The sequence below is a fragment of the Nycticebus coucang genome, chromosome 7 (assembly GCF_027406575.1).
Source record: "Nycticebus coucang isolate mNycCou1 chromosome 7, mNycCou1.pri, whole genome shotgun sequence".
In the NCBI taxonomy this organism is placed as follows: Eukaryota; Metazoa; Chordata; class Mammalia; order Primates; family Lorisidae; genus Nycticebus; species Nycticebus coucang.
Genome location: NC_069786.1, coordinates 68,657,606 through 68,801,784, shown reverse-complemented (window position 1 = coordinate 68,801,784; position 144,179 = coordinate 68,657,606). Strand labels below are relative to the sequence as shown.

The 144,179-nt window shown below is 41.7% G+C and overlaps 1 protein-coding gene across 3 annotated transcripts; it reads right to left on the bottom strand.

Moving 5' to 3' along the window:
• Positions 1-44,888: 44,888 nt before the first annotated feature.
• ITGA6 (integrin subunit alpha 6) lies at positions 44,889-123,936 on the bottom strand. Of its 3 annotated transcripts, XM_053597644.1 has the most exons (26): positions 123,524-123,936; positions 89,382-89,506; positions 87,136-87,215; positions 85,513-85,768; positions 83,824-83,955; positions 81,745-81,861; positions 80,430-80,640; positions 79,443-79,636; positions 79,214-79,302; positions 78,443-78,561; positions 72,091-72,189; positions 71,789-71,850; positions 67,092-67,252; positions 66,771-66,914; positions 64,925-65,040; positions 64,616-64,805; positions 64,444-64,527; positions 64,265-64,344; positions 64,034-64,111; positions 63,844-63,946; positions 62,370-62,543; positions 60,906-61,004; positions 60,687-60,797; positions 60,491-60,589; positions 53,475-53,600; positions 44,889-47,055 (listed from the first exon to the last, which is right to left on the bottom strand). In XM_053597644.1, exons 1-26 carry the CDS (start codon positions 123,703-123,705, stop codon positions 46,894-46,896), a joined length of 3,393 nt encoding a protein of 1,130 aa, XP_053453619.1. In that variant the 5' UTR covers positions 123,706-123,936; the 3' UTR covers positions 44,889-46,893. The 3 variants fall into 3 exon arrangements, with proteins under 3 accessions (XP_053453619.1, XP_053453617.1, XP_053453618.1); XM_053597642.1 differs by lacking the exon at positions 81,745-81,861; XM_053597643.1 differs by lacking the exons at positions 44,889-47,055; positions 81,745-81,861 and adding an exon at positions 49,477-49,610.
• Positions 123,937-144,179: the final 20,243 nt, after the last annotated feature.

Sequence of the window (144,179 nt, the reverse complement as noted above, 5' to 3'; positions counted from 1 at the left end):
AGTTAAAACTTGCATCCCTGCCCAAGTACAGGGGGTTGGAAGAGCATGAAGGTGTTCTTTGTTTTTGTACCTTGAGAGATGGTTCAAAAGAACTAACTGAGCTCAGAGGTCATGAGATCGTCTTCCCTGGAGATGGGCTCTATCATAACCACCAACTATAGTTAAACAGCAAGCTCTTCCTCAGCAGGCTCAAGTGATCCTCCTCACTCATACTCCCAACTAGCTGGCAATACAAGCACATGCCACCAAGCCCAGCTAATTGTTACATTTTGTTAGTAGAGAAGGGGGGGTCTGGTTAAGTCTTGTCTTGAACTTCTCATCTCAGGTGATCCTGCCACCTTGGCCTCCCAACATGCTAAGATTACAGGTATGAGCCACCTTTGGTTGAGTTTTAAGTATTGGCTACTCATTCTCCTTGCATGGTGCATTAGAAATAAAGCCTATTTCTGCTACTGTAATTCTTGTCCTTAGTGTTTGGTCTGACTGTGCCAGGTGAGCAGACCCCAGTTTGGTTCAATAATAATAAGTGCTAGGCAGGCACTCTTTTAGGCACTGAGGATACAGCAGTGGCTAATTGAATAAAAAAGCACAAGCCATCTATATACTGTCTCCAGGAAACACAACTAGCCTCTGAGGACAAAACAAGGCTCAGAGTGAAGAATTGGAAAACAATATTTTAGGCAAATAAAAATCAGAAGAAAGGAGGGTTTGCAATCTTATTTTCAGATACAAGTGGATTTAAAGCAACTAAAGTCAAGAAAGACAAAGATGGTTGCTGCATACTGGTCAAGGGAACAATACAACAACAGGACATTTCAATCCTAAATATTTATACACCTAACTTAAATGCTCCCAGATTTATAAAACAGACATTAATTGGTCTGGGCAGTATGATATTCTATAATACCATAATAGCAGGGGACTTTAATACGCCTTTTACAGAGCTGGAGAGATTCTCTAAACAGAAACTAAACCAACATACTAGGGGCTTAAATGCAACCCTGGAACAGATGTGCTTAATAGACATATACAGAACACACCATCCCAAAGCTAAGGAATATATGTTCTCATTAGCCCACAGACCATTCTCCAAAATAGATCATATGCTAGGACACAAATCAAACTTCAACAAAATCAAAAGAATGGAAATTACATCTTGTATCTTTTCAGACCACTAAGCAATAAAGGTAGAACTCAACTCCAGCAAAAATTTTCATCTCCACACAAAGGCATAGAAATTAAACAACCTCATGCTGCTTGACAGTTAGCTCAAGGAAGAGATTAAAAAAGGAAATTATTGATTTCTTTGCACATAACAACAATGAAGACACAGGCCACTAAAACCTGTGTGACACTGAAAAAGCAGTCCTAAGAAGGAAATTTATTGCATTAGATAAGACTATATCTGAGAAACAGAAAGCGCGCACATCAACAACCTAATGAATCATCTTAAAGAAATGGAAAAGGAAGAGAAATCCAATTACAAATCTAGGAGAGGAAAATAAATAACAAAAATTAAATCAGAAGTAAATTAAATTGAAAACAAAAACGAATCATTCAGAAAAGCAATGAAACAAAAAGTTGGTTCTTTGAAAAGATAAATAAAATTGATAAATTATTGGCCAGATTAACTAGAAACAGAAAAGCAAAATTTTTAACAACCTCAATCAGAAACAAAAAGGGGAAAATAACAACTGATGTCATAGAGATACAACAGATTATTTCTTACTACTACAAAAAACTCTATGCCCAGAAATTTAACAATGTGGAGGAAATGGTCTAATTCCTGGAATCACACCATCTCCCTAGACTTAACCAGGAAGAAATAGAACAGACCAATCTCAAGTACTGAGGTTGAAGAAACAATAAAAAAAATTTCCAACAAAAAAAAGCCCTGGACCAGAGGGCTTCACATGAGAATTCTACCAAACTTTCAAAGATGAGCTTGTACCCAAACTGCAGAACCAATTCCAAAACATTGAGAAGAAAGGAACCCTCTTCAACACATTCTATGAAGCAAACATCACTCTGATTCCAAGACCAGGAAAGGACCCAATTGAAAAGGAGAATTTCAGACCAATTTCACTAATGAATTAGATGAAAAAATACTCAATAAAATCTTGACTAATAGATTGCAGGTACACATTAAGAAAATTATATGGCTCGGTGCCTGTGGCTCAAGTGGCTAAGGCACCAGCCTCATACACCTGAGCAGGTGGGTTCAAATCCATCCCAGGCCCGCCAAACAACAATAACGGCTGCAAACAAAAAATAGGCATTGTGGCAGGTGCCTATAGTCCCAGCTACTTGGGAGGTGGAGGCAGGAGAATCACTTGAGCCCAGGAGTTTGAGGTTGCTGTGAGCTGTGATGCCATGGCATTCTACCTAGGGCAACAGCTTGAGGCTCTGTCTCAAAAAAAAAAAAAGAAGAAAAGAAAATTATATATCACGATTAAGTAGGCTTCCTCCCAGATATGCAAGGCTGGTTTAATAGACACAAATCCATAAATGTAATTCACCATGTCAATAGAAGCAAAAACAAAGATCATATGATCCTCCCAATAGATGCAGAAAAAGCATTTGATAAAATTGAACATTCTTTTCTAACAAGAATACTTAAGAAAATAGGCATAGGTGGCACATTTCTTAAGCTGATTGAAGCCATCTACAACAAACCCCCAGCTAATATCATACTGAATGGAGTAAAACGGAAAGCTTTTTCACTTAGAACTGGAACCACAGAAGAATGTTCGCTATTGCCACTAATATTTAACATAGTGCTGAAAGTTCTAGCCAATGCAATCAGGCAAGAGAAAGATATAAAGGGCATTCAAATGAGGGGAGAGGTCAAACTCTTGCTCTTTGTTGATGATATGATCTTAAACTTAGAAAACCCCAGAGATTCAACTGCAAAATTCCTGGAAGTGATGAAGAAATACAGTAACATCTCAGTGTATAAAATCAATGTCCACAAATCAGTAGCCTTTCTATATGCCAATAACCTCCAAGTTGAGAAGCAAATTAAGGACACAATCCCCTTCATAGTGACTTCAGATAAAATGAAATACTTAGGAATAAGCTGTGCACCCATAGCTCTATAGTTAGGGTACCAGCCTTATTCACCAGAGATGGCGGGTTCGAACCTGGCCTGGGCCTGATAAACAAACAAAAAAAAAGAAATACTTGGTAATATGCCTAACAAAAGAGGTGAAGGATCTCTACAAAGAGAATTATGAAACCCTAAGAAAAGAAATAGCAGAAGACATTAACAAATGGGAAAATATACCATGGTTTTGGCTAGGAAGAATCAGCACTGTTAAAATGTATATTCTACCCAAAGCAATCTACATATTCAATGCAATCCCCATTAAAATACCGACATTATACTTTGAAGAAGTGGAAAAAATAGTACTTCGTTTTGTATGGAACAAGAAAAAAAAACCCATATAGCCAAGGCTATTCTTCATAATAAAAACAAATCTGGAGGCATCACTCTACCAGACTTCAGGTTATATTACAAGTCCGTGATGATCAAAATAGCATGATATTGGCACAAAAATAGAGACATAGACATATGGAACAGAATAGAAAACCTATAGATTAAACCATTCTCTTATTGTTCTCTGATCTTTGATAAACCAAACAAAAGCATACAGTGGGGGAAAAGAATCCGTATTCAACAAATAGTGCTGGGAGAATTGGATGACTGCATGTAAAAGACTGAAACTGGACCCACAACTTTAGCCACTTACAAAAATTGACTCAAGATAAAAGATTTAAATCTAAGACCTGAAATGATAAAAATCTTAGAAGAAAGTGTTGAAAAACTCTTGATGATGTTGGGCTGGGGAAAGATTTTATGAAGAAGACTTCAGTGACAATGGCAACAAAAACAGACATAAACAAATGGGACTTAATTAAACTGAAAAGCTTCTGTACAGCTAAGGAGACAATAACCAAACCAAACAGACAGCTTTCAGAATGGGAAAATATATTTGCATGGTATCAATATGACAAAGGTTTAATAACTGGCATCTACAGAGAACTCAAATTAATCAACAAAAAAAGAGCAAACAATCCCATCTGCCACTGGATGAGAGAAATGAACAGAAACTTCTCTGAGGAAGACAGACAGACATTTGAAATGGCTAACATACATTTTAAAAAATACTCAGTGTCCCTAATCATCAGAGAAATGAAAATCAAAACTACCCTGAGATATCACCTAACCCTAGTGAGAATAGCCTACATCACAAAGTCTCAAAGCTGCAGATGCTGGCAGGGATGTGGAGAGAAGGGAACACTTTTACACTGTTGGTGGGACTGCAAACTAATATAACCTCTTTGGAAAGTAGTATGGAGAATCCTCAAAGAACTCATATTAGACCTCCCATTTGATCCTGCTATACCATTACTAGACATCTCCCCAGAAGGAAAAAAAAAAATCATTTTATCGTAAGGACATTTGTACTAGATTCTTTACTGCAGCTCAATTTATTGTCACCAAAATTTGGAAACAACCTAAATGCCCACCAACCCAGGATGGATTAACAAGCTGTGGTATATGTATACCATGGAATACTATTCAGCCAGTAAAAAAGATGGAGGCTTTACATCTTTTGTATCAATCTAGATGGAGTTAAAACACATTCTTCTTAGTAAAGTATCATGGGAATAGAGAAGCAAGAATCCAATGTTTTCAATACTATTGTGAAGCCAGTAGATGATCCAATACATGCCCACATAAGAGAAAAACTCAAATCAATTCAAGGAAAGGAGAGGGGAATAAGGAAAGGGGAGAAAGGAGGAGGGAGGAGGATGGGGGTGCTCCCACTTAATGGGTGGGAGTATGGCACACCTCTTGGGGGCAGGACACAATTGTAAGAGGGACTCTACCTAACAAATACAAACATTGTAGCCTATTTCTTTCTTTTCATTTTTTTTTTTTTTTTTTTGAGACAGACTCTTAAGCTGTTGCTCTTGGGTAGAGTGCCATGACATCATAGCTCACAGCAACCTCCAACTCTTGGACTCAAGCAGTCATCTTAACTCAGTTTTTTCTATTTTAGTAGAGATGGGGTCTTGCTTTTACTCTGGTTGGTTTCAAATTCATGAGCTCAAGCCATCCACCTGCCTCGGCCTCCTTGAGTGCTAGGATTACAGGCATGAGCCACTGCACCCAGTCTAACCTATTTCTTTTCTTTTTTTCTTTCTCTTTTTTTTTGCAGTTTTTGGCCGGGACTGGGTTTGAACTCACCACCTCCAGCATATGGGGCCGGCGCCCTACTCTGTTGAGCCACAGGCACCACCCCTCTAACCTATTTTCTTGTACCATCAGATTAGCCTGAAATTAAAAAATAAAAATAAATACATTCCAATGTCAAAAGTCAGCTTCTCCTTCTAAACTTCATAGGGGAAAAAAAAAAAAAAGAAAAGAAAACCTGGCATGCCTTTGAACCTTATACAAATACTACAAGTAGAGGCACCATAAACCAACTAGGGTACCCAAAGGGTACTTTATTTCTTAAATATTTGTTTCCCATTATTTTTGAAAGTTCATTTACCTACAAATGAGGCAGTTTGGGTTCCCTTTTGCAAAGGCACAGAAAGGCTAATTGAGGTTAATTTTGGAAGGAAGAGGCAATGGGAAGACCCATTAGTAAAAATGGCAAATCAACAACCTAATGAATTATTTCAAAGAATTAGAAAGGGAAGAGCAAACCATCCTCAAACCCAACAAAAGAAAGAAATGAGGCTCGGCGCCTGTGGCTCAAGCTGCTAAGGCGCCAGCCATATACACCTGAGCTGGCAAGTTTGAATCCAGCCTGGGCCCGCCAAACAACAATGACAGCTGCAACCAAAAAATAGCCCCGCGTTGTGGCAGTCACCTGTGGTCTCAGCTGCTTGGGAGGCGGAGGCAGGAGAATCGCTTGAGCCCAGGAGTTTGAGGTTACTGTGAGCTGTGATGTCACAGTACTCTACTCAGGGTGACAGCTTGAGGCTCTGTCTCAAAAAAAAAAAAAAAAAGAAAGTAATGACCAAGGTCAGACTAAAACTAATAGAAACTGATAACCAAAGAAATATACAGCAGATCGATGAACAAAAAGTTGGCTCCCTAACAAGATAAAAAAACCTGATGGACCTTCTGGATGAACCAAAAACAGAAAAGAAAGGACACAATAAACTTAATCAGAAGTGAAAAAAGAAATATAACTGATACCACAGAAACACAAAACATCATCCCCGAGTACTACAAAAACCTCTATACATATAAACTGGAAAGCATGGAGGAAAGGGATGAATTTCTGAAAACACATAACCTCCCAGGCTCAATTAGGAAGAAATAGAACTCCCAAACAGGCCAACATCAAGGCATGAAACTGAACCTGCGATAAAAACCTTCCAATAGTCTCGGCGCCCATAGTACAGTGGCTATGGTGCCAGCCACATGCACCGAGGCTGGCGGGTTGGAACCCGGCCCAGGCCAGCTAAACAACAATGACGGTTGCAACAAAAATAATAGCCAGGCGTTGTGGCAGGCACCTGTAGTCCCAGCTACTTGGGAGGCTGAGGCAAGAGAATTGCTTAAACCCAAAAAGTTGGAGGTTGCTGTGAGCTGTGATACCACAGCACTCTACCAAGGGCAACATAGTGAGACTCTGTCTCAAAAAAAAAAAAACCTTCCAACGAAGAAAATCCCAGATCAGATGTCTTCACAACCAAACTCTACCACACCTACAAAGAGGAATCAGCACCCACACGGCAAAAATTACTTCACAATGTCAAGAATAAAGGAATCTTCTCCAACTAGCACCATGAAGCCAGCATCACTCCAACACCAAAGCCAGGAAAGGACATAACAAAAAGAAAACTGTAGACCAACATTCCCCATGAATACAGATGCAGAAATCTCAACAAAATTCTAGCAAACCAAATTTAGTAGCACACCAATTCACCACAACCAAGTGGGCTCCAACCAACATCTAACACATGCAAATCTACAAACACGACCCACCACATAAACAGAAGCAAAAACAAAGACCACAGGATCATCTCTGCAGACGCAGAGAAAATGCCTGATAAAGCTCAGCGCCCTTTTATGAAACTCAACAAAATAGGCATAGATGGAACACATCTCAAAATTATAAAAACCTGGGTGGCACCTGTGGCTCAGTGAGTAGGGCACCGGCCCCACATACCAAGGGTGACAGGTTCGAACCTGGCCCTGGCCAAACAGCAAGAAAAAATAGCCGGGCAATGTGGCGGGCGTCTGTAGTCCCAGCTACTCAGGAGGCTGAGGCAAGAGAATCGCCTAAGCCCAGGAGTTGGAGGTTGCTGTAAGCTATGACACAACAGCACTCTACTGAGGGCGACACAGTGAGACTCTGTCTCAAAAAAAAAAAAAACCAGATACAAGTCAACAAGCAACATCATGCTGGAAGGGAAAAATTAAACACATTCCTGCCTAGACCCTGGTGGAAGGTTGTCTACCATCATCACCTCCACAACGTAGGGCTGGAAATCCTAGCTGAAGCAACCAGACAAGAGAAGGCAACCAAGAACTCCTGGAATTAACAAATAAATTCAACAGAGTCTCAGGATAAAAAATCAATGCAGGCTCGGCGCCCATAGCACAATGCTTAGGGCGCCAGCCACATACACTGAGGCTGGCAGGTTCGAACCTGCCCTGGGCCTGCTAAACAACAAGAACAACTGCAACAAAAAAATAGCCGGGCATTGTGGCAGGTGCCTGTAGTCCCAGCTACTTGGGAGGCTGAGGCAAGAGAATCGCTTAAGCCCAAGAGCTTGAGGTTACTGTGAGCTGTGACGCCATGGCACTCTACCGAGGGTGACATAGTAAGACCCTATCTAAAAAAATAAAAAATAAAAAAAAATCGATGCACACAAATCAATAGCATTCCTACCCATAACCAACAGTCAACCTGATTGAAAGAGGAAATTCCAGAGGATGTAAACAAATGGAAAAATGTATCATGTGCATGGGTTGACAGAACCAGAAAAGAGTTCAAACAGCCAAATGTTTTAAGATACGGCTTTGCAATCCCAAGCAAAAAGGACAAATTGGGGGGCACCACCCCACCAGAGTCACACCACAAGACCACAGCAACCAAAATAGCATGGCACTGGCACAAAAACAGAAACACAGACCAATAGATCAGAACAGAAAACCCAGATGCAAAGCCATCCCCTCACTGCCATCAGATCCCTGACAGAGCAGACAAAATACACGTGGAAAAAGAATCCCTATTCAAAAACGGTGCTGGGAAAACAGGGCAGCCACACGTTGATTGAAACAGGATTCGCACCTCTCACCCTTATCAAAAATGAGTTCATGATGGACGACAAACTCAAACCCAAGGTGTGAAACCATAAGAATTCTAGGAGAAAATGCTGGAAAAACTCCCATAGACTTCAGCCTAGGCAAACAATCCACAAAGAAGACCCTAAAGGCAATCACAGCAACAAAACAGCAACAGAAATCAACAAAAGGAACCCAATCAAACCACAAAGCCTCTGCCTAGCCAAGGAGACAATCAAGAGAGTGAACAGACCACCCGACAGAATGGGAGAAACATCCCCATGGCACACATCCGACAAACGGCTGAATCCACAGAGAACTCACAAGAAGAAAAATCAAACAGCCCCACAAAAAAGTGGGCAAAGATAGACCAATGGCCAAGAAACATAGGATGCACCTCCAAAATCAAAATTAGGCAACCACCACTTTTCCTCACACCCCAAACAAGTAATATCACAATACAAAAAGTAACCAGACAACTGGTATCAAAATTCACAAACCATCCAATACAAAGAGTATAGGGAATTCCCAACACAGTTTAAAGTGCCATGGCCTAACACCATTCTCTTTCCAAAGTTTTTTCCCAACAGGGTTTTAAGATATGGCTTTCTTATATTGCAACAAAACTCACAAAGAACAAACAGACAAGACTGGGAATCCTCAACACAAAAGTGCCAGTGTCTATCAAGCAAATGGGAATATGAAGAGGACAAATGCCACGCCAAACGAGTCCTCTGCTGGTGTCCCAAATGCCCGACCAAAAAACCCTTCCCAATGGTGGCCTAGTCCCCTGTTCCCTGGGAACTGAAAATGAGCTCCAAATTCAAACCAGGTTTCCTAGTTCCACTCAACGTCGTAACTTCCACCCCCAAAAGGCAACTCAAACAAACAAAACCAACATAAGGTCTGAATTAACCCCACATAGGGGAATCAGGGTCTCAGGTGCACACTGGGGAACTCACCCAACGAAAGGCCTGATGTTTGACACTTTCAAAATCCATTTCCTTCTCCTCAACTCAGTTCAAGTACGGGAGCTGTGTCTACTTTGGGGAGACAGGGGTGGGAGTTCACCGGAGCTTCACAGGCTCCAGCAGCTGCTCCGGTTGTCCCTTGTTCTCTCACTGTGAAAAGAAGTTGCTTCAGCCCACAAAGACCCACGAAGACCCTTTGACTCGGGGCTGCTCTCTGCCTCTTCCAACAGTTGTGGGGTGCCATGCCACCAGAGTGCTGCTGGCCCACTCAGGGGTGCCAAAATCTGTTGCCAAAAGCTGGACACTTGTTCCCTGAATCCACATCAGAAAAACATGGACAAGTGGTTTGAGGAGAAGAAAAGAGAAGTTTATTAATTTGTTGGCAAATAAGGAGGTTGAAGACTCCTGTCTCAAAAATACCAGGGTCCCCTGAGTCTGTTTTTTCTACACAAGAGCCACCCTTCCCATAACGTTCCTTATGAAACCAACCCTTCCTCCTCCAAGAAACACATACAAAAAACAAGAAATCCCTAAGCTTATTCACACTCATTCATTCATAATTCAGTGCAGAAGTCATTAAGTGAGACTTTTGATAATGATTCTCTTAAGACACAGAGCTGGCTTATTGTCACTTCCATTCACAAATACCCATGGGCCAGGCACTGCATGGAGGTGAAGGTGCTGCCCAGCATGCTCCCAGCTTCACAGTGGCTATCAGGAGACCAACGGACCTGAAGGCTTTGTTGAAAGGTCCTTTTTCCATCTGCCCTTTGGCTGCTAGGTCCCCCTATTTCCCCCATTGTCTGTAAGGGGAACCCCATTGTAGCTACAGCGTGGCGCCTGTGACTCAGTGGGCAGGGCGCCGGCCCCATTAACCTAGGGTGGTGGGTTCAAACCCAGCCCCAGACAAACTGCAACAAAAAATAGCCAGGCATTTTGGCAGGTGCCTGTCGTCCCAGCTACTCAGGAGGCTGAGGCAAGAGAATCACCTAAACCCAAGAGTTGGAGGTAGCTGTGAGCTGTGTGACGCCACAGCACTCTACCAAGAGCGATAAAGTGACACTCTGTCTCTACAAAAACAAACAAAAAACCTTGTAGCTACAGTCATGTCTTCTTTAGAACTATATAAATCACCATATTCTGTTGATACATAGACTTTTTTCCTTTCATATTTTAACACTTTACATATCAGTATGGTCTCACAATTCCTATCACACTAAGTGTTAACATTTCTACCCACGATCATCAAAACTTGCTAAGCTGATATCAACTGTTTGGAAGAAAATCCTGAAGATTATAGTGGAGTATTCCCTTAAGAAATGCTGCATCACCAGTGCAAAGGATACTATTTTTTTGTAAAATGTACATTTATTATTCTGAGTTAAAGGATAATTCAGACTGTAAAGGTAAAGAAGTTTAGAAGTTCTAGGAAAAACTTAACCAATTTATTTCATTTATAGTTTCCTATTTCTGTATGCACAAGGAATAATATGACTAAATTCTGTCTAACTATATTGATGGAGTTTATAGCACCACTCTAAAATATGGCACATTGGCATTTGAGAAAAAGCAAAAGCTTCTCCCCCAAAGCAAGTTATAAAACCTAGTGTTGACTGGAGAAAGCGATTAGTAGTATCAAAGGCACCATGGAAGGAGATGGGAGGAATTTGTCAAATCCATCTCCCTGAAAATTTGGAAGAAAGGGTTTTTAAAGACAGTTTGGCAGACAAAAGACTAGGCAATTGGGTCTGCTAATTATCTGGGTTTGGGGTGGAACCATAAGGGGTTAGAAATTGCCTTCTTTGCAGTCAGTTCTTGGGTAGGGGACACAATAGCAGTTGAGTCTGTTCCTCGGTATGGGCTAGTGGTCTGCATGGGTCAGCCATTCCACCAGAATGCAGGGCCTGGAAGATGTCTCAGAAACTAGCCTTAGGTTTCACAAAGGTGATATTATCTATGAAGAAAGTTAAGAATGTTTATCACCATGAGCTGTGTGACTCCTGAGTTGCAATTATAGGAAAGCAAACACAGTAACAGGGTTGGTTATTAGCCTTACTTTTAGCTATGCCTGTGCCTTTGCAGAGTTTTAGGCCCTTATCACAGTTCTCACCTTGCACTTCTGGATTAGTTTGTAAAGGGTGGTTTCAGACCTACCAAAGAAGGAAACAATTATCTCTAGCCTCTTCCCTGAGTTTTCATTGACTGAACCCGTATCATAGGAAGGAAGACTCAAGTCCCTCGACAAAACTTTTTCAACTTTTGTCACAGACCATTATCCACTCTGTGGGCCCAGTAGACTTTGCCCCAGACCACTGTGTTTTCTTCAATCCCATTGAATGTCCCTAAAAATAATTTTCTCCTGCATAAAGTCCTCCACACCTCCCCATCTCCCTTTCCCCTAAGAAGTAGGGTATAGGCTTCTGCACCCTATTGGGGAGTTAGTTTTCAATCTGAAGGCTCCCATATACGTGTATACGTGCTAAATTCATCCTTACGCCTTTTCTCTAATTAATTTGCCTTTCGCAAGTTCATTTTTTTGCACACCTTCAGAGGACTAAGGGAAACCCCTTGAACCCTATGCTAGGAAGGATTTTCTGACATCCCCTGAAGCAGGTCATAAGAAGTGCCTTTCACATACATGGAGGAAAGGAATATCCTTATCTCTGAAGACACAGGGACATGGTATTACTGAAAGTTTGGTAATTATCCCTGAGGCAAAAATCACTGAGAACCAAGGACAAGTGTTTGAGGAAAAGGAAAAAGAAGTTTATTAATTTGCCAACAAATGAGGAAGGCAGTAGACTAGTCTCTAAAAAGACCACTCTCCTCTCTTTAAGCAGGAATTAGGAAATTTTTTTATTGATTGATTTATTTATTTATTTTTAGAGACAGAGTCTCACTTTATTGCCCTCAGTAGAGTGCTGTTGCATCACAGCTCACAGCAACCTCCAACTCCTGGGCTTAGGCAATTCTCCTGCCTCAGCCTCCCTTGTGGCTGGACTACAGGTGCCCACCACAACGCCCGGCTATTTTTTGTTGCAGTTTGGCCGGGGCCAGGCTTGAACCCGCCACCCTCAGTATATGGGGCTGGTGCCCTACCCACTGAGCCACAGGTGCTGCCCCTATTTATTTATTTTTTATTTTTAGTCTTTGTGGCCCTCTGTAGAGTGTCGTGTGTCATACTCACAGCAACCTCCAACTCTTGGGTTCAAGCAATTCTCTTGCCTCAGCCTTCCGAATGGCTGAGACTACAGGCACCTAACACAACAACTGGCTTTTTTTTTTTTAGGGAAGAAAAAATGTGGTTCAGGCTGATCTCGAACCTGTGAGCTCAGGCAATCCACCCATCTTGGCCTCCCAGAGTACTGGGATTACAGGCATGAGCCACCGTACCCAGCCTCATATAGGAAGTTTAAAAGGAGGTTTTCAGAGGTTGAGATCGGGTCCATGTTATGTGAGTTATCACAAAAGTTTTGGTATACAAAAAAAACAAGGCATGTGAAATGTGTGCATACAGAAACAAATGAAGCCTTCCCAGCAACACTGGGAAGCTGAGCAAGTTGAAACTTGCACTGGTGACTCAGAAAGGATGCTGCCGACTATTTCTTGGAAGCGAAATAATGGACCATAACACGGTCTGTCTCAAAACTTTCGTAGTGACCCACCCCTATCAAATGTCATGGCTTCAGACTACTGTTATTTAACTGTAATTGGTGGTTTGGGTTGACCTTATTTCCAGTGACAGTGATCCTGTGACCCTTGTCAAGACAATTCTGTTCAGCCATTTCTGTGGTTTAAGATACTAGAAAACAAACAGCAAAGAACATTATTCTGCCCTTTTAATTATTGGCCTTGGAAAGAAATGTGGGTTTCAATTCCCCAAAATTGTGGGAGTTTTAAATAAACAACTCCTAAAACATTTTGTAGTCCTTTTTCAGACCTTTACCTCTGTTACAATAAAGAACAATCTGAAAAAAATAAAAATAAAAATAAAGAACAATCTGAACAAACAGACCTTGCTAAATTTCCCCCAATTTATTACCATTAGATCATATCCCCACTGTCCAATCCTTTTTCTCTGTGACTACCCATTTCTTCATCAAGTCTGGCATGAAAATACACAAGTTCAACCATTTCTTTAGGTCATGTTTCCTTACAAAGGCTTCTATGTCATGTAAAACTTATATTAAATAAATGTGTATGCTTTTCTCTTGCTAATCTGTCTTGTTATAGGGGCCTTAGCCATAAACTTAGGATGGATGAGGAAAAGATATTTCTCCTCCCCTACAATAATCTATAAGCTTTTAAGAAAATAAAATTCTAAGGGATAAGAAAACACAATGTCATTGGCATTTTTTTCTTTATTAGTTCATAAATAATGGTGCATCTTCCGATTGATAGTGTCTTCAGTGTTTAAAAGGGGGTTTTCAAACTGTTTCTGTTTAGAGCAGAGAGGTAGCTGGCTTTTTTAACCTTGTAAGACCCATATTAGTTTAAGATTTTAGGCAGTAAGAACTGCCTTATCGGAGTTGTTTTCCCTTCCATCTCTGCTTCAAACTGGCTTGCTCCTGCCTGAGCTCTTCACTTTCATAAGATTGTGTTAAAAGCAGCAAGCAGCAGCTGACATCCACCAACACTAAATCTTTCTGCTCTTTCTCTTTGGCTGGCACAGTCTGCCTTCCAAGTTAACACAGATGATAGCTTTATTAAATATTTTGCACAGTAAAACCATGATCATAGCATTCCAGCTTATAACATCTGCCTTCTTTTTGCTCGTATCCAAATGTTTCCATTGAGTTTGTAGGGAAGTTTAAATTTTTCCCTCGAAGTTTTGATAATTTGAGTCTATAACACAAATGGATAATAGGCAGATTACACAGGGGAAAAAAGGCTTACAAATTTTATTATGTGCACACATGTTCACAGGAGTCATACAAAATATATTTTTTTTAAACTCAAAGACATGGCCAGGTGGTTGATGCTTTTTTATCATCTTGAGATTATAGAAAAAAATGAGGGCTTACCACATGGCCAAAAGAGGTTATGGTAGCAAATCAGTTATGGGGGCAAGACCGATTACGGGAGGGAGAAAACAGGTCTGCTAGTAAAGGGTGTTCTTATGCAGATAAAGCCTCACAGGCAGCAGCCCTCAAAAAAAAATAAACTCCTTCAGAATTTTGTTTTATTTTATTTTATTTTATTATTATTATTATTTTTTTGACACAGAGTCTCACTTTGTCACCCTTGGTAGAGTGCCATGGTGTCACAGCTCACCGCAACCTCAGATGCCTGGGCTGAAGCGATTCTCTTGCCTCAGCTTCCTGAGTAGCTAGGATTATAGGCACCCACCCAATGCTTGGCTATTTTTATTTAATTCTGTTTTTGGATTTCCTTTTGGTTATTTTCCACTTTATTAGCAGTTTCCTTCATTGTTTCCATCATTTCCTTCATTGTTTTCATCATGTGTATTCTAAATTCCCTTTCTGTCATTCCTAACATTTCTTTATTGGTGGAATCCTCTGCAGGAGCTACCTCATGGTCCCTTGGAGGGGTTGTTCTGGACTGGTTCTTCATGTTGCCAGGAATTTTCTGCTGATTCTTCCTCATGAGTGATTTCTTGTATCTGTTTCCTTGCCCTAATTTTCCTTTCACTTCCTCTTGCTCTTTAAGTTCCCATGCCTGTGAACTAAGGTTTCGGTGAGTCCTTTTGCTACAGGACCAGAAGGATGAGAAGGTTGAAAAGCAAGAAGGGATGAAAGAAAGAAGGAAAGAACTGTTGCGTGACCCGAGACGCGAACGAGCAGCAGCTTTGCTGTAGGTGTAAACTCGCTCCTGTAATTATTAAGTCAAGAAACAGACTATACAACGTGGGATGGCATATAGCAAAGTTCTTTATTCCAAGTTTAAGTTTTATACTCTTCCAGTCACGTACACACCTAATCCATTATCTATTAGCTGAATTTTAACTTGAAAGGAAATATTTATCATATCAATGTAACCACTTGTGTAGTAAATCTCTTCCTCTAAACAGTGACTAGTTTTCGGAGCAGGGCACAAAGATGAAAACAGCTATAGGGGAACAGAGTTAATAGAAGAATATCTTCAAGCATTCACTCAGTTTACTCAGTATGAAGTAACGACTGTGACCTTCCTTCAGGGCACAGCACCTATAGACCTCTGACAGTATGTTGTTAACATATGTCAACCCTCTGGCCCGTATCTCTGAGGAAGGGCGGCATGCCCTTGGATCTCAGGCTTCACGGGGTGTACTGCTTCAGAGAAAAGGCCTAAGGAATTTTTACAATTCCAAAAAAGCCTAAGTCTGTGAGTGACTCAGAGGGGTCCAAGCCTCTTAAGCCTCTGGAAGAAAAGCATGTCATTTTAAACTCACACTGAATTTACTTTGTGTGCTTGATGTAGGATAAGTTTATTTCTAAATATTATCCTACAAGAACAAAAAGAAAATAGGGAAAGGAGAGGGGGTGGGTAAAAGGAATATTGACAAAAAGAAGAGAGGCACAGAAAGAGGGAGACAGAGCAATATAGGTGTACAGTAGGGTACTTTGACACAACCTTAAAAAACCGCAACCTCTGGGGGTGCCCGGTTGGATGGTTCCCTTGAAGTCAGCAACTCTTTGCTAACCTGATCAGACACAGTACCCCACCTCCACCAAGTAGAGAGGAAAGACAAAAATGCTATAAACCAAACCAAAACAAGCAAACAGAAAACTTTACGGGGTAAAATTGGGTGAAAAACCAAATAATAGGGGTAGAAACACTAGCAAAAATGAAGTTCTAATTATTGAAAAAGGCAGCAATGGGAAATTATATTTATACTAGAAAAATGGAGAAAGAAAAGAAAAAATCTGTATGGAAAAGGTTGAAATTAAAAAACAAAACAACAACATCATCAAAATAAACAAAAAAACAAATAAACAAACAACCAACCAAAAACAAAGCAGGATATATATCTTGTTGAATATTGTCTGGGCAACAGGTGGTCTTCTCGGGTATGAGATGTTAATTACAATGCTGATACGGCTGGAGGCCTCCTCTGATTTCTCAAACCCCACAGGGTAGACACCCTAAGTCTCTCTTCAGCCCTCTTAAAAGGCACTTTAAGCTTCTAAACTTGCTAAGCAGAAGCTTTCCCAGGAAAGTGCTTGTCGCTGGAATCAGTGGTGAAGTGGCTATCCACTTAACCAGTGTGCCAAAACCGGTCTCACTCTGCCCCTGAGGGTTAGGACTGTAAGGCAGCTCAGACCCCACCTTTAGGCTGCTCAGTCAGGTTACTAGGTTACTAGTTCCCACCCAATCCTTGCTCTGCAACCCCTAGAGCAGACCTCTCTCACAATGGCTCCCTGCGGCCCACAGCCTAACACTATTGACTCCATCTGTCTGGCTCAGCGGTTCAGTCTGGGGTGCCAGACAACGCCAAAGTTCTCTGCATTCCCACTCAAGCTCTCCCCAAGGCAGTACAACTGAGTGCCAAGTCCAAAAACACCGAAACAGTTCACAGTAAGGCCTTTCCAGTTTGCAGTCTTGCTGCTACTGTACTTACAGCTGTTGGCAGGATTAGACCGATTGAACACACGCGATTACTTGCCAGTTTTCCACTGTTTTTGTCCTCCTCTTGGGGTCCAGAAGTCTCTCGCTGACTCCCTGTATCCTCAAAGGGATGATTATAGGCAGATCCCACCAGCCAGAGATGCCTGGAGTCTTATCTCCCCAGACTCACGGTGCCCAGATGCAAGGAAGCTGTTACTTGGCTGCCATCTTGCTCTCCCAGTGCTTGGCTATTTTTTTTTTTTTTTTTTGGTGGTGGTTTTTGGCCAGGGCTGGGTTTGAACCCACCACCTCTGGCATATGGGACCGGTGCCCTACTCCTTGAGCCACAGGCGCCATCCAGCGCTTGGCTATTTTTTTAGAGGTGGGGTCTCATTCTAGTTCATACTGGTCTTGAACTCATGAACTCAGGCGATCTGATCTGCCCTCCTTGGCCTCCTAGAGCCCTGGGATTACAGGCATGAGCCACCCTGCCCAGCCTCCTTCAGAATTTTGAAGGCATCAGACTCTCAGTTAATCTTCCTGAGATCCTGACAAGGGGGATTTTCAGAGAAAGCCTGCTCATATCTGTTGCTTACTTTACTTTCTTTCTTCTATTTCTCCAAATCTCTCCCACAAAAGAACACTTTATAGCTATTTTTGTGTTTCCAGCCCCTCTGAATACCCATCTTGAAATAGGTCAAAAAAGTATATTTGGACATGAACTATTTTTAGTTTCCTTCAAGCTAATGGCACATGGCCATGCAAAAGGTAACAAAAGGAAAGGAGAAAAGAGTGGTCTTTATTCTGGGTAGTATATCTGCCCGGCTGACATTTTTACTTTCATGGTAAAAGGAGAGAAAGGATATTAGAAGACAACTCACTGTCCCGGATGCAAATGATAATTGGAGTTGTTGCGATCACCTGGGGGAGAGTATGACAGCAGAGAGTATGTCTAAAATCAATAATATTTAAGGGAAGAACATGAGTAGAAGCTAGAGAAGAGTGTTTTGAAATATGAGGGGCATTCAATACTGTCAACTATTCTCCAGCAGACAAGTAAGATGAGGACTCAGAAATACACTTTACATTTAATAAATATAAGGATGCTGGTAGCTTTGGAATAAGTGATTTCATCAGAGTAGTGATGAAGTTGAGATGACCATAAATATTAATAAATAGAGTTGCAGGCAGCGCCTGTGGCTCAGTCGGTAAGGCACTGGCCCCATATACTGAGGGTGGCGGGTTCAAACCCGGCCCCGACCAAACTGCAACCAAAAAATAGCCGGGCGTTGTGGCGGGCGCCTATAGTCCCAGCTGCTCGGGAGGCTGAGGCAAGAGAATCGCTTAAGCCCAGGAGTTGGAGGTTGCTGTGAGCCATGTGATGCCACGGCACTCTACCGAGGACCATAAAGTGAGACTCTGTCTCTACAAAAAAAATAAAATAAAATAAAAAATAAATATAGTTGCTGGGGAGGACCATGGAGTTGAATAGGTTTATGTAGGTATTTTAATAGGAAAATCTTAAGTGAGACTACATGCTGGAGGTGAGGGACCAGTGAAGAGTGCCAGATATGGCATTGTCTGTAGCTGTCAGCAGGGCGCCGACCACATACACCCAGGCTGGTGGGTTCGAACCCGGCCCAGGCCAGCTAAACAACAATGACAACTGCAACAACAACAAAAATAGCTGGACATTGTGGCGGGCAACTATAGTCCAGCTACATGGGAGGCTGAGGCAAGAGAATCACTTAAGCCCAACAGTTTGAAGTTGTTGTGAGCTATGACTCCACAGCACTCTACCGAGGGCAACACAGTGAGACTCTGTCTCAAAAAAAAAAAAAAAAGAAGAAGAAGAAGATAGCTGGATAGGAAAAGTTATCTGAATAAGGTCCTGGAGGGCTGGGAGTGTGGCCATGAATGGGAGCAGGGACTCCTCTGCTGGAGATGCATTCTCATGGTGTTTAAGAAATGTGTGGAATCTGATGTGGGCAGACTTGGGTTGGAATCAAGGCTCTGCCTCTTTCTAACATTGTACAATCTTGGCTATATCACTCACATTCTCCAAAGATTATGGTCACTTCTCTTATTAAACAAACACTTTTACAGTTGCAGTCCCCAACCCTGGGGCTGTGGACCAGTACCAGTCTGTGAACTGTTAGGAACCAGACTGCACAGCAGCAAGTGAGTGGTGGGTGAGGGAGTGAAGCTTCATTTGTATTTACAGACACTTCCCATTGCTTGCCTCACCCCCTGAGCGCTGCCTCTGTATTATCTTTAGTTTAAACTGCACATGTGAAGGATCTAGGTTGCATACTCCTTATAAGAAGTGCAATGCCTCTCCCTGGTCCATGGAAAAATTAACTTCCATGAAACCAGTCCCTAGTGCCAAAAAGGTTGGGGACTGCTGTTTTAAGAGACAGACAATAACTAGGAAAGTGGTTATTTTTATGGAGGAAGATGCTGAGGCAATGTACCCAGTGGAGAGAATGTGTATATAAAAGTTAATTAGACCAGGGCCCACATCTGGCAGAAAACTGGGAAAATCCTTGAGATAATTTGTGTGTGTGTGTGTGTATGTATGTGTGTGTGAGAGAGAGAGAGAGAGAGAGAAAGAAAAGGCAGAGCACATACCATTGCTAAGGGGAAATGTGGGAGAAACCCACTGACTAAACCATCTAAGGAGAAGAAATTCAGAATAATCAAGTATTTATTTTTATTTGATGATCCTTCCAGAGATGAGATAACACTGACAGATTTTACTTTGTATTCATCAGATCTCTTGTGACTCAAGTACAGGAAAACTCAGTTCAAATGTCCTTAAATAAAAGAGACTAGTTTCTCTCATCTCACTGAAAATTCTTCAGTTACAGTGGATCCAACTAACCAAATCCCCTTTTGGCCAAGCGAACTCTAGAAAAACCTTATAACTGAGTTCTCAGCCATGAAGGGGAGTTAGACACACCTTGTTATTCCCTCTCTCTTTTGGAATTTAGATACAACAATTTAATAGCATTAATGTTAAAACAGGCACCATAAGACTGAGAAATAGGCTTCGGGGCAATAAGATGCCAAATTATTCACAGAACCTAAGTCTATGGCAAGACAAAGGTTAAATCATGCCTGCAGGCCATCAATTTGCTTAACGAATCACTGTTAAGTCATATATTGTGCTTGTCTCTGTTTAACACACTTCCTTATCTTAAATTAATTTATAATATTCTAAGCTAAGCAGGCCAAGATAGCTCATACCTGTAATCCTAGCACTCTGGGAGGCTGAGGTGGGTGGATTGCTTGAGCTCAGGAGTTTGAGCTAGGCTGAGCAAGAGCAAGACCCTGTCTCTACTGAAAATAGAAAAACTAGCAGGGTGTTGTGGCAGCACCTATAGTTCTAGCTACTTGGGAGGTGGAAGCAAGAGAATCTCTTGAGGCCAAGTGTTGGAGGGCTGTAGGCTATTATGCCATGGTGCTCTACCCAGCTAACAGAGTGAGACTGTTTCAAAAATATGTATATATATTTGTATATATACATATATACAAATTTGTATTTGTATATATATGTATATATATATATTTTTTTTTTTTGCTAAGCCTAAGTTTAGACAGTGCTTTATTTTTTCAACCAATTACAAGTCAAAGAAGACCCCAAAAGCAAGCACAGTGACAACAAAATAAATAAATGGGGCCTGATTAAATTTTAAAACGTTTCTGCACAGCTAAGGAATCAATAGAGCAAATAGACAACCTACAGAGTGGGAGAAAATATTTGCATACTGTACTTTATATCCTATAAAAGGGCTAATGACCAGAATCTACAAAGAACTCATGCAAATCAGCAATAAGACATCAAACAACCCCCTTAGAAAATGGGCCAAACACATGAATGGATGCTTTTCAAAAGAAGATAGACTAATGGCCAATAAACATATAAACAATGTCTCTAATCATCAGGAAAATGCCAATCAAAACCATGAGATATCACCTAACTCCAGTGAGAATAACTTTTGTACAGAAGTCCCAAAACAACAGATGAGGAGAGAAAGAAACCTTAATACACCGTTGGTGGGACTGCAAGCTAGTACAACCTCTATGGAAAGTAGTATGGCAATACCTCAAAAAACTAAAAGTAGATCTACCAGTTGATTCAGCAATCCCACTGCTGGGTATTCACCCAAAGGATAAAAAGACATTCTATAATATTAATAAAGAAAAGATGGAGACTTTACCTCTTTCTTGTTTACATGGATGGAGCTGGAACATATTCTTCTTAGCAAAGTATCTCAAGAATGGAAGAAAAATTATCCAATGTATTCAGCCCTACTATAAAACCAAGTTAAAGCTTTCATATGAAAGCTATAACCCAATTATAACCTAAGAATATGGGGAAAGGGGCAAAGGAGGGGAGGGAGAGGATGGGAGGGGCCAGGGTAATTGCTGGGACCACACCTATGGTGCATCTTACAAGGGTGCATGTGAAATTTACTAAACGTAGAATATAAATGTCTTAACACAATAACTAAGAAAATGCCAGGAAGGCTATGTTAACCAGTTTGATGAAAATATTTCAAATTGTATATAAACCAGCCCATGATTGCATTAATTGCCGGGAGCCAAAACATCTCACAAGAATACCCCTTGTTATCTTGATTTTACGAGCAAACTATTCTCAGGAATTCAACCGTAAACAGCAACGGTACTTTCCCCTTGCATATCTCCTCAAAAATGCACCCCCCGCCTTAGGGTCCTTCTCCTAGTAATTTCCCAGAAACTAGCCCCCTCCCCGCCCTGTTAGGAATAGCCCTTAGTTACTTCCTCGTTTGTGTGCTTATAAGTCCAGCTGAAAAATAAACTCGACGGAGCTTGATCAGACTCTTGACTTGCTCTCATTCTTTCGTGTCTCTGGTCCCCTCATTCGACTGACCCCTTTGTTTCCCAGGTCCCCGTTGAATTCCCCACGGGCCGGGGCATTAATATACAGAACTATGATTTAATAAAAAAAAAAAGACATTCTATAAAAGGACTCTTGCACCCAAATGTTTATTGTAGCACAATTCACAATTGCAAAAAGTGGAAACAACTCAAATGCTCATCAATACATAAGTAGATTAATAAAATGTGGTATATGTATACCATGGAGTATTACTCATGCATAAAAAAAAATTAACAAATACCTTTTATTTGCTTATTTAGAGACATCCCACTCTGTCACCCTGAGTAGAGAGCTGTGGCATCATAGTTCACAGCAACCTCAAAGTCCTGGGTTTAAGCAATCCTTTTGCTGCAGCCTCCCAAGTAGCTGGGACTAAAGGCATGTGCCATCACACCTGGCTAGTTTTTCTATTATTAGTAGAGATGGGGTCTTGCTCTTGCTCCAACTGGTCTCGAATTCAAGTTCAAGCAATCCACTTACCTCAGTCTCCCAAAGTGCTAGGATTATAGGCATGAGTCACCATGCCTGATGCTTTTATAAGAACCTTATACCTTGAGGCAGAGCAAGATGGAGGACCAGAAGGATCATTCAGCTGAGCTCTCTAAGAATGACTGAGGAAAAGGAGAGAACCCAGCCATAGTTGGTGCAGGGAGTACAATGAGGAGGTGGTGAGCTTGATACAGGGTATGTTCCAGAGCAATGGAAATATGATGAATTAGGCAAGGGACTGCCACTGGCTGGGATTGGCTGACTGCCCCCAAGGCCCAGGATGGGAGGAAGCCTTCCTGGAATTTTTAGTTGCTGGGGGAAGCTGTACATTGAGTGGAAACTTTAGAAGAGTGGGCGGACTTGAACGGTATACAGCAACCAGATTTGAATGCTGGTTGGAGTGGACTTGCCATAGGTTTGGTGGCCAGTGAGGCAGCCTTACTGAGAAGGTATTGGTGGCCAGGGGGCTGCCATTGTAGGGAAGGTTGTGAGAAGGTCTTAGCAGGGGCTTAAAGCATGGCCACCCTAATTCTGCCTGCCAGGATCAGAACTCTACTCTTGGGACAGGTTGAGGGATTCCTGACCCCACAGGATCTGGAATCAGAGGGTATTGTGAGACCTATCCTTGAAGGATTCTTGTGAGTTTTAAAATCCCAACCTGGCAGGGTCTGAATGCTGTGGAAACAATCAGGTGATCACTGAAAGCAACTAAATTTCGAATAAGAACCATAGAGGTTTTTGGCTGTGTCTCTGTCTCCTAAAAAATCCACAGTGCCACCTGGTGTTCCTGTGACATGTTGCAACATATTATCATCAAAATCAAGGACTTTGTTTAAAACAAAGGAGGCAGTGAGAAGTAAAAAGGAGGACAAGGAGGTGAACAAGAAGAAAGAACACATGAGGAGGAACCAACAGAAAAATTCAGGCAACATAAAAAACTAGAACAGAGGAACTCCCCCAAAGGAACATGAGGCAGCTGCTGTAGACAAGTCCACTTAAAAAAAATTAATTGACTTCACAGAAAGGGAATTTAAAATATGGATGATTGGCGGTGCTCATAGCTCAGTGGGTAGGGCACTGGCCACATGCATTGAGGCTGGTGAGTTCAAACCTGGCCCGGAACAGCTAAAAACAACAATGACAACTGCAACAAAAAAAATAGCTGGGTGTTGTGGCGAGAGTCTGTAGTCCCAGCTACTTGGGAGGCTAAGGCAAGAGAATTGCTTAAGCCCAGAAGTTTGAGGTTGCTGTGAGCTGTGACGCATGGCATTCTACCAAGGGTGACATAGTGAGTCTCTTTCTCAATAAATAAATAAATAAAATATGGATGATAAAGATAATAAAAGGAATGGATGATAAAATGGAAAGACAGAACCAAAAGTCAGACAAGACATATGTAGAATATAGAAAGGATATGGCAGAGCTTAAGGAAATGAAGGATACAGTCAGGGAATGTAAAGATGCAGTAAAAAGTATCAAAAGTAGGTTAAACCATGAGGAAGAATGAAACTCAGAGCTGAAAGATAAAGTTTTTGAGTTAAGCAGGGTAGTTAAAGAGGCAAAAGAGAAGACAGAGAAAGCAGAACAGGTGCTTAGAGAACTATGAGATTCCTGAAGTGTTCAAATATATGAATAATAGGGATTCCTGAAGGGGAAGAAGATTGTCCCAAAGAAATGGAAGCCCTACTGGAGACCATCATAAAGGAAAACTTCCCAAGTTTTACTAAGGACCCAAACACACTCCTTCCAGATAGATAGCGAACCCTGGGTCATCTCAACTCACACAGAGGTTCTCCAAGACATATTGTAATGAACCTGTCCAAAGTGAAGATGAAAGCAAAAGTTCTGCAAGCAGCCAGGAGTAAGTGCCGACTGACCTACGGGAGGCAGAGCCATTAGGATGACAGCAGACTTTTCAGCTGAAACGTTCCAAGCCAGAAGAGCACAGTCATCCACCTTCAACATTCTTTTTTTTTTTTTTGGAGACAGAGTCTCATTTTGTTACCCTTGGTAGAGTTTTGTGGCGTTATAGCTTACAGCAACCTCAAACTCTTGGGCTTAAGTGATTTTCTTGCCTCAGCCTCCCAAGTAGCTGGGACTACAGGCACCCGCCACAACACCCAGCTATTTTTTGGAGACAGAGTCTCACCCTTGCTCAGGCTGGTCTCAAACTCCTGAGCTCAAGCAATCCATCCACCTTGGCCTCCCAAGTGCTGGGATTATAGCTGTGAGCCACCACACCTGGCCACCTTCAATATTCTTAAACAAAACAATTTTCAGCCCAGAATTCTGTGTCCTGCTAAACTAAGCTTCAAAGTTGCTAGAGAAATCAAATCTTTTGTGGATATACAAGCACTGAGGAAATTTGCCACAAGACCAGCTCTACAGGAAATACTTAGACCTATTGTCAACATTGACCACGAGTAAAGTAATCACCCAAAAGTTAAAGGTCATAGCTTTAGCTTCCACAGTGGTGCAAAGAATAAAACTACATAATGGACCTTCACAAAATAAGATGAATAGAACTCCACAACATTTATCAATTCTCTCAATAAATGTCAATGGACTGAATTCACCACTGAAGAGGCACAGGCTGTATCATTGGATTAAAAAGTACAATCCATCCATATGCTGTCTCCAGGAGACACACCTAGTCCTGAAGGACAAATCAAGACTCAGGGTTAAGGGATGGAAAATAGTATTTTAAGCAAATGGAAATCAGAAGAAAGGAGGGGTTGCAATCTTATTTTCAGATATAAGTGGATTTAAACCAACTAAAGTTAAGAAAAATGAAGATGTACACTTTATACTAATCAAAGGAACAATTCAACAAGATGTTATTTCAATTTTAAATATTTATGCACCCAACTTAAATACTCCCAGATTTATGAAACAGACCATGATGGGTCTTAGCAATATGATATCCCATAATTCCATAATAGTTGGAGACTTTACCACCTCTCTGACAGAACTAGACAGATCCTCTAAACAAAAATGAAAAGATGCAAAGGAGTTAAATGTGACCTCAGAACAAACGGAGTTAATAGACATACAGAACACACCATCCCAAAGCTAGGAAATACACATTTCTCTCATCGACCCATGGTACGTACTCCAAAATTGACCACATCCTATGATACAAATCAAACCTCAGGAAAATTAAAAGAAAAGAAATTATACCTGTATCTTTTCAGACCACAAGGCAATAAAGGTGGAATTCAACTCCAACAAAAACATTCATCCTCACACAAAGACATGGAAATTAAACAACCTTATGCTGAATGATGGTTTGGTTCAGGAAGAGATAAAAGGAAATCATTAATTTTTTCAAACATAGCAATAATGAAGACATAAATTACCAAAACCTATGGGATACAGTAAAAGCAGTCTTAAGAGGGAAATTTATCAGTTTAATGAAGTCCCATTTGTTTATTTTTGTTGTTGTTGCAATTGCCATGGCAGTCTTCTTTTCCCCAGGCCAATATCTTCCAGTGTTTTTCCTATGCTTTCTTTGAGGATTTTTATCATTTCATGCCTTAAATTTAAGTCCTTTATCCATCTTGAATCAATTTTTGTGAGTGGGGAAAGGTGTGGGTCCAGTTTCAGTCTTTTACATGTGGATATCCAGTTCTCCAGTTATTGAATAGGGAGTCTTTCCCCCAAGGTATGTTCTTGTTTGGTTTATCAAAGATTAGGTGGTTGTAAGATGTTAGTTTCATTTCTTGGTTTTCTATTCGATTCCAAGTGTCTATGTCTCTATTTTTGTTCCAGTACTATGCTGTCTTGACCATTATGGCTTTGTAGTACGGACTAAAATCTGGTATGCTGATGCCCCCAGCTTTATTTTTATTACTAAGAACTGCCTTAGCTATACGGGTTTTTTTCCGGTTCCATACAAAACGCAGAATCATTTTTCTCTGATTTGATTTTTGGATATTTCTTTTCTTCTACTGGGTTTAGGCTTAGATTGTTCTTCTTTTTTCCAATTCCCTAAGATGGCTTGTGAGTTTGTTGATGTGGTCTTTTTCTGTTTTTCGAATGTAGGCATCTAAAGCAATAAATTTTCCTTTCAAAACTGCTTTTGCAGTATCCCACAGGTTTTGGTAGCTTGTGTCATCAGTGTTGTCATGCTCAAGGAGATTAATGATTTCCTGTTTTATTTCTTCCTGCATCCATCTGTCATTCAACAGAAGGTTATTTAATTTCCATGCCTTTATGTGGGGTCAAATGATTTTGTTAGAGTTGAGTTCCACCTTCAGTGCCTTATGGTCTGAGAAGATACAAGGTAAAATTTCAATTCTTTTTATTCTATTGATACTTGTTTTGTGTCCCAGGATGTGCTCAATTTTGGAGAATGTTCCATGGGCTGATGAGAAAAATGTATATTCTTTATCTTTGGGATGGAATGTTCTATATGCATCTAACAAGCATAGATATTCTAGGGTCTCGTTTAAATCTCTTATAAAAGTACCCAATGTACTCAGCCCTACTATGAAACTAATTTGGGGCTCTCACATGAAAGCTATAACCCAGTTACAACCTAACAATAGGGGAAAGTGGGAAAGGGAGGGGGGGTGGTGGGTAGAGGGAGGGGGATCAGTGGGATCACACCTGTGGTGCATCTTACAGGGGTATTTGCAAAAAATGGTAAATGTAGAATGTAAATGTTTTGGCACAGTAACTGAGATAACGCCGGAAAGGCTATGTTAACCATTGTGATAAAAATATGTCAAATGGTCTATGAAGCGAGTGTATGATGCCCTATGATCATATCAATGTATACAGTTATGATTTAATAAAAAAAAAGAGAGAGAAAAAAGCTAAGAAAAAAATAAAAAAGAAAGGAATACAGTAAAAATATATATATATCTTATATCTTAGTTTAATTTCTGTTTAGAGGATCTGTCCAGCTCTGTAAGAGGAGTTAAAGTCCCCTGTTATTATGGTTTTATCAGATATCATATTGCTCAGACTGAGTAAGGTCTGTTTTAAGAATCTGGGAGCATCTAAATTTGGTGCATAAATATTAACAATTGAAACATCTTCTTGTTGTATTTTTCCCTTGACCAATATAAAGTGACCATCTTTGTCTTTTTTGACTTTAGTTGCTTTAAATCCACATGTATCCAAAAATAAGATTGCAACTCTCTTTTCTTCTGAATTCCATTTGCCTGAAAAATTGTCTTCCAACCCTTGACTCGGAGTTTTAATTTGTCTTTTGAAGACAGGTGTGTTTCCTGCAGATAGCAAATCGATGGCTTGTGTTTTTTAATCCAGTCAGCCAATCTATGTCTCTTCAGTGGGGAATTCAAGCCATTAACATTTATTGAGATAATTGATAAGTGTGGTCGTATTCTATTCATTTTATTTTGTGAGAGTCCATTGCTTAGTTTTATCTTTTGCATCAGTGTGGAGGTTAGGTTCTGTCCTTTAATTTCTGAGTTCTTACTTTGCTGCTGATCCATTGTGATGGTTAGTGTGTAGAACAGGTTGAAGTATTTCCTGTAGAGCTGGTCTTGTTGTGGCGAATTTCCTCAATTTTTGTATATCCATAAATGATTTGATTTCTCCATCAATTTTTAAGCTTAGCTTAGCAGGGTATAGAATTCTGGGCTAGAAATTGTTCTGTTTAAGTAGATTAAAGGTAGATGACCATTGTCTTCTTGCTTGGTAAGTTTCATTAAAACATCTGCAGTTACTCTGATGGATTTGCCCCTGTAGGTCAACTGGTGCTTACTCCTGGCAGCTTGCAGAATCTTTTCTTTTGTCTTGACTTTGGACAGGTTCATCACAATGTGTCTTGGAGAAGCTTAGTTAGAGTTGAGGCGACCTGGAGTCCAATATCCCTCTGAAAGCAGTGTGTCAGAATCTTTGGTGATATTTGGGAAATTTTCTTTTATAATATTCTCTAGTATGGCTTCCATTCCTCTGGGGCATTCTTCTTCACCTTCTGGGATTCCTATAACTCATATGTTGAAATGCTTCATAAAGTCCCATAATTCTGACAGTGAATGTTCTGCTTTCTCTCTCTTCTGTACTGCCTCTTTAACTATCTGAGTTATCTCAAGAACTTTGTCCTCTACCTCCAAAATTGTTTTTTCTGCATGGTCTAACCTGTTGCTGATACTTTCTATTGCATCTTTAAGTTCCCTAATTGACTGTTTCAGTTCCTTCAGCTCTGCTATATCCTTTTTATATTCTTCATATCATTCATCTCTTATTTGATTCTGTTTTTGGATTTCCTTTTGGTTATTTTCCACTTTATTAGCAGTTTCCTTCATTGTTTCCATCATTTCCTTCATTGTTTTCATCATGTGTATTCTAAATTCCCTTTCTGTCATTCCTAACATTTCTTTATTGGTGGAATCCTCTGCAGCAGCTACCTCATGGTTCCTTGGAATGGTTGCTCTGGACTGGTTCTTCATGTTGCCAGGAGTTTTCTGCTGATTCTTCCTCATGAGTGATTTCTTGTATCTGTTTCCTTGCCCTAATTTTCCTTTCACTTCCTCTTGCTCTTTAAGTTCCCATGCCTGTGGACTAAGGTTTCGATGAGTCCTTTTGGTACAGGACCAGAAGGATGAGAAGGTTGAAGAGTAAGAAGGGATAAAAGAAAGAAAAGGAAAGAAAGATAGAAAAGAAAATAGAGAAGGGAGGTAAAAGAGAATATTGACAAAAAGAAGAGAGGCACAGAAAGAGGGAGACAGAGCAATATAGGTGTATAGTAGGGTACTTTGACACAACCTTAAAAATCCCCAACCTCTGGGGGTGCCCGGTTGGGTAGTTCCATTGAGGTCAGCAGGTCTTTGCTCACCTGATCAGACACAGTACCCCACCTCCACCAAGTAGAGAGGAAAGACAAAAATGCTATAAATCAAACCAAAACAAGCAAACAGAAAACTTTACGGGATAAAATTAGGTGAAAAACCAAATAATAGAGGTAGAAACACTAGCAAAAATGAAGAGAAAGACACTGGGCGGTGACTGTGGCTCAGTGAGTAGAGTGCCAGCCCCATATACAAAGGGTGGCGGGTTCAAAACTGGAACCAGGCAAACTGCAACAAAAAAAATAGCCGGGCGTTGTGGTGGGCACCTGTGGTCCTAGCTACTCAGGAGGCTGAGGCAAGAGAATCACGTAAGCCCAAGAGCTGGAGGTTGCTGTGAGCTGTAACACCATATCACTCTATTGAGGGAAACAAAGTAAGATTCTGTCTCTAAAAAACAAAGACTGAAACTGGACCTGCATCTTTCTCCACTCATTAAAATTGATTCAAGATGGATAAAATATCTAAATCTAAGGCATGAAACAATAAAAATCCTCAAAGAAACTGGGGAAAACACTTTAAGTTGTCAGACTGGGGAAAGACTTTATGAAGAAGACTTCAGTGGCAATTGCAACAACAAAAATAAACAGATGGGACTTAATTAAATTGAATAGCTTCTGTATAGCTAAGGAGACAACAACCAAAATAAATAGATAGCCATCAGAATGGGAAAAGATATTTGCAGATTATGAATCGGACAAAAGCTTGATAACTAGGATCTACAGAGAACTCAAATTAATCAACATAAAAAAGCCAACAATCCCTTATATCAATGTGCAAGAGAGATAAAAAGAAGCTTCTCTAAAGAAGATAGATGAATTTCTAACAATCATATGAAAAAATGCTTATCATCCCTAATTTCAGAGAAATGCAAATCAAAACTGCCCTGACATATCACCTAACCCCAGTGAGAATGGCCCACATCACAGAATCTCAAAGCTGCAGATGCTGGTGTGGATGTAGAGAGAAGAGAACACTTTTACACTGGTGGTGGGACTGCAAATTAATACAACCTTTTTGGAAGGAAGTATGGAGAATCCTCAAAGAACTAAAACTAGACTTTCCATTGATGCTGCAATACCATTACTGGGCATCTATCCAGAAGAAAAAGAAATCATTTTATCATAAGGATATTTGCAGTAGACTCTTTATCACAGCTCAATTTATAATTGCCTAACTGTGGAAACAATCTAAATGCCCACCAATCCAGGAATGGATTAACAAGCGTGGTATATGTATACCATGGCATACTATTCAGCCACAAAAAAGATGGAGACTTTACATCATTTGCATTAACCTGGATGGAGTTGAAACACATTCTCCTTAGTAAAGCATCACAAGAATAGAGAAGCAAGAATCCAATGTACTCAATTATGATATGAGGACAAATGATGACCTAGTACATGGTGGGGGGGTGAGGGAATGGGGGAGTGGAGAGAGGGAAGGAGGTAGGGGGTGAGGGGGTCACACTGTGTAACACACCTCTTGGAGGCGGAACACAATTATGAGAGGGACTTTACCTAACAAATGCAATCAGTGTAACCTGGTTCTCTGAACCCTCAATGAATCCTCAACAATAAAAAATAAATTAATTAATTAAGGGGCGGAGCAAGATGGCGGCCGAGTAACAGCTTCCTTCCATCTGGGCACCGTGAGTCTGGGGAGATAGGACTCCAGGCATCTCTGGCTGGTGGGATCTGCCTATCATCACCCGTGCGAGGATACAGTGAGTCAGTGAGAGACTTCTGGACCCCAAGAGGAGGACTAAAACAGTGGAAAATTGGCAAGTGGTCACATGTGTTCAATCCGTCTAAACCCGCCTGCAACTGTAAGTTCAGTAGCAGCGAGACTGCAAACCAGAAAGGCCTTACCTGTGAACTGTTTTGGTGTCTTTGGACTTGGCACTCGGTTGAACTGCCTTGGGGATAGCCTGAGCAGGAGTGCGAGAACTTTGGCCGTTGTCTAGGGCCCCAGTCTGAGCCGCTGAGCCAGATGAAGCTAATAGTGTTTGGCTGTGGGTCACAGGGAGCCATTGTGAGCGATCTGCCCTGGCAAGCTCCACCCTCAGGGTCGCAGAGCTAGAATTGGGTGGGAGCTGGTAACCCAGCGACCAAGTAGCCTAAGGGCGGGATCTGAGCTGCCTTGCAGCCCTAACCCTCAGGGGCAGAGTGAGACCAGTTTTGGCACACTGGGTAAGTGGATAGCCACTTCAGCAGTGATTCCAGCAACAAGCACTTTCCTGGGAAAGCTTCTGCTCAGCAAGTGAACAAGTTCAAAGTGCCTTTTAAGTGGGCTGAAGAGAGATGTAGGGTGTCTATCTGCTGGGGTTTGAGAAATCAGCAGCCTCCAGTCGTATCAGAACTGTGATTAACATCTCATACCCCAGAAGACCATGTGTTGCCCAGACAATATTCAGTAACATATACATACTGCTTTGTTTTTGGTTGTGTTTTTTTTTTTAGGTTTGGTTGTTTTTTTTTGTTTGTTTATTTTGATGTTGTTGATGTTGTGTTTTTAAGTTCAGCCTTTTCCACACAGATCCTTTTTCTTTCTCAATTTTTCTAGTTTAATTATAATTTCCCATTGCTGCCTTTTTCAATAATTAGAACTTCATTTTTTCTAGTGTTTCTACCGCTATTATTTGGTTATCCACCCAATTTTATCCCGTAAAGTTTTCTGTTTGCTTGTTTTGGTTTGATTTATACCTTTTTTGTCTTTCCTGTCTACTTGGTGGAGGTGGGGTACTGTGTCTGATCAGGTTAGCAAAGAGCTGCTGCCCTCAAGGGAACCACCCAACTGGGCACCCCCAGAAGGTGGGGTTTTTTAAGGTTGTGTCAAAGTACCCTACTGTACACCTATATTGCTCTGTTTCCCTCTTTCTGTGCCTCTCTTCTTTTTGTCAATATTCCTTTTACCCACCCCCTCTCCTTTCTCTGTTTTTCTTTGTTTTTCTTATCACTCGGTCCTCCTTTCTTTCATCCCTTTTTTGCTCTTCAACCTTCTCACCCTTCTGGTCCTGTAACCCTTAGTTCACAGGCACGAGAACTTAAAGAGCAAGAGGAAGTGAAAGGAAAATTAGGGCAAAGAAACAGATACAAGAAATCACTCATGAGGACGAATCAGCAGAAAACTCCAGGCAACATGAAGAACCAGTCCAGAACAACCCCTCCAAGGGACCATGAGGTAGCTACTGCAGAGGATTCCACCTATAAAGAAATGTTAGGAATGACAGAAAGGGAATTTAGAATACACATGTTGAAAACAATGAAAGAAATGATGGAAACAATGAAGGAAACTGCTAATAAAGTGGAAAATAACCAAAAGGAAATCCAAAAACAGAATCAAATAAGAGATGAATGATATGAAGAATATAAAAAGGATATAGCAGTGCTGAAGGAAATGAAACAGTCAATTAGGGAACTTAAAGATGCAATGGAAAGTATCAGCAACAGGTTAGACCATGCAGAAGAAAGAATTTCAGAGGTAGAAGACAAAGTTCTTGCGATAACTCAGATAGTAAAAGAGGCAGAAAAGAAGAGAGAGAAAGCAGAACATTCACTGTCAGAATTATGGGACTTTATGAAGCATTCCAACATACGAGTTATAGGAATTCCAGAAGGGGAAGAAGAATGCCCCAGAGGAATGGAAGCCATACTAGAGGATATTATAAAAGAAATTTTCCCAAATATCACCAAAGATTCTGACACACTGCTTTCAGAGGGCTATCGGACCCCAGGTCGCCTCAACTCTAACTAAGCTTCTCCAAGACACATTGTGATGAACCTGTCCAAAGTCAAGACAAAAGAAAAGATTCTGCAAGCTGCCAGGAGTAAGCACCAGTTGACCTACAGGGGCAAATCCATCTGAGTGACCGCAGACTTCTCTAATGAAACTTTCCAAGCAAGAAGACAATGGTCATCTACCTTTAATCTACTTAAACAGAACAATTTCCAGCACAGAATTCTGTACCCTGCTAAGCTAAGCTTAAAAATTGACGGAGAAATCAATTCATTTATAGATATACAAACATTGAGGACATTCGCCACAACAAGACCAGCTCTACAGGAAATACTTCAACCTGTTCTGCACACTGACCACCACAATGGATCAGCAGCAAAGTAAGAACTCAGAAATTAAAGGACAGAACCTAACTTCCACACTGATGCAAAAGATAAAACTAAGCAATGGACTCTCACAAAATAAAATGAATAGAATACGACCACACTTATCAATTATCTCAATAAATGTTAATGGCTTGAATTCCCCACTGAAGAGACATAGATTGGCTGACTGGATTAAAAAACACAAGCCAGCCATTTGCTGTCTGCAAGAAACACACCTGGCTTCAAAAGACAAATTAAAGCTCCGAGTCAAGGGTTGGAAGACAATTTTTCAGGCAAATGGAATTCAGAAGAAAAGAGGAGTTGCAATCTTATTTTCAGATACATGTGGATTTAAAGCAACTAAAGTCAAAAAAGACAAAGATGGTCACTTTATATTGGTCAAGGGAAAAATACAACAAGAAGACATTTCAATTCTAAATATTTATGCACCCAATTTAAATGCTCCCAGATTCTTGAAACAGACCTTACTCAGTCTGAGCAATATGATATCTGAGAATACCATAATAACAGGGGACTTTAACACTCCTCTTACAGAGCTGGACAGATCCTCTAAACAGAAATTAAACAAAGATATAAGAGATTTAAATGAGACCCTAGAACAACTGTGCTTGATAGACGCATATAGAACACTCCACCCCAAAGATAAAGAATATACATTCTTCTCATCACCCCATGGAACATTCTCCAAAATTGATCATATCCTGGGACACAAAACAAATATCAACGGAATCAAAAGAATTGAAATTTTACCTTGTATCTTCTCAGACCATAAGGCACTAAAGGTGGAACTCAACTCTAACAAAAATGCTCGACCCCACCCAAAGGCATGGAAATTAAACAATCTTCTGTTGACTAACAGATGGGTGCAGGAATAAATAAAACAGGAAATCATTAACTTCCTTGAGCATAACAACAATGAAGACACAAGCTACCAAAACCTGTGGGATACTGCAAAAGCAGTTTTGAGAGGAAAATTCATCGCTTTAGATGCCTACATTTGAAAACCAGAAAGAGAGCGCATCAACAATCTCACAAGAGATCTTATGGAATTGGAAAAAGAAGAACAATCTAAGCCTAAACTCAGTAGAAGAAAAGAAATATCCAAAATCAAATCAGAGATCAATGAAATTGAAAACAAAAGAATCATTCAGAAAATTAATGAAACAAGGAGTTGGTTTTTTGAAAAAATAAATAAAATAGATAAACCATTGGCCAGACTAACGAGGAATAGAAAAGTAAAATCTCTAGTAACCTCAATCAGAAATGATAAAGGGGAAATAACAACTGATCCCACAGAGATACAAGAGATCATCTCTGAATACTACCAGAAACTCTATGCCCAGAAATTTGACAATGTGAAGGAAATGGATAAATATCTGGAATCACACCCTCTCCCTAGACTCAGCCAGGAAGAAATAGAGCTTCTGAACAGACCAATTTCAAGCACTGAGATCAAAGAAACAATAAAAAATCTTCCAACCAAAAAATGCCCTGGTCCAGATGGCTTCACTCCAGAATTCTATCAAACCTTCAAGGAAGAGCTTATTCCTGTACTGCAGAAATTATTCCAAAAAATTGAGGAAGAAGGAATCTTCCCCAACACATTCTATGAAGCAAACATCACCCTGATACCAAAACCAGGAAAAGCCCCAACCAAAAAGGAGAATTTCAGACCAATCTCACTCATGAATATAGATGCAAAAATTCTCAACAAAATCCTAGCCAATAGATTACAGCTTATCATCAAAAAAGTCATTCATCATGATCAAGTAGGCTTCATCCCAGGGATGCAAGGCTGGTTTAACATACGCAAGTCCATAAATGTTATCTACCATATTAACAGAGGCAAAAATAAAGATCACATGATCTTCTCAATAGATGCAGAAAAAGCATTTGATAAAATCCAGCATCCTTTTCTAATTAGAACACTGAAGAGTATAGGCATAGGTGGCACATTTCTAAAACTGATTGAAGCTATCTATGACAAACCCACAGCCAATATTTTACTGAATGGAGTAAAACTGAAAGCTTTTCCTCTTAGAACCGGAACCAGACAAGGTTGTCCTCTGTCACCTTTACTATTCAACGTAGTGCTGGAAGGTCTAGCCAATACAATTAGGCAAGACAAGGAAATAAAGGGAATCCAAATGGGAGCAGAAGAGGTCAAACTCTCCCTCTTTGCTGATGACATGATCTTATACTTAGAGAACCCCAAAGACTCAACCACAAGACTCCTAGAAGTCATCAAAAAATACAGTAATGTTTCAGAATATAAAATCAATGTCCACAAGTCAGTAGCCTTTGTATACACCAATAACAGTCAAGATGAGAAGCTAATTAAGGACACAACTCCCTTCACCATAGTTTCAAAGAAAATGAAATACCTAGGAATATACCTAACGAAGGAGGTGAAGGACCTCTATAAAGAAAACTATGAAATCCTCAGAAAGGAAATAGCAGAGGATATTAACAAATGGAAGAATATACCATGCTCATGGACGGGAAGAATCAACATTGTTAAAATGTCTATACTTCCCAAAGCAATCTACCTATTAAATGCCATTCCTATCAAAATACCAACATCGTACTTTCAAGATTTGGAAAAAATGATTCTGCGTTTTGTATGGAACCGGAAAAAAACCCGTATAGTTAAGGCAGTTCTCTGTAACAAAAATAAAGCTGGGGGCATCAGCATACCAGATTTTAGTCTGTACTACAAAGCCATAGTGGTCAAGACAGCATGGTACTGGCACAAAAACAGAGACATAGACACTTGGAATCGAATTGAACACCAAGAAATGAAACTAACATCTTACAACCACCTAATCTTCGATAAACCAAACAAGAACATACCTTGGGGGAAAGACTCCCTATTCAATAAATGGTGTTGGGAGAACTGGATGTCTACATGTAAAAGACTGAAGCTGGACCCACACCTTTCCCCACTCACAAAAATTGATTCAAGATGGATAAAGGACTTAAATTTAAGGCATGAAACAATAAAAATCCTCCAAGAAAGCATAGGAAAAACACTGGAAGATATTGGCCTGGGGGAAAGACTTCATGAAGAAGACTGCCATGGCAATTGCAACAACAACAAAACTAAACAAATGGGACTTCATTAAACTGAAAAGCTTTTGTACAGCTAAGGAGACAATAACCAAAGCAAAGAGACAACCTATACAATGGGAAAGGATATTTGCATATTTTCAATCAGACAAAAGCTTGATAACTAGGATCTATAGAGAACTCAAATTAATCCACATGAAAAAAGCCAGCAATCCCATGTATCAATGGGCAAGAGACATGAATAGAACTTTCTCTAAAGATGACAGACGAATGGCTAACAAACACATGAAAAAATGTTCATCATCTCTATATATTAGAGAAATGCAAATCAAAACAACCCTGAGAGGGCGGCGCCTGTGGCTCATTCGGTAGGGCGCCAGCCCCATATGCCGAGGGTGGCGGGTTCAAACCCAGCCCCGGCCAAACTGCAACAAAAAATAGCCGGGCATTGTGGCGGGCGCCTGTAGTCCCAGCTACTCGGGAGGCTGAGGCAAGAGAATCGCTTAAGCCCAGGAGTTGGAGGTTGCTGTGAGCTGTGTGAGGCCACGGCACTCTACCGAGGGCCATAAAGTGAGACTCTGTCTCTACAAAAAAAAAAAAAAAAAAAAAAACAACCCTGAGATATCATCTAACCCCAGTCAGAATGGCCCACATCACAAAATCTCAAAACTGCAGATGCTGGCATGGATGTGGAGAGAAGGGAACATTTTTACACTGCTGGTGGGACTGCAAACTAGTACAACCTTTCTGGAAGGAAGTATGGAGAAACCTCAAAGCACTCAAGCTAGACCTCCCATTTGATCCTGCAATCCCATTACTGGGCATCTACCCAGAAGGAAAAAAATCCTTTTATCATAAGGACACTTGTACTAGACTGTTTATTGCAGCTCAATTTACAATCGCCAAAATGTGGAAACAGCCTAAATGCCCACCAACCCAGGAATGGATTAACAAGCTGTGGTATATGTATACCATGGAATACTATTCAGCCATTAAAAAAAATGGAGACTTTACATCCTTCGTATTAACCTGGATGGAAGTGGAAGACATTATTCTTAGTAAAGCATCACAAGAATGGAGAAGCATGAATCCTATGTACTCAATTTTGATATGAGGACAATTAATGACAATTAAGGTTATGGGGGGGAAGCAGAAAGAGGGACGGAGGGAGGGGGTGGGGCCTTGGTGTGTGTCACACTTTATGGGGGCAAGACATGATGGCAAGAGGGCCTTTACCTAACAATTGCAATCAGTGTAACCTGGTTTATTGTACCCTCAATGAATCCCCAACAATAAAAAAATAATAATAATAATTAATTAAAAATCATATCATGAAAAAAAAAGAAAAGAACTTTATACCTTCTATAAGAACCTGGTTGGCATTTGAGGCCATCCTCCTCAGTGAAGTATCACAGGAATGTAAAAACAAACATCACATGCACTCACTTTTAAATTGGAAGTAAACGATCAACATGCTTGTGTACATAGTAGTAGAATTCAATGAAAATCAAGCAGGGAGGCAGAGGAGAGGAGGGGTAGACTCACCCTTAACAGGTGCATGCCCTTGCTTTCAGGTCGCAGTCCATGCCTATCAAGCCTCTGCTTGCAGGCCCAGCAGGGGCTGGGGACCAGCCCCGTCTGCCAAACTCAGTCCACACGGGGCAACCACTCTCCCACTGTGGGTGCCATCAGAGCTGGGGGTTCTGCACTCCGTCCTGCCAGACACAGCACGAACTGAAAGTCAACACTACCACTGGCCAGGCATAGTCATAACCAGAGGACTGCTCCTCCTCCCACTGAGTGTCCCTTTCTTCCTACAGCCCTCTTTCTTACCTGTTAGTCACAGATTCCGTCCTGATGGTTGGCGGTCCACACTATGTCCAGATCTCTCAGGGTAAGACCAAACACTCTGTGCTCTGCAGTGGGCAGAACTTCAGACTGCCATGTGAGGGGGAAAGGGTGGACTGGGAGTTTGGACTTGTGGGGGGAAATATCTATTCAATTTTTATGCCTGGCAGGGTGGTGTCTAGGTTGGTAAGTGTGACCTCCCAGGAGAAAGAGACCTGGAGTTTAGCGGCTCTCTCCAGCGAGGTAAAATGAGAGGTCTTTGTTTCCTGCTGGGTCGCAGATAGCCTGCGGCAGGCCCCCTGCTTGGGGGAGGGGTCTCCCATCCTCTAGGTGATGGGCTTCGTACCTGTAATTTGTTTTCTTGAATGCTGTTCCTTGGAGCTACAGCTTGTCTTCTTTGGCTTCATAGAGTCTGATTCCATCCAGTTTTTCTTCCTCTGCTCAGGAGCCTCTGCCGAGGGTTGCTACTAGTTGGACATCTTCCCAGAATTCCTCACAGCAGGGATTTAAACGAACTGACTCCAGAGACCCTCGGCACCAGAGGTGGAATCCTGGAGCAGGACTGCAGCGTCTGGGTTTCGTCAGAAATGCAGACTTTTGGGCTCTAATCCAGACTCCCTCAATCACAACCTGCATTTTATAAGATTCTCAGGTGATTCTTAGCAGATTAAATTTTGAGAAGAAAGACTCTCAAACAACTCTGCTGAGACTTCCTAACTACCAGAGGCTTCCTCACTTAGATAAGTTCTTGGGTTCTAGCAGCACTTTGAGGAGACTTGCCATCACAGTCCTCCAGTCCTCCTAGGGAAAATTTTCTTTTGTGCCTTTAACAGGCCTTTCAGCTCATGTTTTATGCTGACATGTGGGAGGCAGAACGGAGTTCTCATACTTATTCTTCCACTGACGACTGTGGTCTACCATACACGGTGTGACTGAAGGGCCGGACAAGCTCTGTGTGTGTTTCTTCTGCACAACACTGAAGGTAATAAGCAACACAACTGCAGCTTGCCTTCCCAAGGTGTGTAAAGCGCTCTAAGAAAGGGTTCAAATAAAAAAAAAATCTGCTCTGGCCAGATACAGTTGCTCACACCTATAATCCTAGCATTTAGGAAGGCCATGGCAGGTGTATTGCTTGAGCTCGGGAGTTTGAGACCAGCCTAAGCAAGACTGACACTTCATCTCTACTAATAATAGAAAAATTAACTAGGAGTTATGCTCGGTGCCTATAGTCCCAGCTGAGGGAACCTGGGAAGCTGAGGCATGAGGATTTCTTTGACCTAAAAGTTTGAGGTTGCTAAGAGCTATGATGACACCATAGCACTCTACCCAGAGTGACAGAGTAGACTCTATCTTAAAAAAAAAAAAAAATCTGCTTTTTTCACACACTTCCATTTCAGGAAATAAAAATCAGTACATAGTAATTTCAAGATGACTACTTGATTACCTTAATACACTGACTTTCTGTGCATGCCCTGATCTCAACCCAAAACTGCATTATGGTCATAGTATTAAGAGCTGAAACCGAGTTTAACATAGAAATAAGGTCAATACTGTCATCATTTAAGATGAGCAGTCTTCATAAGCACTTTAAGTTAGGTTCACAGTATTTCTTTAGGTAGGGGAGGGTTCTTAGACTTGCAGATTATAGTTATTAACACCCACTAGACAGTCATGGGTTGGTAGACACTGAAGAAGACAAAAGGTTCCAGTGGCAATAAAAATAAACTGTGCCTCCCCAGCTGTGAAACAAGGAAGTAGAACTAGACTCCCATGCTTCCTTCCTTTTTAGCATTTTACGGTTCTACATAATCAGTAAGGATAAAAATAGTGGAAATTTATGGTTCGGTGCCTGTAGCTCAGTGGCTGGGGCACCAGTCATATACACTGGAGGTGGTGGATTCGAACCAGCCCAGGCCTGCCAAACGACAATGACAACTCCAACTAAAAAATAGCCGGGTGTTGTGGTAGGCGCCTATAGTCCCAGCTACTTGGTAGGCTGAGGCAAGAGAATCATGTAAGCCCAAGAGTTGGAGGTTACTGTAAGCTGTGACGCCACGGCACTCTACCAAGGGCAACATAGTGAAACTCTGTCCCAAAAACCAAAAAACAAAAGTAGTGGAAATTTAATGAGCCCTTCCAGATCACTTCATTTATTCCTTATAAGGAATCAATCACATTTTACAGATGAACAAAGTGGGGTACAGAGATATCGGAAACTCTCTTTGTCACCCTGGGTAGAGGGCCATGGCGTCATAGCAACCTCAAACTCCTAGGCCTAAGTGATTCTCTTGCCTCAGCCTTCCGAGTAGCTGGGATTACAGGCACCCACCCCAATGCCTGGCTATTTTGGGGTCTCACTCTGGCTCAGGCTGGTCTCAAACCTGTGAGCTCAGGCAATCCACCCCCCACCTTGGCCTCCCAAGTGCTGGGATTATAGGTGTGAGCCACCACGCCTGGACCCCAACTCTAAGAGTTGGAGCAAATTCACACCCACAGCCTGACTGCGGAGCCACACTCATACACTGCACCACCGCCCCACCCCTTAGGGCAGATGCACTTGTAGCTTCTCAGCTTCTGTTCCTGGTATAGTGGAATTACCACAAACAGGAACAGACCATTTGCTTCTGATGGGCCATTCAGGGACTCTAAAGCTGCTCTCAGCCCTGGCTGCACTTTAGGGACCACTGTGGAGCTTTAAATGGCACTAATGCCTGGGTCTTCCCCTCAGAGGTCCTGATGGAGTAGTCAGAGTAGCAGGTAGTCTGGGCCTCAGGATTTGAAAGTTTCTTAGTTGAATCAAATGTGTAGCCCAGGTTGAGAATGACTACTACAAATTTTCTGGCAATCAGGCATGCCTAGGGACAAGTTTTACTCACAGATTAGGTATTGGCCTTATGTCAACCATGGATACCTTAATTCTAGGGATTTATTATTTATTTATTTACAGACAGACTCTTACTCTGGTACCCAGGCCAATAGCATCAGCGTAGCTCACAGCAACTTCAAACTCCTGGGTTCAAAGAGATCTTCCTACCTCAGCCTCCTGAGTAGCTGGGACTCCAGATGCCTGGCTCATTTTCCATTTTAAGTACAGATGGGGTCTCACTCTCGCTCTAACTCCTGAGCTCAAGTGATCCTTTTGCCTTGGCCTCCCAGAGTATTAGTATTATAGGCATGAGCCACCATTCTGAGCAATTCAATGCTTCAAATTCCACCACTTAGAAAAAGTGAATTCACTTATGCTAGCCAATACTAACTACAATTTTAGATTATAAGCTTCCTATAAAAGGTGAGAGCCAGCGTCTTATTTAAATGTTTATCTCCAGAGCTTAACACCCCTAGATATTTACTTCCAACTGGAAAAGAATGAAATCACATCTCAAAACGACAGGATCTTAATAGAACACTGACTTAAATCTATCTCAGTTGACAGGACCTTAATAGAACAGTAACTTAAATCTATCTACTGGTTATTAGTGAATTGAAAACTGCTAGGCTTTGAGAAGACAAAAGCAGCACACTCTGACCTTGTAATTTCTTGAGATTTTTGGCAGATGTTCCAGAAGGATGAATAATGAGAATTTTTATCTGACCTCCCCTAACATGGGTCTGTTTCCATGACCCTCATCTGGCAGCATAACCAAGAGATGACTCAAGGGCAAGGGCAAAGAGAAGATTGAGGCACTTGAGCTTTGCAGACTGCTACAAAAATTGCACTTGACTCCCTCACTCCGGTGTAATCATCAATCATTACCTAGTTAGTTTTGCCCTTTGTGATACCTGGTCGACTGTTGCACAGAGCTGGGCCATTTCCTCACTCAGGTTTGTGTTTTACAGTTCGCTTGTCCTTAGAGAATTTGGCCATGAACCCACTTACAAATTCCTGCTGGCTGAGGCCTCCTGCTAACACCATTATAGGCCTGGCCTCATCCTCCAGTCCATAGCTCTCCCACATTCTAATAGCTGGATGAGACACCGTGGGAACTGGCAAAACTATTTTTTAAGGTACCAAAAAGAAAGGACTTACATGCTTACTGACAGTAATGAGGAACTATGGGAAGATGTCCAGTAGCGTTGCAACTGTCCCTCTTTTAAAGCCATTCTGAAGTTCATTTCCTTCACCTCCTCGAAACTCAAGTGATGGGCACTGTCCTATCCTTTGGTTTTGAGGATCTGCCTTTAATCACTGACTTTATGCTCCCCAAGTTGATCTGGTCCACACTTGTTTTCTCAGCCCCAAGGATGTACTTATGTGGCACCCAACCACCTATACAGCATTTCACTCTTTCCCCTTAAAAATGTAGTCTCTCATCCCAGCTTGTCTTCCCATGTTGTCCTTTGTGGGTTAGTGTGCTAGAGACCAGCTTCTCGTTAAGATGTCTGCATTTACAGTAGGCAGCTTGGTCTTATCCTTATTTCCCCGTCCCGGACATTTAAAGCAGCTCCCATCTACATCTACCCCACATCTTAGAATATTCTCAGCCATAAGGGAAGGATGTAAGCCACAACTATACACTACCATTGTGAAGTCTATAGCAAGAAATTTGCAACCAACGATAAAGTGTCAATGAATGCAATGATTTCCTTAGGAATCCGAACACATCAAGGATAGCTCTACAATAATACTAACCTCGCTCCCAGGCACTCCTGTCTGATTCTGAGGAGGGAAGGACTGGGAGCACAGGAGCAATGAGTGGATAGACCACAGCCCCAGTCAAACCACAGCTATTGACAGACTAAGTGGCTATGATAATCGCACAATTGTCGATTTAATCTGGGCATATCCATAGGACCAGATAAATAAACTGAGAAAAGGGTCATATAGCCTCTGGCCCAAATCATTAAAAAGTGCCAATCACATACTTCTTTGGGTAGAAAGGAAGCTAGGATTTTATAGAATACCAAGTATAATGGAAAACTATTACCTAATATATTGGGCAGATCACATATTTTATTTTTAGAGAGGGTCTCGCTCAGTCATCCAGATGGAGTGCAGTGGATGACCACAGCTCAGTGCAGCCTCAAATTCCTGGGGTCCAGAGATCCTTCCACCTCAGCCTGTCAAGTAGCTGAGTCTACAGGAGTCTACCACCACATTTGGCTATTTTTTGTAGAGATAGGGTCTCACTAGTTTGCACAGGCCAGTCTTCAATTCCTCCAGCCTTGGCCTCCCATATTGCTGGGATTACAGGCACAAGCCACCACACCCAGCTTGAATAACAACACATTCTAGACTGGAAAATGAGTTCAAGCTATGCCATGCTATATTATCTGGGTACTATACAAATGCTTTACTTCCTTACATTAAGTTGTGATAATCCAGCTAAAGAAGTTTCATAAACTGCTTGAATGTAAATGAAATCCTTTGATGAGTTGATTCTGCCAAACCTGTGACATGTTATAGCTGGACTTTTCTCCTATCCAAAATGTGTTCTAAGAAGGAAACAACTTAGCCATCAGAACTTTTTTTTTTTTTTTTTTGCAGTTTTTAGCTGAAGTTTTTGGTGGGGCTGGGTTTGAACTCACCACCTCTGGCATATGGGGCTGGCACCCTACTCCTTTGAGCCACAGGCACCACCCTTCATCAGAACTGATTTTTGAGACAGAATCTCACTCTGTTGCCAGACTGGAGTACCATAGCATTAGCCTAGCTCACAGCCACTTCAAACTGCGGGGCTCGAGTGCTCCTTCTGACTCGGCTTCCTTAATAGCTAGACTATAGGTTGATACCACAACACCTGGCTAATTTTTCTGTTTTGTTTTTTTGAGACAGTCTCACTGTTGCCCTTGGTAGAGTGCCATGACGTCACAACTCACAGCAACCTCAAACTCTTGCGCTTAAGCAATTCTCTTGCCTCAGCCTCCCAAGTAGCTGGGACTAGAGGCACCCGCCACAATGCCATTTTTTTTTTTTTTGTAGTTATCATTGTTGTTTTAGCTGGCCTAAGCTGGGTTCGAACCTGCCAGCCTGGGTGTATGCGGCTGGCGCCCTAATCACTGTGCTATGGGTGCCGAGCCTAATTTTTCTATTTTTTGAACTCACTTTGCTCTGGCTAATCTCAAATTCCTAACCTCAAGTGATCCTCTAGCCTCAGCCTCCGAGAGTGCTGGGATTACAGGCGTGAGCCAAGGAGCCCAGCCAGAACTTTTATTTTGTATGCCATGTCATCTGCTAAATAATCCCCGATACTTCAGAGGCAAAGCCTTTGAAGCAGATGATTCAATACAAATAGATAACCCCAAATTTGTAGGTATCTTGAGTAAACCATCTTTATGACCAGTTTTTTTTTTTTGTTTTGCAGAGATAGTCTTACTTTATCACCCTTGGTAAAGTGCTGTGGCATCACACAGCTCACAGCAACCTCCAACTCCTAAGCTTAGGCAATTTATATACCACAGAGGCCATATAAATCAGGCACCCACCATAATAGCCCAGCTATTTTTTTGTTGCAGTTTGGCCAGGTCCGGGTTTGAACCTGCCACCTTTGGTATATGGGGCTACCCACTGAGCCACAGGCACCACTCCCACTTTCTTTTACTAATAAAGAAGGAAAATTATTTTAAGAACTTGAGCATCAACTAGAAAGCAGAAAAAAAAAACCCTCTTATCGCACTTACATTGCATTTCTTTGACTAATCTGAGATTATATGAGACATTAAAAATAAGAAACACACTGAACTTTGGTTTGATGAAATAAAAAGGCAATTTGAGTTGTCAATTATAAATTTAGAGTTTGTTTCTATATAAAATGCTGTTATTAAGCAATGAAAACTTCTATAAAAAAATTTATTTCACACTTTTATACAAATATCCACAGGTATTTTCTAATTGTGAAATAATTTTACAATGCTAGTTAGTATAAAAATGTATCAAATGCAAACAGACCAGTGACTTGACTTGAGATGACATTTTTAACAAGTTTAAACACCATAACATTCTTGTTTCTTTGTTGTTGAACTTCCCTCACCCCCCTTTTCAGGGCATTTACTTTTATAACAAGGTCTATAAACACTGTCAAAATACCAGCTCCTTAGTGACTTAAAAGCCACAGCATTAGGCTCCAAGTTACCCAGCAAGAAACTGAGACTTAAACACTGTTATAACCTGTTACAGATCAATTTTTGTAAACAAAATATAATTTGTAAAACTATTTTTGTGAAAAAAAAAAAAGCCAAGTACAATCAAAATAATATCCTTAGTATCTTAAGGGTGGAAGATTTCTGAAAAGAAAATAAAAAACCTCCAAAGCAACAATGGCGCATACAACTGTGGTTTGCTCTTTTAAAAGACTGAGACACTGCTTATACTATACCCAACAAATTAGCACCTGTCCACTGTTGCTCCCCATGAGTTAACATTTTGAAGCGTAGTAATTAAAAAAAAAAATGTAGCTTTTGTATCTATTCAATCTCTATTGAATGTATAGAATAATTCTTCCCCTCCCACCCTAGCCGCCATTTTTACAATAAAAAAAAATGTAAAGTTCTTGTTAAATTAGTCCCAAAGTAATTTTGGGAATATAGATAGGGGAGGAGATGAAACAAAACATAGAACATTGACTCACTGATTAAATGGTTCCAATGACAATGAGAAACATAAAAGCCATGATGTTCTATCTGGCTAGAATTACTATAGCAGATATTCACTCAGTAGTCTTACACTGGATCCGCCGGGATCCACCATAGGCACCCACCATTTCTTTCAAGTCCTGAATACACAGTATTTGCAGCAGTAGAGTTCAATGAACAAAGCCATTTTCTCCCCCCAAATTCCTGAAAGCTGTAACATGAAATTCAGAAATATCACACAGGGCTCTAAACTAAAAAATATCCAATGCCTGATAAAAAACATCTTACAGTTAATCCTATTTCTTAAACAAACCTTTTGGGTTGTTGGGGAGTGGTGGGTGGGAGGGTAGGGTGTGCGCTATGAAGGACATATTATAATATACAAATAAGTTTAAGTTATTAAAACAACTCTCTGGTACATTTATAAAGAATTATCCTCTTTTTGCAGTAAAAGGTTTAGGTCAAACCAATGACCTCTTACATCCTGATTCTGATTGCTTAATCCAACCTGAAGGGTAAACTGGAGAATCTTTGGCCTGTTAGTCAATAACAAATGGTTAAAAAAAAAGAAAAGAAAAAATAAATACCATATACAAGTAAGTCTAACTAGCATTCAAGTCCGTGGCACCTGTGTGTTTTAGTGAAATGGGAATGAAACCTGCAAGCTTTTGGTGTTCATACATCTAAGAAACGGGAAAAGGCGGGATGGCAGCATCACCTTCTATTGCACATTTAATTTAAGACAGCACTTTAAATTGAAACTCAGCTACCCTGACCATGTAGTCTTGTGATGGGGGCAGTTACGTGGAAGGATGTTTGCAGCGGCAGTGTCGCGGAGGTTAGGACAGACACTCTGTTAGTGCAGGTGATTTGAGGCGCCTTCCTCCAGCTACACCATCAGGAGGATGTCCCCTGAATGCAACCCGGCACTTGTAAGTCAGCCACACCAAAAACAAAGGCAACCCCAGAAGTTAAATTAAGGCAGTTAAAGAAAAATCCATTCCAACAGTTTAAATTTTGGCTGTGCAAAACAAGAGCCTCAGGCTACGTAACAGTATCCACAGTGAAAACTGTAGGTTGGTACTGTGTGCGGTCACTCTGAAATCAATCTTCGGGTATCGAGCAGGCTTTTAAATTCACTTGAATTACTGGGTTGGAAAAAAAAAAAAGAAGCAGTTCGGGTACTCTGAAGCTTTTCTGGGCCTCCCTATGAGTAGCTTTCATTTTCATTCCACTTTGTGATCCACTGTTTTTTTTCAAGGTTATCGTTGTATTTTTCATCTTTGATCTCTCGCTCTTCTTTCCGGATCCTTACAGCATGGTATCGGGGAACGCTATCATCGTACCTAGAGCGTTTAAAGAATCCACACTGGGGTCGGGGAGAGAAACAGAAACAAATGAATGAATCTGCAGAAAGGCAAGTACACTAAATGGGAACGTCTAGGCTTTGTACACAGCTTTGTCTATCTTTGAACTAAGGGAAAAAAGACATGGTTTTCTTTTAAGAAAAAACTAACAGGTTGAATGAAGTAACAGCCAGTGGGGATCAACAGAAGAGAAAAACAGCTGTAAAACCAGAAGAGAAGTCTGTTTCATCTTGTCTTTACATTTTATAACAATGTAAGCTACCTCTTTGCTAACAATTTTAGAGTTTATGAAACCATGCTCCCATTTTAAAAAATAATTACAATATCATATGTAAAATGTCTAATTTCTGGATTACTAGAAGAACTATATATATATATATATATATATATCCATACACACAGTTCAAGTTGTCGCCCTGGGTAGAGTGCCGTAGCATCATAGCTCACAGCAACCTCAAACTCCTGGGCTCAAATGATTCTCCTGCCTCTGCCTCCCAAGTAGCTGGGACTACAGGCTCCCCCCACAACGCACTGCTAATTTTTTCTATTTTTAGTAGGAACATGGTCTCGCTCTTGCTCAGACTGGTCTCAAACTCCTGAGCTCAAGCAATCCACCTGCCTTGGCCGCCCAGTGCTGGGTTTATAGGTGTGCCACCATGCCTGGCCTACTAGGTCATTTTAAGAATTTCTTTTTAAAGGCATAAAGCAAAGACTATTTTATGTCCTTTTCCCACTAATAAAATGGAAATCAAGTCACAAATATTTTACAAGTCACTATTTGAATATGCCAGTGTTCCACAATTTAAGAATCTTCTCTCCTCTAAGGCTCTAATACATATTTTACATCTCTCATTAACTAGAAGATAATTTATATCGCCTGGATCTGCTGTTGTGTTTCCATTTAATAAACCATGTAGTAAATGTATCCTGGAATAAAATCAATCACGTACAATATAGCTAGTAGAGCATACCCTAATTTCTCTTTTTCTTTTTGCAAAAGGAAAGAATATTTGTTGATGAATATATTTTATTCATTTAAAAAACATTCAATCTGATCCAAAGTATATCTGTACTGAAAACATATCTGAAAAATTTTAAATCAGATTAAATTTTTAAATAATTTTTTTAAAATGTATGTTTTCAATTTAAAAATGCAGCTTAGAAGGATGAGTAAGATGCTTAAGATTGTCAATTAATGTGTTTATTATGTGACATCGACAGGCACATAACATCTATATTGAATGATGCTATGTTATAAAATGCCATGGGGTAAGATAAAATTATATGCAGTTATTACTAAATTAGCAGGCAAAATGGACCAAGAAGTTTCGTTCTAGGCCATTTTCACACAGACTCCTTAATTATTCTGTGCAAAAAGGCCGAAGTACCTATTACAAAATATGACTGGTGGTCGCTTCACTTGAAGAAGGAAAGAAGAAATTAAGGGTGATGTAAATAAAATGGCAGTATTGGGATTCATCATGACAGTGCCATGGAAAGGGATTATAAGAGTAATTCTGTCCTCTCATGGCCATACGAATGGAAAAGGGAATCACTAGTAATTCCTGTTTCCATGGATGTACAAATAAGAAAGCAAAACATGAATTTAAAATCATCTCAGAGCCAACATTGAATAAGATCACTAGGAACATGAAACATGGTCAAACTCCATTACAACCTTAAAATAAGAACAGTCCAGGGCAATTTTTTTTTTTTGTACCAGAATTTTGTATATTGAAGGTTACTTCAGTAAACGATCATCTTTTGAAGTTGACCATACAGCCCATTATGCCAATAATCATAGTTTGTTGTAATGGTCTTTGACCTTAGGAGATATGCAGGGAATGGAAGTTGCATGCATCAAACAATTTCTGAGCAGGAGTAAAAAGCATGCCAAGCCTTTCCCATCACTTTTATAGCAGAAGAACAAAAAGATGACAGTGAGGAAGTCTCCCCATCAAGAGAAACACAATGTTTCCAACATGCAAACGGTTAATTAAGCAGTCAACACAAGCTTCTACTCCAAAATGAACAAGAAATCTGGAATGATTTCTTATGCATCTTTGAACTTCTGAATGGGATACTGCATACTGTATCAAACACGCAGTAAACAGGGCTAGTAAGGAGGTGTGAAGCCTCCTTTTGTGTGTAAAAAGACTGCAATTTTCTTCTCTGCTGTGGGTTCTGTTTAAAAACAAGAACACAACCATTACTCACCTGCAACAAAAGATTCTTTGTGCATTTAAAAAAAAAAATGAGCTTTCAAGTGAAATAAATAAAATAAATCCAAGCAAGGCAAGCCAGTGTGGACATTTGGAAACATCTGTTAATGGGACACACACACATATCAAGCTGTTGCTCTTAAAGTTAGCCACCACAACCATAGCAGGTCCCACAGCTAGCAATTAAAAAACATTGATCAATTACCAATTACAGAAGTAGATCAATACTATGCATCAGAAGTAAGCCTCTCTTTATCAGATGGCTGAGTATGGATCTCAGCCTTGTGATATGTGGCATCATAATGATCTTTCTTATTTCTCTTGAAGAAACCACACTACAAGGAAGCAAGGTATTTAGTCAATTTTACAGTTTTGTGTTTAAGAGCTAAACAAAAGAATATCTCAGCTTTTAACCTGTTTTATATTGTCAACTCATTTATAAAGAGACTACCTTTAATCAACCAAAAGTGAACAGCCATTGCACTATGTTTTACTGTGACATTCAACACATCCCATTTATGCGGATGACACTAGTCAGCTAACTGATTTTTCTTATTGTACCACATTCTTTTTTTTTTTGAAGACAGAGTGTCACTTTGTTGCCCCCACACAGTGCTACGGCATATAGCTCACAGCAACCTCAGACTTCTGGGCTCAATCTATTCTCTTGCCTCAGCTGGTACTACAGGCAACCACTACAACACCTGACTATTTTTAAAGGGGGGGGGGGTCTCACTCTAGCTCAGGCTGGTCTCAAATCTTGAGCTCAAACAATCCACCCACCGCAGCCTCTCAGAGTGCTAGGATTACAGGCGTGAGCCACCACACCTGGCCTTGTACCAGACATCTGAAGGAGAAAAAAATCATTATAAAAGGGAAGATGTATACACATCTGATTGTAGCTTCAGGTAGTTTCTTCTGGCAGGAGAAACTCCAAAAGAGGCAAAAGATTGACCATTGCAGTTTATTGAGACAAAGGTTAGAAAATTCTCTAAGTTAAACTTAGCACAAATCCAAATAAGATGAAGCTGTGAGTATTTTTATAAAACAAATGCCATTTACTTGAGGCCCTCAGATCTATGGGGTGAATCATAATATAAATCCAAATACACCATCACGAAAGAATGACCGGTGTTATTCTCTCCAATTCTGACCCGCCATGTAACCCTTCCATGGTAGGCCCTCATGCTCCAGGTTCGGTCACTCTAAATGAGTATAAAAGTATAATTCTACTTTCTACTATAATTTCCTTCATTCAGTGATAGAGAACTTTTTCTGTTTACTTTTATCTAGTTCATAAGGCTGCAGAACTGCCTTTTGAAATATAACTTGGTCAAATAAATGTCTCTTGGAAAATTCTGCTTCCTAGTTTGGCAGCTTATCAAGACAAAAATCTAGATCTGCTTTGTACAATATAACTACCAGCTTACATAGGTGAAGCTATTCAAATTGAAATTAAGTCAAATTCAAAATTCAATACCTCATTTCCACTAGCATATTCTAAGTGTTTAATACCTACACCTGACTCATGGCTACCATATTGAACAATGCACTTCAGAACGTTTCCATCATTACAGACAGTTTTATTGGGCAGCATACACTGTGCATCCCAATGTAATTTAGCACACAGTGAACACATGTGGCCAACTTTCAATAATATATGCTAGTAAACAGGGTGGGAAAAAAGAATAAAAAGGGCAAGGGAACTTTACTTTTTTACCTTCAAACAAAATTCTGTGCAGAATCCTGGAATTTAAAATGTGGGGTGTCCCAAGAGTCACCATTAAAGTTACCATACATAGTTTGTAATGAATATTTTGTAAATAAAAGTACATTAAAGTACAATTTCCCATTTTCTCTATGTTTGGTGAATTTAGGGGTGACTTTTGGGACACCCTGTAGATAAAGTCAGAACTGGAGACCCCCATCTACCTAGTTTAGTTCTGTCACCTGCATGGATATAAAATGCCCTATTTGAAGGCCATTGAACTAGAATTCTTTCTGACCCTAAAATCTTTTAACATATAAAAACAAATAATCCAGTGTAATAAAGAAGAGTATAAAGTAATAAAAATGATTTTCATATGAGGTTGTATAAGTTCTTTGATTAATGTTTTAGAATCCCCTTGAGAGTCTGGATATTTTAGAGTTTAAAAAAAAAGTGCTATAATCCCAGCACTCTGGGTGGCCAAGATGGGAGAATCGCTCAAGGCCAGGAGCTCAAGACTAGCCTAAGCAACATAAGGAGACCATATCGCTACAAAAAAATAGAGAAATTAGCCAGGTGTGATGGTGCACGCCTGTAGTTCTAGCTACTTGGGAGGCTGAGGCAAGAAGATTGAGCCCAGGAGTTTGAGGTTGCTGTGAGCTATAATAAGACCACTGCATTCTAGTCCAAGTGATAGAGTGAGACTCTATCTCAAAAACAAAAACTCCACAAATGACCCAATGGAATAATCTAGTCCAGTCCAGACGAGGCAAACCAGAGGCCTAGGGAGATGGAATGGTTTGCCTAAGATTATATACAGCTTGGGCTTCTAAACAGTCAAACCACTACTATGTCTTACCCTCATCAAAGCCTGCCAGTATGACCCTGCTCTAAAAAAAGACTTGTGGAGGGCGGCGCCTGTGGCTCAGTGAGTAGGGCACCGGCCCCATATGCCGAGGGTGGCAGGTTCAAACCCAGCCCCGGCCAAACTGCAACAAAAAAATAGCTGGGCGTTGTGGCAGGTGCCTATAGTCCCAGCTGCTAGGGAGGCTGAGGCAAGAGAATCACATAAGCCCAAGAGTTAGAGGTTGCTGTGAGCCATGTGACGCCACGGCACTCTACCCAAGCGCGGTACAGTGAGACTCTGTCTCTACAAAAAAAAAAAAAAAAAAAAAGACTTGTGGAGGTCCTTGTGACATCCTCCAGAAAACACAGCATCCTCAAAAATCAACCCCAAATTTAGTTTTTGATATCGAAATAATCGGAGGGCCAATATCTCCTATATTGGCTTGCTTTGCTCGTCAAAGGAACCTGTCGCCTGAGGTAAATAAACATCAGAAGTAAAACTAGCTAAAAGCCCCATCATGAGGAGTTTTGATATGAGCAGATACCAAGCTTCAATCACACATTTGGAGGACATCAGAAAATTATCTAAGACTAGCAAAAAAAGGTTAGAAAAATAAAGTAAAAAGGAGATGCTCGATATTTGAATATAAGAATATCCTGACCCTTGTCTATTATACTCTTATCCAAGGAAAGGAAAAGGATGGTTTGATCCTAGGGCGTTGTTGGTTCATTCAAAACCCTATGGACCAGACATTTTGGGGGATCCAGAATTTTTGACATTTTAGAAAAGTAATCTGCTGCCTATATAATGTCATGCTAATTAAAACACTAACATTGCTGTAGTGAAACTAATGAGAAAGAGAAAGACCAAGCATAGCCTCTCTTTACCTCATGTCAAGTTTTACTTCTAAATAAATACCCATCATTACAAACTTTCAGTTTTCAGAGCTTTTTGGAATTTGGAATTGTAGACAAAGGACTATAGACCTCCATTACTCACTGGGAACAATTTAAAACCTATAATCTTAGGTGACAAAAGTTTGTAGCTATTTCATATACATTTTTTATGATGCAGACTATTCACTGGTAGGATGCAGGGAAGTGATATTACATTTTATTTGCAGCCAGAGGACCAAATTCTAATGAGAACATCATATTGAGCCTAGATGTTTGACACAGGGTATGATGATTCCTTGAGAAACATTATTCATTCATTTTATGCTTTTCTATTCCTAATCTAGCTATAAGTAGAACAAACCCTAATGGCTGCCTTGAACAGTTCTTTATAAAAATTGAAATTAGCAGGAATACAGATTCAGATAAATCTTGACACCTAACAATTTGGCTTAGATCCAAACTATAATTTTAGGTGAAGAAATGTTAAAGCAGTAAAATTTAAATTTATTTGCCAAACACGCTAAATTCTGTGTGAGGCAGCAACATTTATTCATTTAAGAAACTTCTTATAATATACCTTTAAATACAAACTATTAGATATACAAGTGTTCATTTTTAAAAGTTTCATAATAAAATGTTGGGAAAAAAGAAGCAAGGAAAAAAAACATTCTTAGTGTTAATTCACATTTTTAAAAACATGAAGTTTACATCATGAAACTCAAATGCCTTACTATGTAAAAGGACTTACCTTCCATAGTAAAAACACTAATAGAGCAAGCATCAAAATCCCAGCAAGAATAGCCACGAGGATGATCCACCACGGTACTCCTGAGTACTGAGCTACGGTCTTTGAGGGAAACACAGTCACACGAACCTGCAGGGCATCAAAGAAAGCAGGATCACTATTAAAGGGGTGAGGGTTAACCGCGAGAGTCTGTAGTTCTCATTCTGCTTCTGAACACCTGGAAGAATGCAGCCTATGGATGAATGAGAAGACTTTCTGATGCAAGATCCTTTCCCTTAACAATGAAATATTGCTTCGAGAGGCATTTCTTTTCTTTTTTTTTTTTTAATTTTCTGCAGTTTTTGGCCTGGGCCAGATTTGAACCCACCACCTCCGGTATACGGAGCCACTATAGTTTTGTAAACTACAGTGATTAGAGATCTACCATTCTGAAGTTCTTAGTATTTCTGAATCAAGGGAATATAAAGAGGCTGGGCATGGTAGCACATGCCTGTTATCCTAGGTCTCTGCCAGGCCAAGGTGGGATTGCTTGACCTCAGGAGTTAGGGACCAGACTGAGAGGAGTGAGTGCCCTACTCCTCTGAGCCATAGGTGCTGCCCTGAGAGGCATTTCTTGAAGATCCATACACAGAATCTCGAAAATGCTGGGTTGTGTTCCAACATAGTAGTTACTTCTTTGCTAACTTATTTTTAAAAATGTTTTCTGTTAACGATAAAAGTAGTTAAAACTATATAATGAACCACTGTGTATTTACCACTGTTTTGGTAATTGCCAATACTCGGCCAATCTGGTTACATTGATAGAACCTGGTATCTCTTTAAGACCGATCACACTTTCTCTAATTAATTTTCAGCAATAGGAAAAGTCCCAGCTTATGCACAATTAGCCAATTCCTCACGCAGACTTTAAAGATGTTATGACATATAAAAATAGGAATGAAGCTGCATGGTGACAGGTATCACTAACGCTTTCTCAGGATTTCAAACTAAAAACCCTCGTAAACAATAACATCTACAAAAACGCATATGGACAAACTAGACCCTGCTTGCATTCAGAGCAGCTTAGAGCGGAAGCCGCTGCTGCTGAGAAGCTTAAACTTGGAACATTTGAGAGTTGGCAAATTTTAATTAGATAATGTTTTCTCTGAAATTGAAAAGGCTGCTTTTTTGGCAATTCCCAACAATTCTGTTATAAGGGTTAAGGATTCAAGTGGACTTTGGTGATGCCAGGAACTATTTTTCAAATGTAAAGACCTGGTGATTGCTATGAACAAGATTTTGTAAACTACAGTGATTAGAGATCTACCATTTTGAAGTGCTTCGTATTTCTAAATCAAGGGAATATAAAGAGGCAGGGCATGGCAGCGCATGCCTGTTATCCTAGCTCTCAGCCCGGCCAAGGTGGGATTGCTTGAGCTCAGGAGCTGGAGACCAGACTGAGGAAGAGCGAGACCCTGTTTCTACCAAAAATTTAAAAAAGCCAGGTGTGGGGCGGCACCTGTGGCTCAGTCGGTAAGGCGCCGGCCCCATATACCGAGGGTGGCGGGTTCAAACCCGGCCCCGGCCAAACTGCAACCAAAAAATAGCCGGGCGTTGTGGCGGGCGCCTGTAGTCCCAGCTACTCGGGAGGCTGAGGCAAGAGAATCGCTTAAGCCCAGGAGTTGGAGGTTGCTGTGAGCTGTGTGATGCCACGGCACTCTACCGAGGGCCATAAAGTGAGACTCTGTCTCTACAAAAAAAAAAAAAAAAAAAAAAAAAAGCCAGGTGTGGCGGTGTATGCCTGTAGTCCAGCACTTGGAGAATCACTTGAGCCCAAAAGTTTGCAGTTGCTGTGACTTATGCTGACACCATGGCACTCTACCTAGAGCTACAGAGTGAGATTCTGTCTCAAAAAGCAGCAAAAAAAGAGAATATAAAAAGGTTAACAAAACTCAGAAGGAGCATTTAATGTTTAAGAAACATTTTTAGTTAAATATTAATATCGAACCATGGATGCCGTTTAAAAATGCCTCTATAGCCTGAGCAACATTGCCAGACCCCGTCGCTACAAAAAAAAAAAAAAAAAATAGCTAATAATGGTGACACACATTTGTAACCCCAACTTCTCAGGAGACTGAATCAGGAGGATCTCTTGAGCCCAGGAGTTTGAGGTTGTTCTGAACTGTGACAATGCCACTGCACGCTAGCCCTAGCAACAGAGCAACACCTTGCCTCAAAAAAATAAAAAGATGCTTCTATGTCTGCTCCAATACTTCTATGATTCTTTTCTAAAAATCTCTTCCTTAAAGTACTTCCCTTCCACTTTTACTTTCTAATACTAGAAAACAGCTTACCAACCTCATTTGACTTACAGAAAATAGTTAACAAGTAGCAAAAGTGCTTTTCTTTAAACATTTAATAGGCAGGAGTTCACATCTGGAGTTTTCAGGCAAGTACATTAACTGGAACAAGCAGACATAACACACCTTAATCAGCCATATTTCCTGTTATGCTCTGAGGTTTCCCCTAGGTTGTCAGCCCCAAGGTGGCCTCATGGCTTACTTCCCCTCCCCACCTCTCCTCAAAGGGGTTCCAGCTTTCAGCTAAAACAACCCTTCTTGAGTTTACTGAGTCTAGCACAGGGGCATCCACAAAAGAGTGAAAAAAGAAGAATATAGAGCCAGACCAGTGAAGAAATGATATAGTTACATACTGCAAGCTGGCTACAAGACAAAGCTAACAAAAAGATGATTTTCAGTAGTCTATGCTGTATGACAGTTAACTGTGCCTCCCTATTGTCTAGCTTGGGGAAGACACAGCATGCCCTTAGCGCAAGGCAGACGTACGAAAGGGTCTTCCTCGCTTGTAAGAATATGTTCTGTTAAGTCCGGCAGTGGAGACTGGTCCAAGGCAAGAGCCTTCTCATAATCACCCCATGTATCAGGGTCTTCAAAACGCTGACAGCTGAGGGAACTGCTCCCATACATGGCCACATCCACCTGCAAGGAGTGAACCAGGGAATTCTTGACTTTGCAGCCTAGAGTGGCAGGGTGGGTAGGAAGATGGGAATCCATAGATACTCTAAGGCCCAGGTGTGGCTACCATTCAAACCAGGACTTGGAGCCTTTTTAGATATTATGAAATTAATCACTGAAGTTAGGGGTTGGGCTGGCTATACATTTAAAGGACAAATGTGTTTGCTTAAATTGAACCGAAGTCCTTTTTTCCTTTTGCTATGACAGCCATTCTCCTGCTGGGCTTGGAAACAGGGGCAGCGGGCTACAGAATCAGGTGAGGGGGGTACTGACTGTGGGCTGGTGTTCCCAGAGCTCTGAGAGGCCTTGTCTCACCTCGTCACAGCAGCTGTTACTGATGAACAACAACGGCTTACAGTGAACAGAAACTACTGGAGAGCTTTGTAGCTCCAAAACAATGTCTTTCCTTTGGTTTCATTAAGATTCAGGCATTTCCACAAGGATGACCTATGTCCGTGAACCTCATCCATCATGTGCCCATGAGGAGAAGGGGCTTCCGCTCCACTGATGCATTAAATTTAATCACCAGTGAGTGGTGCTTAGACCACATTCGTGTGACAACTGCCAAGATACTTTTTGTAAATTACTCTGCAATGTAATATCCGCCACTCTTAGTGAACAACGGTATAGGAAATTACTTGATGAGATTTTCATGTCTTTACAAAACTATTAAGGACACCACCCTTTCCTCACATAAGGGATCACCTTATAAAAGAATCCATCTCTCAAAATCTCTGAATTTATCAGAGCCAACAAAGAAAATCTCCTCCCCCTGAAGAACTATGTGTTTTTAACCTATCCTATTTTCTTTTACTTTTGATAGCCAGGAAGCTTGGATACTCTATTTGCTTCCTTAAGGATGAACTGAGAATATATAAATACAAACAATAAACAATTCCTCCTTCCTTGGCTTAATTCAGCAATTCTTTCCTAGTTCTGTCTCTTAGACATGAAATTCTTAACAATTGACACTGTATCTTTTTTTTTTTTAATATCAGGTTAACGTGAGGGTACAAACAAACAGGTTACAATATTAGAATTTGTTAGGTAGACTCCCTCTTATAGTTGTGCCCTGCACCCGAAAGGTATGGCATACTCCCCTATATTGTGACCATAAGTGGGAGCACACCAATCGCCCCCCCCTTTCTGCTAGACCCCTTCTCCCCAACTTGGATTGAGTTTTTCTCCTATGTGGGCACGTATTAGATCATCTGACAGCATGTTTTATTCAACTTTGCTTCTCTAGCATCTAGCTCAGGGAGGCACACATGTGCCCTTAACAGGTGCTTGAAAACAGAATGGATTTAATTTAATTGATGCCAAAATGTAACATCTTACCTGGTTTAGTTATGTGACTTCTGCTTTCTCTGACCTTGTTACAAGTGTTTTAATTTAAAAATGTTTGCAAGGAAAACAGAATTCTTGAAATTGGTAGGGTTACAAAGAAACAAAACAAAAAAAAAATTTTTTTTTTTCCCTTTCTTAGCTTTTTTTCTTTTAAAGCCAGGATTAGAGTAAGGGTAACCAGAGGTTGTTTTGATACTAAGATCAAAAGCAAGACTGAATGACTCAACAACATCTTTTGGCCTCTATCTCCAGAAAAAATGATCTTCAGCCTAGACAGGATAGATGAAACCAAGATAAAGTGAAATTGTAACCCATAATAAGTGAGGGGAAGGCATGGTGACACCTGCAGTTAAGCTCAAACCTTCAGGGCCAGAAAAGCTGTACCTTAAAATACTAAAAAAATGTGTAAATATCTGAGTTATTCTATCTCAGAAATCACAGAAAACAGTAAAGTTATCACTTTCAGAAGACCAGAGGTAAGAAAATGTCTCCATTTTCAAAAGAAATACATTCTAGATATGAGACCTAGTACTCCATTCACAAATCTACTCGTTACAAAACAAAGTAGGATCACAGCAAAGTTCCCCCCTCCCCTCATTAGGACTCCGCATGAGGTCTCCAAGTCTTAAGAACATAAAACGCTCAGTGAGAATCTCACTTTCGTTTGTGACCCAGGCACTGGACTGGATGCCAGGGGCCCCAGTTCTACCATCTTCCAGAGGAAAAGAACTTGGTGAGGAGTCCTGAGGCCTGGTCTCTGCTCCATTTGCTGGTTGCACGGCCTTGGGAAGAAACAATCTTCTTTGGACTCAGTTTTCTCATCTGACTTTGACATCCGGGGACTTAGTGGGGACTAAGTGTCACAAAATCAAAGAACAGGAGCCCTGGAGCCAGACAAATACGGGTTTCAAACTAGGACCCCAAATTACAGCTTGGCCAGGAGTCTGCATGTTTGAAAAACGGGTACTATTTCTATCCTCACCATTCTTCTGAAGTTGAAATGATAGAGTGTGAAGAATCTAGTAAACTGTCAACATTTATTAATGGTAGTCTTCCCTGTAAAGTGTCCTCTTTCCAGCTGGAAAACCTCAGCGGTTCTCCAAGTTGCTGATTTACAGTTAATAGAAAGTTATAGCCACTGTCTTGAGTCCGAGTTGCAGAGAAAGGATTCTTAGGAAGGCGTGGTTTGCTTACAAATCCCTTATGAGGCCTAATTGGGTAAGATGTAGAAAGATGGGCTGGAGTAACTTACAAAGATAATATAAAGCCAGAGTGACCACATGTCCTGGTAAGCCTGGCTAGTCCTGGTTGACACCACCTGTCCCAGCATCCTACCCGGTTTAGATTTGTCCCAGACAAATGTAGTCTGGTTCAGATGATAAATTGTAAGGACACCGTAAGGATTTCAGAAACCAGAATGCTCAGAGAGGCTCACTGGATTTTTAGCTAAACAACTGAAGCCAGAACATTTCCTTAAGTAGACCAGCAGGTTAACATATGACAGTACTTCACAATATTTCTTTCTCTAGTCTCTTTTGTAACACATTCCCATTCACGCACCCCACCGTAACATGCTGTTATTCTGCCCCAAAATCCTGACAAAGGTCCCTGCGGGTTCTAGACCCCTCACAAAGAAGCCCTCCCCAGTGGTGCACCACAAGGCTCTATACCTCGTCCTGTTTACTACTTTGGTGCCTTACCTGGATGAAGCCACGGAGGGCATGCTTCTTAGTTTTAAGAAAGATAAAGCTTGCAGGGAGAGAGGAAGTTGAGAGAGCAAATGATCAAGATTCAAAGTCACTTTGAAAACTGAAACAAAGGGTCCAAAGCAAATCACATAAAATGTGAGGCTACCTTTAGGGCATGCTTTTAGAGATGTCAAACTGCTAAGGACAGCACAGCCTGACAACAAATTCTGATGAACCTATCTAAAAGATCCAGTAGAAAATTAACACAAAATTAGAAGCTGCTAAAAATTCAAACGCAATCCTCAGCAAAAGTTTAGGAACCAAATTTGAGGCTGAGCTGACAGCAGTGCTGATGCCAAGAGGTAAAGGCCCCACGGTCAGCTGGACTGAGCAGATCACAGCCAGCTAACCCGTCCCGATGCGGGTCAACCTGCTAAGAAGGACGGGTCCAGGAAGGGAGAGGCTAGGAACCAGTTTGGCTGTGCCCCAGCTGACAGAGCTGGGTGCAGAGCTCTGAAGAGAGTAAGAGACATGTCCAAGGAGGCCTGACCATTTCCTATAATTATCTGAAAAGCTGCTGCATAGCTGAGAGAGAACACTCGTTTTAGATCTGTTCCCAGGGCACAACCAGGGACTTATTTTATAAGTTCAATAATTCAATTCAGGATTCCTCTAGAAAGAGATCTTTTCTCTTGACTGTAGCCGGCCACCTGTGGGATGTACATTCCATCACTGGGGCATCCCCAGGACGGCTGCAGCCTCAGGGACAGCGTAAGGGCCTCTGGAGGGCTGCTGAAGCAAACCCAGATTTACTCTTTTTCAAGGATTCTGTTAAAATACAGCGAGAGGTGGCAGCACATTAAAACATTACTTGTTTTCCCCTTAATGGGGGTAAGAGGAACATAAGGGAAATAAGCACCAAAGATGACCGGAGGCCCTGGGTATAGCCGAACCTGAATGAAGCCCTCACCTGAGTGCCCGCATTTGGCAGCTTGATGTTTTCAGCAGCAGCAGACACGTCAATGGAGGCCCGCACGAGAATGTCCAAGTAATTCAGCTTGGAATATTCCTGTTTGGAGACAGGTAGGGAATGCATTACGGAAGTGAGAAATGTCCCAGGTGGTGGCAAATGACTTCCAAGAGATAGGCTCATGGGAGGGCCGCACCTCTAGAAACGTGCTGTTCCATAACCTCGAGCGCAAGACAAGAGAGGCCTTGCTGTCCAGCCCTCGCAGCGGACACCTGATGTTCACGCAGTTCACGTTCACACTGCAGTTCTAGAGACCAAAGGAATGCCAGACATCAAAAGACATGTAGTCCTTCCCTCATCCTCTGCCAAATGCTCACAGCTCTTGAAAACTACGAGGGTCTTAAAAAATACTTACAAGGGTCTGATATTTTCTTTCAGCAAATAAAGAAAATTTTCTGTTCTCATCTATCTGTTTTTCAGCAATTTCCCGCTTCTTTCTTATGTTGTGAGATTCCTGAAAAGAATTATATACAAAATAGTTACACTTCACATAATTCTTTATTACTACCAATATGACCCTCTTGAGATGCCCTCCCCAAATAATGTCAAGTTCAGATAATCAACAATTAATATTCACTCCCCTCTGGCCACCAAAGGCACAGAAGTAAGTGTAAAACCAGCAAGTGGTATCACCATTCTAACTTCAAGTTTATTGATTTATTCACAGGACTAAGTTTATTTAAGTAACTTATTCCCACTATGACCTTAAAACTCAGAGAAAGAAAAAGATACTTTCTTTGTTCCTTTGTGTTCCCAACAAACTGTAAAGCACATTGAGATGAGGGATCAAATCATATTCCTCCATCTCTGGCAACCGGCTCTAAACCTAACATACAGTAGACAGCATATTTTGAATGAATAACTGACACCAAGGAGCAGAGAAAGAAGCAGAGAAACCCGTTACCTAATTCCGAGGGGAACACTGAAAACTCAGCCATCACAACTGTTCAATTGCATTTTCCTTATAGCAAAGATTAGGAACAATGGATCATCTTGGTGTTTGGGGTTTGGGGTTTGTTTCTTTTTTATTATTTTTTTTTTATTTTGGGGACGGGCTTGTTTCTTTAGTGGATGAGTAGAGAATCATGCTGTTAAGTCACCAACTACAACCACTGATCATACCTAGTCACCTTAAAATTTAAAAGAAACAGACATTCTATGACACAGCAAAAGATCATCACACCCGAGCACACATGGTGATCCAGTGACGTAAGTATGGGCCTGTGCAGGGAGGGGTTCAGACTGCAGGCTTTGAAATCAGGCAGGTGGGAGCTGGAATGCAGAATCTGTCTCTTAAAAGCTTAGTGACTCTGAGAAAGTTACTTAATCTCTCTGAATCTCAATAACTTCTGTGAAATGGTGGTAATAATCAAAATACCTCACGGGACTATCAAGAGTGTGGAAAGAGAAAATGCGAACAAAATGCTTAGCATAGTGCCTGACATAATAAGTCCTCAATAAATATTTACTATTTAAGAAATAAGAATGAAAAAATTTCAAGGTCATTTGCTAGGAGGTCAATGTCTTTTGTAATGAGTTTGGTTCTACTCGGAATTAACGCTGGTTGGCCCACCCACAAGCGCATGTCTCAGTCCTTTTTATTTTATATATCCCATTGGGTCATAAAGCTTCAGAAATTGTCATTTGCCTCAACAAGCACTCAGTAACTGCCTCACGTGCTCTAACGGTCAGTAAGCAGCTGACTCCATGATCCACCCATCAGAGAAAAGCTGTGACCACAAAAGATAATATGTTTTCCTGAAAAGTTAGCTTCTTTTATTTATATCTATAGACACATTAGATAAATCCACCAACATACCTTTAGCTTAAGGAGGTTTATTTCATTTTGTGGCTCACAAGTTATCTTTTCTAATCCTTTGGATTCCACTTTCACCAAATAAAGCAACCACTTGCCATTGCTAATTTCTTTTGGCCACTGAATATTCAAAGTTGCTGTGCCAAGGTTTTTAAGAGGTTTACCTAAGTTAATTACCTGTTAGAAAAGAATACAAGAAGAAAAAACTAAAATATCCAACATAATCCTATAACAAAAGCATAGGTTCAAAAAACAGACTACACGTAGGATATTCAAAACAGAGATTTGTGTTTAAAGATTCTTGTCAATAAAAACGGTGAAAAAAAAGGCTGGGCACCTGTGGCTCATGCCTATAATCCTAACATTCTAGTAGGCCGAGGCGGGTAGATTGCTTGAGGTCAGAAGTTTGAGACCAGCCTAAGCAAGAGCCGGACCCTGTGTTTCTACCAAAAATAGAAAACATTAGCCAGGTGCAGTGGCACACACCTGTAGTTCCTTGAGCCCAGGAGTCTGAGGTTGCAGTGAGCTATAATGATACCAATGCTACCTAAGGTGGCAGAGTAAGAGACCCTGTCTCCAAAACAAACAACCCCCCCCACCAAAAAAAAAATAGTTAAAGAAGGTCAAAGATAAGTGATTGTTAAGTCAGTCTTGGAACAACTGCTATGTAACACAATCAGCATTTTTTTATGTCTATATATCTATATCTATCTATCTTTCTATCATCTATATATATATACACGCACACACACTATATTCTCACCTTCCCCAAAGAAACATCACATGTTAATTTGTTGATTTATGAACTGCTCTATAAGCACCCTGCTCGGCAGATGACTAAGCCTGTGCCAAGGCAGTGCACCACCAACTTCCTTCTCGAAAACCTCATTCATTGCAAAAAGAAAGCTGCCTCTGTTCCAGGGGAGACTTTGTATAAAACCATTCTGACAGCCATGAATCTGAGTGTCCACACTAGGAAGGGAGCAAATTCCTGCAGCATGAGCCAAGAGGAGAAGGTGAGAGAACTTTTTGTCTGTGTGCAGACTGCTCTGGAACCCACAGACCACTTTTTCAACCACACCTGCAGAGATCACAAGTACCACCACTACCTGTCCCAACTGTAGGGGACAGAGGACAATCTAGCCTCTTCATCCTGCTGGAGAGTCAGAGGTAGCTCCATTGTTAACAATTCGAACTTTCACACCTGAGCAGTCACTAAGCTTGAGCCACACAGACCCAAACCCAGGCTGAATGATGAGCGGACTCCTTATCATGTGTTCACGTTCTCTCCCCTGGACACAGAGACACTGTGATCACCTAATCATTAGCCTTTCTCATTGGCATATACCAAATCTACATTCACCATCACAAAATGGGGTTGTGAAAGGTAAACAAAACATTTATATTCTTTTAACCACAAGCAATAAGAAAGATGACAGCTTCTGGTATAACAAAAGGACCAATTGTTCCAACTCACCCGGAATTCATACTCTATCAAACTTCCCACTTCATCTTCAGATTTCATAGCTTGCTCTCCAACAACCGTACCTCCAAAATACACCTGGGAAGGTTTAGCAACTCTGGCAAATTAAAAACCACCAGTTTTAGTGGGGATTGTACACAGTTCTTTCAAACACTGATTTGTTATGCTAAACACAAACACTTACCCAGAGACCGATAAAAGCAGTTCAATAACCACTTTTGCTTTAGCTGTAATTGAAGCCAAATTATCTTGATTGCTCGTTCTGAAAATGAAAAGGAAACAATAGGGTTTTATTTTAACAGTCAGTTTTCTCATTACAATTACACTTCTTTTATAAGTTAGATCAGGGCTAATTCCTTGACTGCTCGTGTTTTCATAAAATAATTCTGAATGGAAAGGTTGAAGTAACTCTTACGTTTCCAACTTCAGATTAATATCCAGATCTGTGGTGTCAAAGGTGACCTCCGTTGTACTTAAAACCAAATAAAAAGTAACCTAAAAAAAATATAAACAGCCGTTAATGCAGGCCATGCATATAGAGACAGAGTAATGGAATTGAAGACAGTAAATAGAGAATCTAAAGGCATCACCTACACTGGAATTTCTTTTAAAAGGATTTCCGAGTTCACAGTCTGCTTGTGAGCCATTCTGGTTGGCAACGCAACTCAACTGTTTCTCCTGGAACAGAAAACAGTACAAGGTCACGACATGTTCACTTGCCACACCAAGCCTGCTCTTTCCTCCTAGCTGGTCTCTAAGTACTTACAGGAAAGGCCCTCAGTTCTCTGTATGCGGAGTAAGTCAAAGTGTCCGGGAACGTTGCGATGAGTTTAGCTTCGTGTGCGTCATCACCGTCTTTTGTGGGATTCCTTGGGTTGGAAGGGCTGTTTGTCACTGTTATTTCTAAAGCAATATCCTTCTGATCTTTTAGAACTAGTTCCGGAACGCCTTTTTGACTATTGAAAAAACAACAAAGAAAAAGACAAAGTCCTCAATACATTTTCAGAAACGCTTTCATAACAAAAAGCCACTGAAGCCAGAGTCGGTTTTGCTAGTGCTACGAAGCGATTCTTACATTGGGAGATAAGAAAATTTGTCTTGATTTCCTTCTCTGGTACAAAATTTATACTCTAGTTTAAGGTTGCTGTTGCAGACATTGTCATCTCCACATCCCTCTTTTAAGAAGTGCACCTGCAGGAAAACAAAACCATCGTCATTTACGCCATTCAGGACACAGAAGAGCATCTAAGTAGGTGACCAGCAGTTTGCACACCGTTCATTTCCCTGTGTGACAAGTACCACTGCAGAACTGAAGCTTCAAACATACTTTGAACTGTGTCTAATTCTCATTCTGTCCTTTAACAAAATGGTGTCTAAAGACAAACCAGGGCACTGAGGCAGGGTGTAGGAAGGGTGTGAGCCCCGCCGCCACACAGACCTGGGTTCCAAACTCAGCTCTGATACTTAACCTAGCTGTGGGGCTTTGGGCCAGTCACTTTACCTTTCAGAGTCTAAGTTTTGTCATAGGTTGTATGGGGCTGTCACCACCCTACTTTATAGGGCTACTGTAATAATGATGATGATGATGCTAGCTAACCCATGATTTATATATTTTAACTCATTTCATCCTTACAACAGTGGCCTCTGAAGAAGATACTATTAGTAGGAGCCCCATTTTACAGATGAGGAAGCAGAGCTCAAGGTCAATTAAGCAAATGGCACAGAGGTCTAGCACAATGCTAATGGGTGCTCAAAAATCACACTAATACATAATTAGGAAAGCTGTTCCTTTGCTGTTTACCATGGCTACGGAGCTGGGTGTGTATAAAAGAGACAGCAAGGGCTCGGCATCCATAGCACAGTGGTTATGGCGCCAGCCACATACACCGAGGCTGGTGGGTTCAAAACCGGCCCAGGCCAGCTGAGGCAACAATGACAACTGCAACAAAAAATAGCCGGGTGTTGTGGCAGACGCCTGTAGTCCCAGCTACTCGGGAGGCTGAGGCAAGAGAATTACTTAAGCTCACGTGTTTGAGGTTGCTGTGAGCTGTGATGCCACGGCACTCTACCAAGGGCAACAGCTTGAGACTCTATCTCAAAAAAAAAAAAAAAAGAGAGAGACAGTAACATAACAAGGAATAACATCAAAGTACATGAACATATACAAAATATAGGGAATAGTATAAATTCAGGTGTCAGCTTCTGAGCCTAAGGCAACAAGTACTCACTTTGCAAAGATACATGTACGAGCCACCCAGGAGCCTCAGAGTAGACAGACCCGCCATCACCAGCTGGATTCTGACAGTAAGTGCATAATGCCAAATCAAGATGTCATAGCTTGCCAGGATAATATCGCATCTTAACCATCCTAAACCTTAGCAAAAAGACCTCACCCTTGTGAGGTACCAGTCAAGCCATATAATGTACATCTTTCTTCCAAGGGTGACTAGATTGGGCAGTACATGACCATTTGGTTGCTAATAATACTTGGCTCTGCAGAATTTTGGCATTCCTTGATTTTAATATTTCAAGTAACAACCATTTGTTTTCTACATTTTAATGTGCTCAATAGTAAAATAAGATGTATTTTTCTTTCTACATACAGCTACAGAAGAAATGATGAGAGAACATAGGCACTGTCAAACATAGACTCAGTAAGTAACAGTGGCCAAAAATGATGAAAAAAGGATGTGGTCCCAAATTATATTTCCCATATGTATTTCAAAATATATTCGATATCTTTCTATATTCATTGCTAATTCAGGAAGTGAGTCTTCTCAAACTCTGCACATATTAAAAATAATATTACTATAAAGGAAGGACCTTTAAAGCAACTCATTAATTCTACTGCCTTCGAAGACATTTTATTTAGCACCATAATGTGATAAAAAGCTTCAGCCACACAAAAGTTGAAGACTTACATCTGTCTGAACGGTCTTGGGCTCGTTTGAATTCAGAATTGGAAGAACTTCTGGAAGTGAATTCACTCGCCTACGAGAGCTTGGCTCTTTGATCTCCACTGAAGCAGTTATGGGAATGGGCCGCAGTTTATCTCTGATATTTTCCTAAAAAATATGCAGTCATATAGTTAAGTATGGTATAAATGTTTTCAGAGAACTTCAAAACAATGGTTTTGTATTGGTCAATGGGCTGCTAAGATAAATTTCAGAAATCTACGTATGTCACCATAAGACCTATTGTCCAAAAATGGAAGTGACTAAGTGACTGCCTGCGGCCCTCACCTGTAGCCAGAGGGTTTCTTCCATGCACATTTTCTGCTTCTGCCTATTCAGAGTTAGTTCTTGAATATACCTGGGCTCAGAACCTTGGTTTCGAAAATGAACTCTCGATGACAGCCCAGATTTTCTTCTTTCTTTTTCAGCTTCAAGCGTGCCCACAATTGCTAGAGAAAAATCAACGAAATCATGTTAAGTGTATTCACACACAGTTCAGCTACAAGTATATTGAGCTCCTTTTAAAATATTTAATTCTTTGTAGAACAACATTTCCACTGCCGTTGTTTCTCTTTGTATGTATTTCTTGGTAATGGACATTTAGATGATTCCAATTTTTCAAATCAAGCTGTCTTTTCCTTCCTTTTGCTATTGGCAAGTTTTAAAGTTAAATTTTCATCAGGCCACCTGGGGGAGCTCCAGAATAAGTCAAAACCTTTCAGCAGCAGCTACTAAGAATCAAGCAGTTTCCGGATGAATTTCACAAACCCATAGAAAATGACAATAAGGAGAGAAACCCAACATTCCCCAAGGGCTGAAACCACCTCTCTTATGCTAAGAATTTGATGCTTATGTGGTCTTGTGCTTATGTGGTCTGACGCTATTCAGAAAAGGTCTCCACAACAGTAGCAATGCAGGAATGAGGAATGCAGCCCCTCAGGCTCACCCACCCTACTGAACCAGAACTTGTGTTTTTAGTAACATCACCAGATTCTTATATATGTTAAAGTTTAAGAAGCACTGATAAAAGGTAGCTGTCTAAACTGGGGGCTAATACATATTACAGAAGTCCTTTGACAGTAGGATGAGAACTTTATTGTTATCGTTTTTGGTTTTGAGACCAAGTCTCACTCTGTTGCCCAGGCTAGAGCGCTGTAGTGTTAGCCCAGCTCACAGCAACCTCAAACTCCTGGGCTCTCATGATCTTCCTGCCTCAGCCTCCCAAAGTAGCTGAGACCTACAGGTGCAAGCTACAATGTCCAGCCAGTTTTTCTATTTTTAGTAGAGATGGGGTCTTGCTCTTGCTCAGGCTTGTCTGGAACTCCTGAGCTCAAGCAATCCTTCTGCCTCAACTTCCCAGAGTGTTAGGACTACAGGGGTGAGCCACTGTACCTGGCCTAAATCTTTATTTTTTTTTTTTAAGAAATTAAAAGGTAAATGGTCTTCCTTTTAGTGGCTAGAGGGCCCATTTGTCAGCATAAATGCAGCTCCCCAAAGTAAAAGTTTCCACCTTCCACCAGTTTAGAAGGAACAGCCTGCTCTTGATCACCTACACTAGTGGAGCTGGGAGGCAAGCCAGGATCTGGGTTATCAAAATCTCATTTCTTGACTTCAGAATGCATTCTTTGTCAGTTCACTGGACGTAGCCGCTGTGTTTCTCATGGGCCAATACTTAAGCACTCACTAACCATCAAAAAGAAAAGCAAACCAAAGGGTGCACAGGACTGGAGAAGCCAGCCTCGGGAGAAAACTCTGCTACACAAAACACAGAAAATGAACAACCCATGTTCTAATATCCATATTCAAGAGTTAGAAGTGAGTTGGAAGAAACCTTTCTGAGGGCATCTATTTTAATACCCTCTTTTTGCAGATGAAGAAATGGATGCTCAAGGTCATACAGTGAGAGTCAGAGGCATCACCAGCTTTTAAGTCTCTATCACAAGCACCAAAGACAACGGCTTTCTTTAGCCTCCTAGCTGTCTGGGTCTCACTTGCCTCCAGGCGGCCCCTTGGCTGGCTGCCCTCCATCCTCTCCTCCTGCTTGGCTCCCCCACCTCTCCTTCAGATCTCAGCTGAGACCTCGCTTCCCATGGGAGCCTGTCCTGGCCTCTCCCCTATCTCCTACAGTAGGGCAAACCTGAGGACAGACCACATCGGTCTTCCCAGGTCTATCCTCCCCAGCAACTAGCACAACACCTGAGGAATCCACAATTTGGACACTATACGAACAGAAACGGGAATAGCTAGCCTCACATGAGCGTGTGCACACATCCATACTGTCTGTCTCATTCTTACACTGAAACAATAGCTATTCAGACATGTGAGACCAAAATTTAGAAACACTGACAGTTTCAATAGTAATCTTGTGTCCATTTGAAGAATTCTTACATGTCACAACTGCCAGATGCTCCCCCATTTGAGGGCCTTGACATCATACATTTGTGAGTGACCTGCTCACTTCACAATGAACCAGATACAGGCTCAGAGGCTGAGTGCCCCTCGTGGCAAAAGCGTGGGAGGTGCGGGTGCAGCAACGCCGTCTACCTACCAAACCCACTCTAACCTTCCCGACAGTTCACATCAACTTAAAATCCTTGCAGGCCCCCTCTGCTGACCTTTTGAGGGGCAAGCTGAGTAGAATACTCATTATGGCTCAATTATAGATATCAGTATGCATGAACACCAGCATTGGAGGACTGCCGAGTTAATAGCCTGGTCGAATAAGAAACTCACATTCTAGGATACTGGGGGGAAATTTGTAGCTGTATTAATTTAGCATAGCTGTGTGTGAGCTGTTTTTATTTCATTTAGAATTTCCCAATGGAGTTCAAACAATGAAAGCATGTGTTCTTTGAATGTCTTCAAAGGAGAAAGTTCTGCCCATATTAGATCATTGATAAACACTTGGCTAATGCAGTAGTTATGTAAAATAAAAGTAATACATGTGCCATCAAATGCTGCTTTAAAGCTAGGAGAAAGCTTGAAATTTATTTTACAGAAACGATTAATTTGGGGAAAGACAAACAGTGCCCTGATAAGTTTTTACAACTATAGTCAAATCGATGGTGGTTTAGAAAATGACAATCAGAATAGAATAGAAATGTTTCCCCATCTCCTTTCCCTGCCTAGTCAAAGAATCACTATTTCTCCTGGTTCTCTAACCCATTCTGAACAATGGGAAAGGGCCTGTTACTCAATCACAAAGTGTAAGATACTGCCTTTGGGTAAAAATAACACAAAAGATACTGAAAGGATAATAGGTTCTGAGGAGTCCTGGCATACCATTTCTTGTCATTAAAAGCCACACAAAGAATTCCTTTCTAGGTTCGAAAAAATGCTGGCTGCATCAGAGAGCAAAGAGAAAGGACACGGCTCCCCCACGCTCAAGGTCCCCAGCCTCCACTCTAAGAATGCTTTGTGCGAGGATGTGGGTCCCACTGCAGAGACCACATAGCAGGAAGCCCAGCAGGGACCCAGCAGGAGCGGAGATGAAGACACCACCTGAGGACAGCATAGAATCTGGAAAGATGAAGGCTCCGTGAACCCAGGACAGAGACAAGTGGGTGAAGGCAGATTATTTATTAAAGACACACACCATGTTTATTAAAACCGTTACTCTTCATAATCATCTGACTCTTTATCATAGGTCACTGTCTTCATTCTGTTACCTTATTGGGTGTTACCCCAAAACGCCATATAAAATTAAATGATTATTACAGTTCATCTAAACAGAGCCAAGATCTGTTTGAGGAGATTCTATCGTGCAATCTAGTCCTTAACGTAGTTATTTTTTCGATTTCAATTAACAGTTTATGTGAATTAGGTTACACTCTGGGATATGAAAAGAGACAACTTTTTGAATAAAGAATACAGAATAATCCTAACAAGTAACAAGAAGAAGAAAACTGGAGAGAACTCGCGACTTCAAGTTGCAGTAAAGACTGACAAACACACGAAAGAACAGGGTGTCCCCGTCCTTGACAAATTCTCTTGGTGGCACTCCTGATTGGGACTATGGCCTGGCCTGGGATGGGAATTTCCTCATTCTTTTTACCTCCTCTTTGAAGGAAAGTTTTCCTTAAATTCCCACACCCCCACACTTGACTCTGGAGCCAGGTTAGGTGGCTCACACCCGAGGGGACTGGCTCCTTCTAAAACATACACAGAAGACCTTAGCTCGGATCACTATTGTTAGCAACTGTCAAGTTTTTTGTCAAAACTCTCTTTTGGATTACAGAGAAAGGACGTGGTGTAATATCTCACGCATGACAAACTGCTTTTCACATTTTCTCATTTGATCTCATCCTATGCAGTCATTCCTATTAGATCTATGTATTTTTTTTAACTGATGGGAACATAAACTCAGGAGTTAAGGGACTTGCCCTGTGCTGCAGGGTCAGCCAGCCTCAAAGCTGAAACCAGGAGCGGAGACCAAGTCTCTGACCTCTCAGGGCCCGGCTGCAAGCTCCCCCGGGGGCTGCACTAGGGAACACAGGCTGGGTGGCCCAGGTGTCTTCGGGAGTGAGCAGAGCAGGCGTGCAGGCAGCAGGATCTGCTGACAGTGCTGTGCTGGGCTCTGCTCCTAGAGTTGCCCCTCCACAACTATCATCCAGTACCTCACAACCACAAAACCAATTCTCCACACTATTTTTCAGAGACAAAAACAGAGGAAATGGTTGTGGCAGCAAATAAGTACTTTCCTGAGGCATTCGGTCCTAAAACGGAGGCTCTGGAAAATTCAAATGGAGACTAAACGAAGCATTCTCCTTCTCTCACTGTGCTGAGAGAGGAGAAAAGGCCAACTCTTTTCCTGGGATGTGCTGGGGCTTCTTGACTAAAGGGGAGACAAAAGATACCCTTAATTCTTTAAACAAGAATTTTATGGACCTCGTTTGGCCATCGAAGTTTTATTTTTATGTGACTTATGGAGAACTTTCAACCTGGCAGACAGAAAACATATTTATTTAAAGGGACAAGGTACTTACATATTGAAGGATTATAACCTGCGGGTTTGGCAGTGTATTCAAAACAGGCTTTAACCTTGAGGCTGTATAAAATCAAACACATATTTCTTAGAAGACGCATTATTACAGGGGAAAAAAGCCCCAGCTCTCCAATCACCCCAAGTGCACACTGGCAAATAAGATGTGATACAGACACATGACAGATTCCTCTTCCCTTCGCCCCACACTGCTGGCATCTCCCTGGGGCTCCTCAGGGTGACAGGATTGCCACAGAGCAGAGGTGAGAATCCAGGATGAATTGACCAACCCACAGCAATGCTCACCATATCCCGCTGGGCGCCCCACACACAGTTTTCTGGCGGAGGTCAATTCTCTTAGGAGTTACTGTGATGGTTTTCTGAATGTTAATCACAGGCCGGGCTCTGAAGACAAAGGAGTGAAAAAATAAGCTCAGCCTTTTGTTACCTTGAACATAAGATTAATCCACATACTAAATGGCATCCTTAGCTGCCTAGTAGATTGTAAAAAATCAAGGCCAAAAATAACTTGCACGTGTGACTTTCTTCCCCATTGCTGAAGAAAACCGTTGATAGATATAAGTTTATATGAAGCCTGATTGTACAGTATTAGTTTAAAATCTTACACACCTGTGAGTATACAAAGTCTGACAATCAAGATGAGTTCTGGAACTCATCCTAGAGAAAGTGCTACATGCCTCATTGCTGAATATCACAACAGCCACCTTCAAAGTACTTCCCTTGGGAAGATACACGCTGACACCAGCATCCTCCACCCTTCAAAGCAATTTTGGAACTCCTTTCCTGGGATGACCATCAGCGTTATTGTACAGGTCAGACAACTAAGTGTGCAAACATACCACCATGAGCTCATATTGGCAACACTGTACGAACGACTCAGTACGGTGTCATAACCTTGAAATATCAGTGTCTCATAGCTGTTCATAGCTTGTGTCAATGTGTGGCGGTGTCTTGCTCGGGGGTGTTCATTATTGTTGTGTGCTTTTGTGTGCCATATGGTGACAGCCCTGATTGCTAGACAGACATCATGTTGTTCTGCTCCAACAAATCACTATTCATACGTCTATACCCACTCCTGAGTTTATCTGGAGGGTAAATTCCTAATGGCAGAATTTGAATCAAAGAACATGTGCATTTTTAACTGTGAGTAATCTTGCCAAAATATTCTCCCAAAAAGTTACACCAAAATACACCTAACACCTGTGATGCTCACAATTTAGGGTGTCTTCGATGAGTAAACTTGACAATACAGACAATCCTGAACTTGTGAGCCTCACATCTGCCCTACTTTGGCCTCCCTCAGAGTCTCCTACTTCCAACCTTAAGTCTCTGCCCTCCTGCTACCAAGATTGAACACAATTTTCCCATCCCACAATATCTCTGTAAGCAAAAACGTGAACCTCTTCACCTTTTCTGACCTCTTCTCTGCCTACCCCAACCCTTTAAATGCTCAAGCAGCTGTACTCCCCCACCTTATCCCTGCTCACCATCTAAAACAGTGGTTCTCAACCTTCCTAATGCTGTGACCCTTTACTACAGTTCCTGTGGGTCATGACCCACAGGTTGAGAACAGCTAAAATCATCTTTCTCTCCCCTTACGTATTTCTCTCCCATTCCCTGCAGCCAAAGGAGCCACCATGGGCTACAGTCTGACTTCTGCCACAAGTACGTGAGGGGTTTAGAATGGGGAGAAACTGCTCCAGCTCCTAACTCCGTTGCTCTCCGCCAGAGCCCAGAATGAAGTCTATAGTTTCTTTACCAGGAGGATTCAGCTAGGCTGACTTTGGTGGGGTTGTGGCAAACCCTACCATCCTGGAGAACAGTGTTTTTATAAGAAAATGCATTCTGAATGCCAAATAGCTAGCTCAAACTTCTGGAATCCATCTGTTGATAGGCTTTTAGAAAGAGCACAAGTCCATTCGTGGTGAAGCCAAGGTCAGTGCTGCCAAAGTCCCTATATCTCCATTTTCCTTTATCTGAATGTTTACCTTCTATTTTTATTTTATATTTACACAGCTGCTACTTCCTAAGATATGAACTAAATACATTCTTAAGTTTTGAAAGTATATCTCAAGGGCAAAAATACGTAAGTATTTTTAAATCAGTTGCTATGGATCAGAGTGCTTTACATGCATATTAATGCTTTAATGTGACATACATTTCAAAAGAAAATATTGTAACACACATTCTGCCTAAGGTCTTTTAATCTCTGCTTTATTGTCTTGGCTACCTCATGTTTAAATGGTGTTTACTTTAACTAATTATTTTAAAGTATTAGTATGATTTAGTGGTGGGGGGTGCGAGGGGAAATGCCCAGGACCAAATTTGGGAAGATTTAGGTATACATATCCTGTCTCTCAGGATCTAGCCTTAAAAGCTCAAGCAAGTCCTGGGCCTCAGTTTCCTTATTTTAAAATAAGAGGGTTAGTCCTCCTATCTATGAGAAAAGGGGAAACAAGTTTACACAGCTTCTAAGTCAATCTATTTATGAGGACAGGAAAATAAAGACACTAAAATATCAATTGCACATACAGAGAGGCAAATGTTTAACTGACTAAAGCTAGGTCATCTCCTGGGGACAACTTGGTAACTAGGTTTTGGTACAGGAGGTCAAGTCTCCTTAATAGTTGAGGGTTCTGCCTCAAAGTGGAATGAGAACTTTGAATTGCTTTTTGATGGAAACTTTCCTAAAATACCTGAATACCATAAATTCTTTTATCTTTTTTAAATGTTGAGTTATTTTAAGGCTAATACCTGTACAAGCAGAGAGAAACTTACACTTACAGGCGGTGTTTGAGAACCACCAGAGAGGCCCCTCCAAATGCTTTCAACAGGAGAGCCCTCAGTGCCCTGCACTCTCCAGCATCACGGCCCAGTGGCCAAGAGCTTGCGAGACTGATGGACATCCCCCAAAACACCACCTGCTACTGACATGGCAATATTTTCCTGAGCGCTTTCCCTCCCAGATTACACACATGTATTCATTTATTTGGTTAATTGAACTTTCTCTGGGTTCGTCCTTTGACCTCATGAATATATGAATATGAATATGAAGATACTCCTCTTCAGTTTTTTCCAAGCTCCTACTTTTGCCATCTGTAACTTCTCCTATGGTTCTCAGTTTTTGCATGAGATGGCTTTCACAAATCTTGTTATTTAATTGGAAAATGATCTTTTTTCTTTTTTTGTTTTTATTGAGATAGAATCTCACTTTGTCACCCTCAGTATTGTGCCGTGACGTCATAGCTCACAGCAACCTCAACTCTTGGGCTCAAGTGATTCTCGTCTCAACCTCCCTAGTAGCTATGACTACAGGTACCCGCCAAAACGCCCAGCTATTTTTGTTGTTGTTGTTGTTGTTTAGCAGGCCTGGGCCAGGTTCAAACCCACCAGCCCTGGAGCATGTGGCCAGCGCCCTAACCACTGAGCTACGGGTGCCCAGCTGTCAATGATCTTTTTTCAATATCTTTCATTCCATTGTATAATATACAGGACTATCTAGAACAGGGCTTTTTTTCACTTAAGAGTTCCAACGCACATTACTGTTCTTTATTTTTTAAGAAATAAGTTACTATAAAGCCAAATCCTTTCAAATAAAAAGCACCAAATGATTTATTCTTGCCAGCAATCAAAGAAATGCAAAGTAAAAGAGAAGATCACTAACACACTGGCAAAAATTAAAAAGATTCATCATACTCAATGTTGGTGAGGCTGTTTGAAAATAGGCCTTTGGGTAGGTTGTTAACATGAGCATAAACTTATTACTTATCTCAGAGTTCTAGGTATTAATACAAAAGTATGCTGACTTATATCCTGAGAATTTTATTTAAGAAATTTGTCTTTTCAAAAACCCATCATTGCCGGGTGCAGTGGCTCACGCCTTGTAATCCTAGCACTCTGAGGCTGAGGTGGGTGGATCGCTTGAGCTCAGGAGTTCAAGAACAGCCTAAGCAAGAGTGGGACCCGGTCTGTACTAAAAGTAGAAAAAGTAGCCAGGCATTGTAGTGGGCACCTGAGTTCCAGCTACTCTGGAGGCGAAGGCAAGAGGATCACTCAAACCCAAGAGTTTGAGGTTGTTGTGAGCTATGATGCCATGCCTCTCCACCAAGAGACAACAAAATCAAACTCTGTCTCCAAAAAAAGAAAAAAGAAAATAAAATAAAAACCCATCATATAGAGACACAGACAATGTACTATAGCACACTATTTATAATAAAGATTAAAGACTGAATAGGTAAAGATTAGAGACAAAAATTTCCATCAACTGAGGATTAATTCAATGTCTATAATGCTTGTAATATTGTTATTAAAAACATTAAGGTTGATGTATTATGCACTGACTAAAAGAGACACCCAACAGAGATCAGACTTCTCTCTTTCTTTCTCTCCTTCTTTTTTGAGTAGAGGGCCGTGGCATCATTACTCATAGCAAACTCAAACTCTTGGGCTCAAGCGATCCTTTTACCTCAGTTTTTTTGTTTGTTTGTTTTTTCATTTTTTAGTAGAGACAGGGTCTCGCTGTGCTCAGGCTGATCTTGAACTCCTGAGCTCAAGCAATCCACCTGCCTCTGACTCCCAGAGTGCTAGGATTACAGGTGTGAGCCACGGAGCCTGGCTTAGAGATCGGACTTCTAAAAACCAGGCTATAGAGGCTTGGTGCCTGTGGCTCAAGTGGCTAAGGCGCCAGCCACATACACCTGGGCTGGTGGGTTTGAATCCAGCCTGGGCCTGCCAAACAACAATGATGGCCACAACCAAAAAATAGCCAGGCATTGTCGCGAGCACCTGTAGTCCCAGCTACTTGGGAGGCAGAGGCAAGAGAATCACTTCAGCGCAGGAGCTGGAGGTTGCTGTGAGCTGTGATGCCACAGCACTCTACCCAGGCTCTGTCTCAAAAAAAAAAACAAAACAGAATAGCAGTCATAGTGTGGCCCTTTGATGATACCCTAAAGTACAGAAATACACAAAACCTAAAAGTTGTTTTAGGGAAGATGGGAAAAATAAGGAATTTGGACTTTTACACTTCTGTATTAGCTTTTATCAAGAATCTGCTTTTAAAATTAAAAAAAAAAATTGTTTTTGTAATGGTAATTTTCAGCAGTGATGAAAGCACTGGAAAGGGGGTTATTAAAACACAGCTGATAGGCAAACCAGCACAGCCCTCAATTTTTTTTCCTTTTAGAGACAGGGTCTTACTCTGTCCCTCAGGCTGGAAAGCACCATAGCTCACTGCAGCCTGCAATTCCTGGGCTCAAGTGATACTCCCGCCTCTGCCTCCTAAGTAGCTGGGACTACAGCTATGCACCACCACACCTCACTAATTAAAAAAAAAAAAATTCATAGAGATGGGGTCTTGCTATTGCCTAGCCTGGTCCAGACTCCTGGGCCCAAGTGATCCTCCTGCCTCAGCCTCCCAAGGCCGTGAGATTACTGGCCTGAGTCACCACACTGGACCCATTGCAGCCTTTCTGAAGTTCATCCTGGTGAACCTGAATTGAAAGCCTTAAAGCACAAACAGCAATTTCATTTCCAGGAGTTTATCATAAGGAAATAATCAAGGACATAAACAAAAGCAAGTCTGTTTATGGCAGCTTTTTGTATCATGGAGGCAAAAAAATTGGGAACCAGTGTAAATGTCCAATGATAGCATGGTGGTTAAATAAGCTATGAACCAGTCATGTAATGCTACACAGACAGCTGTTAACTTTTTCTTTTTCTTTTTTTTGAGTCAGAATCTCATGATGTCGCCCTCGGTAGAGTGCCGTGGTGTCACAGCTCACAGCAAACTCAAACTCTTGGGCTTAAGTGATTCTCTTGCCTCAGCCTCCCGAGTAGCTGGGACTACAGGCATCCACCACATTGCCTGTTTATTTTTGGTTGCTGTGGTCATTGTTGTTTAGCAGGCCTGGGTCAGGCTCGAACTCTCCACCCTCAGTGTATGTGGCTGGTGCCCTACTCACTAAGCTATGGGCGCTGAGCCAACTTTTTCTTTTTTGATACAGGGTCTTGTTCTGTTGCGTAGGCTGGAGTGCAGTAGTATCATCATAGTTCACTGAAGCCTCAAACTCCAAGGTTCAAGTAAAATCCTCCCACCTCAGCCTCCAGAGTAGCCAGATCTATAGGTATGTGCTACTGTAATGTCTGCCTAATTTTTTAAAAAAATTTTTGCAAGGATGAGGTCTTTACAATTCAGACTGGTCTAGAACTCCTGGCCCCAACAATCCTCTTGCCTTGGCCTCCCCCAAGGTGCTGGGATTATAAGCATGAACCACTGTGTCCAGCCAACTTTAGAAAAGTACTCAATGGCATGATTATGCCGCATAACTGGACAAAAGCAGATTAGAAGACAATATGCACAATTATGATCTCATTTTGTTAAATATACAGGTACAATCACAGAAAATAAGAGACGATAAATCAAAATCTTACGGTTTACTAGCAGACAGAGAATTATAAGGGATTTCTTTAGGTTCTTTGTACTGTCAACTTTTATGCATTTTTTTAATCAAAATTAAAGTTTCTAAAATATAAAGTGAAAAATTTCACTAATTTGGACCTATATTTTCATCAATGACTTCAAAATTAGCAAGATTTTACAAAATAGGTCTTTATTATATATATATATATATATATATACCTGAAAACAGTTACTGAATCTGAGAGGGAACCAACAGCAACATCAGGGTAAGAATTTCGATCAAGGTCCATATTTCCAGCAATTGAATACCCAAAATAAGGTGACGTACCCTCAAGAACCTGAAATAAGCAGGGTATCAGAACATCAGAAGGGACACTGGGCCACCAAAATGAATTTCTAGGCTATGCATTGAAAATGACACACAAGTTCCTTTTAAACTGAAGTATAAGACTTCACTTATAAATAAGCTATATTAAATTATAAACAAATCACACATATACATACGATCTAACACTTCATACATTTCATAAAAATCATCTGATTTATGTAGTTACCTCAAATTATAAAAGAACCAATTTTTGATGAGATTATTTACTACATTAAGTCAATCAGCGTATTTCAAACCAAACCTCCTTTTACCTCCCCTAAATTCTCCCTATAATTACAATCATCTTTTTTTCTGCCCAGTTTCTTCTCTATTTGGTATGCTAATAAAGAAAATAGATCACATTTCCATCTCTTTATGCTGTCTGGGTAGAATAATCTTTTGCTGTGGATTACTTTTGATTTGTAACGTACGTAAGAAAATTTACAACTAAAAGAAGCAGATCAATTGTATTCATATATTTTAGTAATAAAATTTTTTAAAAACCAATTCTACTACCGTAGACTTGTAAATAAAATAAATTAGTAGGGAAGGTCACTTAAACATCCTATTATAAGGTGAAAAGCTTGAGATTCCAGTTGCAAAAATCTAGGTTATTTGGTTACCTGTGTTGGTTTGGTATTTATTCCATTTGCCGATCCATGATAGATGAAAACCTTTCCCATATCATCATAGGGAGCTCCAACTGCAATGTCTGTTGACAATATCATATGTTAACATTTACATTTTTAAAATACTTCAGCACAGTGATTTAAAATAAGATGTCATGAGCCCTAATTATTTAAACAACCACATAATCTATAAATTCCAACCATTTCACAGACTATTACCTACCTGGATAGCCATCTTGATTAATGTCTCCAATATTCTTGACTGCGATGCCAAACATAGAATCTTTGGTTCCATTAAGACGAATTGGCTTTACATTATTCCACCTGCCTTGCTGGTTCATGTAGACATACACTGCCCCTCCAACTTCTCCACCTCTGTCAAAATATTGTGGGGCTCCAATAATTATATCTTGCCACCTAAAAACATAATGAGGGGAAAGAACTATGACCCATCAGCTAAAACACCAGCAAGCTTAAGGAGGATACCACCAGTCCACAATCACTAGGAACTCAAAGAGATATCATAAAAAGTCATATTTGCACTACAGTGGTTTTTAATTTTTCATATCCATATTCTCCAGTTTCATCTCTTTCTAGTATACTTTCCTTTAGGAAACAGATCACATTTCCATCTCGTTATGTTGTCAGGGTAGACAGCATAATATGGAATTTATGTTCCAATTAAAACATTTTTTCAAAAATCAAAGTAGCCTATAATCACTATAGAAAAGTATCCAAGAAAAGTATCAAGGGTACTCAAAGCCCCTTCCTCAAGTTAGAGCCCTACTGCAGCAGATGCTCCTGGGAAAGACCTCACTGTCCCAATCAGTCTTCCCACTACTACCAGCAGCCAGAGGTTGACTTTGTTACTGATCACTACTTTCAACAGGACATGCTGGATGCTCCAACAGTCCCTTAGGAAATCACAGAAGAGAATCTTGTGGGAGTCATTCTTTAATTTTTTTCATATATTAATTCTCATGAACTCATGATCCCGAGACATGAGTTAAAAAAAGTAAAGCCTAAAATGCAACCCTACACCCTAGGGAGGGTAACGAATACCGGCTGCCATCCCACAAAAGATGGCAATAGGATAGCAAAAGTCTGGCAGTAAAAATAATCTTTAAAGTGACCAATCTGATAGGACAGTGTTTCTGGAGAACCAAAGAAGCAACCATGTGCAGTGTAAAACAATCCGAGACATCCTTACCCATCTTTGTTGAGGTCCGCCACAGCTACATCATAGCCAAAGGAAGAAGCCAGGCCTTCCCCATCAAATATGTGCTCAGGGAGAAGATGTGCAGACTTCAAGTCTCTTTTTAGTAATACCACAGCTCCACTGTGATTGGCTCTTGGTGCACCAGATACAAAAGTGATATCATCTTTAGAAACGATACCTTTCCCTGAGTCCAGAGAAAAGCCTAGGAAAACAAAATACACCCTTTCACATCGATCCTGTATTTTAGGAAGCAGAGGATGTTGGTATCTCCATCGTTACCTAGTCCTCTGGCTTTTCACCCTCTCTCTTGACTAGCCATCATATTTACGAGTTATAGAACTGGGACACAAGGACAAGGTATGGGGCTATTTCACTGCTTTCAGTGGATATTAAGACTTTTAAAGAAAAGCATCTATGATGTGCAGCATTTGTATAAATTGAATTGCTAAATATTCGAGCATTTTAAGAATCAATTCAACCCTCATTTTAATACTAAAACTAGGTCAAAGGTGATCCAGGTAGATACTGAATTATCATGGGAATGTCACATCATACATAGACTACAACCAGACTGGTAGCATACTGAGTGCATGTTGAAGGTTCTGCTATCATGTAAGGACCAATATTTTTACACGAAAAATGTTCATGCTCAATTGCCATGGTAATGAGGCAAAGCAAATGCTAATATCATTAATATTCCATAGACAGCATTTCATTATTTTGGGCCAACTTAGTTCTCAGACACAAACATGCAAACAAAACCATGACTGATGATACGTCACATTTGAGAACCTTGCATAAACAACAGAGGTGAGGATTTTGTCGCTGGCATAAGTTACACACTTGTTTGGAGGGCAGAAAACAATAGCACACCCAATCATAAAGCATCAGGTAGAATGCAGATTACAAATACTGAGATTTGGTGGAAAGCAAATACAATTGCCCACATCAAAAACCATTCAAATTAAGCAAATCTTTCCATATACAGGTGAGGCAGATACAGAATAATAGAAGCTCACCCTTTATAATGGGTTTTATTTATGAAAGGTTCACCACTACTGTTACAGTTCTCAAATTGTGGAGTGGGTTGAAAAATAGGATGAGCCACAAGTTCAGAACAGGGCGATGAAATCGAGTCCGGCTCTGAAAACCATCTAGCAGCAGAGCCTCACCCAGGGCATGCTTTATGTGTGTGTGCGTCACTTGAAATGAAATAGAAAATAAAAAATGTATGCTCTGTGGGGATCAAAAAAAAATGTTTAAATGACCATGACCATGACAATCTGTCAGCTCAGAGGTCACAAACCTAGGTAGCTATTCATCATCACATCAGGGGCTGTGTCGGGCTGCTCCCTGGGAGGCCGCGTTTTATACACAAACTGATCAGGATCTGTATAGGAAATGCTGGTCAAAAACAGCAGGCCTGAACACATGCATAGGAGAGAAGACACGGAAGGAAAAATAAATACGCTAGGTGAGAGGCAGGACGGCCACTGGTGTTCTCGCGGGACAAGGAAACCAGCATGGTAGCCGGCAAGCTGCCACTCCGCCAGCTTCCAAGACCTCAGGCACATCATTCCCCAAACCCACTCATCTTTTGAAATTCAGAGTCACACACAGCACGGCTAAGCAAAATATAACGATACAAATTTCATTTCTTTCTCAGGCATTGCTTTTGAGAAAATCCATTCTAAAAGTGGCAAACCTGTTTATGAAAAAAACGCTTCTTTTTTTTTTTTTTTTTGCATTTTTGGCCGGAGCCAGGTTTGAACCCACCACCTCCGGTATATAGGGCTGGTGCCCTATTCCTTGAGCCACAGGCACCACCCCAACGCTTCATATTTTTATACATTCTAACAGCAACTATGTTTATAAAACTCATAGGTCATCTATCTGAAAGGCCAAAGTACTTGTTTCTTAGCCAGCGCAATTAAAATGAAATATTTCCCATCATAAATAATTCCTAAGTAATCCATTGAAGAAAGAGGTTGTCTGTGAAATTATGTTCAAATAAAATGTTGGTTTGTTGATAATATTGATCTTGAAAGGAATTTTAACTTGAAATTTCATGTTCAGTACTTGAGACTACGAACGACTCTCTAGAACTCTGTGTCCGTGAGGCCATGGACCTGCCCCTGATGTATCCAGCTGCTTCCCATCATGGCCTTTTCATGACAATAGCTTTCCTTGCCTGGGGAATTATGAATGGTGTGATCTTGGAAATTAGAAAATTAAGCTCCCTGGTCATGGTTTTACTCACATAAAAAGGGGACGTAATAGTTATTTTATAGTGGTGTAGATACATAAAGTACTGAAGAAGGTGCTTAATAAGTACTAAGTATAATTTTTCTCTTCCTTCTTCTATACCGTCATACCAAAGTTTTAGTATGTAAATTCAAAAGGTTTTTTAAATTAACAGTATGTTCATACATTGATACAATCAGAACAACTTGGTGTAGGTTTAATAGCACACCGTTTAGAATTACTCGTGCATCTACACCCGTTGTTTCCTTTTTCACTTTCCATTGTTTCAGTAATATCTTAGCGTATGGGTGGCTTTTCTCCATGTTTTTTTTAATAGGTTACTATTTAGGTTTAGAAGATTTTTTACATTTTTTCCCCAAGAAATACACAGTAATTATTCTTTATGTCAATTCATACTGAGAATTAAAGCCTTTAAAAGCCTTTGTGTAATTAGCATAATGCACATGAATAACTTAGGACACACATTAGTCATACAAACAAGTCTTAGGAGTTAGAGAATTGGCACTTAGACATAGTCTGAGTGTCCTCAAAGCCTCCTTAGCAGTCCTGCTCAGCCTCAGCCTAGAAGCCCCCATGCCACCTGCCAGGGACCTATGACATGAGGGTCCGAATCCAGAAGCAAGGCCAACCCTTGGAGAACAGCAACCTCAGAGGAAGAACCTGGAGGCCTAGACCTGCCACTTAAGAGTAACTTTATTAAATGTAGCTCTTTCGGAGGATCTCTAGACAGAGGTGTTGAAGGGAGAGGGAAGGCAGCCCAGCTTATTGTGAACACCTGTGCATTTTTTCCATGGCTGCATGAATGGCCTGTTTGAGGTTACAGAGGCCACCATACGCTCAGGATTTCCAAGTGGAAGGAAGGATGGTCAATTTTGGGTGATAATAGGTTTCTTCTCCCTCTGAGGGAGCCCAGGTCAGAAGGGAAGGATTGCAGGTATCAGGCAGGTTACCTCCAGAGTCAGCAAGGCTTATCAAGTTCCAGCAGACGCAGCCACAGGCGCCTGGCCGCACCTGGCTTTTTCTCAGCCTAGAGGTTCTGGGACCTGTAGGCCCTGCTGGAGAATGTCAGACAAAGTATCTGAAAAGGGTCGCAGAGGCAGCCTCCTATCCTCGCTCCTACCTAAGTAACTGTTGGCAGGAACGGGAACGAGACTTTCGTCATGCTCAGTCTCTCCTCCGACTTCGTAAGGCCCATCTTCAAAGATGTTCATGTCAAAGAAAGTGTTATTCTTTTGTTCTACGCGAACAATCCCTAAAGGAATGAAATGGTAAATAAAAAAAAAGGAAGATGAAACAAAATAAAATAAATGATTACTAAGAAACATTCTCCATGCCTTCACTGACTACAGAAGGAAAATGTGGAGGAAGGCAGAAGACAGAGAGACGACTTTTAAGGCTGTGACACATGTTTGTGTGAATTTTTACGTTAAAGAAATGTGAGTAAATAAAATAATGCTCCATGCATTCCCATAATGCCATGAAACTAGATGGAAAATGAAACGTTCAGTAAGTTAACAAAATCGATGGAAAACAAATTTTTGAAAATGAACTTGTCTTAACGATGGTTTATGGTCTCTGTGATCCTAAATCAATTTGTCTTTTTTCTGAAGTGCAAAAGTGAAATACATTGATCTTTTCTTTAAACAACTTGAAGATTTCAGCCTTTAAAAATTCTTACAATTAGGAATTTAAAAGAGAAGATTTCATTTAGTTAGCCCAGATCCCTATATGACTTTTTAGGGAATATTTTCAGTGAGGGCTTATAAAGTAGATGTATTTCCCATGAATTAAAATATATAGAATCATTGTGTGTTGTTTTATTTTACTATGTATGACATCTATTATTGCTCAAATAAAACTATTATAAATTAAACATGTCATTTCAATTAGGTCAAAATAACCTGACAAATATTATTACATGAAAGACTCTGTTATGAGTGAAAGGAGGAATTGGGATGTTTCTCCATGGCTGGCATGCGGAGAACGGTATTCTCAAGAATCGTTTGTAACAGGAATTAAAACGTGGACATTTTTGGGGGAAAAAAAGGAACATTTTCCTAAGTTTTTCCTGATATGTGAAAATGTTATTATGCTTTTAATAAATTTCTCAAATGAAATCTTATTTACAAACCAGAGGTGTTTCTCTTCATCATGGATCAGAGTCAAGCTAATTGTCTTTTATGATTTCTACACGTTTAACTTCTTCAGAGAATGGAAATCATATCACAGGAACCAACCGGGTTCAGTCAGTCAAAAAATAGGGGCTGTTTTCCTCTGTCCCTCCCTCCCAATATCTCCTTTTACCCAAATAACAAAAATAAACAATTGTTATTCATAAATTATCTGAAATTATCATCTCAAAACTCCCCAATTTGTCATCTGCTCCTCTAAGTCCACTGCCTTATTTGCAAAACACGGCCTTGGGAGATAATGTATAATGTAAAAACATCCATGTTAACTCAATCCTACTCAGTTTGCAGATCACTAACTTAATTAAAACTTCTAGCCTCACGAGTCAAACATGAAACAGCAAAACAACTCATGTTAATCATTGTACTCCTATAGAAAAAAATGAACTACTTAAATTACTGTACTGATAGAGGATTAAAAAAAAACCCAACACTACCACATACATTTCCACCATTAATTGTTTTCACAAAATCACATCATTCAAAGAATATTCCTCTGTACTTTTATAAAGCCCTTATAACACATTTTGTTTTAACTTAAAATGGACTAAATCATGGTGCATATTACAGAAATGACATAGAAATTCTAATCTCTACTTCTATAAATGCAAACATCATACCTTTCCAGTTATAAGTACCCGGAGCTCCAAACACAATGTAATGAAAGTCTTTAGTAAAAGTAGCTGCTACACCTTGCTGGCAAGAGCCAAACTTTTCGTGGCCTCTCAATCGGCCATCACAAAAGCTCCAGTCTCCCCCATCCATATCATCTTCTATCCTGAGATTCTGGCTCAGGACGTAACACCTCCCAAAGATGTCTCGGGATTCCTGCTTTGTGTTAACATGTTGCCTTTTTTCATATCGATGAGCACATGTCTGCAAACAAATGGAATAAAGGAGCCCACTCACGTCCATAAACCTTGTAATTTTCAATCAAGAGGTTAATTCTGAATGGATGAAGAAACATGTCCTTATTCTGGGATTGGATCCCAAACAGGCAAATCTTCCCCAAAGTGACACTAAGGAGAGCATTATCAAATATACAAAAACTAGGACTCTGGTCTTATTCTCAGAGAATAATGCTCCAATTCAAATATTGAATGCCAATCTGCATGAACAGGCAATTTATCTGTAAATTTACCTGTCACATAAACAAAGGAAAACACCTTTTTACTTAATTTCCTCAATTCAATTGGCATTTCATAGCTGTGTAAACCTTCATATCAGTGTGGAAATGAGTAATTATGTTCTGGAGCAAAGAAATCATGGACGTTTTCAAAGGGATCAAGCAAACACAGCCAAAACAAAGACATTTTCCTTTCACCCCACACTATTTCCTTGTAATCAGTCCTAATTTACACTCTGAGCTCTGGGATCATTTCCCTTAATAAGCCTATGTTTAAAAGGCAGAGAGAATTACATTGCCAGCAAAGAAGAAATAATTTCTATAATTTCTACAGGGTATTCATAGCTACGCAGCACATAATAAAGACTGAAAATATATTAATGATATCCAAGTCAATTTCCCATAATGTATGCCTTAAATATCAAAACTCAATCTTCACTAGAAGTTGCACCTGATGTTGAAAAAGAGACAAAAAAGATCATCTTCCAACTGGAAGGCACTTCAAAGCCAGCACAATCCACCCCACAAACTGTCTTTTCTTCACTACCACGTCTACTTGAAGAAGCTCAGAAGAACAAGAGGGTTTAAAGTTACCCGGTATTACTTTCTAAGAGCATTCTCTTATTTTTTATAATTTATCTACAAAGTTCTTAGGGCAAAAAACTCTGTACTTTTGTCTTGCTTTATTTTAAGACCATCAAGTTTTAGAGATGCTCAATAAAGGTGTATAGTTTTTTGAATCTGAAAGTTCTAAAGAAAAACAGGTTGTATAACTGCTTCAGAGCATTATCAGAAAAATAATGCTTTGGTTTCTTCTTGACATCCATTCCTGCATTTTTTTTTTCAAATTTATTTATTTATTTTTGTTGTTGTTGCAGTCATCATTGTTGATTTTAGCTGGCCTGGGCTGGGTTCGAACCTCCAGCCTGGGGGTATGTGGCCGGCACCCTACCCACTGAGCTATAAGCGCCACCCCATTCCTGCATTAAAGCAGTAAGTTTGTTATAACATCTATTCCCTGCGGGCAGGAACTCTGTCTCATCTACCCTGTATGCCTGGCACTGGCCCATCACTGGCACTCCAACATTGTGGAATGAATATGTTTCTCTACACTTACCACAACTTTGCCCCCTGGACCTTGGCTCTGGACGGTCACCCCCATCCACTGGTTTTCCTTGCTCTCCGATGTAGGGTCAGCTGTGGAAACAGCACAGTTAGCACTTCAGGTGACTGCACAGGCTATGGACCACAGATGCACAAAACCACAAGAAACTGTTTCCAAATTGCCTTGAATGAACGCAGCTGCTTAGTAAATTCAGTTATTCAATCTAGGAAAATTATTTCTCATCTTAAGAAAATAGAGAAGTGGTTTGTGGTGAAAATCTTTCATAAAATTTTAAAATATACAGGTCTACACCATGGCCTTTTCCCCCAACAATCCCCTTTAACCTCTTGTAACATCCAACATCCTGAAAACAGAAAGGTATTTGAAAATTCTAAGACTAAGAGAGGGGATCTCATTCTTGCTCTCCCTGAGTTCAAGCAATGCTCCCACCTCAGCCTCCCAGAGTGCTAGGATCACAGGTGTGAGACACTGAACCTGACCCATTTTTCTTTCTTTCTTTTTTTTTGGAGACTGTCTTGCTCTGTCACCCAGGCTAGAGTATGGTGACCTCTGCCTCACTCATAGCAACCTCAAACTCCTGGGCTCAAGCAATCCTTCTGCCTTAGCCTCCTGAATAGCTAGGAGTAACTGTGACTATAGGCATGGTAGCATGTGCCACCATGTCTGGCCTAGTTTTTCCATTTTTAGTAGAGGCAGAGTCTCCCTTTCCTCAGGCTAGTCTTGAACTCTTGACCTCAAGCTATCTTCCCACCTTGGTCTCCCAGAATGCTAGGATTCTAGTCATGGACCACTATGCCTGGCTATAAACCAATTTCTTTATAAGAAGAGCAGGAATTAAAGTTCTGTCAACAAACACTGATGAGTCAAATGGTAGATGAAGAAAAAACAGAATATCCATAGAAAATGAATAAACTTATCCTCAAATAACTGAAAATTCTAAAGACTAAGGGGTAGCTCCCAACTACCCACCAAACTAATAAAAAGTATGTATTTCTCTATGTACTCCCAAGTTCTTTACATAACAGCATAAACTGTTCTGTTCTTTACTGGAGATAGGGAGATAAGGCCTCAGATCTACTTTAGAACCTCCTGGCTGACAAAATATCTTTTCATCGATACCAGAAAGGAAAAGTTATGTTTAGTTTAAAAGAGAGAAACCACAAATACCACCATGTGCTCATTTCAGTATGAATTTAAAACCACGGAATGACTCTATATCCAAATTTTTGCCTTCCTCAATTAGAAGCAAAGAAAGCCCGATTTTCAGTCTTGAATCATTACAAAAATATAAAAACTAAACAATTTTAGACAGAATGAAAAATGCCAACATGTTAAATAGAGTATCTGACTAGCCTTAAAAAAAAAAAAAAAGAGTATGTCCAGATACTGAGATTACCAGTGAGTTTTGGCTTGTTTTTTAAAGGTCGATGCATTTTACAAGTTTTCTACAGTACTATGTATTATTTTTGAATCAGTAAAATACAACAAATGTTTTCTATAAAAGATGAAGCAGCAAAAGAAGAACATAAACATAAATCCGCCAATCTGCTTAGAGCAAGCATATCAAACCAGGTTTGATTAAAGTTCTGTCAACAAACACTGATGAGTCAAATGGTAGATGAAGACAAAACAGAATATCCACAGAAAATGAATGGATTTTGGTGGGGGCTTCTCATCCACTAAACTGCTCTGCCCAACTTCCAGGGAAGCAGGCAAACCAGGTATTAATGTGCCTATGTTACAGCAACTTCTGGCTACTCCAAGTCCTCACCAAACAAGTCTCTATCTGAGACAGTAAGGCAAATCTTATCCATGTTGGTCAGCTCTCATTTCGCAGGGGGCTGATACTTATTTATTTACTTGGGGGCTGAGATTTATTATAAAATAGTCTATTGGCTGCTGAGCACAAGATAATGCACATTCAATTTTCTTCACTGCTGTGGATTGGCTTTTTCAGCAGCCTCCTGTAGAACCTCAATACATCACTAGGTGGCGGTATCAACACACCAAATTTTTATAGTTTTGAAACCAGAATGAGGAGGAGCAGCAAAATGCTGCATTCTTGTGGGATTAACAAAGTTAAGTGTATTTTCAGGACAAATAAAAAACAGTCAAGGCTAATGCAATTAAAGGAGGTCCCCTCTGCAGGAACACATGCTGGTACCCCCCTTCCTTTCTCACGGAAAGGGAATGTGGGGTACGGACCAGCAGCACTGGCCGAGGGCAGAAGTACACACCATCGTTATCAAATTCAACCCGTGTGCACGGCCCCCGGGAGGTGATGTCACAGCTGTACAGGCCTCCTGTCCTATTGGCTTTCTGCAGTGGAAGGGCTTCTGCCCGAGGGGCCCCCACCAGCAACCTGTTGATGAAAGAGAGAATATAGAGATATGAATTTAATATACATTAAGCATTTAAATTAGAACCAAAAGATAGTGGAATTATTGTTCATGTAACGGCCCACCAATTCTACAGCTGAACGAAGGTGGAGTGCTATGCCATGCTCAGGCGAAACACACAAACACAACCACACAAGAGAAGCACAGGTGACACTGAAGCAGGAAAAAAAATGCCTCTCAGTGTCAGCACTCTCACTGGCTGTGATTCTAGGGGTTATTATTTATTTTGAGACAGAATCTCACTATGTAGCCCTTGGTAGAGTGCCATGGCATCACAGCTCACAGCAACCTCAAACTCTTGGGCTTAAGCAAGAGTTTAAGGTTCTCTTGCCCCAGCCTCCCAAGTAACTGGGACTACAGGCGCCTGCCACAACGCCCGGCTACTATTTTTTGTTGTAATTGTCGTTGTTTAGCAGGCCCAGGCCAGGTTTGAACCTGCCAGCCCCAGTGCATGTGGCCGGTGCCATTAAGCTATGGGCGCCAAGCCAGATTATGGGGTTTAAAAGATGCTTTTCATAGAATATGACTCCTAACCCTAAGCCAAGGGCATCCTGTGGAACCCAACCAACAAAACAAACACTCCCAACACTGGAGGGAAAAAAATGGTCACACTGTTTAATAAGTGATAACATGTCAATTTGTAACACCGTGAAAAATACTCAGGTGTTTTTCAAGGGTAATTTTGATGATATCCTATATCTTCAGTTTCTATTCCAATTTAGAACCTAACTTTTACCTACCCTATAACTCAACTGAATTACACTTTTTTGCAGCCTTGGCCTCTTTCCGAGAGAATTTTTTCCCTAGCTTTATTAGGGTATAACTGATAAATAGAAAGTATAAATATTTGAGGCATACAACTTGATGTTTGTCTTTCTGAGTCAATTGTGACCTTCCTGGCACTTCTGTCATCTCAGACAAGCTCCTCCACTCTCATCCAATCAGTATCTCACAGAGGATTCAGGGACAACCAGTGTAGGTCCAGTTAAGCACTAGGCGTGGTAAGATTCCTGCTTCCCTCCCACTGCAGTGTTCTTAAGAGGGGGCCCCAATCTAAACCCACAATCCCTAAAATTTCACTATCTTACAGCCAGAGGGGCTCTTGTTCCTAACACTTCTATCACCACCAGTTTTACAATCGCTGGAGTCTGGCTGACTAATGGAACAACTAAGACAAGATATACACCTGCCTGGACGGAGAGAAACCAAGAGCTAAAGTTTTGCAAATGGAACTGGAGCTGGGAAAAAAGGCTGGGAACAGGATGTGCATGAAAAACAAACTATCACAACGGAAACAAGCCACTCCTGGCCTTCAAGAGACACATAACTCTCAGATGCAAAAGCAAAGCAAAAATACACAGTGGTCATAAAGTTCGTGTGCAATTTAAAATAGTGTGCATATGAACTTTATGGGCACCCACATAAACCAAACACTCCTTAGCCATTTTCTTTCTCTGCTGGATCCCAATAAAGAATTCATCCCAATAAAGGATTCTATGTATTTTTAAAGCCAATATAAAACAGAGAGGGGCGCTAGACTGCCCATGGACAAGGAGTGAGAGGATGCGGGCTGGCTTGAGGGGGAAAACCATGGCCCCAGCATCATCCTTCCTCCCAAACTCCTAGACAGTCATAGTCAGCTTCCACCTCCAAATCCACCCTATGTTTGAAGAAACGAAAGAGCACACACCAACATACAGGAAGGACTTAGAAGAACCAGGGCAGCGCCCTTGATGCCTAAAACTTTTCAGTATAAGGCAGAGGCAAGGCTGGGTGGGGCCTCCACAGGTCTGCTCCACAATCCCAGGAGCTCCCGTAAGTATCCGAGAGGTGAATGGGCTCAATTACTGCACTTGGCAGATGCTGGGGAGGGTGGAAGCACACGGGGTCCTGGGAGGGATAAGCAAGGCACTGGGCCAGAGGCACACGATCCCAGGGCATCAGCACTGGGAAGCCCCTGATGGAGGGGCCAACCTTCCCAGTTTTACAGATGAGGAAAGGAAGCCCTAGAGAGAGGTTAATTAACTCTGACCCTAAGCTAGTTGGCAGCCAGAACAAAAATGACCTCCAGGCAATGTTTGTCCATTCCTTTAAAACGGCTTCCTAAGAAATAAATCCTAGGATTTTAGGGAGTTTACAACCTAGTTGAAAGGGCAAAACTTACACAAATGGGACACCGAGACAAACTGTTTTGTATACGGACAAGTTGAGGGAATAAGACTCAAAGCATTACTACAGTTTGGTGGGGCAAAGGTTAGGAAAGAGATTTCCTGTAAAGGTAACCACCTGCAAAGCCAAGGCTATAAAAAGCAGCTCTGGCCTCCCAACGTTGTTACTGTGTGTCTTCTCTAACCACTTCCTCTTCCCACCCACACCCAAAGAGGCTCCTACACCACCTACGGCAGCATGGGGCTTGTTATTCCCTGTTTACCCCACTCCCTCGTTCTTTCACTTGTTCATTCAACACACGTTCATCGAGAGCCTCTTGGGACGAGTAGGAAATTGCCCTACCCCTAATACTCCAGCTTGGGGGAGCCCGATCCATAAATAAGTCCTTAAAACACAGGGGGGTAGAGGCAATGAGAGGCTGTGGGTGCCACAGCTGCCTGAGAGGAAGGGTGCCCTGAAGACGTAGTAGCAGAGTCGGGGGTGGCCGGGCGAGGGCGCAGCGCTTGCAAGGCTGTGAGAAACTGAGTCGCAAAAGTCTGACCACTGGGACGCGGCGACGCAGCACAACCAGGCAAGCTCTGCCAGCGCACCTGCCACTGAGATCACCAGGACGGCCGCTGCCGGATGTGGTGTGGTTCAAAACCACGTGGAGGCTGCTCATTCAGGGACAGTTCTGAGGTCCGCCTCGCAGCCCCCTTTCTCCACCCCACCACCGTCCTCCCCTTGTCCCCTTGGTGGCTGCAACGTGTGAAACAAGTTTAGGCATTTGAATTTGTTAGCTGGCTGTAGGGGCTGTGGTGACAAAATTTCACACATGCCAATACCAAGCTCTTGGTAGATTAACCAGAGGTGATCTGGTTGTGGCAGCTACCGGGGATGAAAGCAGATGCACAGAAGAATGGCCGCAGCAGGCTGATTTGGGGGGAAATGCCAATATTTAAAAAAAAAAAAAAAAAAAGACCCCTCCACAGAGAGAGGTGCATTAGATGTCACACTGCCTCCCCGCGGGCTCTGCCGGCCCCGCACGTGGCCCAGGCCCTGGTGCTCCCGGCCCTGGCCAACCCCATGGGCCGGCGCGGGAGGAAGGGAAGACACCGCCAGCAGAGGGCGCGGCGGCGCCGCCTACACCGCGCTCCGGGCGACCTGCTAAGTCCACCAAGTCATAGAGAAATAAGGTAAAGCAGCACCTTGAAGAGAGAACACCGTGACCCAAATCACACTGAACCGTTGGCAGAGTGCCTTCATCCTCAAGGTAAAGCTGCTCTCTCAGGGTCAGGAAGTAAGCAAAGGCTTTAATTCTGCTTAAAACCAGTCTTAAAGGCAGGAGGTCACAGCCCATTAGCTGAGGCTATGTCTGGCAAGAACAAGAAAATACCCAAAATAGAGCTGTCCAAACAGTGACAGCAGGGAGCACCCCATCTATTTCCTAAGCTAGGTCATTTAAGGCCTGGGTGCTGGTCTGAGCTGTTCAGCACATGGCCAGCTCCTGAGCTAGCAGGGTGGGCAGGCCCAGGGGGGACCCCAATGTCTAGGGGAACCCTCAGCTCATGTCAAAATCCAGTTTCTGCCTAGATTCTAGCTCTCTTCCCTTTTTCTCCAATGCCCTTTGATGCCAAGAGCTGGCCCCAGGCCATCCAGATGGTTCAGTATGAGAACTGGTACTCTCTGGGCCCCACCAGGATGCCCACAGCAATACTAGGAGCAGGGCACCTGTGGCTCTGATTACCAACCCCCCAGCAAATAGCTGGAACTACAGTGACAATTCTTCAGAACAGAGGCCAAGGGATATGAGTTATAACCTTTGTAGGTAGAAATTAACAGAGCACGGTCTAAGAAATCTATTCAGGTCAAAAGAAGAAAAACTAAGTAAGCCAAGGGCAAGAATCTGGGGTTTGAACTAAGGATCCACCAAAAGGAACAGGAAAAATGAGTTTCCAATTGCTTTCCACAGAGCCAGTGGACAGTCTCTCCACGGAGTTTTAAAGCTGCACTGAAATCCAAACTGCCTGGGGATTACAATATTTCAGAAATCCATGTTTAAGAGACAAAACTCAGAACTTACAAAACCACATTATCATCTTTAAGAGATAAACATGGCAACAGTGCAACATAAACACTATAAACATAAACATCTAGCAACAGAAGTATAACAATAACTGAGAATGTGACAAAAGTTCAGGTCTCCACAGTCAATCAGAATTCTGGGTGCAAAGATTTAGGACCCATTATTATGTTATTATCTGCTAGGTTATTCCAGAATCCTTTAAGTAAGCCACACTTGGGTTTCATATATTCGTGTTCTCCCCTAAGAAGAACTTGTATGCTTTTGTGTAACTACTTTAATCAAAAGTTCTAAACACTGAGACACTTTGCTTCATGGTCTTTGGCAATAATTCACTTCCTCGAGGATTAAAGATTCTGCCCCTAGTTGTCCAACTTTGTCTCAGAAGACATGAAATATTGCTTCATTAGAACAAGAACACCATTATTGCTTAAAACAGTCTTCTTACGTTGCCCAAATTAAGACCTAAAACATTAGAAGGTGGCATTACTGTAGCAACTTTGTCACTTTTACATTTAATGCAGCTTCAAACTCAATATTTAAAGTAACAAATAGAAATGACAAATCAAAAATAAAGAACTTTTGGTGGCAGCAAATTTCACACTCATTCCAAGCCCCACTCTGTAGATAAACCTCGTCTTTTATTTTAGATTTACTTTTTTTTTTTTGGTGAGACAGAGTCTCACGGTAGAGTGCCATGGCATCACAGCAACCTCAAACACAAGGCTCAAGTGATTTTCTTGCCTCAGCCCCTAAGTACTTGGGACTACAGGCGCCTGCCACAACGCCTAGTTATTTTTAGAGACGGGGTCTCGCTCTTGCTCAGGCTGGTCTCAAACCTGTGAGCTCAAGCAATCCACCGGCCTTGGCCTCCCAGAGTGCTAGGATCACAGGCATGAGAAATCCGTCCAGCTAGATTTACTTCTAGTTCTGGATTATTATACAGGGTATCCCAAAAGCTGCCCCTGAAGTTGCCACACATGGGAAAAATGGAAGATTGTAGCTGAGTGCACCTTTATTTCCAAAATATTCATTACAAACTTTTACAAAGAGATGGCCAAACATGTAGAGAATATTTTGTAAATATTTTTATAAAATTTTGCTTTTCTTGGCATTCTCATTGCCTATCTTTTTTTCCTATGGAGTTTGCCTTTATCTGAGCCTCAATGTTCTCTAAACTCCCAGTCACACCTTATAGTAAATCAGGACTTCATCTTTGCTCAGACCGCCTTACCGCAGCCTTATAGCCTCCAGCTACAACATAGGCCCGTTGCTTCCCCAGGTCTGCTGTGCAAGGTCATACCAGGACTCTCCTTCACTGCTATTCTGGGGTGATCTGCTTTGACTTAGGATCCCATGTTTTATTTGAATTTTCTTAAATATTGTCCTAATAGTACGATAGATGAACTGAGTCCCTGCATATACAAAAATGTCTTTCTGCTACTCTCACTCTAGATTAATAATCTGAGTATGGAACTCTTAAAATGAAAAATACATTCTTCAAAACCTCGAGGTACTGCTCTAATTTATTCTAGTGTCCAGTGTTGTCAGTGAAAATGCTGATATTAGTCTGATTCTCATTCCTTTGCGGGTGACTTTGAAGCTCTCTACTTTACCCCAGGCATTTCGAACATCATGACGAAATGCGATGCTCAACATGACATCTGTAGACTTAGAATATTAATTTCTAGGAAACTCTTTTCATGCATTAAATCAACTGACAACATTTCATCATTCAATGTATATAAATTTTTTAGACAAAGTCTGGCTCTGTTGCCTTGGCTAAAGTGAAGGGGCGTGATCGTAGCTCACTGCAACCTCGAACTCCTGGATTCAAGGGATCCTCCTGCCTCAGCCTCTGAGTAGCTAGGACTATGGGCACATTCCAGCACACCCAGCTAATTTTTCTTAGTTTTTGTAGCAATGGGGTCTCGCTGTGTTGCTCAGGCTAGTCTCAAACTCCCAGGGCTCAAGCAATCCTCCTGCCTCAGCCTCCCAAAGTACTGTGTAGGCCGCCGTGCCCAGCCTACACTAACATTTAAAAGTCACACATCATTCTAAATATTCACTTAAAAAATAATTTTATTCACATTTCATGAAGCAATTTCATTCAATCCTCAGATGCTTCTTTGACATTACTTCTTCAGAGAACAATGTCTAACCCGGTTTTCCAGAACATTTTAAGGTTTGTTGTATCTAAGACTTATAGTACTTACGATGTCAAATCCTGAGGAATCAGTACTAAATGTGAGCTAAATTTCTTTGATTTCATTAAAAAAAGTCAATTTATTTTATTTTATTTATTTATTTATTTTTTGCAGTTTTTTGGCCGGGGCTGGGTTTGAACTCCCCACCTCCAGCATATGGGACCAGCATCCTACCCCTTTGAGCCACAGGTGCCACCCATTTAAAATATTTTAAAACTAAATTTCCACCAGCGGTGCATCTTACAAGGGTATATGTGAAACTTGGTAAACGGTCTGCGAAGCTAGTGAATGATGCCCCATGATTATATCAATGTACACAGCTATGATTTAATAAAAATATATATATAAATAAATAAAAAATTAAAAAAAAAACAAAACTAAATTTAACCTCTAGCAGCACCCACAATTAAAACTGACTGAGGTCACTAAAGTCCTTTTAGGCTAATATATTTACATCAGAACTTCGTCACTCAAATTAATTAGGAGGACAGCTTTCAGAAAGATTTTGTAAAGACTCAAATATAGCATAGAATAATTTAGGGGTAAAATTAAGTCTTGCTTTATATTTATAGTCAGGACATAAAGAAAATGCCTCTTTTGGATTTCTACATAAGAGAACTTGATGCTGTAGACAGGCATAGGACAATCCCTCTCTTTCTGGGGGATGGGGGCCCTTCCACACAAAGGCCACACTATCCTGAGCCATTTTTGGTCAGATCATCCCATTAAATGATTAATACTGCCAGCCTTAGCTAGGCTGGCCATATGTCCAGGTTTCCCTAGCACAGTCTTAGATCACACCTGTTTGTCTTAAAGCCTCACATTCCACCCCTACCTCTTTCGCTCACAGACGTCCCTATTAGAAAGATGAGTGATATGGCCACCCAGCCTCAGATATGAAGCTGGACGTGAAACCTGATTGCTGCAGCAGCTGGACTTCACCAGCACCAAGGTCAAAACCACAACAGCGTGGTTGCTTCAGGCGGTGGGTTCACAGGAAATGCTAAGTTATTTTGATCTAGGAAGCCCTACAGTCAGTCTCCACAAGATAAGGCCACCCAAGGCCAGCTTGTCTGGTCACCAGAGCTCCCCTGGCCTTATAAGAACCTTTCCCCCCACCCAGGTCGACTTCTAGGTACCCACTGACAGAAGTACCATTCCTCCTAGCTCCCAGGGAAGTACCTGCTCTCCAGGGACCAGTGGGCTACAGGGAACATCCACACCCCTCCACTGTGCCCTGGCTGCAGTCAACACACCTGGTAGGTACCCTCCTAGACTGTAAAGAAGCTTTGTGCTTCATGCCCCTCCTTCCTCACCTGGCGATGAGAATGGGCATTAAAGCTTGCTTATGTTCTCATCTAGACCCCGCACCTCTGCCTCTGGTAACCTCCTCTCCCTTGCAACTAGAAAAATCAATCCATCAACACACTAACACCTCACAATAGGCTTTCCAGCCGAAATAAAGAGGGTGCCAAAAAAATGTATACACATTTTAAGAAAGGAAAAAAGTATATTAAAATTATAATATATACTGATAACAAAAGATGAACACAGTCATATTTGAGCACTTCTTATAATTGCAGAAGTCAAACGTGACTTGGGTATTGCAAATTTTTTTTTTTTTTGCAGTTTTTGGCCGGGGCCAGGTTTGAACCTGCACTTCTGGTATATGGGGCCAGCACCCTATCCTTTGAGCCACAGGCACTGCCCGGGTATTGCAAATTTAATACAGCTTTCTTAAAATATATATACATGTTTTTGGCACCCTCCATATGTATGTTTTTAAAAGTTATAAAATGACTATTACCCATATTGGTGACTGATTATTTGGAGATCTAGAAATACATCTGGGTACTCTACTGAAAGTTATATCCGTCAGTAGTCAGTTACATTACAGCAAATATTATTGTATTTAGTTTGTCCTATTTTGTCCTGAAGAATCGTATCAGAATAACCTAGAAGGAAACTAAGTATGCTAGATAAAACTCTAGTGTTCCTACAAGTAGTTAAGATGGGGAACTAACTTCTTTTAGGGAAAAGTCACTGCTATTCCCAGCTAGCTAGCAGTGTCTCTCTGTCAGGTTTGGTGTGAAATCCCCACCCTTGCTGGCCCTCTGCATGGGTCAGGGCTGAGAAGCCTCTTGCTGTTTTTACCCATGGACATACCCTGAGCTCTAGAGTAGGATCTGGCCTGTAGCAGGCCCTCAGATATTTACTGAGGAACGATAACAGCTCATCTACCTTGGGGGTGTGATTTGTAAGAGCCACTCTCCACTGCTCTGTGAATTATAAAAAAAGTACCAGAAATTGTAACTACCAAGTGACTCTGTGGTAACAGCCATCTACGGAAGGAGACTTTGATTGGGAAGGTATGAAGTTTTCTATTGCCGCTGCAACAAACTTTCATAAACTTAGTGTCTTAAAACACACATTTTTTATTTTACAGTTCTTTAGGCAGAAGTCCAACATGGGTCTCACTGGCACCTGCTGCAACAACCAGCTAGTTCTAGAGACAGGGGTCTTGCTTTATTTAGCTCAGGCTGGTCTTGCCTCCTGAGCCCAGGCAATACACCTGTCTCTAACTGTAGGTGTCGGCAAAGCTGTGTCCCATTCTACGGGTTCTAGGAGAGAATGTTCCCTGCCCCTTCCAGCTTCCTGCTTTGCTCCTTCTACCCGCAGAGCCAGCAGCCCAGCATCTCCACGTCTCCCTTTTTCCTCACGTAGATCCCCCCTGCGCTGGGCCCCCACAGAGTCCAGGATGCTTTCTCTAATTTTAAAGTCAGTTGATCAGCAACCTAATCCCTTCTGCCACCTAGTTCCCCTCTGCGTCTTAGCCTAACACACCCACAGGTCTATAGGGTTAGGACTTTTTTGCCTGCAGCATTCACCTTAAATTGTGCTCAGTTACCAGGAAGCTGAATTCTGAAGAGCGCCTAGGTAAGAACATTTTATGTAAAGTATTCCCCAAGGGCACACACACCCTGGGCTAATCCTCCCTCTTCACTCTACGTTCTGGCTACACCAGACTTCTTTCACACCCCTCCCTCACCCACGCCCTCCAGGCTCAAGGCCTCTGCCCAGGTTCCTCTCTCAACCCAGAATCATCCTACTCAGCCATCAGGTCTCTGCCTAACAGTTTCTCACTTACCCTCCCTTCATAGCAAGGTGACCATGCTCAGTGAAAGTGAGATGTATGAGATGCCCTGGCTCATGGCCCTCTTCCCTCCCACAAGGTCAGCTCCCTGGGGACAGGGACACATCTGTTTCATCCACTGTTGCACCCCCAACTCAGTGCCTTGCACTTCAAGGATACCCAATGAGTGTTTTTAAAGAATGAACCAAGTGGCTGCTGGCGGTAGCTTGTGCCTGTAATCCTAGCACTCTGGGAGGCCCAGACAGGTGTATTGCCTGGGCTCAGGAGGCAAGACCAGCCTGAGCTAAATAAAGCAAGACCCCTGCCTCTTGAACTAGCTGGGTGTTGCAGCAGATGCCTGTAATCCCAGCTACTCAGGAGCCTGAAGCAAGAGGATCTCTTGAGCCCAAGAGTTTGAGGTTGCTGTGAGCTATGGCACATGGCACTCCACGCAGGGGAAAATGAGTTAAGACTCTGTTTCAAAGAAAAAAAAAAAATGAACCACATAATTCACACAATTAAAAGACAAACTTCAACTTTAATTTCAACACAGATTTAAAATTGTGAAAGCACAGCTCGGCGCCTGTGGCTCAAGCAGCTAAGGCGCCAGCCACATACACCTGAGCTGGCGGGTTCGAATCCAGCCTGGGCCCACCAAACAATAATGATGGCAGCAACCAAAGAATAGCCAGGCATTGTGGCGGGTGCCTGTTGTCCCAGCTACTTGGGAGGCTGAGGCAGGAGAATCACTTGAGCCCAGGAGTTGGAGGTTGCTGTGAGCTGTGATGGCACAGCACTCTACCCAGGGCCACAGCTTGAGGCTCTGTCTCAAAAAAAAAAAAAAAATTATGAAACCTGAAACTTTCAACCATTTCTCAAAGATCCACTAGTGCAGCAGCAGTTCTCAACCTGTGGGTCCCGACCCACAGGAGCTGTATTAAAGGGCCGTAGCATTAGGAAGGTTGAGAACCACTGCTCTAGTGGGATCTAGTGGGAAATGGGGCTGACCTCCCGCAGATGCTCCTTTGAAGACTCTAGTTTATTCTTGTAAAACATTTCGTATTCCATCTATACGGTGATTTTTTCTAAGACTATGTAAATTAATGTAGTATTGTTTTAAGCAAAAAGTTTTACTTGCAAATCTTTAGGAAGAAGTGACGCAGAAATGCCAGCGCCAGTTTGAAAACACAATTTTCAATCCTTCACCCATCCTTTAGCAGATGGTTCCTGAGCCACTCACTGTGACTGGGCCCACCCCCACCTTCATGAGGCTTATTAGAGCAGCCAGTGGTTCTAATTTCCAGCGATTCTTACTAATTAATGCATTTATAGGAGCTGCAATGGGTTTCCCACAATCGATGCTTAGTAGCAACTCAGCCTTACAACAGTGTGCCCCAAATGCCCGCATCATGTCTGGAAAACCAGAGGAGGGCCTGAGAGGATTAACAAAAGGTTAACTCTAAGTAAAGCAGTTGTCCATACCTGTAACTCACCAGCTAAATACATACCAAAATGAGCCCACAAGAAGGGTTCTGAAAGAAAGCTTAGGGAACACCTTGTCAAATGAAACTTAAACTTTGTTTCTGGTTTCATACACGTAGAACTAATGGCCCTGGTGATTTTGAAGGTCTTTACTCCAACCCTTCTGGATTCTGTACATGTGTGGCTCCTTACAACACCAGGGACTCCCCCTGCTTCTGGCTTGAGGGCTCTACAAAGCCCTGGGTGAACTGCCCGCCCTCTGTCTCCCCAGCCTCCTCCACGCGGGTGTGCACTCCTGCCATACTGGCCCTCGTTTGTCTTAGAACACACCAGCTTTGTTTCCATCTCAGAGTCTTTGCATCTGCTTCCGCCATGCGTACAGGGAGAGTAGTACCTGGCATATCTCTGGCACTGAATAAATAGAACGACTGCACCCCTCGGCAGATACTAATCATGCACCCCAGTATTGTTCTTCACAAGACAGGCAGCAAACCTGCATGGTACAGACTGCCCACCTCTGCAGGACACCTGTATTGCAGACACCATCACATATACTTTTATTTACATGTTGCAGGAATTGGGAGGAATAGGTATCTCCATCTTAGAGACAAAGATATGAGGCTCAGACATTCCCGGAAGTGGACACAGCTTCCAACCAATCCCTTTCCCACATGCCTGGGCTTTCCACTACAATTGCAAGTGTCCTCTGCCCTCCAGCCACACCCCAGCCCTGGGCTGCCCCTCCTCCCCTCCCCTTCACAGAGGCCTTTGCTCCAGGGTTTGCAGCCACCCCGCCCCCACCCCCACAAAAGCTGTCTCCACATTCATTTCCAAACTCCAGCTCCAGACTTTGCCTGTGAATATGCCTCCAAAACCCTCAGCTCAGTTTGCACACTCTCCAATGTAAACTCTCACCCAGGGCAAGGATTTCTCCCAATTTCACCAAACTAGGGTATAACCACCTTGAAGCCAGGAATCTGAAGGTTTTGTAACTTCAAGGGTGTTTGGCCAAGAAAAACCAAAACCCTTTTTAACTATATTAACTGGATGATCCAGTTGGGCGAGTAGGAGCTAAAATTCACAGTGGAACAAATCGGTTCAGCTCCAAGCCTGAGGTTTTCATGTTTACACAGAAAATTGTTTAAAAGGCTGAGGCTCTCTTATCTATGAACTACAACCTTACATTCAAGAAAGACTAGATTTCTAATAACTTTCTAGGAAATCACATAAGAAAAAACACCCCTCCTGCAGGACAAACCTGTAGGACAAACAAGCTATCATTGTTAATAATACACCAACAGCTATTATCTCCCATGCCCCTACAAGGAGTTCATTACAAAGTAGATACTATTATCACCATCCATTTTATAAATACAGATATGGATGCAGGTTCAGAGAGGACAAGTAACTTGCCCAAGGTCACACAGCTGGTAAGTGACAAAGCAGGGTTATGCCCGGCACTCCCTGGCTCCTAAATTTTGCTCTAAACCACTACACCCACCATCTCCTTTCTGCTTGATTTGATATCACTAAAGGACTCTAATTTGCCTACTTAAAAAAAATTATTTTATAAGAGCATGCTCAATTATAATTAAGGTCCAGTAAGTGTTTTGAGATCTGTGCCACAAGAGCCCAAAGAATATGTGCTACCTTTAAATGGATCACAAGACCGGCAATTTTGTCCAGGCCTTCCTAAAATTTCACAGGACACTTTCCCTGTCTCCTTGAAAGAGCATGCTGGAGCTAAGCCCTGTTTCCAGTGATGTAATACTCCTGCCATTTGAGCCTGAGGGTTCCAGTTCTTACAGGACTCAGTACATGCTTTTATAAGTGTATCTGACTAAGAGCAAGGGTGCTCATGCAATAAAGGAACATCCGAGGCAGAAATGTGTTTTTATCATCCACAACTTTGAACTCCCCCAAGCTCAGAACATTTATAGGTGTATACTAGGAAACACCGTCAAGTCACAGCCCTCAACTTCAACTATTTGAATGAAATGCCAACTAGAGTGGTCCGAGAAGCAAATTGGAGAAGATGGGGAAGAATTCTGGTTCTATCCCTGGCATCTATTTTTGGTGTGTCCAAGGTTGACCAACATCTGCTTATCACCCAACAATAAGGATTTAGATAACTCAAGGAAAAGGAATACCAGGAACATTGACATAAAAATCACAATAGCTGGCGGCCTACATTTAAAGTCAAGAATTCCACCTTAATTCAACAAAAATGTATAGAGTATAACTAGCTCATTTTAAAAATAAAATTATTAGCTGAGAAGAGTCATCCAGCTGACCAAGTGACTCATACTGGTATGGTACCACTCAAAAAGTTACAATAAAAAAGCTGTGCTGTCCGCTGCAGTAAGAAAAATAAAAGTCCAAGTTCCGTCTCCAAGCAACCCTGTTCTTTTTGTTTCACAACGTGGCTGCCAGATCTTGTCAAATGTAGCATTTAAACACTTCCTGTGCTGCTGAATTATCAGATACCTGATTCTTCAGTTGCCACATCATTATTTGCCTTCAGAGCAGTCCAATCTCTAGTAAATTTTCCTTTCAAGAAACCAAGTGATGGGTGGCGCCTGTGGCTCAGTAAGTAAGGCACCGGCCCCATATACCAGAGGTGATGGGTTCAAACCCGGCCCCAGCAAAAGAAAAAAAAGGAGCTGTATACATTGAACTAGGAGCCCACTCTCCTTGATCTGCACACATATGATCTGCACACATATCATAGATGCTTAGTAAGTTTTTATTACGTGAATAAACTTTATTTTATAATTAATCACTTTTTTTTTTTTTTCTTTTGAGACAGCCTCACTCTGTCGCCCTGGGTAGAGTGCCATAGTGTCACAGCTCACAGCAACCTCAAACTCTCGGGCTCAAGTGATTCTCTTGCCTCAGCCTCCCCAGGAGATAGGACTACAGGTGTCTGCCACAACACCTGGCTATTTTTTTTTAGAGATGTGGTCTTACCCCATCTCAGCTCAGACTGGTCTCAAACTCCTGAGCTCAGGCAATCCATCCGCTTCAACCTCCCAGAGTACCAGGATTACAGGTGTGAGCCACTGAGCCTGGCCTTATAATTACTTTTAATAACTTTAAATTTGAGTGTGTTATGACCAAGCAGATTTTTGTATGCCAAATGTACTAATTATCAATTAGAATATTGATACAGTGCTAATTCTTTTTTTTTTTTTTTTGTTAATTGTTGGGGATTCATTGAGGGTACAATAAGCCAGGTTACACTAATTGCAATTGTTAGGCAAAGTCCCTCTTGCAATCATGTCTTGCCCCCATAAAGTGTGACACACACCAAGGCCCCACCCTCCTCCCTCCGTCCCTCTTTCTGCTTTTCCTCCCCCCCATAACCTTAATTGTCATTAATTGTCCTCATATCAAAATTGAGTACATAGGATTCATGCTTCTCCATTCTTGTGATGCTTTACTAAGAATAATGTCTTCCACTTCCATCCAGGTTAATACGAAGGATGTAAAGTCTCCATTTTTTTTAATGGCTGAATAGTATTCCATGGTATACATATACCACAGCTTGTTAATCCATTCCTGGGTTGGTGGGCATTTAGGCTGTTTCCACATTTTGGCGATTGTAAATTGAGCTGCAATAAACAGTCTAGTACAAGTGTCCTTATGATAAAAGGATTTTCTTCCTTCTGGGTAGATGCCCAGTAATGGGATTGCAGGATCAAATAGGAGGTCTAGCTTGAGTGCTTTGAGATTTCTCCATAATTCCTTCCAGAAAGGTTGTACTAGTTTGCAGTCCCACCAGCAGTGTAAAAGTGTTCCCTTCTCTCCACATCCATGCCAGCATCTGCAGTTTTGAGATTTTGTGATGTGGGCCATTCTCACTGGGGTTAGATGATATCTCAGGGTTGTTTTGATTTGCATTTCTCTAATATATAGAGATGATGAACATGTTTTCATATGTTTGTTAGCCATTCGTCTGTCATCTTTAAAGAAGGTTCTATTCATGTCTGTTGCCCATTGATATATGGGACTGTTGGCTTTTTTCATGTGGATTAATTTGAGTTCTCTATAGATTCTGGTTATCAAGCTTTTGTCTGATTGAAAATATGCAAATATCCTTTCCCATTGTGTAGGTTGTCTCTTTGCTTTGGTTATTGTCTCCGTAGCTGTACAGAAGCTTTTCAGTTTAATGAAGTCCCATTTGTTTAGTTTTGTTGTTGTTGCAATTGCCATGGCAGTCTTCTTCATGAAGTCTTTCCCAAGGCCAATATCTTCCAGTGTTTTTCCTATGCTTTCTTGGAGGATTTTTATTGTTTCATGCCTTACATTTAAGTCCTTTATTCATCTTGAATCAATTTTTGTGAGTGGGGAAAGGTGTGGGTCCAGCTTCAGTCTTTTACATGTAGACATCCAGTTCTCCCAACACCATTTATTGAATAGGGAGTCTTTCCCCCAAGGTATGTTCTTGTTTGGTTTATCGAAGATTAGGTGGTTGTAAGATGTTAGTTTCATTTCTTGGTTTTCAATTCGATTCCAAGTGTCTATGTCTCTGTTTTTGTGCCAGTACCATGCTGCCTTGACCACTATGGCTTTGTAGTACAGACTAAAATCTGGTATGCTGATGCCCCCAGCTTTATTTTTATTACTAAGAACTGCTTTAGCTATACGGGGGTTTTTCTGGTTCCATACAAAAAGCAGAATCATTTTTTCCAAATCTCGAAAGTACGATGTTGGTATTTTGATAGGAATGGCATTGAATAGGTAGATTGCTTTGGGAAGTATAGACATTTTAACAATGTTGATTCTTCCCATCCATGAGCATGGTATGTTCTTCCATTTGTTAATATCCTCTGCTATTTCCTTTCTGAGGATTTCATAATTTTCTTTATAGAGGTCCTTCACTTCCTTCGTTAGGTATATTCCTAGGTATTTCATTTTCTTTGAGACTATGGTGAAGGGAGTTGTGTCCTTAATTAGCTTCTCATCTTGACTGTTATTGGTGTATACAAAGGCTACTGACTTGTGGACATTGATTTTATATCCTGAAACATTACTGTATTTTTTGATGACTTCTAGGAGTCTTGTGTACAGTGCTAATTCTAACAACAAATAGACTCACTTCTTAAAAGCTGGTTTCAAATAGCTCATTGGCACACACACCAAAAAAGTGACTAAGTTTCATCATTTTTCAGTAAAACATTTTTAATAAATCCAGCAAGAGAAAAAGGTATATTTAAGGAGCTCAAAATGGAGGGTCACCACATCCATTTTACTATTCCAATAGCTTAAGAAACCCAAATTTTTTAATGTTTTGAAAAGGAAATTAATATGATCACAGTTTATTTTCTAAGTGAGATAACTACAACAGGCTTAGCAGCTCTGGCAGACACTGCTGGCTGTCACCCAATGTCAGTTCTCCCTTTTTCCTATAGTAAGGGACCTTTTTAGCTGGGCATAAGGCCACCCTGAACACTACTCATCTCAGCATCCCTTTCCAGCTGGACCATCCCCTGCAACTTGTTCCTCCTGGATAGGATGCATGACAAAGTATCACACTGCTGCTTTCAAGAATCTCAACAGGTGGTGTGCACAGGGGCTTTATTGTTTGCCCTCCTCCACCTGCCACCATCTTACATCACCGGGTTGAGGACCCAGTGGTGGAACAACAGGACTCAGTTCTGGGTCCTGACACCTCAGACCAGCTACCCAGATTTTTATAGAACAGGAAGTCGAAGAGAAAACAAAACCAAGAGAGGCCTTTGGGCTTTTTTTTTTTTTAAAGACAGATTTAAAGGGTGTACCCCCATTTAATGGACATGATGTTAGGGGCTATGGCACACCTCTTGGGGACAGGACACAATTATAAGGACTCTATCTAACAAATGCAATATTGTAACCTAATTCTTTGTACCCTAAAATTAATCTGAAATTTTAAAAAAGTCAGATGTAGAAATAGAATACCATGAACAAAAAAAATGAAGGTAGTTTAAAAAGCATATATAAATATTTACAGAAATCAAGTTATATGGCTAAACATTTACACTGTTTACTACTCCACTCTGGCGCTTAGATATTTATGACCACTGTGGGTTGGGAACCAATTAAGGAAAATAGATGGTGGCCAGAGCACTGGAGCTGTGCCCCAGACACCCTTTGTTGTAGTAGGACATTTCCTCTTTAGTTGCTGGGTTGTGGGGGGAAATATGTGGTTTGGGGGGACTCCTATGGGAAGCATGGCCAGGACAATAAGGAGGGACATTATATTCAGGGGCTTAGGACAAAGCTACTAACAGGTTAAGTATTCCCTTTCCTAAATGCTTAGGACCAAAAGCATTTTGGAATTTTTCCCAGAAAATGTTCCAGTGACATTTCCTTTGAGTGTCATTTCAACAAAGTCTCTGATTTTAAGGTTGTTCAGATTGGGGGTGCTCAACCCGTATCATGCAGAAGTTATTTCAGCATTTTAGCAGCTAGTACTACCTTATACTACATCAGTCCTACTTAGGTCTGTTACTGGGATAATATAGTATACATCTATAGCAGCTACTAGCCCTAGAAAGCTCACACCTTCCTGTCTGCCCCATAACAGACCAAAACCATGATCAGAAATACTGAGGGAGTTCTGAAAAGATGGGTAGGTTTAAGTCCCAGCTGCACCACCTGTTGCTGGGTATCACTATAAGTTGCCTGGGAAATGGCTCTACCTAAATTTTCTCCTGGGGTGTTGCAAGGATCAAATGGAATAATGTCAAATAACTCTGTAAACTCTTATCACAGTGATGAAGCAGTACATGCAATCTTATATATTCCAATAAGTCATTCTAATTTTAACAGGTACATTTTAATAAGTGTAGGTCAGACACAAACACTGAAGCCTTCAGCAATCCAATAGCTTGGACATTAAGCTGTCCACTCTACTTATTGAAAAGATTCTACCAACCCCACTGGTAGAACAGCCCATGGTGATATCAGATGGGTAGGACAGAATTTGTAATAGAGCACAATGAAGGCAGCCACTCCCCCAGAATTAGCCACGACCATTAAAACAATACTAGGCAGGCCACTGCCCTAGGAATTAATTTTCCATTTAAGGCGAAATGGGGTAGGTATGAAGTTTTTTTACCACCGCATTGCTTTTAACAGCAAAGCATTAGTAATAACCTAGATAGCCAGACTGGTTTAATACAGCATGGTTCACCCTTAAAACTGAATACGATGCAAAAATTAAATAGTAAGGAAGATCTTAATTTACAACATGGAACAGGCTCAAACACACCTAGCAAAAAAGCACAAGGCACAGAAGAATCTATGGCATGCTACCAAATCTATAAAAATATATATATGTATACATTTGTTTATAAATGTATACGTATCTCCCAAAGGAGTCACAACCAGCCAGTAAAGCAATGGCTGCCTCCAGGAAGAACAGAGTGGCTAGAGACCAGGGGTGAGAGGGCGACTTTTACTCCATGTCTTTGTAGTTTATGTTTGGACCATGGGACTGTATTACCTACTCAAAAATAAATAGAGGTAATTTTTTTAAATGGCATCAGTGGGGTCACTGAAGGTTTTAAAGGAAATGATAGTCAGAGAAGTAAAAATCAGTGCACAGAAGTCATGAAGTAAACTTTATAATTGCATAAAACAAGCTCACACATGCTATCTTTGTGCAGGCAGTTGCAGGCAAAAAAGTCAAGACTGATTTTTACAGCCCATTCCAGAGGCATGACAACGTCTCAATAAAAGCAAGTGCATCAGCATGGACCTACTGTGCACCAGGCCTTTCAATAGAGTGCAAATGTAACGCAAACGTTGAAATATACAGAAGAAAGGAAATGAACAGCTGAAACGGAAGGGTAGCTAGAGAAACTTTCCAACAGAGTTAACAGTCAAGTGAGGTGCAGTCTAAAACACAATGCCAGAACTCTAACTTTCACCATACGCGTCTGCAGCAAGACAGTTCTCGGGACAACACCTCAGCTATGCAAAAGCGTCCGAAAGAAACTCCTGGCCCCTCTTCTCCTTTTTTGTAAGGGACTAAATCAGTCCAGTCCAGGGGATCCCCAATATTCAGAGCTAAAGCACCATAAATACTGTTAAAAGTAGCCACAGGCTGCAAATGCCTCAGTCTTGGAACAGACTGAGGCATTCAGACTGTTCCACCTGTTGCTGGGTATCACTATGAGTTGCCTGGGAAATGGCTCTACCTAAATTTTCTCCTGGGGTGTTGCAAGGATCAAATGGAATAATGTCAAATAACTCTGTAAACTCTTATCACAGTGATGAAGCAGTACATGCTAGGGCCACTGCCCCACCTACCTACAGCAACCACTTCCTAGGGGAGGAACTGAGTTTACCCAACAGAGTGAGGCAGAGCCTGAGTCAGCCTCACCTTTCATCTAATCTAGAGCAATGAATGAGAGATATGGCAAGAGCCAGGACTCCCTGTTCAGAAACGTAACGGAGGGAGGGAGTGGTGACCAATATGGGGAACACACAGCTGCTTCTGGATTTGTGCCCAAAGGCAAAGCCACGCCTAGTTCCTAATCGAAAAATGTTTCTCATCTCAGCAACTTGCAACTCTTCTATGATGAGAAAAAGATTCACACAAGTTTGGTGGGACTTGAACAGACCTGCTTAAGCTTCTGGTGATATTTTATAAAAACAGCCACATGGGCTAGGTAGACCCCTGCTTAGGAGGGAGGGTGGGACAAGGGTTCTAGAGAAAAAGGAAGCAGAAACAACTTTGGACACAAAGGGGCCTCTGTTTCTTGATTTTACAATGAAGGTGGTGGCCTACATTTCTAGACCTAAAGTTCCTTCCTAACTCCTACAGGTGGTAAAGAGTTTTCAGTGGTAAAGAAATACATAAAAGTGTTATCATATCCAGTATTTCTAGAACATGCCCGCTCTTGGTGCACATGAAAACACCTAGGTCTTGTGCATTGAGTTTAGATTTCTTTTAAAGCACTTTTTTTTTTTTTTTTTTAGTTTTTATTTATTTATTTCTTATTGAGACAGAATCTTACTTTGTCACCCTTGGTAGAGTGCCATGGTGTCGTAACCTCAAACTCTTGCGCTCAAGCGGTCCTCTTGCCTCAGCCTCCTTAATATCTGGGATTACAGGTGCCCACCACAATGCCCAGCTATTTTCTTGTTGTTGTTTAGCAGCCCCAGGCTGGGTTCCACTCCACCAGCCCCAGAGCAAGTAGGCGGCGCCCTAACCACTGAGCTACAGGCGCCCAGCCTTATTTTATTTTTGAGGAGTGACAAGTATCAGCTCCATGTAAAGCTCTAGGCAAACAGATAATACAACCTCACAATGCAAAGCCCTCAGGAAGCTTCTACTCTGACAGGTAATATTTATCAGTTTCTATCCTGACAGCTCCCAAACAGCTTATTAGAAATTTTGTCATGAAAATATCAGTAAGAATGAAGAACGTCTATTAAACACCACAGGATCTAGGCAATAGTTAGCCACTAGGGGAAAAAAAAAAAAAAAATCAACAATATAAAGCTGCTCCCAGGTAGTAGATTATCAGGCTCTAAGGTTAGTGAACAAGGAAAGTATTTGCAAGACAAGCTAAAGATGACCTTACTACACAGGACAGCTGTTAGTCCAGTCAGTGTTCTCTGAACAAACAAGCACTTCCTTTCGAACTTTGACCTGTAAATGTGCCACTGTCATATCAAGCCCCAGCTTCAAACTCAACACAGCATGTAGCTATAACCACTATTGGGTTCATTTTAAAGCTACAGAGAGTTAGGAAAGAGACTAGCAAGATACAGAAGGGAGAAAAACTAATATAGCTAGGTTTTTTATCGATTTTCTTTTTAACTCAATGAAAAACTTAAGACAAATTACTTGGTTTCTCCAAGGCTACAGGTGAAGAGCACCCTGGCGCCCCACCGGTGGAGCCAGGTACTCTCCTGCTGAATTCAAGAAGCTGCAGTTCTCCACACCAAGTTGGAAAAACACACACCAAACTGGAGACTGAATTTTAACTTCTACCATAAATTTGTTAAACTTTTACTTCCATTGCCACTAATCTATATTACAGTATCAATGATTTGTGATTTAGAGCAATTCTACATTGAGTTCAAGTTTGTTTAGCTTATCAATATTTTATGGCCTCTATTATAATATGGGACATCACTGTTTCTGAGCACCTCAGAGGAAGTTTTAGTAGTGTGAGGGTGTTCACAATAATGTTAACATCCTTAACATTGCTGAGCTGTACACTTAAAATTGTTAAAACAGTACATTGTTTGTTATGCGTACTTTCCATAATGTTTTTTTTAAGATAGCAGGGTATATACCAGGTCATTCTAAAGAAATGATCAGCTCAGTTCCTATTTTCTATAAGTCTTTAATGTATTTGGGGAATTAAATCTACTCAAAGAGTTTAACAAATACCCATTAACTATCCATTTCTGTGCATTAGATTTGAAGCAAAAATGGACAAGCTATCAGCCTTGCTCTTAAGAAGCTCACAGACCAACAGGGCTCTTATCCATCAGGCAGACATTTATAGGGTGCCTCCCACATGCAAGAGATTTGGTGAGGCCAAGAGGGCAAACAGGTGCCGTCTCATGCACAAACAGCCATACATCAGCAGAGGCTGAGCAAGTTGACCAGAGGAATTCAGAGACTCCACTGAGAAATGTGCCCCCAATTAGCAGGGTAAAGGGTGGCGGGGGCTGTATATTTGCTGTCTCTATCCCATGCCATTAAGAGGGGGACATTTAAAAACCCAAGACACTGCTATATTAAGGGCAAGATTATGGGGTAGCGCCTGTGGCTCAAAGGGGTAGGGCGCCGGCTCCACATGCCGGAGGTGGTGGGTTCAAACCCAGCCCAGGCCAAAAACTGCAACAAAAAAAAAGGGTGGGGGGGGACAAGATTATGTAGCACAGGCGCACAGGTTTAACTCCAAGAATGGGCTACTTCCCCAAAAGGTAAACAAATATGGCACAGCGTTCAGTGGACCGGGCTTCAGACAGCTGGGTCTCAGGGCCCACATTGCCATAATCTAGCTGTCACTGACTTTTCTGGGTCTCAGCCTTTCTTCTATAGAGAAGACGAACGGGTTACTGTTTCTCTGCCATTTTCACGAAAGCAACGAATGGTGGAGGCAGGTGAACATGTACAGGGGCACAGTACAGAGTGACCAAAAGCTTGCTATGTCTTTAAAGTCTTGTGTTTTCTATTAAGAACTTACACATATTTGATTTTGCACTATAATGATGTTTCTATACCACCACCAGCCCCCTCCAGAAGACGTTCCATTATTTAATTTGTGATAATTTAATTTAATTTACTTCAGGGGAATGAATACTGAGGTCCTGATGATTCACTTTTGCATAATTTCAAAGATATTCTATTTCCTCTCAGACTCAGATTTACCTCAAGGCCTATAACATTTATCTTGAAGAAGATTGAAAACTGATAGTACCTGAGACCCCCAAGGGCTGACTTAGCCTCACTTTCCACACTCCTGAACGTTCAACAAGGCCGTGTGTCATTTTAATTCAATAAATGCCCTGAAACACTGGATCAATGGACTAGGATCACAAAAGCAATCGACCCAGCCAGTGGGAAAGGAAACATGGCCATGGCCTCCTGCCACGCTCCCGGAGCTCACTTCCAACCTGCAGGACACGTGCTGGCCAGTCAACACCCTGCCATCCACGCAGCCTGCAGGACACACCAAGACGTACCATCGCAGACACTGCTGGGTTCAGGAGCTGCAGATAACTCCCGTGTGGGAAGAGTTCTCTCCATACCTAAGATGAGCCCTGTAAGAATTTAGCAAAATAAAAAACTATGGTTCTCTGTAGCTCAAATATAGCTACAAAGACCTGGAAGCTGTCACATGGTTTTGCCAAGTTGCCATACTCTCTTCTTCAAGTCCCATATTTCCCCTTCCTCTCTTTATCAAGACCGTGTATAGTTCCCATCTGCCTATGGACCACCCCCAACTCTGGTTGTAGACCCCTCACATAGAGCAACTTAACCTAAGGCCTGATTCCCAAAGGATAACTCTGCCATCTCTGCCATCCACCAGGCTGTGAACGTAAGAGCTACAAAAACTCCGCAGAGGAAGAAAATTACATTCATATTTTACTTTAAGGGACCCCCATAACAATAAAGGCTGACATTTATTGATATGCCAAGGACTCTGTTAAGTACTTTATACTCATCATGTGTTATTTTTTGTAGTTTTTACAGACACAGGGTCTTGCTGTGTTGCCAGGCTAGATTCAACTCCGGGGCACAGCCAATCCTCCTGCCTCAGCCTCCTTAGTAGCTGGGACTATTGGCATGTGCCTTAGCACCTGGGTGGAGAAAGGTGCTATTAACACATTTATTTGATTGATGAGAACAAGTAACTTGTACAAAATAAAACCAATAGAATGTGAAGCTGGAATTTAAACATCTATCAGTCTGCCTCTAGAATGTTTTTCCTTCTGAAGAGGCAAACTTCTACACAAGTATTGAGTAATTTAGGGCTAATAACCTATTATTCACTTGAGAAATCAGAAGCAATCAAAGAAAGGTGCACCCTTCCACCAGGAAGACTGTCCACCTACCTGCATTTCTGCCCCTTTATTTTGCCTGCCTTCCTTCCACTTTACCTTGAGAAGCTGCCCCATACTCTTACAATGAGCCCAACTCCCTCCACTGGGGTGTCCCTCTCACCTGCTCACAGATGTCATATCAACAATTCTCCTCTCTCTTGCATTAACTTTTCCTTTTCTATTCAAACATCAACAAACCAGCTCACTATAACTTCCTCCCATCATAAAAAGCAAAACCCTCTCGATACCCTTTCTCCTCCAGCTCCCCCCACCCCGCCCTGCTCCCCTCTATAGCAGAACTCAAGAGTTCCTATTCTTTGTCTCCAATTCTTCCTCTGTTCTCTCCCAAACCCGCTCCAGTAGGGCACTGCTCCCACTGGTCTCCCACATTGCTCTCTCCTGGTCACCAGCAGCCTTCACATCACCCATCCAGTGACCCACTCTCAGTCAGTGTCATTTGACCCAGCTCATTCTTCACTTCCTCTTAGAAAAGCTTCCATCCTGTGGCTTCTAGGCAGCACATCTCCCAGCCCTCCTGCCCCTCACTGGCCATTCCTGTCGGTCTCAGGGCTGGTTTCTCTCATCTCCTTACCAAGTGGGAGCACCAGAGGCCCAGGCCTCACTGTCCATCTCTGGTGCTTTCCTTCAGTTCATCATAAATACAACCTTTACTTGCATAGACATCTCTACAACGACTGCCAATGACTCTTGTACTGTTATCTCCAATCCAAACCTTTCACCTGAATTCAGAGTAACATTTTTAATTGACTCTTATTCAGTTGCCTACTCAACTGCTTCACTTGGATGTCCAAACACCTCAAACCTTACATGTCCAAAGCCAAACTCCTGCCTTTTCCCCAATATCTATTGCTTTTACAATCCTCTCCGAATCATAACAAATTCATCTCTCCAGCAGAGCAGGCCAAAAACCTTGGGCACATTCTTTTCTACTCTGTTTCTCCCACTCAACACAGAGTTCATAGGAAATCTTGTTGATGTGGACTCTGCTTTCAACATCTAAGCGCTTCTTACTATCTTCATTGCTACCACACTGGTCCAAACCACCATCATCTCTTATCTGTGACAATAGCTTTCCAATATCACCTCTATCCTTGCTCTCATACAGTCTAGTCTCAAGGTAGGGCAATCCCTTTCGAATCTAAGTCAAAGATGTCATATTCTCATATTCTTCCAATGTTTCCCATCTCTTTCGATCTTTCATTGACCCCTAAGGCCCTACCTGAACATGCTTCTGCCTGACAGCCTGTGCACTTGCCATTCCCTCTGCCAGGAATGCTCTTTCCTTGTAGCTCCCTTCTCAGTGAGGTCTTCTCTGGCTGTCCCATTGCCAACCCTAACCCCAACTCCTGGCTCCTTCCCACTCCCTACTCCCTTCCTCCATTTCACCTTTCTCTGTACCATTTACTATCTAACAATCTAACACGCCCCTTGTTGACTGTTTGTCTGTCTTGTTCGCTGTTGTACCTCCAGCACTCGAACAGTGCCAAGCACACAAATACTCAGTGAATAGCTGTTGAATGAACAACTTTTATGGGAAAACTCAAAAAAGTGGGCTGTGGTTTCTCTGGCAGGTCCCTAAGTTTTTACTTCTTTCTCATGTTCAAGTAAGGATAAAGATCTCTATTTCCTTTAGGTTGAAAGATAAAAACAAATATAAATCAACATATATGCAGACACAGAAATGAATGAGCTTACAGAGACCAATTTCTCATCCCAAGATACTGAGAAATCTTCTTGGCCAGCTTCTGGCAGTCACTGCTAAGTTTAGGGGGTAAAAGAGGGTGGGGAAATCACTGTCTCTCAGAGCCTACCCCTGGGATCTCTTGGATGAGGGTCCCCAGGGTGCCTCTCTACACTCCTATAACCCTTAACTTGGTTAACCTCTGTAGAGCCCTTTTCTTTCTATCTGACACAGTACCTGAAATGGCTTTACCATGTTCTGGGCATTAAAATACTTTCCTGGCTGTCCCCTAAAGTCCTCCCCAGCCTTGGGACCATCTTATTCAGTAGGCATCTCCTCAGCCTTCCCCAGGGCCAATGTCTTTGAGTTTCTAGAAGACCCAGCAGTGCCCAGACCATCTCTCTTTGGATTTTTGAGGTTATGTAAGGCCTCTTCATTACCCAATCTTTAAACCCACTCTCAGCATGTCTAAATATTGCCTTAAGTTGGCACCTGGACCTAGTGTCATTAGCAGCTGTGAGACCTTAGTGGCAAATAATGTCATTTTCCTAGAACTGGGTCTCTGTATGTCCACCCAATCACATTCGAGCCTCTGTCAGCTTTTCCTTGTCTGAACACTTAAGTTTGAGTCACAGCAAAGCCGTATCCCTGAAGCCCAATCAACAGGGTTCAGCACCTTACATTCCCCTCAGGTATTTCGAATGTCTTTGTCCTGCCTATCTCCAGTCTCTCCAGAGCCTTACAGAATTCTAGATATTTCCATTTCACTACTTTTGTTGTTTTAGTACCTTTAAGGAACAAACAGAACCTCATGTTCAGTAGAAGGACAGCCAGGTCCTCCTCTGACAACATGTACGGGGGTAGGAGGGACCATATAGGCTGATTTCTTGCCATCCACACCAGGGCACATTCAACACCTTTAGCCGTAATTCACTTTGATCAGGATCCTCTAGTTAACTTTATAGCTTGTTGCTTTTATCAGGACCACAGAAGACTGCTCCCTTGATCAATGGCTGCATGTCCTAAAGAGAAGGGCATCCGATTCTATAAACACAAAGGGGTCATTTGGTCCAGGAGGATTACGGTTCAGTGACATCCTACCCTCTGGGTCTGAAATGTTTGTTGTCATTTGCATGACGCATGTGCACACACAATTAAAACAATCTCACTACAAATGAATGTCCTTTTCAAAATGAAGAAAGCACAGTGACACTGATATCACTGAACAAAGCAAACAGACCTTGGGCAGAGAGGCACTGCCCGCTGCTTCCTTATTCTTCATATCACTAACCAATGTGCCTCATTCAAATTACTCCAAAGTTTATTTTTGTTTCTATACTCCTAGGCTTTCAAAGCATATTTGTCTAAAAGGCTTTTCTTATACTATATCTGAAATGGTTTTCCCAAAAGCTTCGGATTGTATGACATGCGAAATATACTAACCAGTTGTCAAATAAACACTCAAGGAGACACCCACGGTCCCATGTCCCTTGCTTCTGCCCTCTCCACTTGCTTTTAGTGGTGCTTCTTCCCATTCTCCCTAATTCAGGAGTCTTCTTTGCCATCTAATTGGTTTTAGAGATGTGGAAGTTTTCTAAACAGTCTTTTGCCAATTTGGGGTCAGATGAAACAATCATGGAGTCCAGCACCGAGATGATATGGGAGAATCTGCTGCCACAAACACACCAACCTCGGAATCAGGGTGCTGGTTTTGGATTTTTAAGATTGTCTAAAAGCCAGACAGCAGTAGATCAGACAGCTGTCATTAAGTTAACAGGGACTGACACTGCTGGAGGGCCCATCTACCTGCCCTAGGTCTGGGCTAATTAATAATTAGCCTCCTAATTTAGTTCCAAGAGATCAGTTTGCAATTCTAAATCTAACTGAGTAAGAAAACCCACAAAGACCACAATACTTCCATACTCTGTCCATGTATCTTCCAACTATAGGCAGTTTTGTTGCCAACCATCAGATCCATCTCCGCTCAAGTGCCTTCCTGGCAAACATTAATGCCAAACAAAGACCTAATAAAAATAAACCAGGCTTTGGGGAGGTGCTTTCAAAGTTACAAGGTCTGAGAAGGCCTAGGAACCAGACAGTTGGCATTCCTATCCATAAGCCTGTCCGGTTCTTCTGAGATGCACTTTCTGACATATGGTAACTGGAGAAGGAAATGGAATGGCAGAAAGGGAGAACACACACTTAAATATGACCAAAAATCAAAGCCAAAAGGAGAAAGCACACATGCTGCACAGGCTGGGGAGCCCGGAAGATGTGGACCTAAGACCAAATCTGCCCAACAGGACACAGCCACGTTGTCTCTCACTGCCCCAGTGTCCACATTTATTTAACACACACACAATGCTCATTCCGGGCCAGAACTACTCTAGATACAGTTATCCTGGCTTTACAGTGGAGGACAGAAAGGCCTAGAGAGGTTAGGAGTCTTGTACAATGTCACAGCTAGTAATGGCAGAACGGGATTTGTTCCCGCCTGGCTCCAGGCTCTGTTTTTATCCACGTCATATGCTGCCTCTATGTAAAGAAAGCAAGTTCGTCCACCTCCAACCTAGAAGGCTTTAAGAACAGATTTTTGGATCACACTGTGGAAACTGATGCAACAGATCTGGGCTGAGCTAAGAATCAGACTTTCATAAAAGATTCCCTAAGTAGTTACCCTGAAGACCAGCCAGGTTTCAGAAGCTCTAAGGTTCCTTCCAAATACAAAGTTATTTGATTCTAGCGTCACACCCAAATGCAGTAGGGGAAGACAGGCACTGGGCCTGGCTGCAATACTGGATCTTTACCCTTCTCCCAGGAGTGAGAGTGTTACTTAGACCCCCCAGGGCCCATTCTGACTCTTAGGCTGTCCACAGGACTAGAGGAGCAGTCTTCCCACCACTTCACCAAAAGTTAAACATCTCCAAGATTCCCTTCCCATCCTGGAAGAACTAAACCTTCTGCTATCAGGTCACAAGTACCCTCCTGTGCACACCCCCGTCTGACTCCCACACCCTTGTCAGGCGTTCTCAGGATCTCTATTCCACAATCATCCTTCTCTATCTAGTCTCGTTTTAACAACCAACCACTTCAGCAAGTCCAGAGTACCCACTGCAGCGCAGGTCAGCCTGTATTTCTGGGGTTAAGTTCTAAAGTCTGCCTTCCGGGCAAAAGCCAAGCTTAATTTAAAACCTCTCATAAAAATCCCTTAGCTAAGAACTGGGCCCTTAACCCAAACACCAAGAACTTCTTTCCATTAAGGCGATAGCTTCCCCTTCCCTGGGGGCAGCAGACACCAAGGCCTCAGCAAGGAAAGGCAAAGGGTTAAATAAAGAAATGTCTCCCTCTATCTACCCTCAGCAGGAAGAATTGATTTTGTGAGTTAAATTGAATATAAGAAATGACTCCATTGTACTTACAAGGCTTGTGCTAGGTGCTACCAGGCAAAGAAGTGAGCATAAAAGCCCTACCCTCTCATAACCTCTCATCACAGTTGGGAGAGATTCCCCTGAAGATGGCAGATAACAGTTAAACACAAACCATCAGAACTATTAAGACATGCGCTATAGATATTCAAGGAAGAAGAGATTGATGTGGAGTTGGGTGGGGAAGTTTAAACTGATTCTTGAGATATGATTGTATTCTTTAAGATGGGTGACTCAGCACTACTCAGTGTTGGAGGCACAACTAGCCCTGTCAACTAAGCATTAGTATTTTCTGTTTTGTCTCTACTGTTCTTCTTGAAAATTCAAAAAATTCACTGTCTACACTGATATGTTGACCCAAGGTCCTCGGAGAACCCATGTGTCATAGTTCTAGTACTATTTGGTTATAAAAGCTTAAATTAAATCTTCATATGTTATGCTTAGCCTATGTAACTAAGAACACGGAATAACTGCTTCATTATAGAAGAGTAGAGTATTTATTTATTTGAGAGTCTCACTCAGTTGCCCTGGAGTTAAGTGCCATGGTGTCATAGCTCACAGCAACCTCAAACTCTTGGGCTGAAGCAATCCTCTTGTATCAGCCTCCCAAGTAGCTGAGACTACAGGTGCCTACTGTAACACCTGGCTATTTAGAAATGAGGTCTTGCTCTTGCTCAGGCTGGTCTCAAACTCATGAGCGCAGGCAACCCACCTGCCTCAGCCTCCCAGAGTGCCAGGATTACAGGCATGAGCCACCGCCCCTGGCCTTCTTTTTTTTTTGGACAGGATCTCGTGTTGCCTAGGCTGGAGTGCAGTGCTCACTGCAACCTTCGATTCCTAGATTCAAGTGATCCTCCTGCTTCAGCCTCCTAAGTAGGTACATGCCACCATGGCTGGCTAAGTGTTTAAAATTTTTTTAAAGACAAGGTCTTGCTATGTTGCCAAGACTGGTCTCAAACTTCTGGCCTCAATCTCAAAGTGACAGGATTAGAGGTATAAGCTACCTCACTCAGCCAAAATCTTATTTGCTGAGCATTTAACCTTTTTTTTTTTTATTGTTAAATCATAGCTGTGTACATTAGTGCAATCAAGGGGTACAATGTGCTGGTTTCATATACAATCTGAAATATTCTCATCAAACTGTTCAATATAGCCTTTATGGCATTTTCTTTTTTTTTGTTTGTTTTTGTTTTTGTTTTTGGCCGGGGCTAGGTTTGAACCCACCACCTCCAGCATATGGGACCGGCGCCCTAGTGGAGCCACAGGCGCCGCCCTGGCATTTTCTTAGTTATTGTATGTAAACATTTGTATTCTGCCTTTAGTAAGTTTCACCTATACCCATCTTGACAAATTATTTAAATCATATCAATAATTTTGACTCTGTTTTCCCAACCCTGTCATTACTTGGATAGTATCCCACTAGACTGTGTTAAAATTAAACATGTCTATTTCTGCCTTTTTATAGCATTCTGAGACTTCTTGTAAGTCTCCCTGAACATTTTGGATTTTTCTCTACTCTCAGGACTCAAGGTAACCCAGCGATCTCTGGAAGATGGCCCTGGGCCACATGGCGCTCTGCATGGCTGAATGCAAGGAAGCAAGTGCTTAGACATACATCCTGGATACCGCTCTGATCCTTGGCTATCTACAGTCGCACTGCACTGGGCTTTTTCAGAAGTGGGGGTGGGGAGGTGGCAGGCAAAGAAGGAAGGACCCAAAACTTCATCCAAGGCCAGTTGAAATTAGGGTCAATAGGAAGAGAATCCAGGCACCAATATTTATACTTAAATAGCCCCGACCCATCCAAATGGCATGCGGTTCAATTGATCAACACAATATAGTACAGTTCCAAAAACTGAAATCCTTGCCAATTTCTCCAAATCTGAAGGTTATTTCAGACTCTTCCGTTAAGAGATGGCATGAGCATGAGTCAGAAATAACAAGTTCAAATCCAGATCCTATTAAGACTCTGCTTAGGCAGTTGTGAGACTTTGGACAAGACGATTCAGAGCTTGCAGCTCAGTTTCTTCATCTTCAAGAGAGATAAGTTGTACTACATCTCTAGTTCAGAAAATACAATTTTAAAAGTTGGAACATCACAAGTCTGAGAACAATGAAGAATATCACAGCAGAGAAGTGATAGTGGTCCCAGAGAGCTCCTGGAGATAGTTGTGATCAGAGAGCCTCCACAGAAGAAGAAAATGGAGATTGGGAGAAAACAAAACTGATCCATGAGAATATCACACAGTGATCTCCTCCTCCTGGGTTCTGCTCTGTGGTCACACATAGACCCATCTCTTCCCAGAAAAGCCAAGAGTGATGATTCATGAGATGGATATACCCACAGTCATCATCACTCACCTTCTACCTCTGGGGATGACTCAACCTTAACTACCGAAGAGAAATTAAAGACGCCAAGGTGCTTAGACCCTGACCTCAGTCTCTCAGGCAACCTGTTTAATAATCCTTTGGAGTTTGAAATTTATTTAACCGGGGGCATGAAAAGAAAAAATACTTGAATGAAGTTTTATAACATCTACTTTAGTTTTATAGTCTCCAAAGCTTTAAGGAACACTCAACATGTTTTGAAGCTCTCAGATACAATACAGAGTGGCCAATTTTGTATTATTCTGTTATAAAATCTTAACTAGAGTTTAAGATGCTATTAAGTATTTAAATAGCACTGTAGAAAATTTAAGCCACAAAGATCTATGATGAATTTTCTATTATAGTGCATTTATCTGATTATTTCCACACATCTTTAATATTCTACTTCTCCAGCCTCGAAGTTCCTTGTTCACTGTATTTACTGTTCCAAGACTGATTAAAGTTGCCCTGAACATGGGTTTCATAAATGTGACCGAGAATTTAAAACAGCAATTACCCAAACAACAATAACGTTTGGCTGTCTTATTGGAAAGTCTTAGAATCAGAGAACGTTTAAAATACCTTGTACAGTACCCGACACGCAGGAGGAACACAATTGTGGCTTTTAAATTTATCATTAACAGCTACCATTTAGTTAGTAAGTACCCATGTCAGGCAGGCATTAAGCACTTTGCACATTACCTCTTAATCTTTACAACAACCCTATTAAGCAGTAATATCTCCATTTTACGATAAACTAAGGCTCAAAGTAAATTAACAAATGCTAAAGGTGAGCTCAGGTCTCTATCCCACCAGTTCTCTGAAATATTCCCAAAGGGTTTCTCCACTGAATTTAGGAACTGGACTAGAAGTGGTCATCTTCATTTACACTCACATTCTTTACTGTTAAAGGTGACAATTGATGTGATATGGCCTGAGTGTGCTGGCTCTCCTGGGAGGACAAGTGCTAGTCCTGAAGCTCAGAGGGGTGAGGAGCAGCATATGACATAAACCACAGCTGCCCACACCCCAGAGTATAGTTACTGCCTTTGGGCTCCCAGGAAAGATACAGTCCCTTTAGGCAAGCCACTCTATCCTGCTGGCTGATTAGCTGCTCCCTTGGGTCAGCCCCTAAGAAAGCATCAGATCCCAGTGACAGGCTTACCCTTCCCTTGCAAAGACCTGCAGCGGCTCTAATACCAGAGAAGCCTGACAACAGTAACCTGCCCAAGAGATTCCTGGCTGCTGTCACGTTTTGCAAATCTCCTTCACAAGGATATTTCTTGCCCTAGTACTCCCGCCTTCACAATATTGATTGAAAGAGCAGTTTAAAGAAGCCAGCAGTTTCAGGGGGCCTCTGACACAGAATGCTGAGAATGAATTCCCTCTGTGGACCATCAATCCTGCACTAACAAGTTCAGATTCTCCATGTGGGTAGACACACATCCACACTCTAAGTATTCAGAGACACTAAACATCTCCACAGAGCTAACAGACACCTTTCATTTCAGATTTACAGCTTAACAACCATTATTTCTGAGAGAAAGCAGAGTATAAGCAGCTGGCCAGGCCTACTGCCCCAGACCACCTGCCTGGAGCCAGCTTAGCCCCTGTTTATTACTTTGCTTCACCTAGCAGGTGTTATCAGAAAAATCTGACTTTAAGACTCAGGGGCCAGCAACATTCACGAATTCCAAAGTTGTTAACTGCTGAAATTAAGGCTTCCTCCAGCTCTAAAATCCCACTTGCCTCTCCTCAACACAAACTCTCCACCGCGGTTGCACTTTGCTTTCTCCGGTCCATTGGTCCTGGAAAGACCTCGGTTCAACTAAAGGCCTCGGTGGAGAGGGGAGATCTTTTGTTGTTAAGAGTGTTTTTCGGTAGCACAGATCAAGAATGCAGCCTGAATACGATTAATGCCACTAAGCTTCAAAATATCCTCTCCAGCCTAAATAGTTCAATCATGTGGGAACCAAACACTGTTTAAGAAAGAGAAGGCCGAGCGCGGGTCTCCACTTTCTCCTGCGCTATGGTGGGGGGTTGTCACTTTCAAACATGGTTTTTAAAGTCCTGACTCAGATCAGACATTTTGCTTTAACCGCTCGGCTGGGCCCGCCCAATGCAAGAGCGCAGCGGGTCTCGGGTGTAGCCGAGCACCTTGGGGGTTGGGTGGGTGGCCGGATACGCCACTCTGAGAGATTTTGTTTTCTCAGGTGATGTAGACCTGCCAGCAGATGCTTGGTTAAGTTCATCTTTAAAAAAAAAAAAAAAAAAAAAGCGTGCGAAAGTATCTCCCGCAGGAGCGCCTCCTTTGCCGGCAGTGTCACGCTGGACACGTGAAAAGTGACTTTCTAACTTCTGCAGGGAGCGCGAGTCTGTGGGGTGGGGGCCCCGAGTTGATCCCCGAGTGTGGAAAAGGCCTGGATCATCCTGGAACAACGCTCCCAGCAACCACACAGCGGCGATGCGGTGACCCTACACCCTACCCCAGCCACTAAAACACACACGTGAAGCACGGCAAAGCGTGCCACCTGCCGGGGTCCTAGCAAACGTGCCCGGAGGGAAGAACTGGAGGAACGCTCTTGGTTTAAAAAAAAAGTAAGCTCTCCCGGGGCCCTGGCCTGCCCTCGGGCTCTCCTCCTTCCCAGGCTGAACCAGGGAGGCGCCGCGCGGGGGAGTCCCGCCGGGCCCAGGCCGCGACCCACCGGATCCGCTCTTCCCTGGGGCCGGCGGAGCCTGGGGCCGAGCAAGGGCAGGGCCGGCCGGCCAACTCCGGGCGCGCCTGGCGGGCGGGAACAGGGCGCGCCCTCCCCTCTCCTCGCGCGGGCCGGCGCCCCGGTCCGGGGGTGGGAAGAGGCAGGGAACTCACAGCCGCTTGTCTTCGGGCTGCAGCTGCCAGTGCATGGCCAGCGAGAAGCCGAAGAGACTCCCGGGGTCCCCAGATTTCCGGATCACATTGTCCTCGTGGGTGTCCAAGTTGAAGGCTGCGCCGAGCCGGGGCAGGAGCCCGGCCGACAGGTAGAGCAGGCACAGCTGCCCCGCCGCCGCCATGGGCGGGCGCACCGGGAGGGGAGCGGGGACCTGCAGCGGCCGCCGTGCGCTGCGGGCTGGGTCCGAGGCTGCCGCTCCGCTGTTGCTGCCGCAGCCACCTTTGCCTCCTCTCGCCACTGCGCCCGGCCCCACCCCCGGGACGGGTCGCGCTCTCCGTCCGGCCGCTCCCCCTCGCCGGCAGCTCCCGACCACTGAATGAGCCCGTTGTTCTCTGGAGACTCGCAGGCGTTTTATCAAGTGACTGGGATGCCGGCCCCGCCCCTTCCCACCCCTCCCCACCCTGCTGGCCCCTCCTTGCGCTCCCGAGCCCGGCCGGCCACAGGCTACACAGTGATCCGGCCCCTAGCCTCCCCCAGCGTCCCTCACCTGCCGGCAGGCAGCAGCGGGGGACACCAGGAGGCGAGCTCCTGGCCCCCTCTGGAAAGAAGCGCTTGAATTGTGGTTGCCGTGCAGCTCAGAGCGAGAAAGGCGTTCACTACCTCTTAGTAAAGGTGCAGGTGGTGTGCCGGGCCTCATTGCTTGGAGCAGCCAGTGTTTGCAGACGTGGGCCCGCGTGCAAATGCATACTTCATTCATTCACCCTACAGGTGTGCATGGAATGCTTAACGAGTAGCCCATATCTGGGGGCTACAGCTGTATACACTGCTCTGGGTCCGTCAAAAATGATAACAGCACACACTTTCATACTGCTGTGCAACTTACTAAACACAGCCATCACCTCATTTAATCCTAAAAATCCTGTGAGGTGGGTATTTTTTTTTTTTTTTCAGATGAAAAAATTGAAAATCAGCTTTACTCCTTAGGTCGCTCAGGAGACAAGTCACAAAGGAGTCAGAAATTTGAAACTTGGTTTCCAGATGTTCTGAGTCTGTAAAGAAGTAAAAGATGGGTTACCTAAAGTGGCCCTCAAACGTTGCCCTTCTTTCCTAGCCCAATTTCCAGAACTAGTTGTGGGAAGAGGCAGCTCTGAGGTTTGTGTGGGTGGCCTGAAGGCTCCAGCCTCCAGAGAGCATGGGGCTGGACGTCCAAGGCCTCCAGTGAGGTGTTGCCCCTAGGTGTTGCACCAATGTTCCTTATTTTATTTTTTTGAGACAAGTCTTTGTGGCCCAGGCTGGAGTGCAGTGGCACCATCATAGGTCACAGTGCACTACACCTTAAAAACTGCTGGTTTCAAGCAATCTTCCTGCCTCAGCCTCCTGAGTAAGTGGAACTACAGACGTGGACCACCACACCTGGCTAATTTAAAAAAAATTTTTGTAGAGAAAAGGTCTGCCTATGTTACCAAGGCTGGTGTTGTACTCCTGGCCTCAAGTGATCCACCTGCCTCAGCCTCCCAAAGTGCTGGAATTACAGATGTGAGCCACCTGGTCCAGCCTTGCAGAGGTGCTTAAACTTAATTAATTCAAGGGTACTGTGAACTTGGAGAAGAAAAATGTTTACATTTTTATTTTCATGAATCTCTAAATGACATTTAGCACTTTTTCCCATTATGAATGTAGGCAGCAAACCACAGAGTCACTAGGATAAATATCTATGATTTGGTCACCAGTGGAAACCATAGGACATTTACATCACATCATAGTTATTACAAATATCTCAAATTATGTAGTTATTTGATAGACTCTCAGCTATATCTTGTACATCAATAAAGAAGCATATATATGTAGTGCTAAAGCACAAATTTTTAAAAAACATTTTGGTAACTACTTCAGTGTAATTGGTTTCCCTTGTAAACTGCATGTATTTTATTTTGTTTATTTAAAAACCTTGTTCTGAGAAAGGGCCCATGGTTTTCAGCAGCCTGCTAAAGGGGCCCTGGCATGAAAAGATTAAGAACTGCTGGCTTGAAGGCTCCTGAAAGATGTTGGGGATCCCTTCTTGGAATAGGACATCCCTGCAATGGAAATACAAACAGGATGCTATCCCAGGGAAGAGCTGGAGCTGTGTGTGTGTGTGTGTGTGTGTGCGCGCGCGTGCGTGCGTGTATTGGGGTGGGAGCAGTGGTCCTCTTGTTCACCTCAAGGAGGATTCAAGGCAGCAGCACCTGTCACTGGGAGAAGCACTGTGACTATCATCAAGGGTCTCCACAGGTGGTAGCAGCTGCCAGAGTGAGTCCCTTAGCATATTCCGAGTGTGTACCACTTCCTTGCCAGTCAGAAACTAGTCAAATGTAGTTCAAAGTGGGATGCAGTGGGTTTAAATTCAGTAGACTATCTTTCAACAAATCCATCTTGATAAGATTAAAGAACCATTGAAGATGATAATCTAGTAAGCTAAGAACTATCTGCACTGTCTTTTTTCATGCTGTTTAGTTGCAAGTTAGCCTTTCTTCTTCACATTAAAGTCTGAAGTCAGAGCCAGTGATGTGACCATAATGGTTGCTGAAATATTCCTTAACTGGTTGATAAAAGCTGTGGCCCTAAACTCCCCAGGTGTAACCACCCCCACACTGCCCACTTTCCCAGGGCTCATCAACTTCCTTATAACCCAGCAACCAAAAGCATAAGCCTTTAAGCCCTGGCCCTGCAAGGGCTCCTTCTAATTTTGTGTGCTCATGTCATTCCAGCTATTAACTACAGTAGAACCATAGTTGACCATCTGCCTACACTGACCACCTCCTTAAGTTGACCTAATTTGTATCAACCAGACATGCACCACATGTATGTATCAGTATCGTAGGCCTAGTTCTGTATGTTGACCACTCTGTTTGTTGACCAGTTTGTGCCAGTCCCTTGGGTGATCAACTTACAGAGCTTCTAATGTATCACCCCTTGCTTCTAAGAGTAATTCTGTGGACCATTTAGTGCTTGCTTCCCTTTGATAGATGATGTATGAATAGCCAGAGTTATCTACTTGATCCCAAAGGCACATTGTGTTCAAATTGAAATTCTAAATCACATTAAATGTTTAAATTTATAGTATGACTAAATATATAGTGCTACTGAATTGGATGGTCCTTGTGTGGGAGGAGGATAAGGTAAAGAAGAGCAAGGATGGGAGTCTTGTTCTGGAGTATGCCAAGAGTTCATCACAGATGAAAACTTACCAGCCACATTCCTACCTGCCACCTCCTTCCTGCCTAGGATGCCAGACCTACTGGAAGTTGAGTAAAACTCTGACTCCTAACAGAACCTCTTTGAAGATTGTTAGCTCTTCCTGAGAAACTGTAACAGTCAAGTTTTGTGACTCCATTTTTATTCCCCTGGTAAAACAGAGTTGTATGTTTTACAAAAGTGTCTTTCAAAAGGGCGATTTAGAGGTTGTTCAGGATCCATTGAGGACATGCCAGTATTTGAGGCCAAAGAAATGAGAGCCCCCACAATTATTAGGTAAAGATCTGGGGAGGGAGTACATAGTTTTAATGGAGAAAAAATATCTAGGATAGGAAGATACTTGTTTGGAACCAAAGGGAGAGAGATAGCTTGGTGATAAAAGTGTGCTGAGCAGGTAAGGTATGGTGCTCGTGTCTGTGTGTGTGTGTGTGTGTGTGTGTGTGTGTGTGTGTGTGTGTGAGAGAGAGAGAGAGAGCGCGCACTCACGCCTATAAAAACAGGACGTGTGTGTTGCAGGAAGGGCCCTGAAAATGAGTTAACTAGCAAACTCAAACTGTGTCTTAGTCAAAAAAGGTGAATCAGAAGACAAAAAGGAATACCTAAAAACACAATTGTAATATTACAGAAGCATTTTTTTACAAACTGAAAGTTTTCAATTAAAAAGCAGTGAAAGCTCTGAAGAGAGGGATTCACTCAGAGGAGAGTCCTTGAATTCTTAGGTTTTACCAGAACCCTTTTTGGTAAAGAGCTTTCAAATAATTGTAGAATATTGGTCACCTATGAAGAAGCCTGAACACTCCATGTCAGGCCTGATGTATTTTTATTTCCTGGGACCTACTTTAATCATTCCGTTATATTGACTTCATCACAATAGCAGAGAATAGGATATTTACTTCTTTTATGCAACACAGAAACTAATTATCAAAAACATCTCTTGATTCTCCTTCTGTGGTTACATTATCCGAACTACATATCCCCTGGAGCCCTTTAATGAGACTGCCTCTATCAGAGCACATGATCTATGGGACCCAGGTTCCTTGCTTCAAATCCTGCCTCTGCTCCACACTAACCATGTGACCACTTAATCTCTCTACATCTCCCTTTTCTCAGCTCTGAAGTGGGAATAATGGTACTATCTATCCCCTAGAGTTGCCTTGCCTTAAGGATTAATAGAGTTAATGTGATCTAAAGCACTTAAGAGTGTTGCATCAAAATTGTAACTTCCACCCAGCTTCAAAGCATGGCTTTTATGAGCTATGCATTGACCCATGATTTACTCATAGTTTTGTGAACTAGATATAGATAGATAGAAAATGGTTCCAAATAGAGATTCAATTCTTCAATGGCAGATATTTCTTGTTTCAGAAAAAGAAATGAGTTATCCCATATTGCTTTTTAATGTATCATTTTCTGTAAGTGTTCAGGTGTTTTCTACAGAGTGAACCTTAGCTTTTGTTTGCTTTTTATTTAAAGTGACATTTTATTCACTCTAAGTCCCAGCCCATTTTACAGGGGTAACCCTGCCTTTGGGATCAGGAGACTCCAAACTGCCAGCCGTCCCTTATTTTAACACCCAGATCTATTTTAAAGCAAATTACATTTGAATGTTTCTAATTCACTTACAATGAGCTCATTAAAATGTTTTAGAGCTTTTCAGGGTGCCATTTTAGGTGGGAATTTTTTTCAAGTTTGTTTTGAGGGAATTTTTCTAAGCCAAGAAGCCACATTCTGCCAGCCAGAAATAAATTCCAACCTTAAATGAATCAAGTTAAATTTAAAATTGATCTCCCAAGGCTGGGGTGAAATCCCCACCTAGTAAATTTAGTTTTCTATCCCTACCTTCATTAGAAACAACCATGAAGGGGTGCATATCTTATACCACACACAATGCAGTCTTGAAAAACCAAACATGAACTAGACCTTTTTAAAATTAATTTCTTTAAAGAAAAAAATGTACTTGCTTTCTATAAAAAATCTTAAAAAAAAAAAAAAAAAAAAGACAAGCTGATTCTGAGTTAGCACTTAACCGGGATCTCTGGAATGCATCATTTCAGATCAAGACAAGCACTCAGGAAGGCAAGTTAGGCTTATCTTCTTCTCAACTGCGAGCCTGGAGACAGTTAACCCTACTTGTCTCGGACTCAGTTTTCTAATCTGTAAAATGGCCAGCATTCTTACTTCATCAGGTTGCCATAAGGATTAAATGAGACTATATATGTGAGATGTGTAGCACAATGTCTATTATTTATTTATTTTTTTTTTTTTTTGTAGAGACAGAGTCTCACTGTACCGCCCTCGGGTAGAGTGCCGTGGCGTCACACGGCTCACAGCAACCTCTAACTCTTGGGCTTACGCGATTCTCTTGCCTCAACCTCCCGAGCAGCTGGGACTACAGGCGCCCGCCACAACGCCCGGCTATTTTTTTGTTGCAGTTTGGCCGGGGCTGGGTTTGAACCCGCCACCCTCGGCATATGGGGCCGGTGCCCTACTCACTGAGCCACAGGCGCCGCCCAAATGTCTATTATTTAAATAGCAGCTGTGAAAATGAAGGAGAAGAAAGCATACTAGAAAATAAAACGAGAGGGCTTTGAGTAATGGACATTAAACATGGGGAGAGAGGATATGCAAAGGAGGTCACTTGTGTCCCATCTTATCTCAAGGGTCAGGATAGATCATTCCCTAGCTGTTATAGCCTGGCAAATACAGACACCCTTGTGTATGCGGGGGGAGGGCGGGCAGGGATTGGTTTCAGCACCACCCATTTATTCCGTAATCCACGCATACTCAAGCCCCACAATCAGATCTGCAAAATCCACCTCTACCAAAGATAGGCCCTCAGGACTTCAGTTTCCCGCCCTGTGAATACTGGGTTTGTGATCCACACGTTTGCCAGGAGAAAATCTTGTGTAAGTGGACCAGTGCAGTTCAAACTCACGTTATTTGAGAGTCACATGTAATCTCTTAGTTTCTGGGCACCAAGGTGTAGGAGAAGCACATTGGTGCTTCACTCAGGCCCTGGACCATTTCCATCTCTTGCCAATGTTTGAAGAAGCAACAATGGGTCCCAAACAGAGTGTCACCACTTCGCAACTTCAGAAGAGACAACGGTTCAGTGGACTAGCCAGCTGGGAAGCCTGGTAGGAGACCGTGGGAAGCAGAGGAATGTTTCCAGATACATCCTTATCATGATCTGTTTGAGCAAGGACAGAATTAGTACTATGAATTATCCAAAACCACAGCCAACTTAAAAATTATTGTTATTTTGTTTGAAGCTTTGTATTATTGAATACATCTTGCTGCTAATATTAAAGGACCTTATACTACTTAAGTAAATTGACAGAATAGCTAAAAAAAAGAAAATGCTATTTCATAGAGAAATCAGACCTTCAACTTTAAAATTTTGCTTTACAGTTTCTTCAAAATAGGTAAATCTGGGGGCAGCACCTGTGGCTCAAAGGAGTAGGGCGCTGGCCCCATATGCCGGAGGTGGCGGTTTCAAACCCAGCCCCAGCCAAAAACTGCAAAAACAAAAAGGTTAAATCTGGAAAGCAAGTCCTTGGCACCTGAAAAATTAAGTAGTCACTATATTTAGCAGATTTCTTCAACTGGCACCTTGACAAAATATTTGAAGACAATACAATAAATTCTGCTCTGTGAACACATAACAAGAAAGGAGGGAAAGAATGCAGAAATTTGAACCACCTAATGGTTGTTGTCCCGGACCACATGACCAAAAATAAAGGCAACTGTTTCTATATTATATGTATTTCTGGGCATTCCCTGGTAAGAAAGGAGAAAAATTGGCTCAATCATACTGACATCACGTTATTTTCAAAAATCTTTGGAAACACTAAAATCAGTACATCTCCACAAGGCAAAAGCCTTGGTCCTGACTTTCAGCCTGGAGACACCGAAGTAGGGACTTTTCCTAAAAGAGAATGCCAGTGTCTCTGACCAAATTAAGATTCAGGATTTCCCCATTTCTGATTTTATAACCCAAACCACTCCTTCAGACCCTTGCCTTGGCAGACAAGCAGTCCATTGAGGCCAAATTTCCTGCTTCCCATACAAGGAATTGTAGCAGTTCTCGAAGTGTGATCTCGATCCAATGTGTTTTCTGGCAGGAAAATACCACCCCTAACATTTTGCCAGCTAGGTTGAGATTTCATACATAAACACATGCTAATTGCTCATCATGCTTAGACAGGATGGAAAGCACAGAAAAGTTAGTCAGGAGGATGTGTGCCCCTACCTAGTCCATTGGGCCAGAGTGAATTTTTTCAGCTGGATCCTCCCAGGAAATAGAGCCTACCCTCATCACTCCAGAAGTTTACTTTCCCCAAGTAGCCAACCCACCCACCCCCCGTTGCTGTTGGTTACGGAAACAGCTGGGTGACTGCCACACTGGTAAAAAGGAGGTAAGAGAGGAGGGAGACAGTCACCTCTTTGATTTTGAAGCGCTTTTAGAATTTCCTAATTTACACTCTGTAAATAAGCAAAAATACATCTCTTTCTCTGAGATTTTATGTGTGGACTACAGTTAACTAGCAATGTCTTTAGTGGTTAGAAAAAGTTTCGATCTGTATTTTTTTTTTTTGCAGTATGCTTTAATTTTACCTTGAATCAAAACCTCCATTGCTTTCATGATGAAAGTCTGGAGTCAATTGTACAGCCATTTTAATTGAAGCATTTTTAGGGCTAGAAGGGATCTTTGACGTTATTTAGTCCAACTTCCTTGTTTTATAAGGAAGATACTGAGGTCAGGGGAGAGGCTGTGACCTCGAGTCACTCTGGTCACACGAGTAGTTAGTGGCAGAGCAAAGACAAGAACCAGGATGAGCCCCACATGCTTAAATTTGCTATTTGAATTTCTTCTCCTCTCTTTCTTCTTCCCTTCCCCCTTTTGTCCCTCTCCTTTTCCCCTTCCTCTTCTTCTTCTTTTTCTCCTCCTTCTCACTTTCCTTTCCTTTTTTTTTATTTATTTTTTTAAATTTATTTATTTTTATTGTTAAATCATAACTGTGTACATTAGTGCAATCAAGGGCTACAATGTTGCGGGTTTCATATACACTCTGAAATATTCTCATCAAACTGTTCAGTGTAGCCTTCATAATAATTCAAACCAGGAAAAATAATTTGAACGCTGTGTTATTTTAAAATGCTATTTGAATGCTATGTTATTTTTAAAATGTATTACAAAGTTAAAATATTTTCAGCGTTAATTAAAAGAAGATATGTAGCTACATACATATAGTCCCCCATCAGCCACTTAGGATAATATTAAAAGAGGAAGGTTATCATTTAGTAGACAACCTGTCCATCTGCCCCAGGTTTTCCCTTCTTAGACTCAGTCAACACTCTACATCCACCCCTCCTCCACCTCATGTTGAGTGATTCTATGATCATCTGCTTACACGGCTGTCTACTATGAAACCATTAGTTCCCGCAGAGTAGGGACCGTGAGTTGAATGCTTTTATATCACCTGTGCCACGCACTGAGCCTGGAACATAGAGTCTACCAGAAAATGACTGCCTATGTCATTTTTCACCAATCATCATTTTTATGCCAGTAGACTTCTTTGAAATTGGGAGATTGTTTATTTTATTTTTGATTAGGAAAATGGGATGGGCTCCATGGTTCACCCTTGTGATCCTAGCACTCTGTGAGGATAAGGGGGCGGACTGCTTGAGGTGAGGAATTTAAGACCAGCCTGAGCAAGAATGAGATCCCATCTCTACCAAAAACAGAAAAATGAGAGTATGGTGGTACATGTCTGTAGTCTTAGCTACTCAGGAGGTTGAGGCAGGAGGATTGCTTGAACTCAGGAGTTTGAGGCTGCAGTGACCTATGATGATACCATTGCTCTTTAGCCCAGGTGACAGAGCAAGACTCTGTCTCAACAACAACAAAACAAACAAAACTATCACCTTTATATATTATATACTTAAAATGGAACGTAGCATACTCAACAGTATGCTTTATCCGAAGGGCACATCTTCCCTACTCAAGTCAATACTTCTCATGGAAATGGAAAATCCCTGCATTACCAAGGCAGCTGACTAGCAAGTCAGCATTTTGGACTCAAGGTCTCTGATACTATAATCCTGCCAACAATTTAAAGACACCTGGGAAAAAGCTAAAGTGGACTGCATAATCTGCAGTGGAAATTCTTAGCTCAGAATTTGGGGGAGGTTGAAGGAAAACGAGGATGGATTTGCAGAGGTCCTCAAACTTTTTAAATAGGGGGCCAGTTCACTGTCCCTCAGACCGTTGGAGGGCCCGACTATAGTTTAAAAAAAAAAAACTATGAATAAATTCCTATGCACACTGCACATATCTTATTTTGAAGTAAAAAAACAAAACGGGAACAAACACAATCACACTATTTGTTTGAGGACCCCTGGATTAGAGAAAGGGCCAGGATGGCTATAGATCCAGAAGTCTTTTGAACAAAGCAGCAGAGTTCGGGGGGGGGTGGGGGGGGCGCTAGATGTCCTAAATTAGAAAACATGTGTGTTTCACTCTTTGGAATACTGCTGCAAAGTGCTCATAAAGCTACTCCCATGTGTCCCGTTCTTTAGTCACCACGCAAAGAGAAGACACGGTGACGTGGAGTAGAAAGCATGGACTATAACATCTTTTGACTAAGGAAGATGCCTTTTAAAAAAAATTTGGAACAATGTAGAAATTTCTTCAGAACTGTTTTTTTCTGTTTTCCATTACTGGGTAAGAGATTTGAAAAAAGACTTGATTTATAATACTGAATTCTTTTTCTTTTGTTTTCTTTCTTTCTTTTCTTTTTTTTGAGACAGAGTCTCACTATGTCGCCCTCAATGGAGTACTGTAATGTGACCGCTCACAGCAACCGCAAACTCTTAGGCTTAAGCAATTCTCTTGCCTCAGCCTCCCGAGTAGCTGGGACTATAGGCACCTGCCACAACACCTGGCTATTTTTTGTTGCAGTTGTCATTGTTATTTAGCAGGCCCAAGCCAGGCTCCATGCTGCCAGCCTCAGTGTATGTGGCTGGTGCCCTACTCACTGAGCTATGGGCATCAAGCCCTGAATTCTTTTTCTTAAGTCAAAGGAAAGTGTTTGAGGCAGATTCAAGATGGCTGCAGATTTTTGGACATTCCTCTTACTGAGAGGTGTGGTCTACTTTCCTTCCCCTTGAATCTGAACTGACTTTAGTGACTTTCTTTCTTTCTTTTTTTTTTTTTAATAGCAAGGTCTCATTTATTATCTAATGAATGAGTAGATTAAGGGGCAACAGGCTGAGATCACATTGGGGTGGTGATGGTGACTTTCTTGACCAATAGAAATAAACAGATGGTAATGTTCTGAGACTTTCAAGATTAAAACATAAGGAGTCTTATATCACTCCTTAGACTTTTGGGACACTCATTCTTTTTTTTTTTGTGACAGAGTCTCACTATGTCACCCTTGGTAGCATGCCATGGTGTCACAGTTCACAGCGACCTCCAACTCTTGGGCTCAAGCGATTCTCTTGCCTGAGCCTCCCAAGTAGCTGGGACTACAGGTGCCTACCACATAGCCCAGCTATTTTTTGTTGCAGTTGTCATTGTTGGTTAGCAGGCCCAGGCTGGGTTCAAACCTGCCAACTTCAATGTATGTGGCTGGCACCATAATCACCGTGCCACAGGCGCTGAGCCGGGACACTCATTCTTGAATCCTGAACCACCAGATAAGAAGTCCAACTTCCATGGTGAAGTGAACATGAGACCAACATGGAGATGGAGAGGTCCATCTTGAGCCCAGCCTTCCAGCCTTCGGTGCTAAGGTTATGGGAGTGAAGCTATCTTGCCCCAACAAACCTCCTCAGCTACCAGCTGAAAAATCACTGAGTAAACCCCGCTGACATAAGAATCATCCATCCAAGCCCTACCTTCAGCCCCACAGAATTATGAAGTCTTAATAATATGTTGGTTGTTTCAAGCCACTAAGTTTTAGAGCAGTTTGTGATGAAGCAATAGAAAACCAGAACACATAGTATACAGTTCTCATGAGCAACTCCTCTAACACTGGCTATCAGCTTCTATTCAGCTGGCCACATCCTCTGCCCTTGTCACAGTGGAGCAAGTCCACAGTGCCAGGCCATGGGTGACAGACCTACTGAGTCACACTCTTTGAAAAATGAGATCAGTTATACTGGCTGAAAGGTAACTAAAGAGAATTTTGCTGGTGATGATTTCATGGCTTCATGATTAATTCCCAACAATCCAATAATAGATCCAAAACGTGCACCAGTAGGATGGGTTTTATATACTTTCCCCCTAGCCTCTTGCTTAGGGCAGGGCAAAAGGGAGCTAGAGACAAAAGCAACTCTGTCTGGCATTATGAGGTTCATGATGGCTTCCACAAAATGCTCCCTGAACCACTTCCTCGTTGTTTTAAAGAGTCTTTTCTAATCCTTAGTTGCCATTAGCATTAAACATACCCATGATGACAAAGAATTTGAAAATGGTAAGCAGGAGGACAAATCCCAAAGTGTCACTTCAACACCAAGACTAAGAATTCCAGCACAAGGGAGGCTTTCTAAAACTTAAACGATCCCCCACCAAAGTCTCTCAGCCTCTCTCTTCATTAAAGGTTTTGTGCGGTTTCCCTTTCTCCAGCTCTGGTTTCATTTTGTGGAAAGGTTCGTGGCCTTACGTGCCATGAGCAGACAAGCTTATCGAATGCACTGTAAATCTAATCAGCTTGGCACAGGGGTTTCATGGGAGCCAAGTAAACAATAGCTGGAGTTGTGTTAAGCTTCAGTGACTCCAACTGATTCCCAGTTTGGTTCATTTGTGCAGAACAGTTGGAGATACAAAGCTGAGCCCGTTAACTTCCAAAGAGCAATTCTAACACAGGAATGAGCTGTTGATCCCTGGGAGGTTTTCACTCCAAGCTCTAACTACAGGATTTTATTTATGGCACAAGGTGTGTCTTTGAGTTACTCAATTTCCTTCCATTTCCCCCAATATTCTGTATTTCTAAGGAGATCCTGGCAACTCTTGTTGAAATTGGAATCCTGTGAAGAAATGAGCAGAAAGCATCTCCAAGTTCCTATGGCCCCTACAATAGTGAACAAAGTGTGGTCCTGAATCCTCTACCCGTGATTTTCTTTTATGTATTTGTGCCCTGGGTTACTGGTGACAAATAGACTTAGTTTCAATGCCATTTCTCAATCACATATTTTTATAGAAAGGCATTCATTTTTGAATATGGATTTCACTCTCAAGATTATAAAGTTCATGTAGTTACAGTCCTGAAGTCACACCAGTTTTCAATCTCCTACATCACACATGCTTAGTTTCCAGATGGAAAAATGAATATTCACCACAGCTCTAATAGGAATGCCAATTTCCCATCACTCCCTAGCATTGGGCAAGGCGGTTATAATACCGTGATAATTTAAGACATATTCTGGTCCTCCGAGCCTTATATTTATATAGCTGAAACTGCAAGTGGAAATGAATGGGGCTGATGATATTTGCTTTATCCCAATTTTTCTATGAGGAGGAAAAAAGTACTTATGCTTGAAATAAGCAGATGTGAAAACACTTCTTACTAATCAAAATGTTTACCACTAGGTTATGAGAGACTGCCTGTTTGGGGGCAGTGAACCTGATATACATATTTAGCAAGACAAATAAATTTATCGTGACAGAACATTAAAGCAGAACTTTTGCAACATCATTAAAGATGAGTTCTAGCCACACCATACTTCCTTGTTTATTAGACTTTTGGCAGTTCATGAACTTGGATCTCAGAGTACCTGTTGTGTCTATTTCAGTAAAGACTCTCATACCTATATAGTTATAGCTTCAGGCCGGGCATGGTGGCTGACACCTGTAATCCTAGCACTCTGGGAAGCTGAGGTGGGTGGCTTGCCTGAGCTCATGAGTCGAGATCAGCCTTAGCCAGAGCAAGACTTCATCTCTAAAAATAGCCAGGCATTGTGAGGGTGCCTTTAGTCTCAAGTACTTGGGAGGCTGAGACAGGAGAATCACTTGAGTGCAAGAGTTTGAGATTGCTGTGAGCTGTGATGCCATAGCATTCTATCAGGGGCAACAAAGTGAGACTCTGTCTCAAAAAAAAAATACAGCTTCAAGTCACTATGCTTAGAAGTGATATGGAGGAAAAATGCAAAGGACAATATCACTGCAAGATTAAAAAAAGCTTTGTAAAATATCTTACATTGAATTAAGGAAATTTAAATTGGGATAAATGAAATCAAGCCTCTAGTATTCTGGAAGACAATAAAAATCATGCAATTGCTCTCAGTTTGATCCCTGCAGTTGAAAATATGCATAACAGGAAATTCATGAAATAATATATATGAAGACAGAAAATTACCAATGATTCTGTATTTTCTTTGCTTTCTTTCTTTCTTTCTTTCTTTTTTTTTGAGACAGAATCTCAAGCTGTCACCCTGGGTAGAATGCCATGGCTTCATAGCTCACAGCAAACTCTTGGGTTTAAGTAATTCTCTTGCCTCAGCTTCCCAAGTAACTGGGACTACAGGCACCTGCCACAACGCCCGGCTATGTTTTTTTGGTTGTAGTTGTCATTGTTGTTTGGCAGGCCCTGGCTGGATTCAAACCCCCCAGCTCCAGTGTATGTGGCTTGTGCCCTAGCCACTGACCTATATGCGCCAAGCCATCATCTGTATTTTCTTGATCAAGACTATTGTGATTGTAAAATTCACAAAGTCTCACCTGAAATTAGCACAAACCATATAATTGGTATTCAACAAAGGTTATGGAATTAATTATGGCAATATAATTAGCATTTGTGGATTATTTACCCTGTAGTAGATAATTGTTTAAAACATTTTACATTGATTAATTAATCTTCAAAATAGCTTGTTTCATATTCTCTTAGTGGCTCCATTTCATACGAGAAAAGTAAGGAGCAGCTGGGCACACAGGTCCCCCAATCACACAGCTCAGAAGTGCTAGGGCTGTGATTTGACCTCAGGCAGGCTGGCTCCTGAGCCCATGCGCCAGTGCCCCACCCCCAAATGCTTCTCAGAACGTGTGACCGTTTAAGTAACTAATCAAGAAAAAGTATTATCTTTTCACTATATTCGAGTATGAGTTAGAGTCATGGCTTATGGATAGAATGTAAAAGGTAGCCATGTTCAGTGGGACAGTGCCCACCTGGGATGTTCTGAAAGAAGTCCCAGGGGGTTCATTCTTATAATCTACCTTAATTAATATCAGCATTTAGTAGATTGACACAAAAGTGTTAGAAGACATACCCTCAATATTTTTATAATAATAAATTTAGTGGAATTGTTAATATCCTAGAAGACAATGGAAATTCAAACTCAAAAAAAGAGAATAGTTCTATGAAAACTATTCAATTCAGTTAAGGTGTGCCAGAGACATTTATTAATCATAGTGCCCAATCAGCCACTCCCAGCTGCACATGCTTTGAAATGACAACCTCAGGTACCCAGCACAGAAAACTGCACATGGGTGAACACCTGACCCAAGGATGTTAGGTCACCCTTGGGTTACACAGTCACTTACAGGTTACAGTAAAAAATGAGCTGGGCCTTTTTTTTTTTTTTTTTAAGCTATTTCCAGTGTATTTCATTTTTTCTTTCTTTCTTTTTTTTTATTAAATCATAGCTGTGTACATTAATGCAATCATGGGGTACAATGTGTTGGTTTTATATACAATTTGAAATGTTTTCATCAAACAGGTTAACATAGCCTTCACGGCATTTTCTTAGTTATTGTGTTAAGACATTTACATTCTACACCTAATAAATTTCACATGTACTCTTGTAAGATACACCATAGGTATGGTCCCACCAATTACTCTCCCTCCACCATCCTCCCCCCTCCCCTCCCCTCCCTCTCCCCTTTCCCCTTCCTCTTGGAAGCTATAATTGGGTTATAGCTTTCATAAGAAAGCTATAAATTGGTTTCATAGTAAGACTGAGTACACTGGATACTTTTTCTTCCATTCTTGAGATACTTTACTAAGAAGAATATGTTCCAGCTCCATCCATGTAAACATGTAAGAGGTAAAGTTTCCATCTTTCTTTAAGGCTGCATAATATTCCATGGTATACATATACCACAATTTATTGATCCATTTTATTGATCCATACATAGGTCGATAGACACTTGGGCTTATTATGAATTGGGCTGCAATAAACATTCTGGTACATGTTATAATGTGATTTTTGTTATAATGTGATTTTTGGTCTTCTGGATATACATCTAGTAGAGGAATTGTGGGATTGAATGGCAGGTCTATTTTTAGATCTGTAAGTGTTCTCCAACCATCTTTCCAAAAGGAACGTATTAGTTTGCATTCCCACCAGCAGTGTAGAAGTGTTCCCCTTTTTTCACATCCACGCCAACATCTCTGGTTTGGGGATTTTGCGATGTGGACTAATCTTACTGGAGTTAGATGATATCTCAAAGTAGTTTTGATTTGCATTTCTCTGATGATTAAGGATGATGAGCATTTTTTCATTGTCCGTAGGTCATGCACCTGTCTTCTTCAGAGAAGTTTCTCTTCAAGTCCCTTGCCCACCCTGAGATGGGATCACTTGTTCTTTTCTTGCTAATATATTTGAGTTCTCTGTGGATTCTGGTTATTAAACCTCTGTCGGAGACATAACCTGCAAATATCTTCTCCCATTCTGAGGGCTGTCTGCTTGCTTTTACTTACAGTGTTCTTGGCTCTGCAGAAGCTTTTTAGTTTGATCAGATCCCAGTAGTGTATTTTTGATGTTGCTTCAATTGCCCAGGGGGGGTCCTCCTCATAAGATATTTGCCCAGGCCGATTTCTTCAAGAGTTTTCCCTACACTTTCTTCTAGTATTTTTATAGTTTCATGTCTTAAGTTTAAATCTTTAATCCAGTGAGAGTCTATCCCTTTAATCCAGTAAGAGGATATGGGTCAGCTGGACCATTTTTATCAGATCTTCACTCTTGGGCATTTGTTTTGATAATAGAGTGACTCAGTGGGCACTTCTCCCTTCCCTACATCATAACTTCTTTGTAGGGAAGGGAGAAAAGAGAGCATCATGGCCACGTGCATGTGTGAGCCAAGAAGCAAGGGGAGCAGAGGCTTTGAGGAAGCAGAGAAAGGTGGTCGGTTTAGAGACAAATGAGGCAGAAATACAGAATGAAAGCAAATGGGCAACAAGTGGATATGCACAGGACTGATCACGAGAAACCAGAGAGTGGCCCCGCTTCAGGCGCAGAGGTTCCTGGTGCCTTTCAGGTGCTGCTGTGGTCCACAAGCCCCATCACCTTAGGTAACTCCAGCACCTTTGTTCCTTCAAACAGAAAAGCCTAATCCAAAAATCAGACAAACAAAAAATGGTTCACTTTTGGACAGAATTCTTACGTCCTAAAATAAGGTAGGGAAATATTGATATGCAAAATGAAGAATTAACTAAAATTAAGAGTAATTTACCAATGTGAAAGCAATATTAAGGCTGGGCACAGTCGCTCATACCTATAATCTTAGCACTTTGGGAGGCCGAGGCAGGTGGATTGCTTGAGCTCAAGAGTTCAAGACCAGCCTAAGAAAGAGCCAGACTCTGTCACTACTAAAAATAGAAAAACTAGCAGAGCATTGTGGTGGCAGGTGACTGTAGTCCCAGCTACTTTGGAGGCTAAGGCAAGAGGATCTCATGAGCCCGAGTTTGAGATTGCTGTGAGCTATTATGCCACAGTGCTCCACCCAGGGTGACAGAGTGAGACTCTGTCTCAAAAAAGCTAAACTAAACTAAGCTAAGTTAAACTAAACTAAAACAACAACAACAACGACACAATATTAGCCTATACGAAAAGGAATATATTATATAAATTGTGATTTTTTTTTTAAGAGCTCAGGGTGTTTTTCTGCTCTGTTTTATTCTTTATTTTATTTTATTTTTTGAGACACAGTCTCACTTTGTTACCCTTGGTAGAGTGCCATGGTGTCATAGCTCACAGCAACCTCAAACTCTAAAGCTCAAGCAATTCTCTTGCCTCAGCCTCCCAAGTAGCTGGGACTACAGGTGCCCGCCACAACACCACAGCTATTTTGTTGTTGTTGTTGTTGTTTTTAGCGGGCCCGGGATGGGTTTGAACCCACCTGCCTGGGTGTATGTGGCTGGCACCCTAACCACTGAGCAATGGGTGCTGATCCTTTCTGCTGTGTTTTATTTTTATTTTATTTTTTTAGAGACAGAGTCTCAGTTTGTCGCCCGCGGTAGAGTGCTCTGGCGTCACAGCTCACAGCAACCTCCAATTGTGGGATTAGGCGATTCTCTTGCTTCAGCCTCCCGAGTAGCTGGGACCACAGGCACCTGCCACAGCGCCCAGCTATTTTTTGTTGCAGTTTGGCCGGGGCTGGGTTTGAACCTGCCACCTTTGGTATATGGGGCCAGCACCCTACTCACTGAGCCACAGGCATTGCCCTCTGCTGTGTTTTAATTAGATCTTACTTAGCAACAGTGTCGTTTTGGTTACCCTTAAATAAAGATATAGAGCTCATGACAAGGGTTCCAATATCCAGAGTATTAATGTGTGATTTACAAATGAAGCTACAAGGAATTGATGCTATGTGGTCTAGACAGAAGAAAGCTAAGGAGTGCCTTTTTATTGTCATTGAGAAGATGAAATGGTTTAATCACAATTATCTCTTGTATTTATAGAAGGAAAATGAGCTTTGTTTGTTTGTTTGTTTTTGGCTGGGACCAGGTTTAAACCCACCACCTCCGGTATATGGAGCTGGGGCCCTACTCCTTTGAGCCACAGGCACTGCCCAGGAAAATGAGCTTTTGTCAAAGCTTTTCTGTTTACAGCCTACAAAAGAAAGCCAAGGACTGCCTAGTCCTGTAGATGTTCAAGAAGAAATTTAGAAAACACCTGGAAGTCTTCAATGGTTGACAAAAAGGGCATCAGATGAGATGCCTATCAGATGTGGCATCTTTACATCTGAGCTGCAGGTAGAAATACACAATGCCCATTCGTGAATGCCATGGGAAGTCATGAGTCAGATAAGCAGGGAGATCGAGAGCACAGAAGAGGAAGAGGAGAGAGAAGAAACGAGCAGACGTATGTTGGAGAAAGCGGTCAAGTTAGCATTCACCTTTTGGCTGATGTGTGCAGGTAACTCTGACCTCTCGTATTTTGTACAATATGCTGCGTAACAGGCTAGTTATCACCGAATCACATCTTTGCCTAGAAGTGACTCAAATTGAGCATGACATGTAGAGTGACTAAGTTTACATACTTTTGTGCAGGCTCCCTTCCCTGTTCTCTACAAGACCTCCCTGGGGATGCTAAATTCTTGAGGAAGTCAGGCGAAGAGTGACTCATGGACTCACTCCAAAGTGTCCCCCACCAGAGTGGGAATGGTGTAGCCAGGAGAGTATCAGTTATGGTGCTGCCCTATTCTACCTGTGCTATCCACAGCTCAGCCCCAAGCTAGGGTGTAGTTTGGGGGGAAATGGGTGAGATGGTCCTTATTTCTAAGGTGCTGTGCTGATCAAGAGAGACTTGAAGGCAGCCTTGTCTCCCTGTGGAGCCTGAAGCATGAAATATTAATCCCAAATCCATTCTTGTTTCATAAGAAGCCTTGAACACACTGCGACTCTCAGTTTTCCCACTTCCCATCGCCCCCCTATGAAGTAGTCAGGCTGATTATTCTCTAACTGACATATCATACTACATATTAATTGAAGTCGGTTTTTTATAAAAGGATGATAAAGAAACTGCACAGTACTTACTACTCACAATTCTCGGTCTAGGGACCACTTTAGAGGTCATAAGGTTTTCATGCTAAAAGAGACCTAAGAGATCAGGAAAAATTTAGTCTTCTGTGTGTAGTTAAGGGAAAGAGGGATGCATATGGGAGAAGGGGTAGAGCCAGGGCAAGATTTTGAGCTCCTTAAGCTTAGCAAGTATTTTTCCCAGAACACAAGATTAGAATGGAAGCGGCATGCTCTTTTTCTCAACAACAAACAATTTATCACACTAGAATTCATAGAGTTCTATAGTCATATACAATCACGGAAATTATATTTGCACAGAACTCATACAATTGTATGATTTGGCAGAAGCTGAAGCAATTCCACGCTGTGACCTCTGATTCAGCGATCACAGGTCACTGCCACCCAGGGTCTATACAAGGTCTTGCAACCTGTCTGACGTCACACTACTTCTCAGTCCAGAGGTTTGCAGGGGGAAGAAACAGGGAGAGACTGTTTGCAGGGAGAGACTCTCTCTTCCCTGGATTGTGTCAGTCTGCTGAAGTCAATCCAATCAAATCAACTTATTCTCATATGCCTTGAGTCATGCTTGCTCGTGGATGAGTGTGAATCCAGTTTACTTTTTCGCAAGTGAATGAAATTATTCCAACTAAAAACCATTTTTTTTTTTTAAAGTATGAGTCATATGCTCACTATTAAACAAAGTAACCCAGACAATGGAAGTGTATAAAACAGAAAGGGACATTTTCCACCCTGTCCAACGCCACTCCCTTGACATAATCATTGTTAACAAGTTTGGTTTACATCCTCTCTTTTATGCAAGTAGGAACATGTTTATAAGGATTTGTGTTTTAAACCTTTTCTAAGGTTAAAAAGCTCCTTATTAAAGATGACAGATAGATCAAACTTCCTCTTAACAATGTAGTATGCCTACACTGGGGGTCCTAAAAATAGTAATACTATTCCTAAGAATAGTAATATAAATACAGGAGGAGAGCAACTTGGTTTGCTGTGACTAGTTTCGGCAGGTTACCTCAAACATGCAAACTAAAGTTAAATCTGGTCATTTCAAAATAGGACTCTAGTTTTTACCTAGCTATTAATAAGAACTATAGAACCAAGATTATTTTCCAGTGCTGTTCTGTGAAGTTGCAGAGAAGTTTCCAGCATAGGAAAGTTCTATTTAATGCTAAGCATTATCTTATTTCACACATTAGGAAGGTATTATGTACTTGGCACAAGCTCTCTGGTGCTCTACCTTCTCTGGTGATTTCTTTTGGTTACAATAGTAAGTTCGGTTACGTGCTGTTCCCCTGATATTTGGGGAGATGGTTACAGCTTGGTCTGACTTAAAGGAGCATTCCCTCTAGTCTCTCTATGAGGGAAGAAAGTCCATGCCCAGAGACCTGAGAGTTGTGTCTCTACATGCCGAAGTCAAAGCGATGTGACCTAGGTCCTAGGTGCTATTTATGTGAGGTGCTATTTATGTGAAGGGCCCACACCCACACTGAGCACCTGGCTGCTGTTGAAGAAGAAGGGGCACCTGTCACAGGGAAAGACTAGCCTCTGCCCATGGTCAGTATTCACCCCTTGCAGACCTATAACCAGAAGGGACTGACACTCTGCAAGCTGACCCCTGGCTCTCATGGTCTCAGACAAGCTAGTAGTTTCCATTTAG

Coding starts and splice junctions, on each gene's coding strand:
- ITGA6 (XM_053597644.1), bottom strand. CDS start 123,705: ATGGCGGCGGCGGGGCAGCTGTGCCTGCTCTACCTGTCGGCCGGGCTC. Junction 78,562..79,213: donor TAAATACCAAACCAACACAG/GTAACCAAATAA, acceptor TGCTTATTTCAG/GTTCTTGAGGGTACGTCACC. Junction 60,590..60,686: donor GGAACAGCACGTTTCTAGAG/GTGCGGCCCTCC, acceptor GTCTCCAAACAG/GAATATTCCAAGCTGAATTA.